Genomic DNA, 144,179 nt, shown 5'->3' on the forward strand with positions numbered 1-144,179 from the left:
ATCAAAGGCAGCACTAAGGTCTAACAGGATGAGAACAGAGAGAAGTCCATTGTCTGATGAAGTTAAAAGGTCATTTGTAACTTTTACCAGTGCAGTCTCTGTGCTATGATGAGCTCTAAATCCAGACTGAAAATCCTCAAATAAACTGTTACTATGGAGAAAGTTACACAGCTGATTAGCAACTGCTTTCTTAAGGATCTTAGAGAGAAAGGGAAGGTTCGATATCGGCCTATAGTTGGCTAGAACCTCTGAATCAAGAGTAGGCTTTTTAAGAAGTGGTTTAATTACAGCTACCTTAAAGGACTGTGGTACATAACCTGTCACCAAAGACAGATTAATCATATCTAACAAGGAAGTGCTAACTGAGGGGAATACTTCCTTGAGCAGCCTAGTTGGAATCGGGTCTAAGAGACAGGTTGATGGTTTGGATGAAGTAATCATTGAAGTTAATTCTGTAAGGTTGACTGGAGAGAAGCAGTCTAAAGTATCAGGTTTAACAGCGATGTCTCGGTATTCTGTGTTAGAAGATGAATCAGAGTTTATTGAGGGCAAGAGGTGATTGATTTTGTCCCTAATGGTTACAATTTTATCATTAAAGAAACTCATGAAGTCATCACTACTGAGAGTTAAAGGAATACATGGATCAGTAGTATTGTGGCTCTTTGTCAGTTTAGCCAGAGTACTGAAAAGAAACCTTGGACTGTTTTTATTCTCCTCTATCAGTGATGAGTAGTAGGCGACTCTGGCGTTACGGAGGGCCTTCTTATATGCTTTAAGACTGTTTTGCCAGGCTAAGTGAGATTCTTCTGATTTAGTAGAACGCCATAGTCTTTCTAATTTTCGTGAAGTTTGCTTTAATTGTCTGGTTTGGGAATTGTACCATGGAGCTGTTCTCTGTTGTTTAATTACCTTCTTTTTTAGAGGGGCGATGGAGTTCAGAGTTTTTCTCAGTGAGTCTGCAGCACTATCAACAACACAGTCAATCTGGGGGGGACTAAAGTCAGAATAAGTCATCTCGGTTGTATTGAGACATGGTATTGAGTTCAGTACTGATGGAATTATTTCTTTAAATTTAGTGACAACACCATCAGACAGACATCTAGTAAGAACATGTTTGTCTAACGGCGTATAGTCCAGTAATAATATAAGCCAGCATGAAAAGGAGGAATGATTTCAGTGAAGGAAACCTCTTTCAGTCTTCATATAAGCACCTGACTGCTGTTTTAAAACAGACATGAACAATTGTGAAGCTATCCTTTAATGCTGGATTATCATCAGATCATCATTTGAACTAATGAGTTGATAAATGGGATTTCAGTGTCTGATCTTTTTGTGTGTATGTGTTGGTTTTCCCAGACTCAGGTTTAAATATCCCCAAATTAAAGTCAGAGACAGCACTTTAACCTCATATTCATTCTTTTATTTCATATGTAGTTTGTTGCAGAGCAAAGTCAACACAGCAACAATGTGCATCCTTTCATATACACATGAATACTGTATGACTTGTTTATACACTATGCCAAACATTTGGGGGTAAATCAATTCTCATGTTTGAGTCTCACAGTGGAAAAAGCAGAAATCCATTAAAGAAAGTATAATCATTACCATCATCGAATACACTCTGGCCAGCAGGTAAAACCAGGTAGACCACATCCCCCTTTTCCAGCTGAAGAACCAGTGAATTAGAAACAGTATCGTAGCCATTTGCATTGTAATTATGACTGTACAACACTCTCTTGTCATTGTGATAGAGAAAAATACGCCTGGTTACACTAGCCCGGATATCCATTGTAGTGAATGAGAAGTAGTAGGCTCCTCTGACTGGGGCTGTGAAGAGACCTGCAACAGAGTAAAAGTTCAAATAGGTGAAATCTTAAAAGGGCCAATTCAAAGAGAAATGTCTCCTCCTCAAAAAGTGTGCAGCTGGAGCCATAGTGGAGACAAAAAGTCATTACAAAAGATGGAGTGAAAGCTGTAACAATGAATACGTATTAAAACATCTAACAAACAAATTAAAATGAGTTCATTACATTATAATAGTTCATTTGTGTGTGTAGCAGAAAGAGGTGAGTACCTGTAGTTGGACTGTAGACCTGACCAACGTTGGTGATGACTTTACTGAACTTAAGTGTGATGTTAGTATTGAAGGGTCCAATTTGTCCGCTGCGAGTGAGACCAAGTGAGAACGCCACCTTTGGTTGGTCTGTGTGGATGTGAGAAGATTCACATAGAGGAAAAAAATAGCTCCACTTATAAACAGTTGATGAACAAATTGTATTGTATTAATAATGATATAAGCAGTTTACCTGCATTCTGTTTCTTGAGCTCCTCCACCTCGTTTTCACAGATTTTCAATCTGGTCATCATATCTGTAAACACATTCAACATTTTTATTTTAAAGGAGATAATCTACATAACTGTGTAGCTAATAAACTAGCAGCTGTGTACTAGGCAGCTTACTGCTGTTCTTGAGACTGTGTAAAGTGTTGTCAGACATTTTCTTCTAAACACATTAAATAGGTCACAAATATATTTCTAAAAGGAAAGGCGTAAAAAACATTTCAACCATTTAGGTAGAGGTATAAATCCATTCAGCACACACTACTACTACGACAGTCTACAGTTAGCCAGTTAGCTGAGTTAGCCGCCGAGCTAGCAGCTGAGTTAGCCGTCGAATTAGCCGCCGAGCTAGCAGCCGAGTTAGCCGTCGAGCTAGCCGCCGAGTTAGCCGTCGAGTTAGCCACCAAGCTAGCAGCTTAGTTAGCAGCAGTAAGCTCTCAGATGAAGCGTCCATGTTTCTGGTAGAGGTGGTGACTTTGATTGACTGGTGACACCACTTGGTAGGGGCGGGGCTTCAGCGGACTCGGCGGGAACGCCCACAGCGTTTGGTAGCAGAGAAAAAGAGTTTTCTTCTAAACAGTCTGTGGTTTTACACAATTTTGAAACTTAATTTCATATATTTGGCAATTTTTTTAATCATTCAAATTTGGCAGGGTGGTTAACAACACACTTTTCTGTGGTATGTCAAACTCAGAACACATATTTATTCTTACTTTACACAGACTTTAATAATGATATAATCAGTTTACCTGCACTCTCTGTCTTCAGCTTCACCACCTCGTTTTCACTGACGTTCATTCTGGCCTCCAACACTGTCAACATATTTAACATTAATATTATTGTGAAGTATGTTCATGGTCAGCAGGTTTCAAGTTGTTAACATGATCACTATGGAGACTGAACTTTGTTCAGCATGCAGTGTTTTGTTTTTTTGTTTTTTGTTTTTTTACATTTTATTGATTGTTGCAGTTTACCTGTGTTCTCCATCTTGAGCTCCTCCATCACATCTTCACTGATTTTCAATCTGGCCATCATATCTGAGAACACATTCAACATTTTTAGGAGATAATCTACATAATTGGAATTTGAAATACTTGTATGTGTAGCTAATAAACTAGCTTTGTACTTTGCAGCTTACTGTTCTTAATAATGATATAATCAGTTTACCTGCACTCTCTATCTTCAGCTTCACCACCTCGTTTTCACTGACGTTCATTCTGGCCTCCAACACTGTCAACACATTTAACATTAATATCATTGTGAAGTATGTTTATGGTCAGCAGGTCTCAAATCGTTAACATGATCACTATGGAGACTGACCTTTGTTCTTATCTTCTCTTATTTTTAGAAGGCACAATTAATAATCAGATTAATAATTAATCAACAGCCATATTCAAAATCTCATATTGAATGTATCTCTCCTAAGTAGATAAATATCCTGTGACTTCTCTTCAGTCATTTTGGGAATTAAAACTGGCAAAGGTTCATCCTGAACAACACATTAATATCAAATAAATGTATTATCATTGGTAGCATACATAAAAAAAGAAAAGTTTTTACATGTTATTGATTGTCGTAGCTTACCTGTGTTCTCTCTCTGGAGCTCTTTGACCACATTTTCCAAAACTGTGAATACATTTTAAGTTTTTCAGTAAAAGCTTTATTTTGAATCTTAGATATTAATATCAGTAGACATGTTAAAAAAGTTTGACAAGAAAAATAACCAGAAACATAAATTAATTTTATAGTATTGTATAAAATATAAATATCTACCTGCATTCTTGTATTCACTGGCTGTCAGTCTGGCCTGTATGGCTGGAATAAAAGCAGTAAATTACTCCTAAAAGTAATGTCTATATGAACATTGCATGAATGTGTTGATCACTATGTGAATGAACCTGTATTCTCCTGCTCCAGCTTCTCCATCTTGCTCTTGCTGTTCCTCAGCTCCACACTGTGTTCGATGGCCATGTCTCTCAGCTCCTTCAACTCAGCCCAGATGTCAGGGGTGATGTTGGTCTGATTACTGGTTGATTTGACACCCAGGATCTCAGACTGAATCTCCGTCTGAGTGATATCATTCCCTGTCAGAACGCCCACAGCGTTTGGTAGCAGAGAAAAAGAGTTTTCTTCTAAACAGTCTGTGGTTTTACACAATTTTGAAACTTAATTTCATATATTTGGCAATTTTTTTAATCATTCAAATTTGGCAGGGTGGTTAACAACACACTTTTCCGTAATATGTCAAACTCAGAACACATATTTATTCTTACTTTACACAGACTTTAATAATGATATAATCAGTTTACCTGCACTCTCTGTCTTCAGCTTCACCACCTCATTTTCACTGGCGGTCATTCTGGCCTCCAACACTGTCAACACATTTAACATTAATATTATTGTGAAGTATGTTTATGGTCAGCAGGTTTCAAGTTGTTAACATGATCACTATGGAGACTGACCTTTGTTCAGCATGCAGTGTTTTGTTTTTTTGTTTTTTGTTTTTTTACATTTTATTGATTATTGCAGTTTACCTGTGTTCTCCATCTTGAGCTCCTCCATCACATCTTCACTGATTTTCAATCTGGCCATCATATCTGAGAACACATTCAACATTTTTAGGAGATAATCTACAAGTTGTTAACATGATCACTATGGAGACTGACCTTTGTTCAGCATGCAGTGTTTTGTTTTTTTGTTTTTTGTTTTTTTACATTTTATTGATTATTGCAGTTTACCTGTGTTCTCCATCTTGAGCTCCTCCATCACATGTTCACTGATTTTCAATCTGGCCATCATATCTGAGAACACATTCAACATTTTTAGGAGATAATCTACATAACTGGAACTTGAAATACTTGTATGTGTAGCTAATAAACTAGCTTTGTACTTTGCAGCTTACTGTTCTTAATAATGATATAATCAGTTTACCTGCACTCTCTATCTTCAGCTTCACCACCTCGTTTTCACTGGCGTTCATTCTGGCCTCCAACACTGTCAACACATTTAACATTAATATTATTGTGAAGTATGTTTATAGTCAGCAGGTTTCAAGTTGTTAACATGATCACTATGGAGACTGAACTTTGTTCTTATCTTCTCTTATCTTTAGAAGGTAAAATTAATAATCACATTCATAATAAATTAACAGCCAGATTCAAAATCCCATATTGAATGTATCTCTCCTAAGTAGATAAATATCTTTTGACTTCTCTTCAGTCATTTTTAGAAATTAAAATTGGCGAAGGTTCATCCTGAACAACACATTAATATCAAATAAATGTATTATCATTGGTAGCATACATAAAAAAAGAAAAGTTTCAACATGTTATTGATTGTCGTAGCTTACCTGTGTTCTCTTTCTGGAGCTCTGCATTCTTGTATTCACTGGCTGTCAGTCTGGCCTGTATGGCTGGAATAAAAGCAGTAAATTACTCCTAAAAGTAATGTCTATGTGAACATTGCATGAATGTGTTGATCACTATGTGAATGAACCTGTATTCTCCTGCTCCAGCTTCTCCATCTTGCTCTTGCTGTTCCTCAGCTCCACACTGTGTTCGATGGCCATGTCTCTCAGCTCCTTCAGCTCAGCCCAGATGTCAGGGGTGATGTTGGTCTGATCACTGGTTGATTTGAAACCCAGGATCTCAGACTGAATCTCCGTCTGGGTGATATCATTCCCTGTCAGCCCTCCACTCTCACCCTGAGCCCCCGTCCAGTACAGACAGAGCAGCAACACCAGAAAAGCTGCAGCACGCCTCATTGTGAAATATCACCTCTTTAGACAGCAAGATGCAGTCTGACACCACTCGTTCAGTTCCTGTCTTTATATCCACGTAAAACAGGTCACTGAACTGCTGTATGAGAATTAAACAGGTGTCTTTGATAACGAATGCAAAAATAGCACCAAAGATCCTTCAACACTGAACTAAAAGCAAACAACAAGTTAGAATCTTTCAAAACCATTGGCTGTGAAAGTTTGTAGAGTAAAGAGATGATAAGAACAAAGTCAGTCTTTTAGTTTCCATGTGATGCTGATGTGCCAAAAGATTAAATATGTTCTCATTTGTGAAACTGATACCAAAGTATAACTTCACAAGATGCTGAACATTCCTCATTTTAATGTAAAATTACTACTTTATTCTGGTAATTTCCCCTAATACTCCATCGTAGCTTTCTCTGCTCTTCAGTTTCAGGTTTAATGCTCCACAGCAGAGGTGATTAAAGCTTCTTCCATTCTGTATTTATATTAAGTAGAAGTTCAGATACTTGTGTAAAAGAAAGACTGGTAAAAGTAAAAGTACTGATTCAACTTTACTGAAGTCCTTTACGCAAGTCAAAGTCTTTTCATGATGTAGCAGTGAAGACTGATGGCTCTAATGGTTATACAATAAACCCCACACTTCCAGAAAGTTCTGCTCATTTTCTGCTGTCTTTTCTCCAAAAAGTGATAAAAAATAGACTAACGAAACCTAAAAACTACCAAAAGGAGACATAACAATATCTAATAAGAGATTTACTTTGGTATAGCCCCTCCCTGAGCTACTACCTTATCGTGGTGGAAGGGTTTGCCCAATGATCCCAGGAGCTCAGTTGTCGGGGGCTTTTATGCCCCTGGTAGGGTCTCCCATGGCAAACAGGTCTGGGGGGAGGGGCCAGACAAAGGGTACCTCAAAAGACCCTAATGATGAAGAAAATACATGGTTTTTCATGTCCACTGCCCGGACGCGGATCACCGGGGGCCCCCAATGGAGCCAGGCCGGGGGGTGGGGTTCGGGGGCGAGAGCCTGGTGGCTGGGCCTTCGCCCATGGGGCACGGCCAAGCACAGCCCGAAGAGGGGACATGGGACCCCGCTTCCACAGACTCACCACCAGTGGGAGGGGCCAAAGCGGTGGGGTGCATTGTGAGCTGGGCGGCAGCTGAAGGCGGGGACCTTGGCGGTCCGACCCTCGGCTGCAGCAGCTAGCTCTATGGACGTGGAATGTCACCTCTCTGGTGGGGAAGGAGCCTGAGCTGGTGCGCGAGGTTGAGAAGTTCCGGCTAGATATAGTCGGCCTCACCTCGATGCACAGCAAGGACTCTGGAACCAGTCTTCTCGAGAGGGGTTGGACTCTTGTCCACTCTGGAGTGGCAATACTTATTGCCCCCCGGCTTGGTGCCTGTATGTTGGAGTTTACCTCGGTAGTCGAGAGAGTAGCCTCCCTCCGCCTTCGGGTGGGGGGACGGATCCTGACTGTTGTTTGTGCCTATGGTCCAAACAGCAGCTCAGAGTATCAACCTTTTTTGGACTCCTTGGAGGCGGTGCTGGAAAGCACTCCCCCTGGGGATTCCCTCGTTCTGCTGGGGGACTTCAACGCCCATGTTGGTAGCCACAGTGAGATCTGGAAAGGTGTGATTGGGAGGAACGGCCCCCCTGATCTCAACCCAAGTGGTGTTCTGTTATTGGACTTCTGTGCCTGTCACAGATTGTCCATAACGAACACCATGTTCAAGCATAAGGGTGTCCATATGTGCACTTGGCACCAGGACACCCTAGGCCGCAGTTCGATGATTGACTTTGTAGTTGTGTCGTCGGACTTGCGGCCGCATGTCTTGGACACTCGGGTGAAGAGAGGGGCGGAGCTGTCAACTGATCAGCAACTGGTGAGTTGGCTACGATGGTGGGGGAGGATGCCGGTCAGATCTGGCAGACCCAAACGTATTGTGAGGGTCTGCTGGGAACGTCTGGCAGAGTCTCCTGTCAGAGAGAGTTTCAACTCTCTCTGACAGGACGGCGGAGGACATTGAGTCCGGGTGGGCCATGTTCCGTGCCTCCATTGTTAAGGCAGCCGACCGGAGCTGTGGTCGCTGCCTGTCGTGGCGGCAATCCCTGAACCCGCTGGTGGACACTGGCGGTGAGGGATGCCGTCAAGCTGAAGAAGGAGTCCTATAGGACCTTTTTGGCCTGTGGGACTCCAGAGGCAGCAGGCAGGTACCGGCAGGACAAACAGAGTGCAGCTGCGGCGGTCGCTGAGGCAAAATCCTGGACATGGGAGGGCAGGCCATGGAAAAAGACTTCCGGATGACTTCGAAGAGATTCTGGACCACCATTCCGCGTCTCAGGAGGGGGAAGCAGTGTGCCGTCAACACAGTGTACAGTGGGGACGGTGTGCTGCTGACCTCGACTCGGGACATTGTGGATCGGTGGAAGGAATACTTCGAAGACCTCCTCAATCCCACCAACAAGCCTTCCGGTAAGGAAGCAGGGCCTGGGGGCTCTGGTGTGGACTCTGCTATCTCTGGGATGGAGGTCGCCGAGGTGGTCAAAAAGCTCCTCGGTGGGAGGGCCTCGGGGTTGGATGAGATCCGCCCTGAGTTCCTCAAGGCCCTGGATGTTGTGGGACTGTCATTGTTGACACGACTCTGCAGCATCGCTTGGACATCGGGGGCAGTGCCTCTGGATTGGCAGACTGGGGTGGTGGTCCCTCTTTTTAAGAAGGGGGACCGGAGGGTGTGTTCCAACTACAGGGGAATCACATTCGTCAGCCTCCCTGGTAAGGTCAATTCGGGGGTGCTGGAGAGGAGGGTCCGTCGGATAGTCGAACCTCGGATTCAGGAGGAGTTGTTTGGTTTTCGTGCAGGCCGTGGAACTGTGGACCAGCTCTACACCCTCTGCAGGATCCTTGAGGGTGCATGGGAGTTTGCCCAACCAGTCCACATGTGTTTTGTGGACTTGGAGAAGGCATTCCACCGCCTCGACCGGTTGAGGTTGAGAGGAGAGAAAGGAAGGATAGAGGAGAGAAGCACAATGAAAATCAACAATGAAGCTAGAAGGTCCGGGACTGGAATCCGTCATCCGGACGTCTACAGGCCCAGATTACCTGTGAGACCAGAGAGCACAGACAACTCCGGGGGAGAAGTTCAGCTTATTGTATGCATTAATAGTACATGCATGTTAATGGATATAGATGGATGGATAGAGAGAGAGAGGGAGGAGGAGAGAGTAGCTCAGTGCATCATGGGAATCCCCCAGCAGTCTAAGTCTATAGCAGCATAAGCTAAGAGCTCTAAGAGCCCTAACTATAAATTTTATCAAAAAGGAAAGTTTTAAGCCTACTCTTAAATGTAGGGGAGGGTGTCTGTAAATGTGTCAGATATCACTTGATATAATAACTCACACTGCTGAAGCTCAATAGAAGCTGATCATCTACTTTTAAATGCACTTTAGCACAAAATAACTGTGACGACTGAACACACTGGATTTTGGTCCTTCATCACTTTCATCAAAAGCACATCTGAAGAAGATATTTTATTAGCCAGCATGAAAAGGAGGAATGATTTCAGTGAAGGAAACCTCTTTCAGTCTTCATATAAGCACCTGACTGCTGTTTTAAAACAGACATGAACAATTGTGAAGCTATCCTTTAATGCTGAATTATCATCTGATCATCATTTGAACTAATGAGTTGATAAATGGGATTTCAGTGTCTGATCTTTTTGTGTGTATGTGTTGGTTTTCCCAGACTCAGGTTTAAATATTCCCAAATTAAAGTCAGAGACAGCACTTTAACCTCATATTCATTCTTTTATTTCATATGTAGTTTGTTGCAGAGCAAAGTCAACACAGCAACAATGTGCATCCTTTCATATACACATGAATACTGTAGGACTTGTTTATACACTATGCCAAACATTTGGGGGTAAATCAATTCTCATGTTTGAGTCTCACAGTGGAAAAAGCAGAAATCCATTAAAGGTAGTATGATCATCAGCACTATCGAATACACTATAGCTGGCAGGTAAAACCAGGTAGACCACGTCCCCCTTTTCCAGCTGAAGAACCAGTGAATTAGAAACACTTTCCCTTTCATAAATACTGCGATTATAACTGAACAACACTCTCTTGTCATTGTGATAGAGATAAACACGCCTCCATGCGTTATTCCGGTTATCCAGTATATTGAATGAGAAGTAGTAGGCTCCTCTGACTGGGGCTGTGAAGAGACCTGCAACAGAGGAGAAAATCAGTGAAGCTTTTTCCTGCTGTTGAACTACCTCTTCTCTGAGTTCAGTACGCTGTTGCTTCTCAATACTTTGGTCAGGCTGCTGTAAGTGGGTTTGTCTAATCTGAAGGAATAGTTGTTCAGTGCTCTTGCTTTGTTAAAATCACATTACTCAGAGACTGTATAGTCTGTAAAAGTTGAGAGCTCTCAGTTACACATTCAGTGAGTCAGTTTGCATCCCATAAGGTTTATAGAAAGTGATATAACAGAGAGATATAAGTGAGCACCTTAAAACAGAGCAAAAGCCTCTCAAAGCCTTCGCAGAACAAATCATTCTCTTGTGTTTTCTCTGTAACTCTGTAAATGTCTGTGCAAAGGTTTTGAAAAGGTTTCACAAAACTGCATAAACGACAAACTCACTTCATCATGAGAACCTGATCAGTCACGACATGAAATGTAATTACTGTACATAACACAAAATCACACACATGACTCAATGCTGGCAAAGAACCAACGGCCTGGCTCAAACCCTCTGAGAGGACACAGAGAAACTCCATTAAAAGTGTTATGATGTACTGTAAAAGGTCAAATAGGTGAAATCTTAAAAGGGCCAATTCAAAGAGAAATGTCTCCTCAAAAAGTGTGCAGCTGGAGCCATAGTGGAGAAAAAAAGTCATTACAAAAGATGGAGTGAAAGCTGTAACAATGAATACATATTAAAACATCTAACAAACAAATTAAAATGAGTTCATTACATTATAATAGTTCATTTGTGTGTGTAGCAGAAAGAGGTGAGTACCTGTAGATGGACTGTAGACCTGACCAAAGTTGGTGATGACTTTACTGAACTTAAGTGTGATGTCAGTATTGAAGGGTCCAATACGTCCGCTGTCAGTGAGACCAAGTGAGAACGCCACCTTTGGTTGGTCTGTGTGGATGTGAGAAGATTCACATAGAGGAAAACAATAGCTCCACTTATAAACAGCTGATGAACAAATTGTATTGTATTAATAATAATATAAGCAGTTTACCTGCATTCTGTCTCTTGAGCTCCTCCACCTCGTTTTCACTGATTTTCAATCTGGCCATCATATCTGTAAACACATTCAACATTTTTATTTAAAAGGAGATAATCTACATAACCGTGTAGCTAATAAAATAGCAGCTGTGTACTTTGCAGCTTACTGCTGTTCTTAAATACCATGTAAAGTGAATTCATACATTTTCTTCTAAACACATTAAATAGGTCATAAATGTATTTCTAAAAAAGGTGTAAAAAGCATTTCAACCATTTAGATTTGAATTGTGGAGCTAGGTTTCACAAACTGTGTTTCAAGATTTCTGTGTTCAGGATTTAGTGATTAGCATAAACCCGCCCCTGCTGCTGTAGAGGTACAAATACATTCAGCACAGACTACTACTACTACTACAGTCTACAGTTAGCCGCCGAGCTAGCAGCCGAGTGAGCCAACGAGCTAGCAGCCAAGTTAGCCGCCGGGTTAGCTGCATAGCTAGCAGCTGAGTTAGAAGCAGAAAGCTCTCAGACGTAGCGTCCATGTTTCTGGTAGAAGTGGTGACTTTGATTGACAGGTGACACTTGGTAGGGGGCAGGGCTTCAGCGGACTCGGCAGGAACTCCCACAGCGTTTGGTAGCAGAGAAAAAGACTTTTCTTCTAAACAGTCTGTGGTTTTACACAACTTTGAAGCCTAGTTTCATATATTTGGCGATTTTTTAATAATTCAAATTTGGCAGGGTGGTTAACAACACACTTTTCTGTGGTATGTGAAACTCAGAACATATATTTATTCTTACTTTACACGGACTTTAATAATGATATAATCAGTTTACCTGCACTCTCTATCTTCAGCTGCTCCACCTCGTTTTCACTGACGTTCATTCTGGCCTCCAACACTGTCAACACATTTAACATTAATATTATTGTGAAGTATGTTTATGATCAGCAGGTTTCAAGTTGTTAACATGATCACTATGGAGACTGACCTTTGTTCTTATCTTCAAATGATGTTACTCTGTCTAGAAGATCTGCAATAGAAGGCACAATTAATAATCAGATTAATAATTGTTCAGCATGCAGTGTTTTGTTTTTTTTTTTACATTTTATTGATTGTTGCAGTTTATCTGTGTTCTCCATCTTGAGTTCCTCCATCACATGTTCACTGATTTTCTTTTTTTTTTTTTAAAGTATATTTTTCGGGCTTTTTTGCCTTTAATGTACAGGATAGTGGAGATAGACAGGAAACAGGAGGCAGAGAGAGAGGGGAATGACACGCAGGACAAGACCGCTCGGTGCGGGATTCGAACCGGGGTCACCTGCAACGAGGACTATAGCCTCAACACATGGGGCGGGTGCTCTACCCGCTGAGCAATGCTCAACCCCGCACTGATTTTCAATCTGGCCATCATATCTGAGAACACATTCAACATTTTTAGGAGATAATCTACATAACTGGAATTTGAAACACTTGTATGTGTAGCTAATAAACTAGCTTTGTACTTTGCAGCTTACTGTTGTTCTTAATAATGATATAATCAGTTTACCTGCACTCTCTATCTTCAGCTTCACCACCTCGTTCCTGAGCTCCTCCACCTCGTTTTCACTGACGGTCATTCTGGCCTCCAACACTGTCAACACATTTAACATTAATATCATTGTGAAGTATGTTTATAGTCAGCAGGTTTCAAGTTGTTAACATGATCACTATGGAGACTGACCTTTGTTCTTATCTTCTCTTATCTTTAGAAGGCAAAATTAATAATCAAATTCATAATTAATCAACAGCCAGATTCAAAATCTCATATTGAATGTATCTCTCCTAAGTAGATAAATATCTTTTGACTTCTCTTCAGTCATTTTGGGAATTAAAACTGGCAAAGGTTCATCCTGAACAACACATTAATATCAAATAAATGTATTATCATTGGTAGCATACATAAAAAAAGAAAAGTTTTTACATGTTATTGATTGTCGTAGCTTACCTGTGTTCTCTTTCTGGAGCTCTGCATTCTTGTGTTCACTGGCTGTCAGTCTGGTCTGTATGGCTGGAATAAAAGCAGTAAATTACTCCTAAAAGTAATGTCTATGTGAACATTGCATGAATGTGTTGATCACTATGTGAATGAACCTGTATTCTCCTGCTCCAGCTTCTCCATCTTGCTCTTGGTGTTCCTCAGCTCCACACTGTGTTCGATGGCCATGTCTCTCAGCTCCTTCAGCTCAGCCCAGATGTCAGGGGTGATGTTGGTCTGATCACTGGTTGATTTGACACCCAGGATCTCAGACTGAATCTCCGTCTGAGTGATATCATTCCCTGTCAGCCCTCCACTCTCACCCTGAGCCCTCGTCCAGTACAGACAGAGCAGCAACGCCAGAAAAGCTGCAGCACGCCTCATTGTGAAATATCACCTCTTTAGACAGCAAGATGCAGTCTGACACCACTCGTTCAGTTCCCGTCTTTATATCCACGTAAAACAGGTCACTGAACTGCTGTATGAGAATTAAACAGGTGTCTTTGATAACGAATGCAAAAATAGCACCAAAGATCCTTCAACACTGAACTAAAAGCAAACAACAAGTTAGAATCTTTCAAAACCATTGGCTGTGAAAGTTTGTAGAGTAAAGAGATGATAAGAACAAAGTCAGTCTTTTAGTTTCCATGTGATGCTGATGTGCCAAAAGATTAAATATGTTCTCATTTGTGAAACTGATACCAAAGTATAACTTCACAAGATGCTCAACATTCCTCATTTTAATGTAAAATTACTACTTTATTCTGGTAATTTCCCCTAATACTCCATCGTAGCTTTCTCTGCTCTTCAGTTTCAGGTTTAATGCTCCACAGCAGAGGTGATTAAAGCTTCTTCCATTCTGTATTTATATTAAGCAGAAGTTCAGATACTTGTGTATAAGAAAGACTGGTAAAAGTAGTACTGATTCAACTTTACTCAAGTCAAAGTCTTTTTATGATGTAGCAGTGAAGACTGATGGCTCTAATGGTTATACAATAAACCCCACACTTTCAGAAAGTTCTGCTCATTTTCTGCAGTTTTTTCCCCAAAAAGTGATAAAAGATAGACCAACGAAACCTAAAAACTACCAAAAAGAGACATAAAAATGACTAATAAGAGATTTACTTTGGTACAGCCCCTCCCTGAGCTACGACCTTATCGTGGTGGAGGGGTTTGCGCATCCCAATGACCCCAGGAGCTCAGTTGTTGGGGGCTTTTATGCCCCTGGTAGGGTCTCCCATGGCAAACAGGTCCGGGGGGAGGGGCCAGACAAAGGGTAGCTCCGAAGACCCTAATGATGAAGAAGATACATGGTTTTTCGTGTCCCTTGCCCGGACGCGGGTCACCGGGGGCCCCCCCTGGAGCTAGGCCTGGGGGTGGGGCTGGGGGCGAGAGCCTGGTGGCCGGGCCTTTGCCAATGGGGCCCGGCCAGGCACGGCCCGAAGAGGGGACATGGGACCCCGCTCCTACAGACTCACCACCAGTGAGAGGGGCCAAAGGGGTCTGGTGCATTGTGAGCTGGGCGGCAGCCGAAGGCGGGGACCTTGGCAGTCCAACCCTCGGCTGCAGAAGCTAGCTCTAGGGACGTGGAATGTCACCTCTCTGGTGGGGAAGGAGCCTGAGCTGGTGCGCGAGGTTGAGAAGTTCCGGCTAGATATAGTCTGCCTCACATCGACACACAGCATGGGCTCTGGAACCAATCTTCTCGAGAGGGGTTGGACTCTCGTCCACTCTGGAGAGGCGATACTTATTGCCCCCCGGCTGGGTGCCCGTATGTTGGAGTTTACCCGGTAGACGAGAGGGTAGCCTCCCTCCGCCTTTGGGTGGGTGGACGGATCCTGACTGTTGTTTGTGCCTATGGTCCAAACAGCAGGTCAGAGTATCAACCTTTTTTGGACTCCTTGGAGGGGATGCTGGAAAGCACTCCCCCTGGGGATTCCCTCGTTCTGCTGGGGGACTTCAACGCCCATGTTGGATGAGACAGTGAGACCTGGAAGGGTGTGATTGGGAGGAACGGCCCCCCCGATCTGAACCCGAGCGGTGTTCTGTTATTGGACTTCTGTGCTCATCACAGATTGTCCATAACAAACACTGTGTTCAAGTATAAGGGTGTCCATATGTGCACTTGGCACCAGGACACCCTAGGCCGCAGTTCGATGATTGACTTTGTAGTTGTGTCGTCGGACTTGCGGCCGCATGTCTTGGACACTCGGGTGTAGAGAGGGGCGGAGCTGTCAACTGATCAGCACCTGGTGGTGAGTTGGCTCCGATGGCGGGGGAGGATGCCAGCCAGATCTGGCAGACCCAAACGTATTGTGAGGGTCTGCTGGGAACGTCTGACAGAGTTTCCTGTCAGAGAGAGTTTCAACTACCACCTTCGGGAGAGCTTCAACCACGTACCGGAGGAGGCAGGGGACATTGAGTCCAAGTGGGCCATGTTCCGTGCCTCCATTGTTAAGGCGGCCGACCGGAGCTGTGGCCGCAAGGTGGTTGGTGCCTGTCGTGGCGGCAATCCCTGAACCTGCTGGTGGACACCGGCGGCGAGGTATGCTGTTAAGGTAAAGAAGGAGTCCTATAGGGCCTTATTGGCCTGTGGGACTCCGGAGGCAACAGGCAGGTACCGGCAGGCCAAGCAGAGTGCAGCTGCGGCGCTCGCTGAGGCAAAAACCGGGAGGAGTTTGGCGAGGCGATTGAAAAAGATTCCGGACGGCTTCGAAGAGATTTTGGACCATCATCCAGCGTCTCAGGAGGATGAAGCAGTGCGCCGTCAACACAGTGTACAGTGGGGACGGTGTGCTGCTGACCTCGACTCGGGACATTGTGGATCGGTGGAAGGAATACTTCGAAGACCTCCTCAATCCCAACAACAAGCCTTCCGGTAAGGAAGCAGGGCCTGGGGGCTCTGGTGTGGACTCTGCTATCTCTGGGGTGGAGGTCGCCAAGGTGGTCAAAAAGCTCCTCGGTGGGAGGGCCCCGGGGTTGGATGAGATCCGCCCTGAGTTCCTCAAGGCCCTGGATGTTGTGGGGCTGTCATTGTTGACACGACTCTGCAGCATCGCTTGGACATCCGGGGCAGTGCCTCTGGATTGGCAAACTGGGGTGATGGTCCCTCTTTTTAAGAAGGGGGACCGGAGGGTGTGTTCCAACTAGGGGAATCACACTCGTCAGCCTCCCTGGTAAGGTGTATTCAGGGATGCTGGAGAGGAGGGTCCGTCCGATAGTCGAACCTCGGATTCAGGAGGAGTTGTTTGGTTTTCATCCAGGCCGTGGAACTGTGGACCAGCTCTACACATTCTTGAGGGTGCATGGGAGTTTGCCCAACCAGTCCACATGTGTTTTGTGGACTTGGAGAAGGCATTCCACCGCCTCAACCGGTTGGGGTTGAGAGTAGAGAAAGGAAGGATAGAGGAGAGAAGCACATTGAAGGTCTGGGACTGGAATCTGTCATCCAGACGTCTACAGGCCCAGATTACCTGTGAGACCAGAAAGCACAGACAACTCCGGGGAAGAAGTTTAGCTTATTGAATGCAATTAATAGAACATGAATATTAATGGATATAGATGGATGGATAGAGAGACGAGGGAGGAGGAGAGAGGAGCTCAGTGCATCATGGGAGTCCCCCGGCAGTCTAAGCCTATAGCAGCATAAGCTAAGAGCTCTAAGAGCCTTAACTATAAGCTTTATCACAAAGGAAAGTTTTAAGCCTACTCTTAAATGTAGGGGAGGGTGTCTGTAAATGTGTCAGATATCACTTGATATAATAACTCACACTGCTGAAGCTCAATAGAAGCTGATCATCTACTTTTAAATGCACTTTTGCACAAAATAACTGTGAACACTGAACACACTGGATTTTGGTCCTTCATCACTTTCATCAAAAGCACATTTGAAGAAGATATTTTATTAGCCAGCATGAAAAGGAGGAATGATTTCAGTGAAGGAAACCTCTTTCAGTCTTAATATAAGCACCTGACTGCTGTTTTAAAACAGACATGAACAATTGTGAACCTATCCTTTAATTCTGAATTATCATCAGATCATCATTTGAACTAATGAGTTGATAAATGGGATTTCAGTGTCTGATCTTTTTGTGTGTATGTGTTGGTTTTCCCAGACTCAGGTTTAAATATCCCCAAATTAAAGTCAGAGACAAGCACTTTAACCTCATATTCATTCTTTTATTTCATATATAGTTTGTTGCAGAGCAAAGTCAACGCAGCAACAATGTGCATCCTTTCATATACACATGAATACTGTATGACTTGTTTATACACTATGCCAAACATTTGGGGGTAAATCAATTCTCATGTTTGAGTCTCACAGTGGAAAAAGCAGAAATCCATTAAAGGAAGTAAAATCACTAGCATCGTCGAATACACTATGACCAGCAGGTAAAACCAGGTAGACCACATCCCCCTTTTCCAGCTGAAGAACCAGTGAATTAGAAACACTTTCCCTGTGACTTGAACTGTAATTATAACTGAACAACACTCTCTTGTCATTGCGATAGAGATAAACACGCCTGAATACGTTACTCCGGCCATCCAGTGTAGTGAATGAGAAGTAGTAGGCTCCTCTGACTGGGGCTGTGAAGAGACCTGCAACAGAGGAGAAAATCAGTGAAGCTTTTTCCTGCTGTTGAACTACCTCTTCTCTGAGTTCAGTACGCTGTTGCTTCTCGATACTTTGGTCAGGCTGCTGTAAGTGGGTTTGTCTAATCTGAAGGAATAGTTGTTCAGTGCTCTTGCTTTGTTAACATCACATTACTCAGAGACTGTATAGTCTGTAAAAGTTGAGAGCTCTCAGTTACACATTCAGTGAGTCAGTTTGCATCCCATAAGGTTTATAGAAAGTGATATAACAGAGAGATATAAGTGAGCACCTTAAAACAGAGCAAAAGCCTCTCAAAGCCTTTACAGAACAAATCATTCTCTTGTGATTTCTCTGTAACTCTGTAAATGTCTGTGCAAAGGTTTTGAAAAGGTTTCACAAAACTGCATAAACGACAAACTCACTTCATCATGAGAACCTGATCAGTCACCACATGAAATGTAATTACATAACACAAAATCACACACATGACTCAATGCTGGCAAAGAACCAACGGCCTGGCTCAAACCCTCTGAGAGGACACAGAGAAACTCCATTAAAAGTGTTATGATGTACTGTAAAAGGTCAAATAGGTGAAATCTTAAAAGGGCCAATTCAAAGAGAAATGTCTCCTCCTCAAAAAGTGTGCAGCTGGAGCCATAGTGGAGAAAAAAAGTCATTACAAAAGATGGAGTGAAAGCTGTAACAATGAATACATATTAAAATGAGTTCATTACATTATAATAGTTCATTTGTGTGTGTAGCAGAAAGAGGTGAGTACCTGTAGATGGACTGTAGACCTGACCAAAGTTGGTGATGACTTTACTGAACTTAAGTGTGATGTCAGTATCGAAGGGTCCAATTAGTCCGTTGTCAGTGAGACCGAGTGAGAACGCCACCTTTGGTTGGTCTGTGTGGATGTGAGAAGATTCACATAGAGGAAAACAATAGCTCCACTTATAAACAGTTGATGAACAAATTATATTGTATTAATAATGATATAAGCAGTTTACCTGCATTCTGTCTCTTGAGCTCCTCCACCTCGTTTTCACTGATTTTCAATCTGGTCATCATATCTGTAAACACGTTCAACATTTTTATTTTAAAGGAGATAATCTACATAACTGTGTAGCTAATAAACTAGCAGCTGTGTACTTTGCAGCTTACTGCTGTTCTTAAGACTGTGTAAAGTGAATTCAGACATTTTTTTCTGAACACATTAAATAGGTCATAAATGTATTTTTAAAAAAGGTCTAAAAAGCATTTCAACCATTTAGATTTGAATTGTGGAGCTAGGCTTCACAAACTGTGTTTCAAGATTTCTGTGTTCAGGATTTAGTGATTAGCATAAACCCGTCCCTGCTACTGTAGAGGTATAAATACATTCAGCACTACTACTACTACTACAGTCTACAGTTAGCCAGTTAGCTGAGTTAGCCGCCGAGTTAGCCGCTAAGCTAGCCGCTAAGCTAGCCGCCGAGCTAGTAGCCCAGTTAGCTGCCGAGCTAGCAGCAGAAAGCTCTCAGCCGTAGCATCCATGTTTCTGATAGAGGTGGTGACTTTGATTGACAGCTGACACTTGGTAGGGGGCGGGGTTTCAGCGGACTCGGCGGGAACGCCCACAGCGTTTGGTAGCAGAGAAAAAGAGTTTTCTTCTAAACAGCCTGTGGTTTTACACAATTTTGAAGCCTAATTTCATATATTTGGCGATTTTTTTAATAATTCAAATTTGGCATGGTGGTTAACAACACACTTGTCTGTGGTATGTGAAACTCAGAACACATATTTATTCTTACTTTACACGGACTTCAATAATGATATGATCAGTTTACCTGCACTCTCTATCTTCAGCTTCACCACCTCGTTTTCACTGGCGTTCATTCTGGCCTCCAACACTGTCAACACATTTAACATTAATATTATTGTGAAGTTTATGGTCAGCAGGTTTCAAGTTGTTAACATGATCACTATGGAGACTGACCTTTGTTCTTATCTTCAAATGATGTTACTCTGTCTAGAAGATCTGCAATAAAGGGCAAAATTCATAATCAGATTAATAATTGTTCAGCATGCAGTGTTTTTTTTTTTTTTTTTTTTTACATTTTATTGATTGTTGCAGTTTACCTGTGTTCTCCATCTTGAGCTCCTCCATCACATGTTCACTGATTTTCAATCTGGTCATCATATCTGTGAACACATTCAACATTTTTAGAAGATAATCTACATAAATGGAACTTGAAATACTTGTATGTGTAGCTAATAAACTAGCTTTGTAATTTACAGCTTGCTGTTGTTCTTAATAACGATAAAATCAGTTTACCTGCACTCTCTATCTTCAGCTTCACCACCTCGTTCCTGAGCTCCTCCACCTCGTTTTCACTGACGTTCATTCTGGCCTCCAACACTGTCAACACATTTAACATTAATATTATTGTGAAGTATGTTTATGGTCAGCAGGTTTCAAGTTGTTAACATGATCACTATGGAGGCTGACCTTTGTTCTTATCTTCTCTTATCTTTAGAAGGCAAAATTAATAATCAAATTAATAATTAATCAACAGCCAGATTCAAAATCTCATATTGAATGTATCTCTCCTAAGTAGATAAATATCTTTTGACTTCTCTTCAGTCATTTTGGGAATTAAAACTGGCAAAGGTTCATCCTGAACAACACATTAATATCAAATAAATGTATTATCATTGGTAGCATACATAAAAAAAGAAACGTTTTTACATGTTATTGATTGTCGTAGCTTACCTGTGTTCTCTCTCTGGAGCTCTGCATTCTTGCATTCACTGGCTGTCAGTCTGGTCTGTATGGCTGGAATAAAAGCAGTAAATTACTCCTAAAAGTAATGTCTATGTGAACATTGCATGGATGTGTTTATCACTGTGTGAATGAACCTGTATTCTTCTGCTCCAGCTTCTCCATCTTGCTCTTGCTGTTCCTCAGCTCCACACTGTGTTGGATGGCCATGTCTCTCAGCTCCTTCAGCTCAGCCCAGATGTCAGGGGTGATGTTGGTCTGATCACTGGTTGATTTGACACCCAGGATCTCAGACTGAATCTCCGTCTGAGTGATATCATTCCCTGTCAGCCCTCCACTCTCACCCTGAGCCCTCGTCCAGTACAGACAGAGCAGCAACGCCAGAAAAGCTGCAGCACGCCTCATTGTGAAATATCACCTCTTTAGAGAGCAAGATGCAGTCTGACACCACTCGTTCAGTTCCCGTCTTTATATCCACGTAAAACAGGTCACTGAACTGCTGTATGAGAATTAAACAGGTGTCTTTGATAACGAATGCAAAAATAGCACCAAAGATCCTTCAACACTGAACTAAAAGCAAACAACAAGTTAGAATCTTTCAAAACCATTGGCTGTGAAAGTTTGTCGAGTAAAGAGATGATAAGAGCAAAGTCAGTATTTTAGTTTCCATGTGATACTGACGTGCCAAAAGATTAAATATGTTCTTATTTGTGAAACTGATACCAAAGTATAACTTCACAAGATACGCAACATTCCTCATTTTAATGTAAAATTACTACTTTATTCTGGTAATTTTCCCTAATACTCCATCATAGCTTTCTCTGCTCTTCAGTTTCAGGTTTAATGCTCCACAGCAGAGGTGATTAAAGCTTCTTGCATTCTGTATTTATATTAAGCAGAAGTTCAGATACTTTTGTAAAAGAAAGACTCTGGTAAAAAGTACAAGTACTGATTCAACTTTACTCAAGTCAGAGTCTTTTTATGATGTAGCAGTGAAGACTGATGGCTCTCATGGTTATACAATAAACCCCACACTTCCAGAAAGTTCTGCTCATTTTCTGCAGTTTTTTCTCCAAAAAGTTATAAAAAATGACTAATAAGAGATTTACTTTGGTACAGCCCCTCCCTGAGCTACAACCTTATCGTGGTGGAGGGGTTTGCGCATCCCAATGACCCCAGGAGCTCAGTTGTCGGGGGCTTTTATGCCCTTGGTAGGGTCTCCCATGGCAAACAGGTCCGGGGGGAGGGGCCAGACAAAGGGTAGCTCCGAAGACCCTAATGATGAAGAAGATACATGGTTTTTCGTGTCCCTTGCCCGGACGCGGGTCACCGGGGGCCCCCCCTGGAGCCAGGCCTGGGGGTGGGGCTGGGGGCGAGAGCCATGTGGCCGGGCCTTTGCCAATGGGGCCCGGCCAGGCATGGCCCGAAGAGGGGACATGGGACCCCGCTCCTACAGACTCACCACCAGTGAGAGGGGCCAAAAGGGTCGGGTGCATTGTGAGCTGGGCGGCAGCCGAAGGCGGGGACCTTGGCGGTCTGACCCTCAGCTGCAGAAGCTAGCTCTAGGGACGTGGAATGTCACCTCTCTGGTGGGGAAGGAGTCTGAGCTGGTGCGCGAGGTTGAGAAGTTCCGGCTAGATAAAGTCTGCCTCACATCGACACACAGCAAGGGCTCTGGAACCAATCTTCTCGAGAGGGGTTGGACTCTCGTCCACTCTGGAGTGGCGATACTTATTGCCCCCCGGCTGGGTGCCCGTATGTTGGAGTTTACCCGGTAGACAAGAGGGTAGCCTCCCTCCGCCTTTGGGTGGGTGGACGAATCCTGACTGTTGTTTGTGCCTATGGTCCAAACAGCAGGTCAGAGTATCAACCTTTTTTGGACTCCTTGGAGGGGATGCTGGAAAGCACTCCCCCTGAGGATTCCCTCGTTCTGCTGGGGGACTTCTTCGCCCATGTTGGCAGCGACAGTGAGACCTGGAAGGGTGTGATTGGGAGGAACGGCCCCCCCAATCTGAACCCGAGCTGTGTTCTGTTATTGAACTTCTGTGCTCGTCACAGATTGTCCATAACAAACACCGTGTTCAAGCATAAGGGTGTCCATATGTGCACTTGGCACCAGGACACCCTAGGCCGCAGTTCGATGATTGACTTTGTAGTCGTGTCGTCGGACTTGCGGCCGCATGTCTTGGACACTCGGGTGAAGAGAGGGGCGGAGCTGTCAACTGATCAGCACCTGGTGGTGAGTTGGCTCCGATGGCGGGGGAGGATGCCAGCCAGACCTGGTAGACCCAAACGTATTGTGAGGGTCTGCTGGGAACGTCTGACAGAGTCTCCTGTCAAAGAGAGTTTCAACTACCACCTCCGGGAGAGATTCAACCACGTACCGGAGGAGGCAGGGGACATTGAGTCCAAGTGGGCCATGTTCCGTGCCTCCATTGTTAAGGCGGCCGACCGGAGCTGTGGCCGCAAGGTGGTCGGTGCCTGTCGTGGCGGCAATCCCTGAACCTGCTGGTGGACACCGGTGGCGAGGGATGCCGTCAAGGTAAAGAAAGAGTCCTATAGGGCCTTATTGGCCTGTGGGACTCCGGAGGCAGCAGGCAGGTCCCGGCAGGCCAAGCAGAGTGCAGCTGCGGCGCTCGCTGAGGCAAAAACCGGGAGGAGTTTGGCGAGGCGATGGAAAAAGACTTCCGGACGGCTTCGAAGAGATTTTGGACCATCATCCAGCGTCTCAGGAGGAGGAAGCAGTGCGCCGTCAACACAGTGTACAGTGGGGACGGTGTGCTGCTGACCTCGACTCGGGACGTTGTGGATCGGTGGAAGGAATACTTCGAAGACCTCCTCAATCCCACCAACAAGCCTTCCGGTAAGGAAGCAGGGCCTGGGGGCTCTGGTGTGGACTCTGCTATCTCTGGGGTGGAGGTCGCCGAGGTGGTCAAAAAGCTCCTCGGTGGGAGGGCCCCGGGGTTGGATGAGATCCGCCCTGAGTTCCTCAAGGCCCTGGATGTTGTGGGACTGTCATTGTTGACACGACTCTGCAGCATCGCTTGGACATCGGGGGCAGTGCCTCTGGATTGGCAGACTGGGGTGGTGGTCCCTCTTTTTAAGAAGGGGGACCGGAGGGTGTGTTCCAACTACAGGGGAATCACACTCGTCAGCCTCCCTGGTAAGGTCTATTCCGGGATGCTGGAGAGGAGGGTCCGTCCGATAGTCGAACCTCGGATTCAGGAGGAGTTGTTTGGTTTTCATCCAGGCCGTGGAACTGTGGACCAGCTCTACACATTCTTGAGGGTGCATGGGAGTTTGCCCAACCTGTCCACATGTGTTTTGTGGACTTGGAGAAGGCATTCCACCGCCTCGACCGGTTGGGGTTGAGAGGAGAGAGAGGAAGGATAGAGGACAGAAGCACAATGAAAATCAACAATAAAGCGAGAAGGTCCGGGACTGGAATCTGTCATCCGGACATCTACAGGCCCAGATTACCTGTGAGACCAGAAAGCACAGACAACTCCGGGGAAGAAGTTTAGCTTATTGAATGCATTAATAGAACATGAATGTTAATGGATATAGATGGATGGATAGAGAGAGCGAGGGAGGAGGAGAGAGGAGCTCAGTGCATTGTGGGAGTCCCCCAGCAGTCTAAGCCTATAGCAGCATAAGCTAAGAGCTCTAGGAGCCCTAACTATAAGCTTTATCACAAAGGAAAGTTTTAAGCCTACTCTTAAATGTAGGGGAGGGTGTCTGTAAATGTGTCAGATATCACTTGATATAATAACTCACACTGCTGAAGCTCAATAGAAGCTGATCATCTACTTTTAAATGCACTTTGGCACAAAATAACTGTGAACACACTGGATTTTGGTCCTTCATCACTTTCATCAAAAGCACATTTGAAGAAGATATTTTATTAGCCAGCATGAAAAGGAGGAATGATTTCAGTGAAGGAAACCTCTTTCAGTCTTCATATAAGCACCTGACTGCTGTTTTAAAACAGACATGAACAATTGTGAAGCTATCCTTTAATGCTGAATTATCATCCGATCATCATTTGAACTAATGAGTTGATAAATGGGATTTCAGTGTCTGATCTTTTTGTGTGTATGTGTTGGTTTTCCCAGACTCAGGTTTAAATATCCCCAAATTAAAGTCAGAGACAGCACTTTAACCTCATATTCATTCTTTTATTTCATATGTAGTTTGTTGCAGAGCAAAGTCAACACAGCAACAATGTGCATCCTTTCATATACACATGAATACTGTATGACTTGTTTATACACTATGCCAAACATTTGGGGGTAAATCAATTCTCATGTTTGAGTCTCACAGTGGAAAAAGCAGAAATCCATTAAAGGATGTAACATCACTACCACTTTCGTATATAGTATAGCCAGCAGGTAAAACCAGGTAGACCACATCCCCCTTTTCCAGCAGAAGAACCAGTGAATTAGAAACACTTTCCGAGTTATGTACACTGTAATTATGACTGACCAACACTCTCTTGTCATTGTGATAGAGAAAAACCTGCCTGTGTACATTACTCCGGCCATCCATTGTAGTGAATGAGAAGTAGTAGGCTCCTCTGACTGGGGCTGTGAAGAGACCTGCAACAGAGTAAAAGGTCAAATAGGTGAAATCTTAAAAGGGCCAATTCAAAGAGAAATGTCTCCTCCTCAAAAAGTGTGCAGCTGGAGCCATAGTGGAGAAAAAAAGTCATTAGAAAAGATGGAGTGAACGCTGTAACAATGAATACATATTAAAACATCTAACAAACAAATTAAAATGAGTTCATTACATTATAATAGTTCATTTGTGTGTGTAGCAGAAAGAGGTGAGTACCTGTAGTTGGACTGTAGCCCTGACCAAAGTTGGTGGAGACTTTACTGAACTTAAGTGTGATGTCAGTATCGAAGGGTCCAATTTCTCCGCTGTCAGTGAGACCAAGTGAGAACGCCACCTTTGGTTGGTCTGTGTGGATGTGAGAAGATTCACATAGAGGAAAACAATAGCTCCACTTATAAACAGTTGATGAACAAATTATGTTGTATTAATAATGATATAAACAGTTTACCTGCATTCTGTCTCTTGAGCTCCTCCACCTCGTTTTCACTGGCGTTCATTCTGGCCTCCAACACTGTCAACACATTTAACATTAATATTATTGTGGAGTTTATGGTCAGCAGGTTTCAAGTTGTTAACATGATCACTATGGAGACTGACCTTTGTTCTTATCTTCAAATGATGTTACTCTGTCTAGAAGATCTGCAATAGAAGGCAAAATTCATGATCAGATTAATAATTGTTAAGCATGCAGTGATTCTTTGTGTTTGTTTGTTTTTTTACATTTTATTGATTGTTGCAGTTTACCTGTGTTCTCCATCTTGAGCTCATCCATCACATGTTCACTGATTTTCAATCTTGCCATCATATCTGAGAACACATTCAACATTTTTAGGAGATAATCTACATAACTGGAACTTGAAATACTTGTATGTGTAGCTAATAAACAAGCTTTGTACTTTACAGCTTGCTGTTGTTCTTAATAATGATATAATCAGTTTACCTGCACTCTCTATCTTCAGCTTCACCACCTCGGTTTCACTGGTGTTCATTCTGGTCATCATATCTGTGAACACATTCAACATTTTTATTTTAAAGGAGATAATCTACATAACTGTGTAGCTAATAAACTAGCAGCTGTGTACTTTGCAGCTTACTGCTGTTCTTAAATACCATGTAAAGAGAATGCAGACATTTTCTCCTAAACACATTAAATAGGTCATAAATATATTTCTAAAAAAGGTGTAAAAAGCATTTCAACCATTTAGATTTGAATTGTGGAGCTAGGCTTCACAAACTGTGTTTCAAGATTTCTGTGTTCAGGATTTAGTGATTAGCATAAACCCGCCCCTGCTGCTGTAGAGGTATAAATACATTCAGCACACACTACTACTACTACTACTACAGTCTACAGTAGTAGACTGTAGTCACAGTCTACTACTGTACAGTGTACAGTAGTCTAGTACACTCAAAGCTAGACAGCAACACTTTTCTGAAATAATTAATAAGAACATCAACAACACTCGTACTCTGTTTGCTACGGTTGATAAGCTTACAAACCCCCCTCAACAGATAGCTCCAGAACTCCTTTCCACAGAAAAATGCAATGAATTTGCTTTTTCAGTGAAAAAATACAGTCCATAAGGTTAAATATCAACACAAATCAACAAAACAATAAAATGATGCAATCCCTAAAACCTCCCAGGATTAACTCAACTGCAATGTCAGAATTTAAAATAGTTGACCAAAAAACCATAGAGGAAACAGTGCAGCATCTAAAACCATCAACATGCTGTCTTGACACAATGCCATCAGATTTCTTTAAAACTATTGTGAACTCTGTCCAAACTGATTTGCGACAAGTAATAAATCAATCAAATAATTGTATTATCATTGGTAGCATACATAAAAAAAGAATAGTTTTTACATGTTATTGATTGTCATAGCTTACCTGTGTTCTCTCTCTGGAGCTCTTTGACCACATTTTCCAAAACTGTGAATACATTTAAAGATTTTCAGTAAAAGTTTCATTTTGAATCTTGTTGTTAACATGTTAAAGAAGTTTGACAAGAAAAATAATCAGAAACATAAATTAATTTTATGTTATTGTATAAAATATAAATATCTACCTTCATTCTTGTATTCACTGGCTGTCAGTCTGGTCTGTATGGCTGGAATAAAAGCAGTGAATTACTCCTAAAAGTAATGTCTATGTGAACATTGCATGAATGTGTTGATCACTATGTGAATGAACCTGTATTCTCCTGCTCCAGCTTCTCCATCTTGCTCTTGCTGTTCCTCAGCTCCACACTGTGTTCGATGGCCATGTCTCTCAGCTCCTTCAGCTCAGCCCAGATGTCAGGGGTGATGTTGGTCTGATCACTGGTTGATTTGACACCCAGTATCTCAGACTGAATCTCCGTCTGAGTGATATCATTCCCTGTCAGCCCTCCACTCTCACCCTGAGCCCTCGTCCAGTACAGACAGAGCAGCAACGCCAGAAAAGCTGCAGCACGCCTCATTGTGAAATATCACCTCTTTAGACAGCAAGATGCAGTCTGACACCACTCGTTCAGTTCCCGTCTTTATATCCACGTAAAACAGGTCACTGAACTGCTGTATGAGAATTAAACAGGTGTCTTTGATAATGAATGCAAAAATAGCACCAAAGATCCTTCAACACTGAACTAAAAGCAAACAACAAGTTAGAATCTTTCAAAACCATTGGCTGTGAAAGTTTGTAGAGTAAAGAGATGATAAGAACAAAGTCAGTCTTTTCGTTTCCATGTGATGCTGATGTGCCAAAAGATTAAATATGTTCTTATTTGTGAAACTGATACCAAAGTATAACTTAACAAGATACTCAACATTCCTCATTTTAACGTAAAATTACTACTTTATTCTGGTAATTTCCCCTAATACTCCATCGTAGCTTTCTCTGCTCTTTAGTTTCAGGTTTAATGCTCCACAGCAGAGGTGATTAAAGCTTCTTCCATTCTGTATTTATATTAAGCAGAAGGTCAGATACTTGTGTAAAAGAAAGACTGGTAAAAGTAGAAGTACTGATTCAACTTTACTCAAGTCAAAGTCTTTTTATGATGTAGCAGTGAAGACTGATGGCTCTAATGGTTATACAATAAACCCCACACTTCCAGAAAGTTCTGCTCATTTTAACTTTACATATAAAATAACATTTCAATCATTATTGCTATGTTCTATTTTCATGTCTGTGGTAAAATAGGACATGATAATGTGTGATAGGAGCTGTTTTTTCTCCAAAAAGTGATAAAAAATAGACTAACAAAACCTAAAAACTACCAAAAGGAGACATAAAAATGACTAATAAGAGATTTACTTTGGTACAGCCCCTCCCTGAGCTACTACCTTATCGTGGTGGAGGGGTTTGCGCATCCCAATGACCCCAGGAGCTCAGTTGTCGGGGTTTTTTCTCCCATGGCAAACAGGTCTGGGGGGAGGGGCCAGACAAAGGGTAGCTCAGAAGACCCTAATGAGGAAGAAGATACATGGTTTTTTGTGTCCCTTGCCCGGACGTAGGTCACCGGGGCCCCCCCTTGGAGGCAGGCCTGGGGGTGGGGCTCGGGGGAAAGAGCCTGGTGGCCGGGCCTTCGCCCATGGGGCCCGGCCAGGCACAGCCCGAAGGTATAGATAGATATAGTCTATAGTCTAAATATAGTCTGCCTCACCTCGACGTACAGCAAGGGCTCTGGAACCAGTCTTCTCGAGAGGGGTTGGACTCTCGTCCACTCTGGAGTGGCAATACTTATTGCCCCCCGGCTTGGTGCCTGTATGTTGGAGTTTACCACGGTAGACAAGAGGGTAGCCTCCCTCCGCCTTTGGGTGGGGGAAAGGATCCTGACTGTTGTCTGTGCCTGTGGTCCAAACAGCAGCTCAAAGTATCCACCCTTTTTGGACTCCTTGGAGGGGGTGCTGGAAAGCACTCCCCCTGGGGATTCCCTCGTTCTGCTGGGGGACTTCAACGCCCATGTTGGCAGCGACAGTGAGACCTGGAAGGGTGTGATTGGGAGGAACAGCCCCCCCGATCTGAACCCGAGCAGTGTCTGTTATTGGACTTCTGTGCTCGTCACAGATTGTCCATAACCAACACCATGTTGAAGCATAAGGGAGTCCATATGTGCACTTGCCCTCGATGATTGATTTTGTAGTTGTGTCGTCGGACTTGCGGCCACATGTCTTGGACACTCGGGTGAAGAGAGGGGCGGAGTTGTCAACTGATCAGCACCTGGTGGTGAGTTGGCTACGATGGTGGGGGAGGATGCCGGTCAGACCTGGCAGACCCAAACGTATTGTGAAGGTCTGCTGGAAACGTCTGGCAGAGTCTCCTGTCAGAGAGAGTTTCAACTCCCACCTCCGGGAGAGCTTCAACCACGTACCGGGGGAGGCGGGGGACATTGAGTCCGAGTGGGCCATGTTCCGTGCCTCCATTGTTAAGGCGGCCGACCAGAGCTGTGGCCGAAAGGTGGTCGGTGCCTGTCGTGGTGGCAATTCCCGAGCCCGCTGGTGGACACCGGCTGTGAGGGATGCCGTCAAGCTGAAGAAGGAGTCCTATAGGGCCTTTGTAGCCTGTGGGACTCCGGAGGCAGCAGGCAGGTACCGGCAAGTCCAGCTGCAGCGGTCACTGAGGCAAAAACCCGGACATGGGAGGAGTTCGGCGAGGCCATGGAAAAAGACTTCCGGATGGCTTCGAAGAGATTCTGGACCACCATCCGGCGTCTCAGGAGGGGGAAGCAGTGCGCCGTCAACACAGTGTACGGTGGGGACGGTGCGCTGCTGACCTCGACTCGGGATGTTGTGGAGCGGTGGAAGGAATACTTCGAAGACCTCCTCAATCCCACCGACACGCCTCCCGGTAAGGAAGCAGGGCCTGGGGGCTCGGGTGTGGGCTCTCCTATCTCTGGGGTGGAGGTCGCCGAGGTGGTCAAAAAGCTCCTCGGTGGGAGGGCCCCGGGGGTGGTTGAGATCCGCCCCGAGTTCTTCAAGGCCCTGGATGTTGTGGGGCTGTCATGGTTGACAAGACTCTGCAGCATTGCGTGGACATCGGGGGCAGTGCCTCTGGATTGGCAGACTATGGTGGTGGTCCCTCTTTTTGAGAAGGGGGACTGGAAGGTGTGTTCCAACTACAGGGGAATCACACTCCTCAGCCTCCCTGGTAAGGTCAATTCGGGGGTGCTGGAAAGGAGGGTCTGTCGGATAGTCGAACCTCGGATTCAGGAGGAGCAGTGTGGTTTTTGTCCAGGTCGTGGAACTGTGGACCAGCTCTACACCCTCTGCAGGATCCTTGAGGGTGCATGGGAGTTTGCCCAACCAGTCCACATGTGTTTTGTGGACTTGGAGAAGTCATTCGACTGTGTCCCTCGGGGACTCCAGTGTGGGGTTCTCCGGAAATATGGGCAACCGGACCCCCTGATAAGGGCCGTCCAATCCATGTATGACCGGTGTCAGAGCTTAGTCCGTATTGCCAGTAATAAGTCGGACTTGTTTCCGGTGAGGGTTGGACTCCGCCAGGGCTGCCCTTTGTCACTGATCCTGTTCATAGTCTTCATGGACAGGATTTCGAGGCGCATGCAGGGGGTCCGGTTTGGTGACCTCAGGATTGGGTCACTGCTTTTTGTGGATGATGTGGACCTGCTGGCTTCATCAGACCGTGACCTCCAACTCTCACTGGATCGGTTCGCAGCCAAGTGTGAAGCGGCCGGGATGAGAATCAGCACCTCCAAATCAAAGGCCATGGTCCTCAACTGGAAAAGGGTGGAGTGCACTCTCCGGGTCGGGGATGAAGCCCTGCCCCAAGTGGAGGAGTTCAAGTACCTCGGGGTCTTGTTCACGAGTGAGGGAAGGATGGAACGGGAGATCGACAGGCGGATCGGTGCGGCATCTGCAGTAATGCGGACTCTGCACAGATCCGTCGTGGTGAAGAGAGAGCTGAGCCGAAAGGCAAAGCTCTCGATTTACCAGTCGATCTTGGTTCCTACCCTCACCTCTGGTCATGAGCTTTGGGTAGTGACCGAAAGAACAAGATCACGGGTACAAGCGGCCGAAATGAGCTTCCTCCGTAGGCTGGCTGGGCTGTCCCTTAGAGATAGGGTGAGAAGCTCAGTTATCTGGATGGAGCTCGGAGTAGACCCGCTGCTCCTCCGCGTTGAGAGGAGACAGATGAGGTGGCTCGGGCATCTAATTAGGATGCCTCCTGGACGCCTCCCTGGTGAGGTGTTCAGGGCCCATCCCACCGGTAGAAGACCCTGGGGAAGACCCAGGACACACTGGAGGGACTATGTCTCTGGGAACGCCTCGGGTTCCCCCCGGGAAGAGCTGGACGAAGTGGCTGGGGAGAGGGAAGTCTGGGCTTCCCTGCTTAGGCTGCTGCCCCCGCGACCCAACCAGGATAAGCGGAAGAGGACAGTAACAGTAAAGGTACTTTGGTACAGTTAATGACTCTTCATAAGCCACTTTGGTGTTTATCTCCTTAATTTTTCCTCTTTTGTTAAAAACCTGCACAGAAAAAAAAATCACTGGACACAGTCTAGTTCTGCTGTAAGCCAGATTTCAGACAGAATATAAATAAATATATAATATAAATACTGAGGTGCCATTTTTTATGTGACTGTTTGAGTGTGATTAGTCTTTCTTTAGTTTTTCTGAATAAAGCTGAGGTACCAGCCAGGTCTCTCTCCTGGCATGTGAGATTTTAATTCTCAAACCTCACACAAGGATGAACCTTTGTTTTAGATACACCCTTAAAATAAACCACAGTGATAAATATAGACACACAAACTTATATTGGGAACAGAAAACCACAGCAAAATTTATTTTTCTTTCTATATATCATAAAAAAAATAAAAAAAATAGGCAGTTTCATTTCTCTCTCTCTCTCTCTCTCTCTCTTGGTTTTCCCAGACTCAGGTTTAAATATCCCCAAATTAAAGTCAGAGACAGCACTTTAACCTCATATTCATTCTTTTATTTCATATGTAGTTTGTTGCAGAGCAAAGTCAACACAGCAACAATGTGCATCCTTTCATATACACATGAATACTGTATGACTTGTTTATACACTATGCCAAACATTTGGGGGTAAATCAATTCTCTTGTTTGAGTCTCACAGTGGAAAAAGCAGAAATCCATTAAAGAAAGTATGATCATCAGTATCATCGTATACACTACTGCTAGCAGGTAAAACCAGGTAGACCACATCCCCCTTTTCCAGCTGAAGAACCAGTGAATTAGAAACACTTTCCGCGCTATTTGCACTGTAATTATAACTGTACAACACTCTCTTGTCATTGTGATAGAGAAAAACACGCCTCCATGCGTTACTCCGGTTATCCAGTGTAGTGAATGAGAAGTAGTAGGCTCCTCTGACTGGGGCTGTGAAGAGACCTGCAACACAGGAGAAAATCAGTGAAGCTTTTTCCTGCTGTTGAACTACCTCTTCTCTGAGTTCAGTACGCTGTTGCTTCTCAATACTTTGGTCAGGCTGCTGTAAGTGGGTTTGTCTAATCTGAAGGAATAGTTGTTCAGTGCTCTTGCTTTGTTAACATCACATTACTCAGAGACTGTATAGTCTGTAAAAGTTGAGAGCTGTCAGTTACACATTCAGTGAGTCAGTTTGCATCCCATAAGGTTTATAGAAAGTGATATAACAGAGAGATATAAGTGAGCACCTTAAAACAGAGCAACAAACTCACTTCATCATGAGAACCTTATCAGTCACCACATGAAATGTAATTACATTACACAAAATCACACACATGACTCAATGCTGGCAAAGAACCAATGGCCTGGCTCAAACCCTCTGAGAGGACACAGAGAAACTCCATTAAAAGTGTTATGATGTACTGTAAAAGGTCAAATAGGTGAAATCTTAAAAGGGCCAATTCAAAGAGAAATGTCTCCTCCTCAAAAAGTGTGTAGCTGGAGCCATAGTGGAGAAAAAAAAAGATTACATTACATTACATTACAAAAGATGGAGTGAAAGCTGTAACAATGAATACATATTAAAATGAGTTCATTACATTATAATAGTTCATTTGTGTGTGTAGCAGAAAGAGGTGAGTACCTGTAGTTGGACTGTAGACCTGACCAAAGTTGGTGATGACTTTACTGAATTTAAGTGTGATGGCAGTATTGAAGGGTCCAATTAGTCCGCTGTCAGTGAGACCAAGTGAGAACGCCACCTTTGGTTGGTCTGTGTGGATGTGAGAAGATTCACATAGAGGAAAAAAATAGCTCCACTTATAAACAGTTGATGAACAAATTGTATTGTATTAATAATGATATAAGCAGTTTACCTGCATTCTGTCTCTTGAGCTCCTCCACCTCGTTTTCACAGATTTTCAATCTGGTCATCATATCTGTAAACACATTCAACATTTTTATTTTAAAGGAGATAATCTACATAACTGTGTAGCTAATAAACTAGCAGCTGTGTACTTTGCAGCTTACTGGTGTTCTTAAGACTGTGTAACGTGAATTCAGACATTTTTTTGTAAACACATTAAATAGGTCATAAATGTATTTCTAAAAAAGGTGTAAAAAGCATTTCAACCATTTAGATTTGAATTGTGGAGCTAGGCTTCACAAACTGTGTTTCAACATTTCTGTGTTCAGGATTTAGTGATTAGCATAAACCCGCCCCTGCTGCTGTAGAGGTATAAATACATTCAGCATACACTACGACTACTACAGTCTACAGTTAGCCAGTTAGCTGAGTTAGCCACCGAGTTAGCCGCCGAGCCAGCAGTGTAGTTAGCCGCCGAGCTAGCAGCCGAGTTAGCCGCCGAGCTAGTAGCTGAGTTAGCAGCAGAAAGCTCTCAGACGTAGCGTCCATATTTCTGGTGGAGGTGGGGATTTTGATTGACAGGTGACAGTTGGTAGGGGGCGGGGCTTCAGCGGACCGCGGAGGCCACGCCCACAGCGTTTGGGAGCAGAGAAGAAGAGTTTTCTTCTAAACAGTCTGTGGTTTTACACAACTTTGAAGCCTAATTTCATATATTTGGCGATTTTTTTAATCATTCAAATTTGGCATGGTGGTTAACAACACACTTTTCTGTGGTATGTCAAACTCAGAACACATATTTATTCTTACTTTACACAGACTTTAATAATGATCAGTTTACCTGCACTCTCTATCTTGAGCTCATCCACCTCATTTTCACTGGCGTTCATTCTGGCCTCCAACACTGTCAACACATTTAACATTAATATTATTGTGAAGTTTATGATCAGCAGGTTTCAAGTTGTTAACATGATCACTATGGAGACTGACCTTTGTTCTTATCTTCAAATGATGTTACTCTGTCTAGAAGATCTGCAATAGAAGGCAAAATTCATAATCAGATTAATAATTGTTCAGCATGCAGTGTTTTTTTGTTTTTGTTTGTTTTTTGTTTTTACATTTTATTGATTGTTGCAGTTTACCTGTGTTCTCCATCTTGAGCTCCTCCATCACATGTTCACTGATTTTCAATCTGGCCATCATATCTGTAAACACATTCAACATTTTTATTTTAAAGGAGATAATCTACATAACTGTGTAGCTAATAAACTAGCAGCTGTGTACTTTGCAGCTTACTGATGTTCTTAAGACTGTGTAAAGAGAATTCAGACATTTTCTCCTAAACACATTAAATAGGTCATAAATGTATTTCTAAAAAAGGTGTAAAAAGCATTTCAACCATTTAGATTTGAATTGTGGAGCTAGGCTTCACAAACTGTGTTTCAAGATTTCTGTGTTCAGGATTTAGTGATTAGCATAAACCCGCCCCTGCTGCTGTAGAGGTATAAATACATTCAGCACACACTACTACTACTACTACTACAGTCTACAGTTAGCCAGTTAGCTGAGTTAGCCGCCGAGTTAGCCGCCGAGCTAGCAGCTGAGTTAGTCGTCGAGTTAGCTGCCGAGTTATCCGCCGAGCTAGCAGCCGAGTTCGCCGCCAAGCTAGCAGCTGAGTTAGCAGCAGAAAGCTCTCAGACAAAGCGTCCATGTTTCTGGTAGAAGTGGTGACTTTGATTGACAGGTGACACTTGGTAGGGGGCGGGGCTTCAGCGAATTCGGTGGGAACGCCCACAGCGTTTGGTAGCAGAGAAAAAGAGTTTTCTTCTAAACAGTCTGTGGTTTTACACAACTTTGAAGCCTAATCTTATATATTTGGTGATTTTTTTAATCAAACAAATTTGACAGGGTAGTTAACAACACACTTTTCTGTGGTATGTGAAACTCAGAACACATATTTATTCTTACTTTACACAGACTTTAATACTGATATAATCAGTTTACCTGCACTCTCTATCTTCAGCTGCTCCACCTCGTTTTCACTGGCGTTCATTCTGGCCTCCAACACTGTCAACACATTTAACATTAATATTATTGTGAAGTTTATGGTCAGCAGGTTTCAAGTTGTTAACATGATCACTATGGAGACTGACCTTTGTTCTTGTCTTCAAATGATGTTACTCTGTCTAGAAGATCTGCAATAGAAGGCAAAATTCATAATCAGATTAATAATTGTTCAGCATGCAGTGTTTTTTGTTTGTTTGTTTTTTTACATTTTATTGATAGTTGCAGTTTACCTGTGTTCTCCATCTTGAGCTCCTCCATCACATGTTCAATGATTTTCAATCTGGCCATCATATCTGAGAACACATTCAACATTTTTAGGATATAATCTACACAACTGGAACTTGAAATACTTGTATGTGTAGCTAATAAACTAGCTTTGTACTTTGCAGCTTACTGTTGTTCTTAATAATGATATAATCAGTTTACCTGCACTCTCTATCTTCAGCTTCACCACCTCGTTTTCACTGACGTTCATTCTGGTCATCATATCTGTAAACACATTCAACATTTTTATTTTAAAGGAGATAATCTACATAACTGTTGCTAATAAACTAGCATACTTTGCAGCTTACTGATGTTCTAAAGACTGTGTAAAGTGAATTCAGACATTTTCTTCTAAACACATTTAATAGGTCATAAATGTATTTCTAAAAAAGGTGTAAAAAGCATTTCAACCATTTAGATTTGAATTGTGGAGCTAGGCTTCACAAACTGTGTTTCAAGATTTCTGTGTTCAGGATTTAGTGATTAGCATAAACCCGCCCCTGCTGCTGTAGAGGTATAAATACATTCAGCACACACTACTACTACTACAGTCTACAGTTAGCCACCAAGCTAGTAGCCCAGTTAGCTGCTAAGCTAGCAGCTGAGTTAGCAGCAGAAAGCTCTCAGATGTAGCGTCCATGTTTCTGGTAGAGGTGGTGACTTTGATTGACAGCTGACACTTGGTAGGGGGCGGGGCTTCAGCGGACTCGGCGGGAACGCCCACAGCGTTTGGGAGCAGAGAAAAAGAGTTTTCTTCTTAACAGTCTGTGGTTTTACACAATTTTGAAGCCTAATTTCATATATTTGGCGACCTTTATATAATTCAAATTTGGCAGGGTGGTTAACAACACACTTTTCTGTGGTATGTGAATCTCAGAACACATATTTATTCTTACTTTACACAGACTTTAATAATGATAGAATCCGTTTACCTGCACTCTGTATCTTCAGCTGCTCCACCTCGTTTTCACTGGCGGTCATTCTGGCCTCCAACACTGTCAACACATTTAACATTAATATTATTGTGAAGTATGTTTATGATCAGCAGGTTTCAAGTTGTTAACATGATCACTATGGAGACTGACCTTTGTTCTTATCTTCTCTTATCTTTAGAAGGCTAAATTAATAATCAGATTAATAATTAATCAACAGCCAGATTCAAAATCTCATATTGAATGTATCTCTCCTAAGTAGATGAATATCTTTTGACTTCTCTTCAGTCATTTTTAGAAATAAAAACTGGCATAGGTTCATCCTGAACAACACATTGATATCAAATAAATGTATTATCATTGGTAGCATACATAAAAAAAGAAAAGTTTTTACATGCTATTGATTGTCGTAGCTTACCTGTGTTCTCTCTCTGGAGCTCTGCATTCTTGCATTCACTGGCTGTCAGTCTGGTCTGTATGGCTGGAATAAAAGCAGTAAATTACTCCTAAAAGTAATGTCTATGTGAACATTGCATGAATGTGTTGATCACTGTGTGAATGAACCTGTATTCTCCTGCTCCAGCTTCTCCATCTTGCTCTTGGTGTTCCTCAGCTCCACACTGTGTTCGATGGCCATGTCTCTCAGCTCCTTCAGCTCAGCCCAGATGTCAGGGGTGATGTTGGTCTGATCACTGGTTGATTTGACACCCAGGATCTCAGACTGAATCTCCGTCTGAGTGATATCATTCCCTGTCAGCCCTCCACTCTCACCCTGAGCCCTCGTCCAGTACAGACAGAGCAGCAATGCCAGAAAAGCTGCAGCACGCCTCATTGTGAAATATCACCTCTTTAGACAGCAAGATGCAGTCTGACACCACTCGGTCAGTTCCCGTTTTTATATCCACGTAAAACAGGTCACTGAACTGCTGTATGAGAATTAAACAGCTGTCTTTGATAACGAATGCAAAAATAGCACCAAAGATCCTTCAACACTGAACTAAAAGCAAACAACAAGTTAGAATCTTTCAAAACCATTGGCTGTGAAAGTTTGTAGAGTAAAGAGATGATAAGAGCAAAGTCAGTATTTTAGTTTTCATGTGATGCTGATGTGCCAAAAGATTAAATATGTCCTTATTTGTGAAACCGATACTAAAGTACAACTTCACAAGATGCTCAACATTCCTCATTTTAACGTAAAATTACTACTTTATTCTGGTAATTTCCCCTAATACTCCATCGTAGCTTTCTCTGCTCTTCAGTTTCAGGTTTAATGCTCCACAGCAGAGGTGATTAAAGCTTCTTCCATTCTGTATTTATATTAAGCAGAAGTTCAGATACTTGTGTAAAAGAAAGACTCTGGTAAAAGTAGAAGTACTGATTCAACTTTACTCAAGTCAAAGTCTTTTTATGATGTAGCAGTGAAGACTGATGGATCTAATGGTTATACAATAAACCCCACATTTCCAGAAAGTTCTGCTAATTTTCTGCTGTTTTTTCTCCAAAAAGCGATAAAAAATAGACTAACGAAACCTAAAAACTACCAAAAGGAGACATAACAATGATTAATAAGAGATTTACTTTGGTACAGCCCCTCCCTGAGCTACTACCTTATCGTGGTGGACGGGTTTGCGCATCCCAATGACCCCAGGAGCTCAGTTGTCGGGGGCTTTTATGCCACAGGTCTGGGGGGAGGGGCCAGACAAAGGGTAGCTCAGAAGACCCTAATGATGAAGAATATACATGGTTTTTCATGTCCACTGCCCGGCGGCGGGTCACCGGGGGCCCCCCCTGGAGCCAGGCCTGGGGGTGGGGTTCGGGGGCGAGAGCCTGGTGGCCGGGCCTTCACCCATGGAGCACGGCCAAGCACAGCCCGAAGAGGGGACATGGGACCCTGCTCCCACAGACTCACCACCAGTGGGAGGTGCCAAAGCGGTCGGGTGCATTGTGAGCCTGAGCTGGTGCGCGAGGTTGAGAAGTTCCGGCTAGATATAGTCGGCCTCACCTCGACGCACAGCAAGGGGTCTGGAACCAGTTTTCTCGAGAGGGGTTGGACTCACGTCCACTCTGGAGTGGCAATACTTATTGCCCCACGGCTTGGTGCCTGTATGTTGGAGTTTACCCCGGTAGACGAGAGGGTAGCCTCCCTCCGCCTTCGGGTGGGGGAACGGATCCTGACTGTTGTTTGTGCCTATAGTCCAAACAGCAGTTCAGAGTATCCACCCTTTTAGGACTCCTTGGAGGGGGTGCTGGAAAACACTCCCCCTAGGGATTGCCTCGTTCTGCTGGTGGACTTCAACGCCCATGTTGGTAGCGACAGTGAGACCTGGAAGGGTGTGATTGGGAGGAACGGCCCCCCCGATCTAAACCCGAGTGGTGTTCTGTTATTGGACTTCAGTGCCTGTAACAGATTGTCCATAACCAACACCATGTTCAAGCATAAGGGTGTCCATATGTGCACTTGGCACCAGGACACCCTAGGCCGCAGTTCGATGATTGACTTTGTAGTTATGTCTTGGACACTAGGGTGAAGAGAGGAGCGGAGCTGTCAACTGATCAGCACCTGGTGAGTTGGCTACGATGTTGGGGGAGGATGCCAGTCAGACCTGGCAGACCCAAACGTATTGTGAGGGTCTGCTGGGAACGTCTGGCAGAGTCTCCTGTCAGAGAGAGTTTCAACTCTCTGACAGGACGGCGTAGGACATTGAGTCCGGGTGGGCCATGTTCCGTGCCTCCATTGTGAAGGCAGCCGACCGGAGCTGTGGCCGCAAGGTGGTCGGTTACTGTCGTGGCGGCAATCCCCGAACCCGCTGGTGGACACCGGCGGTGAGGAATGCCGTCAAGCTGGAGAAGGAGTCCTATAGGACCTTTTTGGTCTGTGGGACTCCAGAGGCAGCAGGCAGGAACCGGCAGGACAAACAGAGTGCAGCTGCGGCGGTCGCTGAGGCAAAAACCTGGACATGGGAGGGCAGGCCATGGAAAAAGACTTCCGGATGACTTCGAAGAGATTCTGGACCACCATTTGGCGTCTCAGGAGGGGGAAGCAATGTGCCGTCAACACAGTGTACGGTGGGGACGGTGCGCTGCTGACCTCGACTCGGGACGTTTTGGATCGGTGGAAGGAATACTTCGAAGACCTCCTCAATCCCACCAACAAGCCTTCCGGTAAGGAAGCAGGGCCTGGGGGCTCTGGTGTGGGCTCTGCTATCTCTGGGGTGGAGGTCGCCGAGGTGGTCAAAAAGCTCCTCGGTGGGAGGGCCCCGGGGGTGGATGAGATCCGCCCCGACTTTCACAAGGCCCTGGATGTTGTGGGACTGTCATTGTTGACACGACTCTGCAGCATCGCGTGGACATCGGGGGCAGTGCCTCTGGATTGGCAGACTGGGGTGGTGGTCCCTCTTTTTAAGAAGGGGGACCGGAGGGTGTATTCCAACTACAGGGGAATCACACTCGTCAGCCTCCCTGGTAAGGTCTATTCGGGGGTGCTGGAGAGGAGGGTCCGTCGTATAGTCGAACCTCGGATTCAGAAGGAGTTGTTTGGTTTTCGTCCAGGCCGTGGAACTGTGGACCAGCTCTACACCCTCTGCAGGATCCTTGAGGGTGCATGGGAGTTTGCCCAACCAGTCCACATGTGTTTTGTGGACTTGGAGAAGGCATTCCACCGCCTCGACTGGTTGGGGTTGAGAGGAGAGAAAGGAAGGATAGAGGAGAGAAGCACAATGAAAATCAACAATGAAGCTAGAAGGTCCGGGACTGGAATCTGTCATCCGGACGTCTACAGGCCCAGATTACCTGTGAGACCAGAAAGCACAGACAACTCCGGGGAAGACGTTTAGCTTATTGAATGCATTAATAGAACATGAATGTTAATGAATATAGATGGATGGATAGAGAGAGAGAGAGGGAGGAGAGAGGAGCTCAGTGCATCATGGGAGTCCCCTGGCAGTCTAAGCCTATAGCAGCATAAGCTAAGAGCTCTAAGAGCCCTAACTATAAGCTTTATCAAAAAGGAAAGTTTTAAGCCTACTCTTAAATGTATGGGAGGGTGTCTGTAAATATGTCAGATATCACTTGATATAATAACTCACACTGCTGAAGCTCAATAGAAGCTGATCAGAGACTTTTAAATGCTGTTTTGCACAAAATAACTGTGTGAACACTGAAAACACTGGATTTTGGTCGTTCATCACTTTCATCAAAAGCACATTTGAAGAAGATATTTTTTTAGCCAGCATGAAAAGGAGGAATGATTTCAGTGAAGGAAACCTCTTTCAGTCTTCATATAAGCACCTGACTGCTGTTTTAACAGACATGAACAATTGTGAAGCTATCCTTTAATGCTGAATTATCATCTGATCATCATTTGAACTAATGAGTTGATAAATGGGATTTCAGTGTGTGATCTTTTTGTGTGTATGTGTTGGTTTTCCCAGACTCAGGTTTAAATATCCCCAAATTAAAGTCAGAGACAGCACTTTAACCTCATATTCATTCTTTTATTCCATATGTAGTTTGTTGCAGAGCAAAGTCAACACAGCAACAATGTGCATCCTTTAATATACACATGAATACTGTATGACTTGTTCATACACTATGCCAAACATTTGGGGGTAAATCAATTCTCATGTTTGAGTCTCACAGTGGAAAAAGCAGAAATCCATTAAAGAAAGTATAATCATTAGCATCATCGAATACACTATAGCCAGCAGGTAAAATCAGGTAGACCACGTCCCCCTTTTCCAGCTGAAGAACCAGTGAATTAGAAATACTTTCCAAGCTATGGTCACTGTAATTATGACTGAACAACACTCTCTTGTAATTGTGATAGAGAAAAACACGCCTGTACGTGTTACCCCGGCCATCCAGTAGATTGAATGAGAAGTAGTAGGCTCCTCTGACTGGGGCTGTGAAGAGTCCTGCAACAGAGGAGAAAATGAGTGAAGCTTTTTCCTGCTGTTGAACTACCTCTTCTCTGAGTTCAGCACGCTGTTGCTTCTCAATATCAGTCACCACATGAACTGTAATTACATAACACAAAATCACACAAATGAATCAATGCTGGCAAAGAACCAACGGCCTGGCTCAAACCCTCTGAGAGGACACAGAGAAACTCCATTAAAAGTGTTATGATGTACTGTAAAAGGTCAAATGGGTGAAATCTTAAAAGAGCCAATTCAAAGAGAAATGTCTCCTCCTCAGAAAGTGTGCAGCTGGAGCCATAGTGGAGAAAAAAAGTCATTACAAAAGATGGAGTGAAAGCTGTAACAATGAATACATATTAAAACATCTAACAAACAAATTAAAATGAGTTCATTACATTATAATAGTTCATTTGTGTGTGTAGCAGAAAGAGGTGAGTACCTGTAGTTGGACTGTAGACCTGACCAAAGTTGGTGATGACTTTAGTGAACTTAAGTGCGATGTCAGTATTGAAGGGTCCAATTAGTCCGCTGTCAGTGAGACCAAGTGAGAACGCCACCTTTGGTTGGTCTGTGTGGATGTGAGAAGATTCACATAGAGGAAAAAAATAGCTCCACTTATAAACAGTTGATGAACAAATTGTATTGTATTAATAATGATATAAGCAGTTTACCTGCATTCTGTTTCTTGAGCTCCTCCACCTCGTTTTCACAGATTTTCAATCTGGTCATCACATCTGTAAACACATTCAACATTTTTATTTTAAAGGAGATAATCTACATAACTGTGTAGCTAATAAACTAGCAGCTGTGTACTTTGCAGCTTACTGCTGTTCTTAAGACTGTGTAAAGTGAATTCAGACATTTTCTTCTAAACACATTAAATAGGTCACAAATATATTTCTAAAAGAAAAGGCGTAAAAAACATTTCAACCATTTAGGTAGAGGTATAAATCCATTCAGCACACACTACTACTACGACAGTCTACAGTTAGCCAGTTAGCTGAGTTAGCTGCCGAGCTAGCAGCTGAGTTAGCCGTCGAATTAGCCGCCGAGCTAGCAGCCGAGTTAGCCGTCGAGTTAGCCGCCAAGCTAGCAGCTTAGTTAGCAGCAGTAAGCTCTCAGATGAAGCGTCCATGTTTCTGGTAGAGGTGGTGACTTTGATTGACTGGTGACACTTGGTAGGGGGCGGGGCTTCAGCGGACTCGGCGGGAACGCCCACAGCGTTTGGTAGCAGAGAAAAAGAGTTTTCTTCTAAACAGTCTGTGGTTTTACACAATTTTGAAACTTAATTTCATATATTTGGCAATTTTTTTAATCATTCAAATTTGGCAGGGTGGTTAACAACACACTTTTCTGTGGTATGTCAAACTCAGAACACATATTTATTCTGACTTTACACAGACTTTAATAATGATATAATCAGTTTACCTGCACTCTCTGTCTTCAGCTTCACCACCTCATTTTCACTGGCGTTCATTCTGGCCTCCAACACTGTCAACACATTTAACATTAATATCATTGTGAAGTATGTTTATGGTCAGCAGGTCTCAAGTCGTTAACATGATCACTATGGAGACTGACCTTTGTTCTTATCTTCTCTTATCTTTAGAAGGCAAAATTAATAATCAAATTCATAATTAATCAACAGCCAGATTCAAAATCTCATATTGAATGTATCTCTCCTAAGTAGATAAATATCTTTTGACTTCTCTTCAGTCATTTTGGGAATTAAAACTGGCAAAGGTTCATCCTGAACAACACATTAAAATCAAATAAATGTATTATCATTGGTAGCATACATAAAAAAAGAAAAGTTTTTACATGTTATTGATTGTCATAGCTTACCTGTGTTCTCTCTCCGTAGCTCTTTGACCACATTTTCAAAAACTGTGAATACATTTAAAGTTTTTCAGTAAAAGCTTTATTTTGAATCTTAGACATGAACATCAGTAAACATGTTAAAGAAGTTTGACAAGAAAAATAACCAGAAACATAAATTGATTTTATATTATTGTATGAAATATAAATATCTACCTTCATTCTTGCATTCACTGGCTGTCAGTCTGGCCTGTATGGCTGGAATAAAAGCAGTAAATTACTCCTAAAAGTAATGTCTATGTGAACATTGCATGAATGTGTTGATCACTATGTGAATGAACCTGTATTCTCCTGCTCCAGCTTCTCTATCTTGCTCTTGCTGTTCCTCAGCTCCACACTGTGTTCGATGGCCATGTCTCTCAGCTCCTTCAACTCAGCCCAGATGTCAGGGGTGATGTTGGTCTGATCACTGGTTGATTTGACACCCAGGATCTCAGACTGAATCTCCATCTGAGTGATATCATTCCCTGTCAGAACGCCCACAGCGTTTGGTAGCAGAGAAAAAGAGTTTTCTTCTAAACAGTCTGTGGTTTTACACAATTTTGAAACTTAATTTCATATATTTGGCAATTTTTTTAATCATTCAAATTTGGCAGGGTGGTTAACAACACACTTTTCCGTAATATGTCAAACTCAGAACATATTTATTCTTACTTTACACAGACTTTAATAATGATATAATCAGTTTACCTGCACTCTCTATCTTCAACTGCTCCACCTCGTTTTCACTGACGTTCATTCTGGCCTCCAACACTGCCGACACATTTAACATTAATATTATTGTGAAGTTTATGGTCAGCAGGTTTCAAGTTGTTAACATGATCACTATGGAGACTGACCTTTGTTCTTGTCTTCAAATGATGTTACTCTGTCTAGAAGATCTGCAATAGAAGGCAAAATTCATAATCAGATTAATAATTGTTCAGCATGCAGTGATTTTTTACTTATCTTTTTTACATTTTATTGATTGTTGCAGTTTACCTGTGTTCTCCATCTTGAGCTCCTCCATCACATGTTCACTGATTGTCAATCTGGCCATCATATCTGTGAACACATTCAACATTTTTAGGATATAATCTACATAACCGGAACTTGAAATACTTGTATGTGTAGCTAATAAACTAGCTTTGTACTTTGCAGCTTACTGTTGTTCTTAATAATGATATAATCAGTTTACCTGCACTCTCTATCTTCAGCTTCACCACCTCGTCTTCACTGGCGTTCATTCTGGCCTCCAACACTGTCAACACATTTAACATTAATATCATTGTGAAGTATGTTTATGGTCAGCAGGTTTCAAGTTGTTAACATGATCACTATGGAGACTGAGCTTTGTTCTCATCTTATCTTATCTTTAGAAGGCTAAATTAATAATCAAATTCATAATTAATCAACAGTCAGATTCAAAATCTCATATTGAATGTATCTCTCCTAAGTAGATAAATATCTTTTGACTTCTCTTCAGTCATTTTGGGAATTAAAACTGGCAAAGGTTCATCCTGAACAACACATTAATATCAGATAAATGTATTATCATTGGTAGCATACATAAAAAAAGAAAAGTTTTGATATGTTATTGATTGTCGTAGCTTACCTGTGTTCTCTCTCTGGAGCTCTTTGACCACATTTTCCAAAACTGTGAATACATTTAAAGTTTTTCAGTAAAAGCTTTATTTTGAATCTTAGATATTAATATCAGTAAACATGTTAAAGAAGTTTGACAAGAAAAATAACCAGAAACATAAACAAATTTTTGTGAGCTGGGTGGCAGCCGAAGGCGGAGACCTTGGCGGTCCGACCCTTGGCTGCAGAAGCTAGCTCTAGGGACGTGGAATGTCACTTCTCTGGTGGGGAAGGAGCCTGAGCTGGTGCGTGAGGTTGAGAAGTTCCAGCTAGATATAGTCGGCCTCTCCTCGACGCACAGCAAGGGCTCTGGAACCAGTCTCCTCGAGAGGGGTTGGACTGTCGTCCACTCTGGAGTTGCCACTGGTGAGAGGCGTCGGGCAGGGGTGGCAATACTTATTGCCCACTGGCTTGGTGTCTGGATGTTGGAGCTTACCCCGGTAGACGAGAGGGTGGCCTCCCTCCGCCTTCGGGTGGGGGGATGGATCATGACTGTTGTTTGTTCCTATGGTCCAAACAGCAGTTCAGAGTATCCACCCTTTTTGGACTCCTTGGAGGGGGTGCTGGAAAGCACTCCCCCTGAGGATTCCCTCGTTCTGCTGGGGGACTTCTACGCCCATGTTGGCAGCGACAGTGAGACCTGGAAGGGTGTGATTGGGAGGAACAGCCCCCCCGATCTGAACACAAGCAGTGTTCTGTCATTGGACTTCTGTGCTCGTCACAGATTGTCCATAACCAACACCATGTTCAAGCATAAGGGTGTCCATATGTGCACTTGGCACCAGGACACCCTAGGCCGCAGTTCGATGATTGACTTTGTAGTCGTGTCGTCGGACTTGCGGCCGCATGTCTTGAACACTCGGGTAGGAGAGGGGCGGAGCTGTCAACTGATCACCACCTGGTGGTGAGTTGGCTACGATGGTGGGGAGGATGCCGGTCAGACCTGGCAGACTCAAACGTATTGTGAGGGTCTGCTGGGAACGTCTGGCAGAGTCTCCTGTCAGAGAGAGTTTCAACTCCCACCTCCGGGAGAGCTTCAACCACGTACCGGGGGAGGTGGGGGACATTGTGTCCGAGTGGGCCATGTTCTGTGCCTCCATTGTTAAGGCGGCCGACCGGAGCTGTGGCCGCAAGGTGGTCGGTGCCTGTCGTGGCAGCAATCCCCGAATCCGCTGGTGGACACTGGCGGTGAGGGATGCCGTCAAGGTGAAGAAGGAGTCCTAGGACCTTATTGGCCTGTAGGACTCCGGAGGCAGCAGGCAGGCCAAGCGGAGTGCAGCTGCGGCGGTCGCTGAGGCAAAAACCCGGACATGGGAGGAGTTCGGTGAGGCCATGGAAAAAGACTTCCGGACGGCTTCGAAGAGATTCTGGAAAACCGACTCGGGACGCAGACTGTGACCTCCAACTCTCACTGGATCAGTTCGCAGCCGAGTGTGAAGCGGCCGGGATGGGAATCTGCACCTCCAAATCCGAGGCCATGGTCCTCAACCGGAAAAGGGTGGAATAGACTCTCCGGGTCGTGGATGAGATCCTGCCCCATGAATCCTAGCCGCCGAGCTAGAAGCCCAGTTAGCCGCCGAGCTAGCAGCTGAGTTAGCAGCAGAAAGCTCTCAGACGTAGTGTCCATGTTTCTGGTAGAGGTGGTGACTTTGATTGACAGGTGACACTTGGTAGGGGGCGGGGCCTCAGCAAACTCGGTGGGAACGCCCACAGCGTTTGGTAGCAGAGAAAAAGAGTTTTCTTCTAAACAGTCTGTGGTTTTACACAATTTTGAAGCACAAAGACCAAGACTTTAATAATGATATAATCAGTTTACCTGCACTCTCTATCTTCAGCTGTTCCATCTCATTTTCACTGACGTTCATTCTGGCCTCCAACACTGTCAACACATTTAACATTAATATTATTGTGAAATATGTTTATGGTCAGCAGGTTTCAAGTTGTTAACATGATCACTATGGAGACTGACCTTTGTTCTTATCTTTAGAAGGCAAAATGAATAATCAGATTAATAATCAACAGCCAGATTCAAAATCTCATATTGAATGTATCTCTCCTAAGTAGATAAATATCTTTTGACTTCTCTTCAGTCATTTTGGTAATTAAAACTGGCAAAGGTTCATCCTGAACAACACATTAATATCAAATAAATGTATTATCATTGGTAGCATACATATAAAAAGAAAAGTTTTTACATGTTATTGATTGTCGTAGCTTACCTGTGTTCTCTTTCTGGAGCTCTGCATTCTTGCATTCACTGGCTGTCAGTCTGGTCTGTATGGCTGGAATAAAAGCAGTAAATTACTCCTAAAAGTAATGTCTATGTGAACATTGCATGAATGTGTTGATCACTATGTGAATGAACCTGTATTCTCCTGCTCCAGCTTCTCCATCTTGCTCTTGCTGTTCCTCAGCTCCACACTGTGTTCGATGGCCATGTCTCTCAGCTCCTTCAGCTCAGCCCAGATGTCAGGGGTGATGTTGGTCTGATCACTGGTTGATTTGACACCCAGGATCTCAGACTGAATCTCCGTCTGAGTGATATCATTCCCTGTCAGCCCTCCACTCTCACCCTGAGCCCTCGTCCAGTACAGACAGAGCAGCAACGCCAGAAAAGCTGCAGCACGCCTCATTGTGAAATATCACCTCTTTAGACAGCAAGATGCAGTCTGACACCACTCGTTCAGTTCCCGTCTTTATATCCACGTAAAACAGGTCACTGAACTGCTGTATGAGAATTAAACAGGTGTCTTTGATAACGAAGGCAAAAATAGCACCAAAGATCCTTCAACACTGAACTAAAAGCAAACAACAAGTTATAATCTTTCAAAACCATTGGTCATGAAAGTTTGTAGAGTAAAGAGATGATAAGAGCAAAGTCAGTCTTTTAGTTTCCATGTGTTTGTTTTTCCAGAGAGACTCGGCTGCTCTGTTTAAAGCTGATGATGATGACGATGATGGTAAATATAATAATGATGATAAAGAAACTAAACTTCATTCTGCTCCTTTTCAGACACAGTTACTGCCAGAAGAATGTCATTGTTTGCTTCTTTTATTTGTTTCATTCTTGGTTGATTTTCTTTTTTTCCTTTTACTATTGAAATTGTTCATTTACATCTAAAATAAACATGAACATAACATAACATTCAGCCATCCACATTATTCAAATGAAGTAGATATCTTCTCCAAAAAGACTGTCAATCAATCAATCAATCAATTAATATTTATTTGTATAGCGCCAAATCACAACAGAGTTATCTCAAGGCTCTTTTCACATAGAGCAGGTTCTAAACCGAACTCTTCAGGTTTTAACTTTAAAGAGATCCAACATTCCCACATGAGCAACAGTGGAGAGAAAAAACTCCCTTTTAACAGGAAGAACCCTCAGAACCAGACTCAGAGTGGGAGAACATCTGCATCGACCAGTGGGAGTAGAGAGGAGAGAAAGGAAGGATAGAGGAGAGAAGCACAATGAAAATCAACAATGAAACTAGAAGGTCCGGGACTGGAATCTGTCATCCGGACGTCTACAGGCCCAGATTACCTGTGAGACCAGAAAGCACAGACAACTCCAGGGAAGAAGTTTAGCTTATTGAATGCATTAATAGAACATGAATGTTAATGGATATAGATGGATGGATAGAGAGAGAGAGGGAGGAGGAGAGAGGAGCCCAGTGCATCACGGGAGTCCCCCGGCAGTCTAAGCCTATAGCAGCATAAGTTAAGAGCTCTAAGAGTCCTAACTATAAGCTTTATCAAAAAGGAAAGTTTTAAACCTACTCTTAAATGTAGGGGAGGGTGTCTGTAAATGTGTCAGATATCACTTGATATAATAACTCACACTGCTGAAGCTCAATAGAAGCTGATCATCTACTTTTAAATGCACTTTGGCACAAAATAACTGTGAACACACTGGATTTTGGTCGTTCATCACTTTCATCAAAAGCACATTTGAAGAAGATATTTTATTAGCCAGCATGAAAAGGAGGAATGATTTCAGTAAAGGAAACCTCTTTCAGTCTTCATATAAGCACCTGACTGCTGTTTTAAAACAGACATGAACAATTGTGAAGCTATCCTTTAATGCTGAATCATCATCAGATCATCATTTGAACTAATGAGTTGATAAATGGGATTTCAGTGTCTGATCTTTTTGTGTGTATGTGTTGGTTTTCCCAGACTCAGGTTTAAATACCCCCAAATTAAAGTCAGAGACAGCACTTTAACCTCATATTCATTATTTTATTTCATATGTAGTTTGTTGCAGAGCAAAGTCAACACAGCAACAATGTGCATCCTTTCATATACACGTGAATACTGTGTTGTAGCCATTTAAAGCATTTTATCACACAATTTTATAATTTTTATTTGTTGCGCACACATCAGTTATGTTTATATAATTTACCTGGTAGTTTGTGTTTTTTAGAAATTCATTGCGTCACCATAGCCATTGTTTACACGTCACTGGGGGTGGACCAAATGAGAACAATGTCGGACAGGTGGAGGTCGGTGGTAACCTACAGTTTTTGACCACACAACTATTATTTTACAACCTTTAAGACACAATTTCGTTGCTTGGAAGGTTTTTTCGTTAACTTTTGGAATTTGTTATCATTTTAAAGTCAACCTTTTTTTTATAATTTTGTTTGCATGGACAATAAACTTCCGAAAAGAAGTACCTTGCAGTGAGTTTTGTTTGGAGGTGCGTTCAAAGGCCACAGACCGTCCCTGTCCACGGCATTATATGCCGGAACATACTGTATGACTTGTTTATACACTATGCCAAACATTTGGGGGTAAATCAATTCTCATGTTTGAGTCTCACAGCGGAAAAAGCAGAAATCCATTAAAGGTAGTATGATCATCAGCACTATCGAATACACTATAGCTGGCAGGTAAAACCAGGTAGACCACGTCCCCCTTTTCCAGCTGAAGAACCAGTGAATTAGAAACACTTTCCCTTTCATAAATACTGCGATTATAACTGAACAACACTCTCTTGTCATTGTGATAGAGATAAACACGCCTCCATGCGTTATTCCGGTTATCCAGTATATTGAATGAGAAGTAGTAGGCTCCTCTGACTGGGGCTGTGAAGAGACCTGCAACAGAGGAGAAAATCAGTGAAGCTTTTTCCTGCTGTTGAACTACCTCTTCTCTGAGTTCAGTACGCTGTTGCTTCTCAATACTTTGGTCAGGCTGCTGTAAGTGGGTTTGTCTAATCTGAAGGAATAGTTGTTCAGTGCTCTTGCTTTGTTAACATCACATTACTCAGAGACTATATAGTCTGTAAAAGTTGAGAGCTCTCAGTTACACATTCAGTGAGTCAGTTTGCATCCCATAAGGTTTATAGAAAGTGATATAACAGAGAGATATAAGTGAGCACCTTAAAACAGAGCAAAAGCCTCTCAAAGCCTTTGCAGAACAAATCATTCTCTTGTGTTTTCTCTGTAACTCTGTAAATGTCTGTGCAAAGGTTTTGAAAAGGTTTCACAAAACTGCATAAACGACAAACTCACTTCATCATGAGAACCTGATCAGTCACCACATGAAATGTAATTACATAACACAAAATCACACACATGACTCAATGCTGGCAAAGAACCAATGGCCTGGCTCAAACCCTCTGAGAGGACACAGAGAAACTCCATTAAAAGTGTTATGATGTACTGTAAAAGGCCAAATTGGTGAAATCTTAAAAGGGCCAATTCAAAGAGAAATGTCTCCTCCTCAAAAAGTGTGCAGCTGGAGCCATAGTGGAGAAAAAAAGTCATTACAAAAGATGGAGTGAAAGCTGTAACAATGAATAGATATTAAACATCTAACAAACAAATTAAAATGAGTTCATTACATTATAATAGTTCATTTGAGTGTGTAGCAGAAAGAGGTGAGTACCTGTAGTTGGACTGTAGACCTGACCAAAGTTGGTGATGACTTTACTGAACTTCAGTGTGATGTCAGTATTGAAGGGTCCAATATGTCCGTCGTCAGTGAGACCAAGTGAGAACGCCACCTTTGGTTGGTCTGTGTGGATGTGAGAAGATTCACATAGAGGAAAAAAATAGCTCCACTTATAAACAGTTGATGAACAAATTGTATTGTATTAATAATGATATAAGCAGTTTACCTGCATTCTGTCTCTTGAGCTCCTCCACCTCGTTTTCACAGATTTTCAATCTGGTCATCATATCTGTAAACACATTCAACATTTTTATTTTAAAGGAGATAATCGACATAACTGTGTAGCTAATAAACTAGCAGCTGTGTACTTTGCAGCTTACTGCTGTTCTTAAATACCATGTAAAGTGAATTCAGACATTTTCTTCTAAACACATTAAATAGGTCATAAATGTATTTCTAAAAAAGGTGTAAAAAGCATTTCAACCATTTAGATTTGAATTGTGGAGCTAGGCTTCACAAACTGTGTTTCAAGATTTCTGTGTTCAGGATTTAGTGATTAGCATAAACCCACCCCTGCTGCTGTAGAGGTATAAATACATTCAGCACACACTACTACTACTACAGTCTACAGTCTGCAGTTAGCTGAGTTAGCCGTCGAGTTAGCCACCGAGCTAGTAGCCCAGTTAGTCGCCAAGGTAGCAGTTGAGCTAGCAGCAGAAAGCTCTCAGATGTAGCGTCCATGTTTCTGGTAGAGGTGGTGACTTTGATTGACAGGTGACACTTGGTAGGGGGCGGGGCTTCAGCGGACTCGGCGGGAACGCCCACAGCGTTTGGCAGCAGTGAAAAAGAGTTTTCTTCTAAACAGTCTGTGGTTTTACACAATTTTGAAGCCTAATTTCATATATTTGGGGATTTTTTTAATCATTCAAATTTGGCAGGGTGGTTAACAACACACTTGTCTGTGGTATGTCAAACTCAGAACACATATTTATTCTTACTTTACACAGACTTTAATAATGATATAATCAGTTTACCTGCACTCTCTATCTTGAGCTTCACCACCTCATTTTCACTGGCGTTCATTCTGGCCTCCAACACTGTCAACACATTTAACATTAATATTATTGTGAAGTTTATAGTTAGCAGGTTTCAAGTTGTTAACATGATCACTATGGAGACTGACCTTTGTTCTTATCTTCAAATGATGTTACTCTGTCTAGAAGATCTGCAATAGAAGGCAAAATTCATGATCAGATTAATAATTGTTCAACATGCGGTGTTTTGTTTTTTTTGTTTTTGTTTTTTTTTTACATTTTATTGATTGTTGCAGTTTACCCGTGTTCTCCATCTTGAGCTCCTCCATCACATGTTCACTGATTTTCAATCTGGCCATCATATCTGTGAACACATTCAACATTTTTAGGAGATAATCTACATAACTGGAATTTGACATACTTGTATGTGTAGCTAATAAACTAGCTTTGTACTTTACAGCTTACTGTTGTTCTTAATAATGATTTAATCAGTTTACCTGCATTCTGTCTCTTCAGCTCCTCCACCTCGTTTTCACTGATGGTCATTCTGGCCTCCAACACTGTCAACACATTTAACATTAATATTATTGTGAAGTATGTTTATGGTCAGCAGGTTTCAAGTCGTTAACATGATCACTATGGAGACTGACCTTTGTTCTTATTTTCTCTTATCTTTAGAAGGCAAAATTAATAATCAAATTCATAATTAATCAACAGCCAGATTCAAAATCTCATATTGAATGTATCTCTCCTAAGTAGATAAATATCTTTTGACTTCTCTTCAGTCATTTTTAGAAATTAAAACTGGCAAAGGTTCATCCTGAACAACACATTAATATCAAATAAATGTATTATCATTGGTAGCATACATAAAAAAGAAAAGTTTTTACATGTTATTGATTGTCGTAGCTTACCTGTGTTCTCTTTCTGGAGCTCTGCATTCTTGCATTCACTGGCTGTCAGTCTGGTCTGTATGGCTGGAATAAAAGCAGTAAATTACTCCTAAAAGTAATGTCTATGTGAACATTGCATGAATGTGTTGATCACTGTGTAAATGAACCTGTATTGTCCTGCTCCAGCTTCTCCATCTTGCTCTTGCTGTTCCTCAGCTCCACACTGTGTTCGATGGCCATGTCTCTCAGCTCCTTCAGCTCAGCCCAGATGTCAGGGCTGATGTTGGTCTCATCACTGGTTGATTTGACACCCAGGATCTCAGACTGAATCTCCGTCTGAGTGATATCATTCCCTGTCAGCCCTCCACTCTCACCCTGAGCCCTCGTCCAGTACAGACAGAGCAGCAACGCCAGAAAAGCTGCAGCACGCCTCATTGTGATATCACCTCTTTAGACAGCAAGATGCAGTCTGACACCACTCGTTCAGTTCCCGTCTTTATATCCACGTAAAACAGGTCACTGAACTGCTGTATGAGAATTAAACAGGTGTCTTTGATAACGAATGCAAAAATAGCACCAAAGATCCTTCAACACTGAACTAAAAGCAAACAACAAGTTAGAATCTTTCAAAAACATTGGCTGTGAAAGTTTGCAGAGTAAAGAGATGATAAGAACAAAGTCAGTCTTTTAGTTTTCATGTGTTTGTTTTTCCAGAGAGACTCTGCTGCTCTGTTTAAAGCTGATATGATGATGATGGCAAAATATAATAATGATGATAAAGAAACTAAACTTAATCCTGCTCCTTTTCAGGCACAGTTACTGCCAGAAGAATGTCATTGTTTGCTTCTTTTATTTGTTTCATTCTTGGTTGATTTTCTTTTTTCCTTTTGCAATTGAAATTGTTCATTTACATCTGAAATAAACATGAACATAACATTCAGCCATCCACATTATTCAAATGAAGTAGATATCTTCTCTAAAAAGACTGTCAATCAATCAATCAATCTTTATTTGTATAGCGCCAAATCACAACAGAGTTATCTCAAGGCTCTTTCCACATAGAGCAGGTTCTAAACCGAACTCTTCAGGTTTTAACTTTAAAGAGACCCAACATTCCCACATGAGACACAGTGGCAAGAAAAAACTCCCTTTTAACAGGAAGAACCCTCAGAATCAGACTCAGAGTGGGAGAACATCTGCCTCGACCGGTTGGAGTAGAGAGGAGAGAAAGGAAGGATAGAGGAGAGAAAAGCACATTGAAGGTCTGGGACTGGAATCTGTCATCCGGACGTCTACAGGCCCAGATTACCTGTGAGACCAGAAAGCACAGACAACTCCGGGGAAGAAGTTTAGCTTATTGAATGCATTAATAGTACATGAATGTTAATAGATATAGATGGATGGCTAGAGAGAGAGAGGGAGGAGGAGAGAGGAGCTCAGTGCATCATGGGAATCCCCCAGCAGTCTAAGCCTATAGCAGCATAAGCTAAGCGCTCTAAGAGCCCTAACTATTAACTTTATCAAAAAGGAAAGTTTTAAGCCTACTCTTAAATGTAGGGGAGGGTGTCTGTAAATGTGTCAGATATCACTTGATATAATAACTCACACTGCTGAAGCTCAATAGAAGCTGATCATCTACTTTTAAATGCACTTTGGCACAAAATAACTGTGAACACTGAACACACTGGATTTTGGTCCTTCATCACTTTCATCAAAAGCACATTTGAAGAAGATATTTTATAAGCCAGCATGAAAAGGAGGAATGATTTCAGTGAAGGAAACCTCTTTCAGTCTTCATATAAGCACCTGACTGCTGTTTTAAAACAGACATGAACAATTGTGAAGCTATCCTTTAATGCTGAATTATCATCAGATCATCATTTGAACTAATGAGTTGATAAATGGGATTTCAGTGTCTGATCTTTTTGTGTGTATGTGTTGGTTTTCCCAGACTCAAGTTTAAATATCCCCAAATTAAAGTCAGAGACAGCACTTTAACCTCATATTCATTCTTTTATTTCATATGTAGTTTGTTGCAGAGCAAAGTCAACACAGCAACAATGTGCATCCTTTCATATACACATGAATACTGTATGACTTGTTCATACACTATGCCAAACATTTGGGGGTAAATCAATTCTCATGTTGGAGTCTCACAGTGGAAAAAGCAGAAATCCGTTAAAGGAAGTATAATCATTAGTATCATCGTATACACTATGGCCAGCAGCTAAAACCAGGTAGACCACATCCCCCTTTTCCAGCTGAAGAACCAGTGAATTAGAAACACTTTCGTGGCCATTTGGACTGTAATTATAACTGAGCAACACTCTCTTGTCATTGTGATAGAGATAAACACGCCTGGTTACACCAGCCCGGATATCCAGTGTAGTGAATGAGAAGTAGTAGGCTCCTCTGACTGGGGCTGTGAAGAGACCTGCAACAGAGGAGAAAATCAGTGAAGCTTTTTCCTGCTGTTGAACTGCCTCTTCTCTGAGTTCAGTACGCTGTTGCTTCTCAATACTTTGGTCAGGCTGCTGTGAGTGGGTTTGTCTAATCTGAAGGAATAGTTGTTCAGTGCTCTTGCTTTGTTAACATCACATTACTCAGAGACTGTATAGTCTGTAAAAGTTGAGAGCTCTCAGTTACACATTCAGTGAGTCAGTTTGCATCCCATAAGGTTTATAGAAAGTGATATAACAGAGAGATATAAGTGAGCACCTTAAAACAGAGCAAAAGCCTCTCAAAGCCTTTGCAGAACAAATCATTCTGTTGTGTTTTCTCGGTAACTCTGTAAATGTCTGTGCAAAGGTTTTGAAAAGGTTTCACAAAACTGCATAAACGACAAACTCACTTCATCATGAGAACCTGATCAGTCACCACATGAAATGTAATTACATAACACAAAATCACACACATGACTCAATGCTGGCAAAGAACCAACGGCCTGGCTCAAACCCTCTGAGAGGACACAGAGAAACTCCATTAAAAGTGTTATGATGGACTGTAAAAGGTCAAATAGGTGAAATCTTAAAAGGGCCAATTCAAAGAGAAATGTCTCCTACTCAAAAAGTGTGCAGCTGGAGCCATAGTGGAGAAAAAAAGTCATTAGAAAAGATGGAGTGAAAGCTGTAACAATGAATACATATTAAAATGAGTTCATTACATTATAATAGTTCATTTGTGTGTGTAGCAGAAAGAGGTGAGTACCTGTAGTTGGACTGTAGACCTGACCAAAGTTGGTGATGACTTTACTGAACTTAAGTGTGATGTCAGTATTGAAGGGTCCAATTAGTCCGTTGTCACTGAGACCAAGTGAGAACGCCACCTTTGGTTGGTCTGTGTGGATGTGAGAAGATTCACATAGAGGAAAACAATAGCTCCACTTATAAACAGTTGATGAACAAATTGTATTGTATTAATAATGATATAAGCAGTTTACCTGCATTCTGTCTCTTGAGCTCCTCCACCTCGTTTTCACAGATTTTCAATCTGGTCATCATATCTGTAAACACATTCAACATTTTTATTTTAAAGGAGATAATCTACATAACTGTGTAGCTAATAAACTAGCAGCTGTGTACTTTGCAGCTTACTGCTGTTCTTAAGAACATGTAAAGTGAATTCAGACATTTTCTTCTAAACACATTAAATAGGTCATAAATGTATTTCTAAAAAAGGAGTAAAAAGCATTTCAACCATTTAGATTTGAATTGTGGAGCTAGGCTTCACAAACTGTGTTTCAAGATTTCTGTGTTCAGGATTTAGTGATTAGCATAAACCCGCCCCTGCTGCTGTAGAGGTATGAATACATTCAGCACACACTACTACTACTACTACAGTCTACAGTTAGACAGTTAGCTGAGTTAGCCGCCGAGCTAGCTGCTGAGTTAGCGGCAGAATGCTCTCAGACGTAGCATCCATGTTTCTGGTAGAGGTGGTGACTTTGATTGACAGGTAACACTTGGTAGGGGGCGGGGTTTCAGCGGACTCGGAGGCCACGCCAACATCGTTTGGGAGCAGAGAAAGAGGCTGATTTTTACAAACTTTGAAGCCTAATTTCATATATTTGGGGATTTTTTTAATCATTCAAATTTGGCAGGGTGGTTAACAACACACTTTTCTGTGGTATTTCAAACTCAGAACACATATTTATTCTTACTTTACACAGACTTTAATAATGATATAATCCGTTTACCTGCACTCTCTATCTTCAGCTGCTCCACCTCGTTTTCACTGACGTTCATTCTGGCCTCCAACACTGTCAACACATTTAACATTAATATTATTGTGAAGTATGTTTATGTTCAGCAGGTTTCAAGTCGTTAACATGATCACTATGGAGACTGACCTTTGTTCTTATCTTCAAATGATGTTACTCTGTCAAGAAGATCTGCAATAGAAGGCAAAATTCATAATCAGATTAATAATTGTTCAGCATGCAGTGTTTTTTTTTTATCTTATTGATATATTTATTTTTTTACATTTTATTGATTGTTGCAGTTTACCTGTGTTGTCCATCTTGAGCTCCTCCATCACATGTTCACTGATTTTCAATCTTGCCATCATATCTGAGAACACATTCAACATTTCTAGGATACGATCTACATAACTGGAACTTGAAATACTTGTATGTGTAGCTAATAAACTAGCTTTGTACTTTGCAGCTTACTGTTGTTCTTAATAATGATATAATCAGTTTACCTGCACTTTCTATCTTCAGCTTCACCACCTCGTTTTCACTGGCGTTCATTCTGGCCTCCAACACTGTCAACACATTTAACATTAATATTATTGTGAAGTATGTTTATAGTCAGCAGGTTTCAAGTTGTTAACATGATCACTATGGAGGCTGAGCTTTGTTCTTATCTTCTCTTATCTTTAGAAGGCAAAATTAATAATCACATTCATAATTAATCGACAGCCAGATTCAAAATCTCATATTGAATGTATCTCTCCTACGTAGATAAATATCTTTTGACTTCTCTTCAGTCATTTTGGGAATTAAAACTGGCAAAGGTTCATCCTGAACAACACATTAATATCAAATAAATGTATTATCATTAATAGCATACATTAAAAAAAAAAAAAGTTTTTACATGTTATTGATTGTCGTAGCTTACCTGTGTTCTCTCTCTGGAGCTCTTTGACCACATTTTCCAAAACTGTGAATACATTTAAAGTTTTTCAGTAAAAGCTTTATTTTGAATCTTAGATATGAATATCAGTAAACGTGTTAAAGAAGTTTGACAAGAAAAATAACCAGAAATATAAATTAATTTTATATTATTGTATAAAATATAAATATCTACCTTCATTCTTGTGTTCACTGGCTGTCAGTCTGGCCTGTATGGCTGAAATAAAAGCAGTAAATTACTCCTAAAAGTAATGTCCATGTGAACATTGCATGAATGTGTTGATCACTATGTGAATGAACCTGTATTCTCCTGCTCCAGCTTCTCCATCTTGCTCTTGCTGTTCCTCAGCTCCACACTGTGTTCGATGGCCATGTCTCTCAGCTCCTTGAGCTCAGCCCAGATGTCAGGGGTGATGTTGGTCTGATCACTGGTTGATTTGACACCCAGGATCTCAGACTGAATCTCCGTCTGAGTGATATCATTCCCTGTCAGCTCTCCACTCTCACCCTGAGCCCTCGTCCAGTACAGACAGAGCAGCAACGCCAGAAAAGCTGCAGCACGCCTCATTGTGAAATATCACCTCTTTAGACAGCAAGATGCAGTCTGACACCACTCGTTCAGTTCCCGTCTTTATATCCACGTAAAACAGGTCACTGAACTGCTGTATGAGAATTAAACAGGTGTCTTTGATAACGAATGCAAAAATAGCACCAAAGATCCTTCAACACTGAACTAAAAGCAAACAACAAGTTAGAATCTTTCAAAACCATTGGCTGTGAAAGTTTGTTGAGTAAAGAGATGATAAGAACAAAGTCAGTATTTTAGTTTCCATGTGATGCTGATGTGCCAAAAGATTAAATATGTTCTTATTTGTGAAACCGATACCAAAGTATAACTTCACAAGATGCTCAACATTCCTCATTTTAATGTAAAATTACTACTTTATTCTGGTAATTTCCCCTAATACTCCATCGTAGCTTTCTCTGCTCTTCAGTTTCAGGTTTAATGCTCCACAGCAGAGGTGATTAAAGCTTCTTCCATTCTGTATTTATATTAAGCAGAAGTTCAGATACTTGTGTAAAAGAAAGACTCTGGTAAAAGTAGAAGTACTGATTCAACTTTACTCAAGTCAAAGTCTTTTTATGATGTAGCAGTGAAGACTGATGGCTCTAATGGTTATACAATAAACCCCACACTTCCAGAAAGTTCTCCTCATTTTCTGCTGTTTTTTCTCCAAAAAGCGATAAAAAATAGACTAACGAAACCTAAAAATTATCAAAAGGAGACTTAAAAATATCTAATAAGAGATTTACTTTGGTACAGCCCCTCCCTGAGCTACTACCTTATCGTGGTGGAAGGGTTTGCGCATCCCAATGACCCCAGGAGCTCAGTTGTTGGGGGCTTTTATGCCCCTGGTAGGGTCTCTCATGGCAAACAGGTCTGGGGGGAGGGGCCAGACAAAGGGTAGCTCCGAAGACCCTAATGATGAAGAAGATACATGGTTTTTCATGTCCACTGCCCGGCGGCGGGTCACCGGGGGCCCCCCCTGGAGCCAGGCCTGGGGGTGGGGTTCGGGGGCGAGAGCCTGGTGGCCGGGCCTTCGCCCATGGGGCACGGCCAAGCACAGCCCGAAGAGGGGACATGGGACCCTGCTCCCACAGACTCACCACCAGTGGGAGGGGCCAAAGCGGTCGGGTGCATTGTGAGCCTGAGCTGGTGCGCGAGGTTGAGAAGTTTCGGCTAGATATAGTCTGCCTCACCTCGACGCACAGCAAGGGCTCTGGAACCAGTTTTCTCGAGAGGGGTTGGACTCACGTCCACTCTGGAGTGGCAATACTTATTGCCCCCCGGCTTGGTGCCTGTATGTTGGAGTTTACCCCGGTAGACGAGAGGGTAGCCTCCCTCCGCCTTCGGGTGGGGGGACGGATCCTGACTGTTGTTTGTGCCTATGGTCCAAACAGCAGTTCAGAGTATCCACCCTTTTAGGACTCCTTGGAGGGGGTGCTGGAAAACACTCCCCCTGGGGATTCCCTCGTTCTGCTGGGGGACTTCAACGCCCATGTTGGTAGCGACAGTGAGACCTGGAAGGGTGTGATTGGGAGGAACGGCCCCCCCGATCTAAACCCGAGTGGTGTTCTGTTATTGGACTTCAGTGCCTGTCACAGATTGTCCATAACCAACACCATGTTCAAGCATAAGGGTGTCCATATGTGCACTTGGCACCAGGACACCCTAGGCCGCAGTTCGATGATTGACTTTGTAGTTATGTCTTGGACACTAGGGTGAAGAGAGGGGCGGAGCTGTCAACTGATCAGCACCTGGTGAGTTGGCTACGATGTTGGGGGAGGATGCCAGTCAGACCTGGCAGACCCAAACGTATTGTGAGGGTCTGCTGGGAACGTCTGGCAGAGTCTCCTGTCAGAGAGAGTTTCAACTCTCTGACAGGACGGCGTAGGACATTGAGTCCGGGTGGGCCATGTTCCGTGCCTCCATTGTTAGGGGAGCCGACCGGAGCTGTGGCCGCAAGGTGGTCGGTGACTGTCGTGGCGGCAATCCCCGAACCCGCTGGTGGACACCGGCGGTGAGGAATACCGTCAAGCTGAAGAAGGAGTCCTATAGGACCTTTTTGGCCTGTGGGACTCCGGAGGCAGCAGACAGGTACCGGCAGGACAAACAGAGTGCAGCTGCGGCGGTCGCTGAGGCAAAAACCTGGACATGGGAGGGCAGGCCATGGAAAAAGACTTCCGGATGACTTCGAAGAGATTCTGGACCACCATCCGGCGTCTCAGGAGGGGGAAGCAGTGCACCGTAAACACTGTGTACGGTGGGGACGGTGTGCTGCTGACCTCGACTCGGGACGTTGTGGATCGGTGGAAGGAATACTTCGAAGACCTCCTCAATCCCACCGACACGCCTTCTGGTAAGGAAGCTGGGCCTGGGGGCTCGGGTGTGTTCTCTCCTATCTCTGGGGTGGAGGTCGCCGAGGTGGTTAAAAAGCTCCTCGGTGGCAGGGCCCTGGGGGTGGATGAGATCCGCCCCGAGTTCCTCAAGGCCCTGGATGTTGTGGGGATGTCATGGTTGACACGACTCTGCAGCATCGCGTGGACATCGGGGGCAGTGCCTCTGGATTGGCAGACTGGGGTGGTGGTCCCTCTTTTTAAGAAGGGGGACCGGAGGGTGTGTTCCAACTACAGGGGAATCACACTCCTCAGCCTCCCTGGTAAGGTCTATTCGGGGGTGCTGGAGAGGAGGGTCCGTCGGATAGTCGAATCTCGGATTCAGGAGGAGCAGTGTGGTTTTCGTCCGGGCCGTGGAACAGTGGACCAGCTCTACACCCTCTGCAGGATCTTTGAGAGTGCATGGGAGTTTGCCCAACCAGTCCACATGTGTTTTGTGGACTTGGAGAAGGCATTCGACCGTGTCCCTCGGGGGATCCTGTGGGGGGTTCTCCGGGAGTATGGGGTACCGGACCCCTTGATAAAGGCCCTCCGTTCCCTGTATGACCGGTGTCAGAGCTTGGTCCGCATTGCCGGTAATAAGTCGGACTTGTTTCCCGTGATGGTTGGACTCCGCCAGGGCTGCCCTTTGTCACCGATCCTGTTCATAAATTTTAAAGACAGGATTTCTAGGCGCAGCCATGGTGTGGAGGGGGTCCGGTTTGGTGACCTCAGGATTGGGTCACTGCTTTTTGCGGATGATGTGGTCCTGTTGGATTCATCAGACCGTGACCTCCAACTCTCACTGGATCGGTTCGTAGCCGAGTGTGAAGCAGCCAGGATGAGAATCAGCACCTCCAAATCCGAGTCCATGGTCCTCAACTGGAAAAGGGTGGAGTGCACTCTCCGGGTCGGGGATGAGATCCTGCCCCAAGTGGAGGACTTCAAGTACCTCGGGGTCTTGTTCACGAGTGAGGGAAGGATGGAGCGTGAGATCGACAGGCGGATCGGTGCGGCGTCTGCAGTAATGCGGACTCTGCACAGATCCGTCGTGGTGAAGAAAGAGCTGAGCCGAAAGGCAAAGCTCTCGATTTACCAGTCGATCTTGGTTCCTACCCTCACCTCTGGTCATGAGCTTTGGGTAGTGACCAAAAGAACAAGATCGCGGGTACAAGCGGCCGAAATTAGCTTCCTCCGTAGGGTGGCTGGGCTCTCCCTTAGAGATAGGGTGAGAAGCTCGCTCATCCGGGAGGAGCTCGTATTAGACCCGCTGCTCCTTCGCGTTGAGAGGAGCCAGATGAGGTGGCTCGGGCATCTAATCAGGATGCCTCCTGGACGTCTCCCTGGTGAGGTGTTCAGGACCCGTCCAACCGGTAGGAGACCCCGGGGAAGACCCAGGACACGCTGGAGAGACTATGTCTCTCGGCTGGCCTGGGAACGCCTCGGGATCCCCCGGGAATAGCTGGACGAAGTGGCTGGGGAGAGGGAAGTCTGGGCTTCCCTGCTTAGGCTGCTGCCCCCGTGACCCGACCAGGATAAGCGGAAGAGGACGGTAACGGTAACAGTACTTTAGTACAGTTAATGACTCCTCATAAGTCACTTTGGTGTTTATCTCCTTCATTTTTCCTCTTTTGTTAAAAACCTGCACAGAAAAAAAAATCACTGGACACAGTCTAGTTCTGCTGTAAGCCAGATTTCAGACAGAATATAAATAAATATATAATATAAATACTGAGGTGCCATTTTTTATGTGACGGTTTGAGTGTGATTATTCTTTCTTTAGTTTTTCTGAATAAAGCTGAGGTGCCAGCCAGGTCTCTCTTGTGGCATGTGAGATTTTAATTCTCAAACCTCACACAAGGATGAACCTTTGTTTTAGATACACCCTTAAAATAAACCACAGTGATAAATATAGACAGACCAACTTATATTGGGAACAGAAAACCGTTCTATATATTATAAAAAAACAAAACAATGGGCAGTTTCTTTTCTCTCTCTCGCTCTCTCTCTCTCTGTCTCACTCGCTGTCTCTCTCTCTTCTGACTCCTGGTGATGATGATGATGGTAAATATAATAATGATGATAAAGAAAAAGAAAAATGGTGATATAGACGGTAATGATAGTGATGATAAAATAATGATAATATATTTCTATATACTACACAGGAACACAGGTACAGAAATTAAAGTTGATTGTGAAATAAACATGAACATAACATAACCATCCAAATTATTCAAATGAAGTAGATATCTTCTCTAAAAAGACTGTAAATGTGTCAGATATCACTTGATATAATAACTCACACTGCTGAAGCTCAATAGAAGCTGATCATCTACTTTTAAATGCACTTTTGCACAAAATAACTGTGAACACACTGGATTTTGGTCCTTCATTACTTTCATCAAAAGCACATCTGAAGAAGATGTTTTATTAGCCAGCATGAAAAGGAGGAATGATTTCAGTGAAGGAAACCTCTCAGTCTTCATATAAGCACCTGACTGCTGTTTTAAAACAGACATGAACAATTGTGAAGCTATCCTTTAATGCTGAATTATCATCAGATCATCATTTGAACTAATGAGTTGATAAATGGGATTTCAGTGTCTGATCTTTTTGTGTGTATGTGTTGGTTTTCCCAGACTCAGGTTTAAATATCCCCAAATTAAAGTCAGAGACAGCACTTTAACCTCATATTCATTCTTTTATTTCATATGTAGTTTGTTGCAGAGCAAAGTCAACACAGCAACAATGTGCATCCTTTCATATACACATGAATACTGTATGACTTGTTTATACACTATGCCAAACATTTGGGGGTAAATCAATTCTCATGTTTGAGTCTCACAGTGGAAAAAGCAGAAATCCATTAAAGGTAGTACGATCATAATCATCATCGAATACACTATAGCCAGCAGGTAAAACCAGGTAGACCACATCCCCCTTTTCCAGCTGAAGAACCAGTGAATTAGAAACACTTTCCTCGTCATCATTTGCATTGTAATTATAACTGAACAACACTCTCTTGTCATTGTGATAGAGATAGACATGCCTGTATACGTTACTCCGGGTATCCAGTGTAGTGAATGAGAAGTAGTAGGCTCCTCTGACTGGGGCTGTGAAGACACCTGCAACAGAGGAGAAAATCAGTGAAGCTTTTTCCTGCTGTTGAACTACTTCTTCTCTGAGTTCAGTACGCTGTTGCTTCTCAATACTTTGGTCAGGCTGCTGTAAGTGGGTTTGTCTAATCTGAAGGAATAGTTGTTCAGTGCTCTTGCTTTGTTAACATCACATTACTCAGAGACTGTATAGTCTGTAAAAGTTGAGAGCTCTCAGTTACACATTCAGTGAGTCAGTTTGCATCCCATAAGGTTTATAGAAAGTGATATAACAGAGAGATATAAGTGAGCACCTTAAAACAAAGCAAAAGCCTCTCAAAGCCTTTGCAGAACAAATCATTCTCTTGTGTTTTCTCTGTAACTCTGTAAATGTCTGTGCAAAGGTTTTGAAAAGGTTTCACAAAACTGCATAAACGACAAACTCACTTCATCATGAGAACCTGATCAGTCACCACATGAAATGTAATTACATAACACAAAATCACACACATGACTCAATGCTGGCAAAGAACCAACGGCCTGGCTCAAACCCTCTGAGAGGACACAGAGAAACTCCATTAAAAGTGTTATGATGTACTGTAAAAGGTCAAATAGGTGAAATCTTAAAAGGGCCAATTCAAAGAGAAATGTCTCCTCCTCAAAAAGTGTGCAGCTGGAGCCATAGTGGAGAAAAAAAGTCATTACAAAAGATGGAGTGAAAGCTGTAACAATGAATACATATTAAAACATCTAACAAACAAATTAAAATGAGTTCATTACATTATAATAGTTCATTTGTGTGTGTAGCAGAAAGAGGTGAGTACCTGTAGTTGGACTGTAGACCTGACCAAAGTTGGTGATGACTTTACTGAACTTAAGTGTGATGTCAGTATTGAAGGGTCCAATTAGTCCGCTGTCAGTGAGACCAAGTGAGAACGCCACCTTTGGTTGGTCTGTGTGGATGTGAGAAGATTCACATAGAGGAAAAAAATAGCTCCACTTATAAACAGTTGATGAACAAATTGTATTGTATTAATAATGATATAAGCAGTTTACCTGCATTCTGTCTCTTGAGCTCCTCCACCTCGCTTTCACTGATTTTCAATCTGGCCATCATATCTGTAAACACATTCAACATTTTTATTTTAAAGGAGATAATCTACATAACTGTGTCGCTAATAAACTAGCAGCTGTGTACTTTGCAGCTTACTGCTGTTCTTAAGACTGTGTAAAGTGAATTCAGACATTTTCTTCTAAACACATTAAATAGGTCATAAATGTATTTCTAAAAAAGGTGTAAAAAGCATTTCAACCATTTAGATTTGAATTGTGGAGCGAGGCTTCACAAACTGTGTTTCAAGATTTCTGTGTTCAGGATTTAGTGATTAGCATAAACCCGCCCCTGCTGCTGTAGAGGTATAAATACATTCAGCACACAATACTACTACTACAGTCTACAGTTAGCCAGTTAGCTGAGTTAGCACTACTACTACTAGTTAGCCAGTTAGCTGAGTTAGCCGCCAAGCTAGCCGCAGAGTTAGCCACCGAGTTAGCTGCCGAGCTAGTAGCCCAGTTTACAGTCAAGGTAGCAGCCCAGTTAGCGGCCAAGCTGGCAGCTGAGTTAGCAGCAGAAAGCTCTCAGACATAGCGTCCATTTTTCTGGTAGAGGTGGTGACTTTGATTGACAGGTGACACTTGGTAGGGGGCGGGGCTTCAGCAAACTCGGCGGGAACGCCAACAGCGTTTGATAGCAGAGAAAAAGACTTTTCTTCAAAACAGTCTGTGGTTTCACACAATTTTGAAGCCTAATTTCATATTTTTGGCGATTTTCTTAATAATTCAAATTTGGCAGGGTGGTTAACAACACACTTTTCTGTGGTATGTCAAACTCAGAACACATATTTATTCTTACTTTACACAGACTTTAATAATGATATAATCAGTTTACCTGCACTCTCGATCTTGAGCTCCTCCACCTCGGTTTCACTGACGTTCATTCTGGCCTCCAACACTGTCAACACATTTAACATTAATATTATTGTGAAGTATGTTTATGGTCAGCAGGTCTCAAGTCGTTAACATGATCACTATGGAGACTGACCTTTGTTCTTATCTTCAAATGATGTTACTCTGTCAAGAAGATCTGCAATATAAGGCAAAATTCATAATCAGATTAATAATTGTTCAGCATGCAGTGTTTTTTTTTGTTTGTGTTCGTTTGTTTTTTTTACATTTTATTGATTGTTGCAGTTTACCTGTGTTCTCCATCTTGAGTTCCTCCATCACATGTTCACTGATTTTCAATCTGGCCATCATATCTGAGAACACATTCAACATTTTTAGGAGATAATCTACATAACTGGAACTTGAAATACTTGTATGTGTAGCTAATAAACTAGCTTTGTACTTTGCAGCTTGCTGTTGTTCTTAATAATGATATAATCAGTTTACCTGCACTCTCTATCTTCAGCTTCACCACCTCGTTTTCACTGGTGTTCATTCTGGCCTCCAACACTGTCAACACATTTAACATTAATATTATTGTGAAGTATGTTTATAGTCAGCAGGTTTCAAGTTGTTAACATGATCACTATGGAGGCTGAGCTTTGTTCTTATCTTCTCTTATCTTCAGAAGGCTAAATTAATAATCAGATTAATAATTAATCAACAGCCAGATTCAAAATCTCATATTGAATGTATCTCTCCTACGTAGATAAATATCTTTTGACTTCTCTTCAGTCATTTTGGGAATTAAAACTGGCAAAGGTTCATCCTGAACAACACATTAATATCAAATAAATGTATTATCATTAATAGCATACATTAAAAAAAAAAAAAGTTTTTACATGTTATTGATTGTCGTAGCTTACCTGTGTTCTCTCTCTGGAGCTCTTTGACCACATTTTCCAAAACTGTGAATACATTTAAAGTTTTTCAGTAAAAGCTTTATTTTGAATCTTAGATATGAATATCAGTAAACGTGTTAAAGAAGTTTGACAAGAAAAATAACCAGAAATATAAATTAATTTTATATTATTGTATAAAATATAAATATCTACCTTCATTCTTGTGTTCACTGGCTGTCAGTCTGGCCTGTATGGCTGAAATAAAAGCAGTAAATTACTCCTAAAAGTAATGTCCATGTGAACATTGCATGAATGTGTTGATCACTATGTGAATGAACCTGTATTCTCCTGCTCCAGCTTCTCCATCTTGCTCTTGCTGTTCCTCAGCTCCACACTGTGTTCGATGGCCATGTCTCTCAGCTCCTTGAGCTCAGCCCAGATGTCAGGGGTGATGTTGGTCTGATCACTGGTTGATTTGACACCCAGGATCTCAGACTGAATCTCCGTCTGAGTGATATCATTCCCTGTCAGCCCTCCACTCTCACCCTGAGCTCTCGTCCAGTACAGACAGAGCAGCAACGCCAGAAAAGCTGCAGCACGCCTCATTGTGAAATATCACCTCTTTAGACAGCAAGATGCAGTCTGACACCACTCGTTCAGTTCCTGTCTTTATATCCACGTAAAACAGGTCACTGAACTGCTGTATGAGAATTAAACAGCTGTCTTTGATAACGAATGCAAAAATAGCACCAAAGATCCTTCAACACTGAACTAAAAGCAAACAACAAGTTAGAATCTTTCAAAACCATTGGCTGTGAAAGTTTGTAGAGTAAAGAGATGATAAGAACAAAGTCAGTCTTTTAGTTTCCATGTGATACTGATGTGCCAAAAGATTAAATATGTTCTTATTTGTGAAACTGATACCAAAGTATAACTTCACAAGATGCTCAACATTCCTCATTTTAATGTAAAATTACTACTTTATTCAGGTAATTTCCCCTAATACTCCATCGTAGCTTTCTCTGCTCTTCAGTTTCAGGTTTAATGCTCCACAGCAGAGGTAATTAAAGCTTCTTCCATTCTGTATTTATATTAAGCAGAAGTTCAGATACTTGTGTAAAAGAAAGACTGGTAAAAGTAGGAGTACTGATTCAACTTTACTCAAGTCAAGGTCTTTTTATGATGTAGCAGTGAAGACTGATGGCTCTAATGGTTATACAATAAACCCCACACTTCCAGAAAGTTCGGCTCATTTTACCTTACATATAAAATAATATTTCAATCATAATTGCTATGTTCTATTTTCATGTCTGTGGTAAAATAGGACATGATAATGTGTCATAGGAGCTGTTTTTTCTCCAAAAAGTGATAAAAAATAGACTAACGAAACCTAAAAACTACCAAAAGGAGACATAAAAATGACTAATAAGAGATTTACTTTGGTACAGCCCCTCCCTGAGCTACTACCTTATCGTGGTGGAGGGGTTTGCGCATCCCAATGACCCCAGGAGCTCAGTTGTCGGGGTTTTTTCTCCCATGGCAAACAGGTCTGGGGGGAGAGGCCAGACAAAGGGTAGCTCAGAAGACCCTAATGAGGAAGAAGATACATGGTTTTTTGTGTCCCTTGCCCGGACATAGGTCACCGGGCCCCCCCCCTGGAGCCAGGCCTGGGGGTGGGGCTCGGGGGAAAGAGCCTGGTGGCCGGGCCTTCGCCCATGGGACCCGGCCAGGGACAGCCCGAAGGTATAGATAGATATAGTCTATAGTCTAGATATAGTGTGCCTCACCTCGACGTACAGCAAGGGCTCTGGAACCAGTCTTCTCGAGAGGGGTTGGACTCTCGTCCACTCTGGAGTGGCAATACTTATTGCCCCCCGGCTTGGTGCCTGTATGTTGGAGTTTACCACGGTAGACGAGAGGGTAGCCTCCCTCCGCCTTTGGGTGGGGGAAAGGATCCTGACTGTTGTTTGTGCCTGTGGTCCAAACAGCAGCTCAAAGTATCCACCCTTTTTGGACTCCTTGGAGGGGGTGCTGGAAAGCACCCCCCTGGGGATTCCCTCGTTCTGCTGGGGGACTTCAACGCCCATGTTGGTAGCGACAGTGATACCTGGAAGGGTGTGATTGGGAGGAACAGCCCCCCCGATCTGAACCCGAGCAGTGTCTGTTATTGGACTTCTGTGCTCGTCACAGATTGTCCATAACCAACACCATGTTGAAGCATAAGGGAGTCCATATGTGCACTTGGCCTCGATGATTGATTTTGTAGTCGTGTCGTCGGACTTGCGGCCGCATGTCTTGGACACTCGGGTGAAGAGAGGGGCGGAGTTGTCAACTGATCAGCACCTGGTGGTGAGTTGGCTACGATGGTGGGGGAGGATGCCGGTCAGACCTGGCAGACCCAAACGTATTATGAGGGTCTGCTGGGAATGTCTGGCAGAGTCTCCTGTCAGAGAGAGTTTCAACTCCCACCTCCGGGAGAGCTTCAACCACGTACCGGGGGAGGCGGGGGACATTGAGTCCGAGTCGGCCATGTTCCGTGCCTCCATTGTTAAGGCGGCCGACCGGAGCTGTGGCCACAATGTGGTCAGTGCCTGTCGTGGTGGCAATCCCCGAGCCCGCTGGTGGACACCGGCTGTGAGGGATGCCGTCAAGCTGAAGAAGGAGTCCTATAGGGCCTTTGTAGCCTGTGGGACTCCGGAGGCAGCAGGCAGGTACCGGCAAGTCCAGCTGCAGCGGTCACTGAGGCAAAAACCCGGACATGGGAGGAGTTCGGCGAGGCCATGGAAAAAGACTTCCGGATGGCTTCGAAGAGATTCTGGACCACCATTCGGCGTCTCAGGAGGGGGAAGCAGTGCACCGTCAACACAGTGTACGGTGGGGACGGTGCACTGCTGACCTCGACTCGGGATGTTGTGGATCGGTGGAAGGAATACTTCGAAGACCTCCTCAATCCCACCGACACGCCTTCCGGTAAGGAAGCAGGGCCTGGGGGCTCGGGTGTGGGCTCTCCTATCTCTGGGGTGGAGGTCGCCGAGGTGGTCAAAAAGCTCCTCGGTGGGAGGGCCCCGGGGGTGGATGAGATCCGCCCCGAGTTCTTCAAGGCCCTGGATGTTGTGGGGCTGTCATGGTTGACACGACTCTGCAGCATTGCGTGGACATCCGGGGCAGTGCCTCTGGATTAGCAGACTGGGGTGGTGGTCCCTCTCTTTAAGAAGGGGGACAACAGGGTGTGTTCCAATTACAGGGGAATCACACTCCTCAGCCTCCCTGGTAAGGTCAATTCGGGGGTGCTGGAAAGGAGGGTCTGTCGGATAGTCAAACCTCGGATTCAGGAGGAGCAGTGTGGTTTTCGTCCGGGTTGTGGAACAGTGGACCAGCTCTTCACCCTCTGCAGGATCCTTGAGGGTGCATGGGAGTTTGCCCAACCAGTCCACATGTGTTTTGTGGACTTGGAGAAGTCATTCGACCGTGTCCCTCGGGGACTCCAGTGTGGGGTTCTCCGGAAATATGGGCAACCGGACCCCCTGATAAGGGCCGTCCAATCCATGTATGACCGGTGTCAGAGCTTGGTCCGTATTGCCAGTAATAAGTCGGACTTGTTTCCGGTGAGGGTTCGACTCCGCCAGGGCTGCCCTTTGTCACTGATCCTGTTCATAGTCTTCATGGACAGGATTTCGAGGGGCATGCAGGGGGTCCGGTTTGGTGACCTCAGGATTGGGTCACTGCTTTTTGTGGAAGATGTGAACCTGCTGGCTTCATCAGACCGTGACCTCCAACTCTCACTGGATCGGTTCGCAGCCGAGTGTGAAGCGGCCAGGATGAGAATCAGCACCTCCAAATCAAAGGCCATGGTCCTCAACTGGAAAAGGGTGGAGTGCACTCTCCGGGTCGGGGATGAGATCCTGCCCCAAGTGGAGGAGTTCAAGTACCTCGGGGTCTTGTTCACGAGTGAGGGAAGGATGGAACGGGAGATCGACAGGCGGATCGGTGCGGCATCTGCAGTAATGCGGACTCTGCACAGATCCGTCGTGGTGAAGAGAGAGCTGAGCCGAAAGGCAAAGCTCTCGATTTACCAGTCGATCTTGGTTCCTACCCTCACCTATGGTCATGAGTTTTGGGTAGTGACCCAAAGAACAAGATCACGGGTACAAGCGGCCGAAATGAGCTTCCTCCGTAGGCTGGCTGGGCTCTTAGAGATAGGGTGAGAAGCTCAGTTATCCGGAGGGAGCTCGGAGTAGACCCGCTGCTCTTCCGCGTTGAGAGGAGACAGATGAGGTGGCTTGGGCATCTAATTAGGATGCCTCCTGGACGCCTCCCTGGTGAGGTGTTCAGGGCCCATCCCACCGGTAGAAGACCCTGGGGAAGACCCAGGACACACTGGAGGGACTATGTCTCTGGGAACGCCTTGGGATCCCCCGGGAAGAGCTGGACGAAGTGGCTGGGGAGAGGGAAGTCTGGGCTTCCCTGCTTAGGCTGCTGCCCCCGCGACCCAACCAGGATAAGTGGAAGAGGACGGTAACGGTAACGGTACTTTGGTACAGTAAATGACTCTTCATAAGCCACTTTGGTGTTTATCTCCTTAATTTTTCCTCTTTTGTTTAAAACCTGCACAGAAAAAAAATCACTGGACACAGTCTAGTTCTGCTGTAAGCCAGATTTCAGACAGAATATAAATAAATATATAATATAAATACTGAGGTGCCATTTTTTATGTGACTGTTTGAGTGTGATTATTCTTTCTTTAGTTTTTCTGAATAAAGCTGAGGTGCCAGCCAGGTCTCTCTCCTGGCATGTAAGATTTTAATTCTCAAACCTCACACAAGGATGAATCGTTGTTTTAGATACACCCTTAAAATAAACCACAGTGATAAATATAGACACACAAACTTGTATTGGGAACAGAAAACCACAAAAAAAATTCTTTTTCTTTCTATATATTATAAATAAATAAAAACAATGGGCAGTTTCATTTCTCTCTCCCTCTCTCTCTCTCTCTCTCTGTCTCACTCGCTGTCTCTCTCTCTTCCGACTCCTGGTGATGATGATGATGGTAAATATAATAATGATGATGAAGAAAAATAAAAATGGTGATATAGACGGTAATGATAGTGATGATAATATTAATAATAATATATTTCTATATACTACACAGGAACACAGGTATAGAAATAAACATGAACATAACATAACATTCAGCCATCCAAATTATTCAAATGAAGTAGATATCTTCTCTAAAAAGACTGTAAATGTGTCAGATATCACTTGATATAATAACTCACACTGCTGAAGCTCAATAGAAGTTGATCATCTACTTTTAAATGCACTTTGGCACAAAATAACTGTGTGAACACTGAACACACTGGATTTTGGTCCTTCATCACTTTCATCAAAAGCACATTTGAAGAAGATATCTTATTAACCAGCATGAAAAGGAGGAATGATTTCAGTGAAGGAAACCTCTTTCAGTCTTCATATAAGCACCTGACTGCTGTTTTAAAACAGACATGAACAATTGTGAACCTGTCCTTTAATGCTGAATTATCATCAGATCATCATTTGAACTAATGAGTTGATAAATGGGATTTCAGTGTCTGATCTTTTTGTGTGTATGTGTTGGTTTTCCCAGACTCAGGTTTAAATATCCCCAAATTAAAGTCAGAGACAGCACTTTAACCTCATATTCATTCTTTTATTTCATATGTAGTTTGTTGCAGAGCAAAGTCAACGCAGCAACAATGTGCATCCTTTCATATACACATGAATACTGTATGACTTGTTTATACACTATGCCAAACATTTGGGGGTAAATCAACTCTCATGTTTGAGTCTCACAGTGGAAAAAGCAGAAATCCATTAAAGGAAGTAAAATCTTCGGCACTATCGTATACACTCTGGCCAGCAGGTAAAACCAGGTAGACCACGTCCCCCTTTTCCAGCTGAAGAACCAGTGAATTAGAAACACTTTCCGAGCTATGCGCACTGTAATTATGACTGTTCAACACTCTCTTGTCATTGTGATAGAGATGAACTTCCCTCCGTACATTATTCCGGCCATCCAGTGTAGTGAATGAGAAGTAGTAGGCTCCTCTGACTGGGGCTGTGAAGAGACCTGCAACAGAGGAGAAAATGAGTGAAGCTTGTTCCTGCTGTTGAACTACCTCTTCTCTGAGCTCAGTACGCTGTTGCTTCTCAATACTTTGGTCAGGCTGCTGTAAGTGGGTTTGTCTAATCTGAAGGAATAGTTGTTCAGTGCTCTTGCTTTGTTAACATCACATTACTCAGTCACTGTATAGTCTGTAAAAGTTGAGAGCTCTCAGTTACACATTCAGTGAGTCAGTTTGCATCCCATAAGGTTTATAGAAAGTGATATAACAGAGAGATATAAGTGAGCACCTTAAAACAGAGCAAAAGCCTCTCAAAGCCTTTGCAGAACAAATCATTCTCTTGTGTTTTCTCTGTAACTCTGTAAATGTCTGTGCAAAGGTTTTGAAAAGGTTTCACAAAACTGCATAAACGACAAACTCACTTCATCATGAGAACCTGATCAGTCACCACATGAAATGTAATTATATAACACAAAATCACACACATGACTCAATGCTGGCAAAGAACCAACGGCCTGGCTCAAACCCTCTGAGAGGACACAGAGAAACTCCATTAAAAGTGTTATGATGTACTGTAAAAGGTCAAATGGGTGAAATCTTAAAAGGGCCAATTCAAAGAGAAATGTCTCCTCCTCAAAAAGTGTGCAGCTGGAGCCATAGTGGAGAAAAAAAGTCATTACAAAAGATGGAGTGAAAGCTGTAACAATGAATACATATTAAAACATCTAACAAACAAATTAAAATGAGTTCATTACATTATAATAGTTCATTTGTGTGTGTAGCAGAAAGAGGTGAGTACCTGTAGTTGGACTGTAGACCTGACCAAAGTTGGTGATGACTTTACTGAACTTAAGTGTGATGTCAGTATTGAAGGGTCCAATTAGTCCGTTGTCACTGAGACCAAGTGAGAACGCCACCTTTGGTTGGTCTGTGTGGATGTGAGAAGATTCACATAGAGGAAAAAATTAGCTCCACTTATAAACAGTTGAATAACAAATTGTATTGTATTAATAATGATAAAAGCAGTTTACCTGCATTCTGTCTCTTGAGCTCCTCCACCTCGTTTTCACAGATTTTCAATCTGGTCATCATATCTGTAAACACATTCAACATTTTTATTTTAAAGGAGATAATCGACATAACTGTGTAGCTAATAAACTAGCAGCTGTGTACTTTGCAGCTTACTGCTGTTCTTAAGACTGTGTAAAGTGAATTCAGACATTTTCTTGTAAACACATTAAATAAGTCATAAATGTATTTCTAAAAAAGGTGTAAAAAGCATTTCAGCCATTTAGATTTGAATTGTGGAGCTAGGCTTCACAAACTGTGTTTCAAGATTTCTGTGTTCAGGATTTAGTGATTAGCATAAACCCGCCCCTGCTGCTGTAGAGGTATAAATACATTCAGCACACACTACTACTACTACTACAGTCTACAGTCAGCCAGTTAGCGGAGTTAGCCGCCGAGCTAGCTGCTGAGTTAGCCGCCGAGCTAGTAGCCCAGTTAGCCGCCAAGCTAGCAGCTGGGTTAGCAGCAGAAAGTTCTCAGACGTAGTGTCCATGTTCCTGGTAGAGGTGGTGACTATGATTGACAGGTGACACTTGGTAGGGGGCGGGGTTTCAGCGGACCGCGAAGGCCACGCCCACATCGTTTGGGAGCAGAGAAAGAAGCTGATTTTTACATAACTTTGAAGCCTAATTTCATATATTTGGCGATTTTTTTAATCATTCAAATTTGGCAGGGTGGTTAACAACACACTTTTCTGTGGTATGTCAAACTCAGAACACATATTTATTCTTACTTTACACAGACTTTAATAACGATATAATCAGTTTACCTGCACTCTCTATTTTCAGCTGCTCCACCTCGTTTTCACTGGCGTTCATTCTGGCCTCCAACACTGTCAACACATTTAACATTAATATTATTGTGAAGTATGTTTATAGTCAGCAGGTTTCAAGTTGTTAACATGATCACTATGGAGACTGACCTTTGTTCTTATCTTCTCTTATCTTTAGAAGGCAAAATTAATAATCAGATTCATAATTAATCAACAGCCAGATTCAAAATCTCATACTGAATGTATCTCTCCTAAGTAGATGAATATCTTTTGACTTCTCTTCAGTCATTTTGGGAATTAAAACTTGCAAAGGTTCATCCTGAACAACACATTAAAATCAAATAAATGTATTATCATTGGTAGCATACATAAAAAAAGAAAAGTTTTTACATGTTATTGATTGTCATAGCTTACCTGTGTTCTCTCTCTGGAGCTCTTTGACCACATTTTCCAAAACTGTGAATACATTTAAAGTTTTTCAGTAAAAGATTTATTTTGAATCTTAGATATGAATATCAGTAAACATGTTAAAGAAGTTTGACAAGAAAAATAATCAGAAACATGAATTAATTGTATATTATTTTATAAAATATAAATATCTACCTGCATTCTTGTGTTCACTGGCTGTCAGTCTGGCCTGTATGGCTGGAATAAAAGCAGTAAATTACTCCTAAAAGTAATGTCTATGTGAACATTGCAGGCCCAGATTACCTGTGAGACCAGAAAGCACAGACAACTCCGGGGAAGAAGTTTATTTTATTGAATGCATCAATAGAAAATGAATGTTAATGGATATAGATGGATGGATACAGAGAGAGAGGGAGTAGGAGAGAGGAGCCCAGTGCATCATGGGAGTCCCCCGGCAGTCTAAGCCTATAGCAGTATAAGCTAAGAGCTCCAAGAGCCCTAACTATAAGCTTTATCAAAAAGGAAAGTTTTGAGCCTACTCTTAAATGTAGGGGAGGGTGTCTGTAAATGTGTCAGATATCACTTGATATAATAACTCACACTGCTGAAGCTCAATAGAAGCTGATCATCTACTTTTAAATGCACTTTGGCACAAAATAACTGAACACACTGGATTTTGGTCCTTCATCACTTTCATCAAAAGCACATTTGAAGAAGATATTTTATTAGCCAGCATGAAAAGGAGGAATGATTTCAGTGAAGGAAACCTCTTTCAGTCTTCATATAAGCACCTGACTGCTGTTTTAAAACAGACATTAACAATTGTGAAGCTATCCTTTAATGCTGAATTATCATCAGATCATCATTTGAACTAATGAGTTGATAAATGGGATTTCAGTGTCTGATCTTTTTGTGTGTATGTGTTGGTTTTCCCAGACTCAGGTTTAAATATCCCCAAATTAAAGTCAGAGACAGCACTTTAACCTCATATTCATTCTTTTATTTCATATGTAGTTTGTTGCAGAGCAAAGTCAACACAGCAACAATGTGCATCCTTTCATATACACATGAATACTGTATGACTTGTTTATACACTATGCCAAACATTTGGGGGTCAATCAATTCTCATGTTTGAGTCTCACAGTGGAAAAAGAAGAAATCCGTTAAAGAAAGAAAAATCATTATTAGAATCGTATACACTATAGCCAGCAGGTAAAAGCAGATAGACCACATCCCCCTTTTCCAGCTGAAGAACCAGTGAATTAGAAACACTGTCGTAGCTATTTGCATTGTAATTAAACATTTCCAACACTCTCTTGTCATTGTGATAGAGATAAACATCCCTGTATACGTTACTCCGGTTATCCAGTGTATTGAATGAGAAGTAGTAGGCTCCTCTGACTGGGGCTGTGAAGAGACCTGCAACAGAGGAGAAAATGAGTGAAGCTTTTTCCTGCTGTTGAACTACCTCTTCTCTGAGTTCAGTACGCTGTTGCTTCTCAATACTTTGGTCAGGCTGCTGTAAGTGGGTTTGTCTAATCTGAAGGAATAGTTGTTCAGTGCTCTTGCTTTGTTAACATCACATTACTCACAGACTGTATAGTCTGTAAAAGTTGAGAGCTCTCAGTTACACATTCAGTGAGTCAGTTTGCATCCCATAAGGTTTATAGAAAGTGATATAACAGAGAGATATAAGTGAGCACCTTAAAACAGAGCAAAAGCCTCTCAAAGCCTTTGCAGAACAAATCATTCTCTTGTGTTTTCTCTGTAACTCTGTAAATGTCTGTGCAAAGGTTTTGAAAAGGTTTCACAAAACTGCATAAACGACAAACTCACTTCATGATGAGAACCTGATCAGTCACCACATGAAATGTAATTACATAACACAAAATCACACACATGACTCAATGCTGGCAAAGAACCAACGGCCTGGCTCAAACCCTCTGAGAGGACACAGAGAAACTCCATTAAAAGTGTTATGATGTACTGTAAAAGGTCAAATAGGTGAAATCTTAAAAGGGCCAATTCAAAGAGAAATGTCTCCTCCTCAAAAAGTGTGCAGCTGGAGCCATAGTGGAGAAAAAAAGTCATTACAAAAGATGGAGTGAAAGCTGTAACAATGAATACATATTAAAATGAGTTCATTACATTATAATAGTTCATTTGTGTGTGTAGCAGAAAGAGGTGAGTACCTGTAGTTGGACTGTAGACCTGACCAAAGTTGGTGATGACTTTACTGAACTTAAGTGTGATGTCAGTATCGAAGGGTCCAATTTGTCCGCTGCGAGTGAGACCGAGTGAGAACGCCACCTTTGGTTGGTCTGTGTGGATGTGAGAAGATTCACATAGAGGAAAACAATAGCTCCACTTATAAACAGTTGATGAACAAATTATATTGTATTAATAATGATATAAGCAGTTTACCTGCATTCTGTCTCTTGAGCTCCTCCACCTCGTTTTCACTGATTTTCAATCTGGTCATCATATCTGTAAACACGTTCAACATTTTTATTTTAAAGGAGATAATCTACATAACTGTGTAGCTAATAAACTAGCAGCTGTGTACTTTGCAGCTTACTGCTGTTCTTAAGACTGTGTAAAGTGAATTCAGACATTTTTTTCTGAACACATTAAATAGGTCATAAATGTATTTTTAAAAAAGGTCTAAAAAGCATTTCAACCATTTAGATTTGAATTGTGGAGCTAGGCTTCACAAACTGTGTTTCAAGATTTCTGTGTTCAGGATTTAGTGATTAGCATAAACCCGTCCCTGCTACTGTAGAGGTATAAATACATTCAGCACTACTACTACTACTACAGTCTACAGTTAGCCAGTTAGCTGAGTTAGCCGCCGAGTTAGCCGCTAAGCTAGCCGCTAAGCTAGCCGCCGAGCTAGTAGCCCAGTTAGCTGCCGAGCTAGCAGCAGAAAGCTCTCAGCCGTAGCATCCATGTTTCTGATAGAGGTGGTGACTTTGATTGACAGCTGACACTTGGTAGGGGGCGGGGTTTCAGCGGACTCGGCGGGAACGCCCACAGCGTTTGGTAGCAGAGAAAAAGAGTTTTCTTCTAAACAGCCTGTGGTTTTACACAATTTTGAAGCCTAATTTCATATATTTGGCGATTTTTTTAATAATTCAAATTTGGCATGGTGGTTAACAACACACTTGTCTGTGGTATGTGAAACTCAGAACACATATTTATTCTTACTTTACACGGACTTCAATAATGATATGATCAGTTTACCTGCACTCTCTATCTTCAGCTGCTCCACCTCGTTTTCACTGACGTTCATTCTGGCCTCCAACACTGTCAACACATTTAACATTAATATTATTGTGAAGTTTATGGTCAGCAGGTTTCAAGTTGTTAACATGATCACTATGGAGACTGACCTTTGTTCTTATCTTCAAATGATGTTACTCTGTCTAGAAGATCTGCAATAAAGGGCAAAATTCATAATCAGATTAATAATTGTTCAGCATGTTGTGTTTTTTTTTTTTTTTTTTTTTACATTTTATTGATTGTTGCAGTTTACCTGTGTTCTCCATCTTGAGCTCCTCCATCACATGTTCACTGATTTTCAATCTGGTCATCATATCTGTGAACACATTCAACATTTTTAGAAGATAATCTACATAAATGGAACTTGAAATACTTGTATGTGTAGCTAATAAACTAGCTTTGTAATTTACAGCTTGCTGTTGTTCTTAATAACGATAAAATCAGTTTACCTGCACTCTCTATCTTCAGCTTCACCACCTCGTTCCTGAGCTCCTCCACCTCGTTTTCACTGACGTTCATTCTGGCCTCCAACACTGTCAACACATTTAACATTAATATTATTGTGAAGTATGTTTATGGTCAGCAGGTTTCAAGTTGTTAACATGATCACTATGGAGGCTGACCTTTGTTCTTATCTTCTCTTATCTTTAGAAGGCAAAATTAATAATCAAATTAATAATTAATCAACAGCCAGATTCAAAATCTCATATTGAATGTATCTCTCCTAAGTAGATAAATATCTTTTGACTTCTCTTCAGTCATTTTGGGAATTAAAACTGGCAAAGGTTCATCCTGAACAACACATTAATATCAAATAAATGTATTATCATTGGTAGCATACATAAAAAAAGAAACGTTTTTACATGTTATTGATTGTCGTAGCTTACCTGTGTTCTCTCTCTGGAGCTCTGCATTCTTGCATTCACTGGCTGTCAGTCTGGTCTGTATGGCTGGAATAAAAGCAGTAAATTACTCCTAAAAGTAATGTCTATGTGAACATTGCATGGATGTGTTTATCACTGTGTGAATGAACCTGTATTCTTCTGCTCCAGCTTCTCCATCTTGCTCTTGCTGTTCCTCAGCTCCACACTGTGTTCGATGGCCATGTCTCTCAGCTCCTTCAGCTCAGCCCAGATGTCAGGGGTGATGTTGGTCTGATCACTGGTTGATTTGACACCCAGGATCTCAGACTGAATCTCCGTCTGAGTGATATCATTCCCTGTCAGCCCTCCACTCTCACCCTGAGCCCTCGTCCAGTACAGACAGAGCAGCAACGCCAGAAAAGCTGCAGCACGCCTCATTGTGAAATATCACCTCTTTAGAGAGCAAGATGCAGTCTGACACCACTCGTTCAGTTCCCGTCTTTATATCCACGTAAAACAGGTCACTGAACTGCTGTATGAGAATTAAACAGGTGTCTTTGATAACGAATGCAAAAATAGCACCAAAGATCCTTCAACACTGAACTAAAAGCAAACAACAAGTTAGAATCTTTCAAAACCATTGGCTGTGAAAGTTTGTCGAGTAAAGAGATGATAAGAGCAAAGTCAGTATTTTAGTTTCCATGTGATACTGACGTGCCAAAAGATTAAATATGTTCTTATTTGTGAAACTGATACCAAAGTATAACTTCACAAGATACGCAACATTCCTCATTTTAATGTAAAATTACTACTTTATTCTGGTAATTTTCCCTAATACTCCATCATAGCTTTCTCTGCTCTTCAGTTTCAGGTTTAATGCTCCACAGCAGAGGTGATTAAAGCTTCTTGCATTCTGTATTTATATCAAGCAGAAGTTCAGATACTTTTGTAAAAGAAAGACTCTGGTAAAAAGTACAAGTACTGATTCAACTTTACTCAAGTCAGAGTCTTTTTATGATGTAGCAGTGAAGACTGATGGCTCTAATGGTTATACAATAAACCCCACACTTCCAGAAAGTTCTGCTCATTTTCTGCAGTTTTTTCTCCAAAAAGTTATAAAAAATGACTAATAAGAGATTTACTTTGGTACAGCCCCTCCCTGAGCTACAACCTTATCGTGGTGGAGGGGTTTGCGCATCCCAATGACCCCAGGAGCTCAGTTGTCGGGGGCTTTTATGCCCTTGGTAGGGTCTCCCATGGCAAACAGGTCCGGGGGGAGGGGCCAGACAAAGGGTAGCTCCGAAGACCCTAATGATGAAGAAGATACATGGTTTTTCGTGTCCCTTGCCCGGACGCGGGTCACCGGGGGCCCCCCCTGGAGCCAGGCCTGGGGGTGGGGCTGGGGGCGAGAGCCATGTGGCCGGGCCTTTGCCAATGGGGCCCGGCCAGGCATGGCCCGAAGAGGGGACATGGGACCCCGCTCCTACAGACTCACCACCAGTGAGAGGGGCCAAAAGGGTCGGGTGCATTGTGAGCTGGGCGGCAGCCGAAGGCGGGGACCTTGGCGGTCTGACCCTCAGCTGCAGAAGCTAGCTCTAGGGACGTGGAATGTCACCTCTCTGGTGGGGAAGGAGTCTGAGCTGGTGCGCGAGGTTGAGAAGTTCCGGCTAGATAAAGTCTGCCTCACATCGACACACAGCAAGGGCTCTGGAACCAATCTTCTCGAGAGGGGTTGGACTCTCGTCCACTCTGGAGTGGCGATACTTATTGCCCCCCGGCTGGGTGCCCGTATGTTGGAGTTTACCCGGTAGACAAGAGGGTAGCCTCCCTCCGCCTTTGGGTGGGTGGACGAATCCTGACTGTTGTTTGTGCCTATGGTCCAAACAGCAGGTCAGAGTATCAACCTTTTTTGGACTCCTTGGAGGGGATGCTGGAAAGCACTCCCCCTGAGGATTCCCTCGTTCTGCTGGGGGACTTCTTCGCCCATGTTGGCAGCGACAGTGAGACCTGGAAGGGTGTGATTGGGAGGAACGGCCCCCCCAATCTGAACCCGAGCTGTGTTCTGTTATTGAACTTCTGTGCTCGTCACAGATTGTCCATAACAAACACCGTGTTCAAGCATAAGGGTGTCCATATGTGCACTTGGCACCAGGACACCCTAGGCCGCAGTTCGATGATTGACTTTGTAGTCGTGTCGTCGGACTTGCGGCCGCATGTCTTGGACACTCGGGTGAAGAGAGGGGCGGAGCTGTCAACTGATCAGCACCTGGTGGTGAGTTGGCTCCGATGGCGGGGGAGGATGCCAGCCAGACCTGGTAGACCCAAACGTATTGTGAGGGTCTGCTGGGAACGTCTGACAGAGTCTCCTGTCAAAGAGAGTTTCAACTACCACCTCCGGGAGAGATTCAACCACGTACCGGAGGAGGCAGGGGACATTGAGTCCAAGTGGGCCATGTTCCGTGCCTCCATTGTTAAGGCGGCCGACCGGAGCTGTGGCCGCAAGGTGGTCGGTGCCTGTCGTGGCGGCAATCCCTGAACCTGCTGGTGGACACCGGTGGCGAGGGATGCCGTCAAGGTAAAGAAAGAGTCCTATAGGGCCTTATTGGCCTGTGGGACTCCGGAGGCAGCAGGCAGGTCCCGGCAGGCCAAGCAGAGTGCAGCTGCGGCGCTCGCTGAGGCAAAAACCGGGAGGAGTTTGGCGAGGCGATGGAAAAAGACTTCCGGACGGCTTCGAAGAGATTTTGGACCATCATCCAGCGTCTCAGGAGGAGGAAGCAGTGCGCCGTCAACACAGTGTACAGTGGGGACGGTGTGCTGCTGACCTCGACTCGGGACGTTGTGGATCGGTGGAAGGAATACTTCGAAGACCTCCTCAATCCCACCAACAAGCCTTCCGGTAAGGAAGCAGGGCCTGGGGGCTCTGGTGTGGACTCTGCTATCTCTGGGGTGGAGGTCGCCGAGGTGGTCAAAAAGCTCCTCGGTGGGAGGGCCCCGGGGTTGGATGAGATCCGCCCTGAGTTCCTCAAGGCCCTGGATGTTGTGGGACTGTCATTGTTGACACGACTCTGCAGCATCGCTTGGACATCGGGGGCAGTGCCTCTGGATTGGCAGACTGGGGTGGTGGTCCCTCTTTTTAAGAAGGGGGACCGGAGGGTGTGTTCCAACTACAGGGGAATCACACTCGTCAGCCTCCCTGGTAAGGTCTATTCCGGGATGCTGGAGAGGAGGGTCCGTCCGATAGTCGAACCTCGGATTCAGGAGGAGTTGTTTGGTTTTCATCCAGGCCGTGGAACTGTGGACCAGCTCTACACATTCTTGAGGGTGCATGGGAGTTTGCCCAACCTGTCCACATGTGTTTTGTGGACTTGGAGAAGGCATTCCACCGCCTCGACCGGTTGGGGTTGAGAGGAGAGAGAGGAAGGATAGAGGACAGAAGCACAATGAAAATCAACAATAAAGCGAGAAGGTCCGGGACTGGAATCTGTCATCCGGACATCTACAGGCCCAGATTACCTGTGAGACCAGAAAGCACAGACAACTCCGGGGAAGAAGTTTAGCTTATTGAATGCATTAATAGAACATGAATGTTAATGGATATAGATGGATGGATAGAGAGAGCGAGGGAGGAGGAGAGAGGAGCTCAGTGCATTGTGGGAGTCCCCCAGCAGTCTAAGCCTATAGCAGCATAAGCTAAGAGCTCTAGGAGCCCTAACTATAAGCTTTATCACAAAGGAAAGTTTTAAGCCTACTCTTAAATGTAGGGGAGGGTGTCTGTAAATGTGTCAGATATCACTTGATATAATAACTCACACTGCTGAAGCTCAATAGAAGCTGATCATCTACTTTTAAATGCACTTTGGCACAAAATAACTGTGAACACACTGGATTTTGGTCCTTCATCACTTTCATCAAAAGCACATTTGAAGAAGATATTTTATTAGCCAGCATGAAAAGGAGGAATGATTTCAGTGAAGGAAACCTCTTTCAGTCTTCATATAAGCACCTGACTGCTGTTTTAAAACAGACATGAACAATTGTGAAGCTATCCTTTAATGCTGAATTATCATCCGATCATCATTTGAACTAATGAGTTGATAAATGGGATTTCAGTGTCTGATCTTTTTGTGTGTATGTGTTGGTTTTCCCAGACTCAGGTTTAAATATCCCCAAATTAAAGTCAGAGACAGCACTTTAACCTCATATTCATTCTTTTATTTCATATGTAGTTTGTTGCAGAGCAAAGTCAACACAGCAACAATGTGCATCCTTTCATATACACATGAATACTGTATGACTTGTTTATACACTATGCCAAACATTTGGGGGTAAATCAATTCTCATGTTTGAGTCTCACAGTGGAAAAAGCAGAAATCCATTAAAGGATGTAACATCACTACCACTTTCGTATATAGTATAGCCAGCAGGTAAAACCAGGTAGACCACATCCCCCTTTTCCAGCAGAAGAACCAGTGAATTAGAAACACTTTCCGAGTTATGTACACTGTAATTATGACTGACCAACACTCTCTTGTCATTGTGATAGAGAAAAACCTGCCTGTGTACATTACTCCGGCCATCCATTGTAGTGAATGAGAAGTAGTAGGCTCCTCTGACTGGGGCTGTGAAGAGACCTGCAACAGAGTAAAAGGTCAAATAGGTGAAATCTTAAAAGGGCCAATTCAAAGAGAAATGTCTCCTCCTCAAAAAGTGTGCAGCTGGAGCCATAGTGGAGAAAAAAAGTCATTAGAAAAGATGGAGTGAACGCTGTAACAATGAATACATATTAAAACATCTAACAAACAAATTAAAATGAGTTCATTACATTATAATAGTTCATTTGTGTGTGTAGCAGAAAGAGGTGAGTACCTGTAGTTGGACTGTAGCCCTGACCAAAGTTGGTGGAGACTTTACTGAACTTAAGTGTGATGTCAGTATTGAAGGGTCCAATTAGTCCCCTGTCAGTGAGACCAAGTGAGAACGCCACCTTTGGTTGGTCTGTGTGGATGTGAGAAGATTCACATAGAGGAAAACAATAGCTCCACTTATAAACAGTTGATGAACAAATTATGTTGTATTAATAATGATATAAACAGTTTACCTGCATTCTGTCTCTTGAGCTCCTCCACCTCGTTTTCACTGGCGTTCATTCTGGCCTCCAACACTGTCAACACATTTAACATTAATATTATTGTGGAGTTTATGGTCAGCAGGTTTCAAGTTGTTAACATGATCACTATGGAGACTGACCTTTGTTCTTATCTTCAAATGATGTTACTCTGTCTAGAAGATCTGCAATAGAAGGCAAAATTCATGATCAGATTAATAATTGTTAAGCATGCAGTGATTCTTTGTGTTTGTTTGTTTTTTTACATTTTATTGATTGTTGCAGTTTACCTGTGTTCTCCATCTTGAGCTCATCCATCACATGTTCACTGATTTTCAATCTGGCCATCATATCTGAGAACACATTCAACATTTTTAGGAGATAATCTACATAACTGGAACTTGAAATACTTGTATGTGTAGCTAATAAACAAGCTTTGTACTTTACAGCTTGCTGTTGTTCTTAATAATGATATAATCAGTTTACCTGCACTCTCTATCTTCAGCTTCACCACCTCGGTTTCACTGGTGTTCATTCTGGTCATCATATCTGTGAACACATTCAACATTTTTATTTTAAAGGAGATAATCTACATAACTGTGTAGCTAATAAACTAGCAGCTGTGTACTTTGCAGCTTACTGCTGTTCTTAAATACCATGTAAAGAGAATGCAGACATTTTCTCCTAAACACATTAAATAGGTCATAAATATATTTCTAAAAAAGGTGTAAAAAGCATTTCAACCATTTAGATTTGAATTGTGGAGCTAGGCTTCACAAACTGTGTTTCAAGATTTCTGTGTTCAGGATTTAGTGATTAGCATAAACCCGCCCCTGCTGCTGTAGAGGTATAAATACATTCAGCACACACTACTACTACTACTACTACAGTCTACAGTAGTAGACTGTAGTCACAGTCTACTACTGTACAGTGTACAGTAGTCTAGTACACTCAAAGCTAGACAGCAACACTTTTCTGAAATAATTAATAAGAACATCAACAACACTCGTACTCTGTTTGCTACGGTTGATAAGCTTACAAACCCCCCTCAACAGATAGCTCCAGAACTCCTTTCCACAGAAAAATGCAATGAATTTGCTTTTTCAGTGAAAAAATACAGTCCATAAGGTTAAATATCAACACAAATCAACAAAACAATAAAATGATGCAATCCCTAAAACCTCCCAGGATTAACTCAACTGCAATGTCAGAATTTAAAATAGTTGACCAAAAAACCATAGAGGAAACAGTGCAGCATCTAAAACCATCAACATGCTGTCTTGACACAATGCCATCAGATTTCTTTAAAACTATTGTGAACTCTGTCCAAACTGATTTGCGACAAGTAATAAATCAATCAAATAATTGTATTATCATTGGTAGCATACATAAAAAAAGAATAGTTTTTACATGTTATTGATTGTCGTAGCTTACCTGTGTTCTCTCTCTGGAGCTCTTTGACCACATTTTCCAAAACTGTGAATACATTTAAAGATTTTCAGTAAAAGTTTCATTTTGAATCTTGTTGTTAACATGTTAAAGAAGTTTGACAAGAAAAATAATCAGAAACATAAATTAATTTTATGTTATTGTATAAAATATAAATATCTACCTTCATTCTTGTATTCACTGGCTGTCAGTCTGGTCTGTATGGCTGGAATAAAAGCAGTGAATTACTCCTAAAAGTAATGTCTATGTGAACATTGCATGAATGTGTTGATCACTATGTGAATGAACCTGTATTCTCCTGCTCCAGCTTCTCCATCTTGCTCTTGCTGTTCCTCAGCTCCACACTGTGTTCGATGGCCATGTCTCTCAGCTCCTTCAGCTCAGCCCAGATGTCAGGGGTGATGTTGGTCTGATCACTGGTTGATTTGACACCCAGTATCTCAGACTGAATCTCCGTCTGAGTGATATCATTCCCTGTCAGCCCTCCACTCTCACCCTGAGCCCTCGTCCAGTACAGACAGAGCAGCAACGCCAGAAAAGCTGCAGCACGCCTCATTGTGAAATATCACCTCTTTAGACAGCAAGATGCAGTCTGACACCACTCGTTCAGTTCCCGTCTTTATATCCACGTAAAACAGGTCACTGAACTGCTGTATGAGAATTAAACAGGTGTCTTTGATAATGAATGCAAAAATAGCACCAAAGATCCTTCAACACTGAACTAAAAGCAAACAACAAGTTAGAATCTTTCAAAACCATTGGCTGTGAAAGTTTGTAGAGTAAAGAGATGATAAGAACAAAGTCAGTCTTTTCGTTTCCATGTGATGCTGATGTGCCAAAAGATTAAATATGTTCTTATTTGTGAAACTGATACCAAAGTATAACTTAACAAGATACTCAACATTCCTCATTTTAACGTAAAATTACTACTTTATTCTGGTAATTTCCCCTAATACTCCATCGTAGCTTTCTCTGCTCTTTAGTTTCAGGTTTAATGCTCCACAGCAGAGGTGATTAAAGCTTCTTCCATTCTGTATTTATATTAAGCAGAAGGTCAGATACTTGTGTAAAAGAAAGACTGGTAAAAGTAGAAGTACTGATTCAACTTTACTCAAGTCAAAGTCTTTTTATGATGTAGCAGTGAAGACTGATGGCTCTAATGGTTATACAATAAACCCCACACTTCCAGAAAGTTCTGCTCATTTTAACTTTACATATAAAATAACATTTCAATCATTATTGCTATGTTCTATTTTCATGTCTGTGGTAAAATAGGACATGATAATGTGTGATAGGAGCTGTTTTTTCTCCAAAAAGTGATAAAAAATAGACTAACAAAACCTAAAAACTACCAAAAGGAGACATAAAAATGACTAATAAGAGATTTACTTTGGTACAGCCCCTCCCTGAGCTACTACCTTATCGTGGTGGAGGGGTTTGCGCATCCCAATGACCCCAGGAGCTCAGTTGTCGGGGTTTTTTCTCCCATGGCAAACAGGTCTGGGGGGAGGGGCCAGACAAAGGGTAGCTCAGAAGACCCTAATGAGGAAGAAGATACATGGTTTTTTGTGTCCCTTGCCCGGACGTAGGTCACCGGGGCCCCCCCTTGGAGGCAGGCCTGGGGGTGGGGCTCGGGGGAAAGAGCCTGGTGGCCGGGCCTTCGCCCATGGGGCCCGGCCAGGCACAGCCCGAAGGTATAGATAGATATAGTCTATAGTCTAAATATAGTCTGCCTCACCTCGACGTACAGCAAGGGCTCTGGAACCAGTCTTCTCGAGAGGGGTTGGACTCTCGTCCACTCTGGAGTGGCAATACTTATTGCCCCCCGGCTTGGTGCCTGTATGTTGGAGTTTACCACGGTAGACAAGAGGGTAGCCTCCCTCCGCCTTTGGGTGGGGGAAAGGATCCTGACTGTTGTCTGTGCCTGTGGTCCAAACAGCAGCTCAAAGTATCCACCCTTTTTGGACTCCTTGGAGGGGGTGCTGGAAAGCACTCCCCCTGGGGATTCCCTCGTTCTGCTGGGGGACTTCAACGCCCATGTTGGCAGCGACAGTGAGACCTGGAAGGGTGTGATTGGGAGGAACAGCCCCCCCGATCTGAACCCGAGCAGTGTCTGTTATTGGACTTCTGTGCTCGTCACAGATTGTCCATAACCAACACCATGTTGAAGCATAAGGGAGTCCATATGTGCACTTGCCCTCGATGATTGATTTTGTAGTTGTGTCGTCGGACTTGCGGCCACATGTCTTGGACACTCGGGTGAAGAGAGGGGCGGAGTTGTCAACTGATCAGCACCTGGTGGTGAGTTGGCTACGATGGTGGGGGAGGATGCCGGTCAGACCTGGCAGACCCAAACGTATTGTGAAGGTCTGCTGGAAACGTCTGGCAGAGTCTCCTGTCAGAGAGAGTTTCAACTCCCACCTCCGGGAGAGCTTCAACCACGTACCGGGGGAGGCGGGGGACATTGAGTCCGAGTGGGCCATGTTCCGTGCCTCCATTGTTAAGGCGGCCGACCAGAGCTGTGGCCGAAAGGTGGTCGGTGCCTGTCGTGGTGGCAATTCCCGAGCCCGCTGGTGGACACCGGCTGTGAGGGATGCCGTCAAGCTGAAGAAGGAGTCCTATAGGGCCTTTGTAGCCTGTGGGACTCCGGAGGCAGCAGGCAGGTACCGGCAAGTCCAGCTGCAGCGGTCACTGAGGCAAAAACCCGGACATGGGAGGAGTTCGGCGAGGCCATGGAAAAAGACTTCCGGATGGCTTCGAAGAGATTCTGGACCACCATCCGGCGTCTCAGGAGGGGGAAGCAGTGCGCCGTCAACACAGTGTACGGTGGGGACGGTGCGCTGCTGACCTCGACTCGGGATGTTGTGGAGCGGTGGAAGGAATACTTCGAAGACCTCCTCAATCCCACCGACACGCCTCCCGGTAAGGAAGCAGGGCCTGGGGGCTCGGGTGTGGGCTCTCCTATCTCTGGGGTGGAGGTCGCCGAGGTGGTCAAAAAGCTCCTCGGTGGGAGGGCCCCGGGGGTGGTTGAGATCCGCCCCGAGTTCTTCAAGGCCCTGGATGTTGTGGGGCTGTCATGGTTGACAAGACTCTGCAGCATTGCGTGGACATCGGGGGCAGTGCCTCTGGATTGGCAGACTATGGTGGTGGTCCCTCTTTTTGAGAAGGGGGACTGGAAGGTGTGTTCCAACTACAGGGGAATCACACTCCTCAGCCTCCCTGGTAAGGTCAATTCGGGGGTGCTGGAAAGGAGGGTCTGTCGGATAGTCGAACCTCGGATTCAGGAGGAGCAGTGTGGTTTTTGTCCAGGTCGTGGAACTGTGGACCAGCTCTACACCCTCTGCAGGATCCTTGAGGGTGCATGGGAGTTTGCCCAACCAGTCCACATGTGTTTTGTGGACTTGGAGAAGTCATTCGACTGTGTCCCTCGGGGACTCCAGTGTGGGGTTCTCCGGAAATATGGGCAACCGGACCCCCTGATAAGGGCCGTCCAATCCATGTATGACCGGTGTCAGAGCTTAGTCCGTATTGCCAGTAATAAGTCGGACTTGTTTCCGGTGAGGGTTGGACTCCGCCAGGGCTGCCCTTTGTCACTGATCCTGTTCATAGTCTTCATGGACAGGATTTCGAGGCGCATGCAGGGGGTCCGGTTTGGTGACCTCAGGATTGGGTCACTGCTTTTTGTGGATGATGTGGACCTGCTGGCTTCATCAGACCGTGACCTCCAACTCTCACTGGATCGGTTCGCAGCCAAGTGTGAAGCGGCCGGGATGAGAATCAGCACCTCCAAATCAAAGGCCATGGTCCTCAACTGGAAAAGGGTGGAGTGCACTCTCCGGGTCGGGGATGAAGCCCTGCCCCAAGTGGAGGAGTTCAAGTACCTCGGGGTCTTGTTCACGAGTGAGGGAAGGATGGAACGGGAGATCGACAGGCGGATCGGTGCGGCATCTGCAGTAATGCGGACTCTGCACAGATCCGTCGTGGTGAAGAGAGAGCTGAGCCGAAAGGCAAAGCTCTCGATTTACCAGTCGATCTTGGTTCCTACCCTCACCTCTGGTCATGAGCTTTGGGTAGTGACCGAAAGAACAAGATCACGGGTACAAGCGGCCGAAATGAGCTTCCTCCGTAGGCTGGCTGGGCTGTCCCTTAGAGATAGGGTGAGAAGCTCAGTTATCTGGATGGAGCTCGGAGTAGACCCGCTGCTCCTCCGCGTTGAGAGGAGACAGATGAGGTGGCTCGGGCATCTAATTAGGATGCCTCCTGGACGCCTCCCTGGTGAGGTGTTCAGGGCCCATCCCACCGGTAGAAGACCCTGGGGAAGACCCAGGACACACTGGAGGGACTATGTCTCTGGGAACGCCTCGGGTTCCCCCCGGGAAGAGCTGGACGAAGTGGCTGGGGAGAGGGAAGTCTGGGCTTCCCTGCTTAGGCTGCTGCCCCCGCGACCCAACCAGGATAAGCGGAAGAGGACAGTAACAGTAAAGGTACTTTGGTACAGTTAATGACTCTTCATAAGCCACTTTGGTGTTTATCTCCTTAATTTTTCCTCTTTTGTTAAAAACCTGCACAGAAAAAAAAATCACTGGACACAGTCTAGTTCTGCTGTAAGCCAGATTTCAGACAGAATATAAATAAATATATAATATAAATACTGAGGTGCCATTTTTTATGTGACTGTTTGAGTGTGATTAGTCTTTCTTTAGTTTTTCTGAATAAAGCTGAGGTACCAGCCAGGTCTCTCTCCTGGCATGTGAGATTTTAATTCTCAAACCTCACACAAGGATGAACCTTTGTTTTAGATACACCCTTAAAATAAACCACAGTGATAAATATAGACACACAAACTTATATTGGGAACAGAAAACCACAGCAAAATTTATTTTTCTTTCTATATATCATAAAAAAAATAAAAAAAATAGGCAGTTTCATTTCTCTCTCTCTCTCTCTCTCTCTCTTGGTTTTCCCAGACTCAGGTTTAAATATCCCCAAATTAAAGTCAGAGACAGCACTTTAACCTCATATTCATTCTTTTATTTCATATGTAGTTTGTTGCAGAGCAAAGTCAACACAGCAACAATGTGCATCCTTTCATATACACATGAATACTGTATGACTTGTTTATACACTATGCCAAACATTTGGGGGTAAATCAATTCTCTTGTTTGAGTCTCACAGTGGAAAAAGCAGAAATCCATTAAAGAAAGTATGATCATCAGTATCATCGTATACACTACTGCTAGCAGGTAAAACCAGGTAGACCACATCCCCCTTTTCCAGCTGAAGAACCAGTGAATTAGAAACACTTTCCGCGCTATTTGCACTGTAATTATAACTGTACAACACTCTCTTGTCATTGTGATAGAGAAAAACACGCCTCCATGCGTTACTCCGGTTATCCAGTGTAGTGAATGAGAAGTAGTAGGCTCCTCTGACTGGGGCTGTGAAGAGACCTGCAACACAGGAGAAAATCAGTGAAGCTTTTTCCTGCTGTTGAACTACCTCTTCTCTGAGTTCAGTACGCTGTTGCTTCTCAATACTTTGGTCAGGCTGCTGTAAGTGGGTTTGTCTAATCTGAAGGAATAGTTGTTCAGTGCTCTTGCTTTGTTAACATCACATTACTCAGAGACTGTATAGTCTGTAAAAGTTGAGAGCTGTCAGTTACACATTCAGTGAGTCAGTTTGCATCCCATAAGGTTTATAGAAAGTGATATAACAGAGAGATATAAGTGAGCACCTTAAAACAGAGCAACAAACTCACTTCATCATGAGAACCTTATCAGTCACCACATGAAATGTAATTACATTACACAAAATCACACACATGACTCAATGCTGGCAAAGAACCAATGGCCTGGCTCAAACCCTCTGAGAGGACACAGAGAAACTCCATTAAAAGTGTTATGATGTACTGTAAAAGGTCAAATAGGTGAAATCTTAAAAGGGCCAATTCAAAGAGAAATGTCTCCTCCTCAAAAAGTGTGTAGCTGGAGCCATAGTGGAGAAAAAAAAAGATTACATTACATTACATTACAAAAGATGGAGTGAAAGCTGTAACAATGAATACATATTAAAATGAGTTCATTACATTATAATAGTTCATTTGTGTGTGTAGCAGAAAGAGGTGAGTACCTGTAGTTGGACTGTAGACCTGACCAAAGTTGGTGATGACTTTACTGAATTTAAGTGTGATGGCAGTATTGAAGGGTCCAATTAGTCCGCTGTCAGTGAGACCAAGTGAGAACGCCACCTTTGGTTGGTCTGTGTGGATGTGAGAAGATTCACATAGAGGAAAACAATAGCTCCACTTATAAACAGTTGATGAACAAATTGTATTGTATTAATAATGATATAAGCAGTTTACCTGCATTCTGTCTCTTGAGCTCCTCCACCTCGTTTTCACTGATTTTCAATCTGGTCATCATATCTGTAAACACATTCAACATTTTTATTTTAAAGGAGATAATCTACATAACTGTGTAGCTAATAAACTAGCAGCTGTGTACTTTGCAGCTTACTGGTGTTCTTAAGACTGTGTAACGTGAATTCAGACATTTTTTTGTAAACACATTAAATAGGTCATAAATGTATTTCTAAAAAAGGTGTAAAAAGCATTTCAACCATTTAGATTTGAATTGTGGAGCTAGGCTTCACAAACTGTGTTTCAACATTTCTGTGTTCAGGATTTAGTGATTAGCATAAACCCGCCCCTGCTGCTGTAGAGGTATAAATACATTCAGCATACACTACGACTACTACAGTCTACAGTTAGCCAGTTAGCTGAGTTAGCCACCGAGTTAGCCGCCGAGCTAGCAGCCGAGTTAGCCGCCGAGCTAGTAGCTGAGTTAGCAGCAGAAAGCTCTCAGACGTAGCGTCCATATTTCTGGTGGAGGTGGGGATTTTGATTGACAGGTGACAGTTGGTAGGGGGCGGGGCTTCAGCGGACCGCGGAGGCCACGCCCACAGCGTTTGGGAGCAGAGAAGAAGAGTTTTCTTCTAAACAGTCTGTGGTTTTACACAACTTTGAAGCCTAATTTCATATATTTGGCGATTTTTTTAATCATTCAAATTTGGCATGGTGGTTAACAACACACTTTTCTGTGGTATGTCAAACTCAGAACACATATTTATTCTTACTTTACACAGACTTTAATAATGATCAGTTTACCTGCACTCTCTATCTTGAGCTCATCCACCTCATTTTCACTGGCGTTCATTCTGGCCTCCAACACTGTCAACACATTTAACATTAATATTATTGTGAAGTTTATGATCAGCAGGTTTCAAGTTGTTAACATGATCACTATGGAGACTGACCTTTGTTCTTATCTTCAAATGATGTTACTCTGTCTAGAAGATCTGCAATAGAAGGCAAAATTCATAATCAGATTAATAATTGTTCAGCATGCAGTGTTTTTTTGTTTTTGTTTGTTTTTTGTTTTTACATTTTATTGATTGTTGCAGTTTACCTGTGTTCTCCATCTTGAGCTCCTCCATCACATGTTCACTGATTTTCAATCTGGCCATCATATCTGTAAACACATTCAACATTTTTATTTTAAAGGAGATAATCTACATAACTGTGTAGCTAATAAACTAGCAGCTGTGTACTTTGCAGCTTACTGATGTTCTTAAGACTGTGTAAAGAGAATTCAGACATTTTCTCCTAAACACATTAAATAGGTCATAAATGTATTTCTAAAAAAGGTGTAAAAAGCATTTCAACCATTTAGATTTGAATTGTGGAGCTAGGCTTCACAAACTGTGTTTCAACATTTATGTGTTCAGGATTTAGTGATTAGCATAAACCCGCCCCTGCTGCTGTAGAGGTATAAATACATTCAGCACACACTACTACTACTACTACTACAGTCTACAGTTAGCCAGTTAGCTGAGTTAGCCGCCGAGTTAGCCGCCGAGCTAGCAGCTGAGTTAGTCGTCGAGTTAGCTGCCGAGTTATCCGCCGAGCTAGCAGCCGAGTTCGCCGCCAAGCTAGCAGCTGAGTTAGCAGCAGAAAGCTCTCAGACAAAGCGTCCATGTTTCTGGTAGAAGTGGTGACTTTGATTGACAGGTGACACTTGGTAGGGGGCGGGGCTTCAGCGAATTCGGTGGGAACGCCCACAGCGTTTGGTAGCAGAGAAAAAGAGTTTTCTTCTAAACAGTCTGTGGTTTTACACAACTTTGAAGCCTAATCTTATATATTTGGTGATTTTTTTAATCAAACAAATTTGACAGGGTAGTTAACAACACACTTTTCTGTGGTATGTGAAACTCAGAACACATATTTATTCTTACTTTACACAGACTTTAATAATGATATAATCAGTTTACCTGCATTCTGTCTCTTGAGCTCCTCCACCTCGTTTTCACTGGCGTTCATTCTGGCCTCCAACACTGTCAACACATTTAACATTAATATTATTGTGAAGTTTATGGTCAGCAGGTTTCAAGTTGTTAACATGATCACTATGGAGACTGACCTTTGTTCTTGTCTTCAAATGATGTTACTCTGTCTAGAAGATCTGCAATAGAAGGCAAAATTCATAATCAGATTAATAATTGTTCAGCATGCAGTGTTTTTTGTTTGTTTGTTTTTTTACATTTTATTGATAGTTGCAGTTTACCTGTGTTCTCCATCTTGAGCTCCTCCATCACATGTTCACTGATTTTCAATCTGGCCATCATACCTGTGAACACATTCAACATTTTTAGGATATAATCTACATAACCGGAACTTGAAATACTTGTATGTGTAGCTAATAAACTAGCTTTGTACTTTGCAGCTTACTGTTGTTCTTAATAATGATATAATCAGTTTACCTGCACTCTCTATCTTCAGCTTCACCACCTCGTTTTCACTGGCATTCATTCTGGTCTCCAACACTGTCAACACATTTAACATTAATATTATTGTGAAGTTTATGGCCAGCAGGTTTCAAGTTGTTAACATGATCACTATGGAGACTGACCTTTGTTCTTATCTTTTCTTATCTTTAGAAGGCAAAATTAATAATCAAATTAATAATCAACAGCCCGATTCAAAATCTCATATTGAATGTATCTCTCCTAAGTAGATAAATATCTTTTGACTTCTCTTCAGTCATTTTGGGAATTAAGACTGGCAGAAGTTCATCCTGAACAACACATTAATATAAAATAAATGTATTATCATTGGTAGCATACATAAAAAAAGAAACGTTTTTACATGTTATTGATTGTCGTAGCTTACCTGTGTTCTCTCTCTGGAGCTCTTTGACCACATTTTCCAAAACTGTGAATACATTTAAAGTTTTTCAGTAAAAGCTTTATTTTGAATCTTACATATGAATATCAGTAAACATGTTAAAGAAATTTGACAAGAAAAACAATCAGAAACATTAATTAATTTTATATTATTGTCTAAAATATAAATATCTACCTTCATTCTTGTGTTCACTGGCTGTCAGTCTGGCCTGTATGGCTGTAATAAAAGCAGTAAATTACTCCTAAAAGTAATGTCTATGTGAACATTGCATGAATGTGTTGATCACTATGTGAATGAACCTGTATTCTCCTGCTCCAGCTTCTCCATCTTGCTCTTGCTGTTCCTCAGCTCCACACTGTGTTCGATGGCCATGTCTCTCAGCTCCTTCAGCTCAGCCCAGATGTCAGGGGTGATGTTGGTCTGATCACTGGTTGATTTGACACCCAGGATCTCAGACTGAATCTCCGTCTGAGTGATATCATTCCCTGTCAGCCCTCCACTCTCACCCTGAGCCCCCGTCCAGTACAGACAGAGCAGCAACACCAGAAAAGCTTCAGCACGCCTCATTGTGAAATATCACCTCTTTAGACAGCAAGATGCAGTCTGACACCACTCGTTCAGTTCCCGTCTTTATATCCACGTAAAACAGGTCACTGAACTGCTGTATGAGAATTAAACAGGTGTCTTTGATAACGAATGCAAAAATAGCACCAAAGATCCTTCAACACTGAACTAAAAGCAAACAAGTTAGAATCCTTTAAAACCATTGGTCATGAAAGTTTGTAGAGTAAAGAGATGATAAGAGCAAAGTTAGTCTTTTAGTTTTCATGTGTTTGTTTTTCCATAGAGACTCTGCTGCTCTGTTTAAAGCTGATGATGATGATGATGATGATGATGGTAAATATAATAATGATGATAAAGAAACTGAACTTCATCCTGTTCCTTTTCAGGCACAGTTACTGCCAGAAGAATGTCATTGTTTGCTTCTTTTATTTGTTTCATTCTTAGTTGATTTTCTTTTTTCCTTTTGCAATTGAAATTGTTCATTTACATCTGAAATAAACATGAACATAACATAACATTCAGCCATCCAAATTATTCAAATGAAGTAGATATCTTCTCTAAAAAGACTGTCAATCAATCAATCAATCTTTATTTGTATAGCGCCAAATCACAACAGAGTTATCTCAAGGCTCTTTCCACATAGAGCAGGTTCTAAACCGAACTCTTCAGGTTTTAACTTTAAAGAGACCCAACATTCCCACATGAGACACAGTGGAGAGAAAAAACTCCCTTTTAACAGGAAGAACCCTCAGAACCAGACTCAGAGTGGGAGAACATCTGCCTCGACTGGTTGGGGTTGAGAGGAGAGAGGAAGGATAGAGGAGAGAGAGAGGAAGGAGAGGAGAGAGAGGAAGGATAGAGGAGAGAGAGGAGAGAGAGAGAGAGAGAGAGAGAGAGAGAGGAAGGAGAGGAGAGAGAGAGGAAGGAGAGGAGAAGAGAGAGAGGAAGGAGAGGAGAGAGAGAGAGGAAGGAGAGGAGAAGAGAGAGAGGAAGGAGAGGAGAGAGAGGAAGGAGGAGAGGAGAGGAGAGGAGAGAGAGGAAGAGGAGGAGAGAGGAAGGAGAGGAGAGAGAAGCACATTGAAGGTCCGGGACTGGAATCCGTCATCCGGACGTCTACAGGCCCAGATTACCTGTGAGACCAGAAAGCACAGACAACTCCGGGGAAGAAGTTTAGCTTATTGAATACATTAATAGTACATGAATGTTAATGAATATAGATGGATGGATAGAGCGAGAGAGAGGGAGAAGGAGAGAGAAGCTCAGTGCATCATGGGAGTCCCCCAGCAGTCTAAGCCTATAGCAGCATTAGCTAAGAGCTCTAGGAGCCCTAACTATAAACTTCATCAAAAAGGAAAGTTTTAAGCCTACTCTTAAATGTAGGGGAGGGTGTCTGTAAATGTGTCAGATATCACTTGATATAATAACTCACACTGCTGAAGCTCAATAGAAGCTGATCATCTACTTTTAAATGCACTTTGGCACAAAATAACTGTGAACACTGAACACACTGGATTTTGGTCGTTCATCACTTTCATCAAAAGCACATTTGAAGAAGATATTTTATTAGCCAGCATGAAAAGGAGGAATGATTTCAGTGAAGGAAACCTCTTTCAGTCTTCATATAAGCATCTGACTGCTGTTTTAAAACAGACATGAACAATTGTGAAGCTATCCTTTAATGCTGAATTATCATCAGATCATCATTTGAACTAATGAGTTGATAAATGGGATTTCAGTGTCTGATCTTTTTGTGTGTGTGTGTTGGTTTTCCCAGACTCAGGTTTAAATATCCTCAAATTAAAGTCAGAGACAGCACTTTAACCTCATATTCATTCTTTTATTTCATATGTAGTTTGTTGCAGAGCAAAGTCAACACAGCAACAACGTGCATCCTTTCATATACACATGAATACTGTATGACTTGTTTATACACTATGCCAAACATTTGGGGGTAAATCAATTCTCATGTTTGAGTCTCACAGTGGAAAAAGCAGAAATCCATTAAAGAAAGTATAATCACCAGTATTATCGAATACACTATAGCCAGCAGGTAAAACCAGGTAGACCACATCCCCCTTTTCCAGCTGAAGAACCAGTGAATTAGAAACACTTTCCGCGACATTTGCACTGAAATTATGACTGAACAACACTTTCTTGTCATTGTGATAGAGATAAACATGACTGTTTGTGTTACTCCGGTAATCCAGTGTAGTGAATGAGAAGTAGTAGGCTCCTCTGACTGGGGCTGTGAAGAGACCTGCAACAGAGGAGAAAATCAGTGAAGCTTTTTCCTGCTGTTGAACTACCTCTTCTCTGAGTTCAGTACGCTGTTGCTTCTCAATACTTTGGTCAGGCTGCTGTAAGTGGGTTTGTCTAATCTGAAGGAATAGTTGTTCAGTGCTCTTGCTTTGTTAACATCACATTACTCAGAGACTGTATAGTCTGTAAAAGTTGAGAGCTCTCAGTTACACATTCAGTGAGTCAGTTTGCATCCTATAAGGTTTATAGAAAGTGATATAACAGAGAGATATAAGTGAGCACCTTAAAACAGAGCAACAAACTCACTTCATCATGAGAACCTTATCAGTCACCACATGAAATGTAATTACATAACACAAAATCACACACATGACTCAATGCTGGCAAAGAACCAACGGCCTGGCTCAAACCCTCTGAGAGGACACAGAGAAACTCCATTAAAAGTGTTATGATGTAATGTAAAAGGGTCAATTAGGTGAAATCTTAAAAGGGCCAATTCAAAGAGAAATGTCTCCTCCTCAAAAAGTGTGTAGCTGGAGCCATAGTGGAGAAAAAAAGTCATTACAAAAGATGGAGTGAAAGCTGTAACAATGAATACATATTAAAATGAGTTCATTACATTATAATAGTTCATTTGTGTGTGTAGCAGAAAGAGGTGAGTACCTGTAGTTGGACTGTAGACCTGACCAAAGTTGGTGATGACTTTACTGAATTTAAGTGTGATGGCAGTATTGAAGGGTCCAATTAGTCCGCTGTCAGTGAGACCAAGTGAGAACGCCACCTTTGGTTGGTCTGTGTGGATGTGAGAAGATTCACATAGAGGAAAACAATAGCTCCACTTATAAACAGTTGATGAACAAATTGTATTGTATTAATAATGATATAAGCAGTTTACCTGCATTCTGTCTCTTGAGCTCCTCCACCTCGTTTTCACTGATTTTCAATCTGGTCATCATATCTGTAAACACATTCAACATTTTTATTTTAAAGGAGATAATCTACATAACTGTGTAGCTAATAAACTAGCAGCTGTGTACTTTGCAGCTTACTGGTGTTCTTAAGACTGTGTAACGTGAATTCAGACATTTTCTTGTAAACACATTAAATAGGTCATAAATGTATTTATATAAAAGTTGTAAAAAGCATTTCAACCATTTAGATTTGAATTGTGGAGCTAGGCTTCACAAACTGTGTTTCAACATTTCTGTGTTCAGGATTTAGTGATTAGCATAAACCCGCCCCTGCTGCTGTAGAGGTATAAATACATTCAGCATACACTACGACTACTACAGTCTACAGTTAGCCAGTTAGCTGAGTTAGCCACCGAGTTAGCCGCCGAGCCAGCAGTCTAGTTAGCCGCCGAGCTAGCAGCCGAGTTAGCCGCCGAGCTAGTAGCTGAGTTAGCAGCAGAAAGCTCTCAGACGTAGCGTCCATATTTCTGGTGGAGGTGGGGATTTTGATTGACAGGTGACAGTTGGTAGGGTGCGGGGCTTCAGCGGACCGCGGAGGCCACGCCCACAGCGTTTGGGAGCAGAGAAGAAGAGTTTTCTTCTAAACAGTCTGTGGTTTTACACAACTTTGAAGCCTAATTTCATATATTTGGCGATTTTTTTAATCATTCAAATTTGGCATGGTGGTTAACAACACACTTTTCTGTGGTATGTCAAACTCAGAACACATATTTATTCTTACTTTACACAGACTTTAATAATGATCAGTTTACCTGCACTCTCTATCTTGAGCTCATCCACCTCATTTTCACTGGCGTTCATTCTGGCCTCCAACACTGTCAACACATTTAACATTAATATTATTGTGAAGTTTATGATCAGCAGGTTTCAAGTTGTTAACATGATCACTATGGAGACTGACCTGTGTTCTTATCTTCAAATGATGTTACTCTGTCTAGAAGATCTGCAATAGAAGGCAAAATTCATAATCAGATTAATAATTGTTCAGCATGCAGTGATTTTTTACTTATCTTTTTTACATTTTATTGATTGTTGCAGTTTACCTGTGTTCTCCATCTTGAGCTCCTCCATCACATGTTCACTGATTGTCAATCTGGCCATCATATCTGTGAACACATTCAACATTTTTAGGAGATAATCCACATAGCTGGAACTTGAAATACTTGTATGTGTAGCTAATAAACTAGCTTTGTACTTTGCAGCTTACTGTTGTTCTTAATAATGATATAATCAGTTTACCTGCACTCTCTATCTTCAGCTTCACCACCTCGTCTTCACTGGCGTTCATTCTGGCCTCCAACACTGTCAACACATTTAACATTAATATTATTGTGAAGTTTATGGTCAGCAGGTTTCAAGTTGTTAACATGATCACTATGGAGACTGACCTTTGTTCTTATCCTGTCTTATCTTTAGAAGGCTAAATTAATAATCAAATTCATAATTAATCAACAGCCAGATTCAAAATCTCATATTGAATGTATGTCTCCTAAGTAGATAAATATCCTGTGACTTCTCTTCAGTCATTTTGGGAATTAAAACTGGCAAAGGTTCATCCTGAACAACACATTAATATCAGATAAATGTATTATCATTGGTAGCATACATAAAAAAAGAAAAGTTTTGATATGTTATTGATTGTCGTAGCTTACCTGTGTTCTCTCTCTGGAGCTCTTTGACCACATTTTCCAAAACTGTGAATACATTTAAAGTTTTTCAGTAAAAGCTTTATTTTGAATCTTAGATATGAATATCAGTAAACATGTTAAAGAAGTTTGACAAGAAAAATAACCAGAAACATAAACAAATTTTTGTGAGCTGGGTGGCAGCCGAAGGCGGAGACCTTGGCGGTCCGACCCAGAAGCTAGCTCTAGGGATGTGGAATGTCACTTCTCTGGTGGGGAAGGAGCCTGAGCTGGTGCGTGAGGTTGAGAAGTTCCGGCTAGATATAGTCGGCCTCACCTCGACGCACAGCAAGGGCTCTGGAACCAGTCTCCTCGAGAGGGGTTGGACTCTCTTCCACTCTGGAGTTGCCACTGGTGAGAGGCGCCGGGCAGGGGTGGCAATACTTATTGCCCACTGGCTTGGTGTCTGGATGTTGGAGCTTACCCCGGTAGACGAGAGGGTGGCCTCCCTCCGCCTTCGGGTGGGGCGATGGATCATGACTGTTGTTTGTTCCTATGGTCCAAACAGCAGTTCAGAGTATCCAGCCTTCTTGGACTCCTTGGAGGGGGTGCTGGAAAGCACTCCCCCTGAGGATTCCCTCGTTCTGCTGGGGGACTTCAACGCCCATGTTGGCAGCGACAGTGAGACCTGGAAGGGTGTGATTGGGAGGAACAGCCCCCCCGATCTGAACCTGAGCAGTGTTCTGTCATTGGACTTCTGTGCTCGTCACAGATTGTCCATAACCAACACCATGTTCAAGCATAAGGGTGTCCATATGTGCACTTGGCACCAGGACACCCTAGGCCGCAGTTCGATGATTGACTTTGTAGTTGTGTCGTCGGACTTGCGGCCGCATGTCTTGAACACTCGGGTAGGAGAGGGGCGGAGCTGTCAACTGATCACCACCTGGTGGTGAGTTGGCTACGATGGTGGGCGAGGATGCCGGTCAGACCTGGCAGACTCAAACGTATTGTGAGGGTCTGCTGGGAACGTCTGGCAGAGTCTCCTGTCAGAGAGAGTTTCAACTCCCACCTCCGGGAGAGCTTCAATCACGTACCGGGGGAGGTGGGGGACATTGTGTCCGAGTGGGCCATGTTCTGTGCCTCCATTGTTAAGGCGGCCGACCGGAGCTGTGGCCGCAAGGTGGTCGGTGCCTGTCGTGGCAGCAATCGCCGAACCCGCTGGTGGACACCGGCGGTGAGGGATGCCGTCAAGGTGAAGAAGGAGTCCTAGGACCTTATTGGCCTGTAGGACTCCGGAGGCAGCAGGCAGGCCAAGCGGAGTGCAGCTGCGGCAGTCGCTGAGGCAAATACCCGCACATGGGAGGAGTTCGGTGAGGCCATGGAAAAAGACTTCCAGACGGCTTCGAAGAGATTCTGGACCACCATCCGGCGTCTCAGGAGGGGGAAGCAGTGCGCGTCAACACAGTGTATGGTGGGGACGGTGCGCTGCTGACCTCGACTCGGGACGCAGACTGTGACCTCCAACTCTCACTGGATCAGTTCGCAGCCGAGTGTGAAGCGGCCGGGATGAGAATCTGCACCTCCAAATCCGAGGCCATGGTCCTCAACCGGAAAAGGGTGGAATAGACTCTCCGGGTCGTGGATGAGATCCTGCCTCATGAATCCTAGCCGCCGAGCTAGAAGCCCAGTTAGCCGCCGAGCTAGCAGCTGAGTTAGCAGCAGAAAGCTCTCAGACGTAGTGTCCATGTTTCTGGTAGAGGTGGTGACTTTGATTGACAGGTGACACTTGGTAGGGGGCGGGGCTTCAGCAAACTCGGTGGGAACGCCCACAGCGTTTGGTAGCAGAGAAAAAGAGTTTTCTTCTACACAGTCTGTGGTTTTACACAATTTTGAAGCACAAAGACAAAGACTTTAATAATGATATAATCAGTTTACCTGCACTCTCTATCTTCAGCTGTTCCATCTCATTTTCACTGACGTTCATTCTGGCCTCCAACACTGTCAACACATTTAACATTAATATTATTGTGAAATATGTTTATGGTCAGCAGGTTTCAAGTTGTTAACATGATCACTATGGAGACTGACCTTTGTTCTTATCTTTTCTTATCTTTAGAAGGCAAAATGAATAATCAGATTAATAATCAACAGCCAGATTCAAAATCTCATATTGAATGTATCTCTCCTAAGTAGATAAATATCCTGTGACTTCTCTTCAGTCATTTTGGTAATTAAAACTGGCAAAGGTTCATCCTGAACAACACATTAATATCAAATAAATGTATTATCATTGGTAGCATACATAAAAAAAGAAAAGTTTTTACATGTTATTGATTGTCGTAGCTTACCTGTGTTCTCTCTCTGGAGCTCCGCATTCTTGTATTCACTGATTGTCAGTCTGGTCTGTATGGCTGGAATAAAAGCAGTAAATTACTCCTAAAAGTAATGTCTATGTGAACATTGCATGAATGTGTTGATCACTATGTAAATGAACCTGTATTCTCCTGCTCCAGCTTCTTCAACTCCACACTGTGTTCGATGGCCATGTCTCTCAGCTCCTTCAGCTCAGCCCAGATGTCAGGGGTGATGTTGGTCTGATCACTGGTTGATTTGACACCCAGGATCTCAGACTGAATCTCCGTCTGAGTGATATCATTCCCTGTCAGCCCTCCACTCTCACCCTGAGCCCCCGTCCAGTACAGACAGAGCAGCAACACCAGAAAAGCTTCAGCACGCCTCATTGTGAAATATCACCTCTTTAGACAGCAAGATGCAGTCTGACACCACTCGTTCAGTTCCCGTCTTTATATCCACGTAAAACAGGTCACTGAACTGCTGTATGAGAATTAAACAGGTGTCTTTGATAACGAATGCAAAAATAGCACCAAAGATCCTTCAACACTGAACTAAAAGCAAACAACAAGTTAGAATCTTTCAAAACCATTGGCTGTGAAAGTTTGTAGAGTAAAGAGACGATAAGAACAAAGTCAGTCTTTTAGTTTTCATGTTTGTTTTTCCAGAGAGACTCTGCTGCTCTGTACAGATGTACAGGGTGTACAGATGGATCCACAGAGTGTTACTGTAGGAGTTTGTGTTTAACTCTTACATACTCTTCATTTTCTGATTCATAATTAGTCTATACACCAATTCCCTGTCAGGTATTAATAAATGTTTCATCAAAACATTCACCATCACTATTTTATAGTCCAGGAGAATCTTTGAGTATGTTAGATATAAAATGATGGATGGCTGAGAATGTTCTACAGCTCAACAGGGCAAATCTGATATTTAGGTCATTGGTACCAGGGGCGCCAGTTTATGTTTTTGCTGGTGGGTGCTCACCGTGGTGCTTGCATGACTAGTTGCTAAATTGATGTGCGCACATTTGTCTCACACATCTAACAGCAGCGGCCGCAATAAACACACACATATGCTCTTTCCTACATGTGCGCACGCACGCACACACACACTCTATTTCACAAACACACACAGTCTACACACTGGTGATGCATACGAGGAGTTACTGTCAATGCAACCTGACGCAAAAGGCTCCAATGAAGAAAAAGGAAAAACAAAACCCACAATCCAGCACCACAGCCTGGACTGAATAGCAAGTGTGAATAGAACTGTCCGTACTCCGCGGTGCTGAAAGTCAGTATAGGTAAACAATAACAACATACCAGCTCATGAGCATATAGGCCACTTCATTCATTCATTAATCACAACCTTATACTGTCATTGATCACAACGGCTGATCACGGCTGATCTGGTGCACGTGGGTGCTCGGCAATCTCCGTGGGTGCTCCGATGCCGAAGCACCCACAGAATCGACGCCCCTGATTGGTACTGAAGTCCAGAGAAAGAATCTCAATGAAATGAAACAGCAGGCACTGGTACTGAACCCACGTCAACAGGTTCATCTAATGCACGCTATTATTACCTGCAGGATGGACTACTGTTATACTCTGCTTTCTGCTCTCCCAAAAAACTATCTATCTAAGATTCAATTCAAGATTCAATACTTTATTCCCATGTCGATATAGTTGATTGGAATTTGTTTCGGTGAGTCTCACAAATACACCGACATTCACTCTCAGCATTCCAGGATAGAAACAAGAGCATAAATAAGATAAATGAACTCCAAGTAAGAGTAAAATAACTAGAACATAGAAAGGGACTACGGATGCAAATTAGCAGCTTTGCTATAATCTGGCATAGGGCTTGGTATTGTCAATGATTTCCTGAATCGATTCAATTCCGATTCACAGGGTCCCGATTCGATCCAATTCTCGATTCGATTTGATTCTCTTTTATGTTCCCAGAGTTTCTGTTTTGTAAGTCAGACAATATTTTTAACACCAATCATGTGTGGACACCAAATTCTTCAAGAGTAAAGTTAAATGATGAGTCTGATCCAACACTGGGATCTAGCATGATAGCATCTATGTGTATTTACCCTTAAGACCAGTGGCATTTTAAATCATGTCATTTTGAATTATGATGTCATCATGTAACCATAAAGATTATGGATAAGCACGTCAGTTCAAATACAAGACAAAGTTGTAAACTCTCAAATTATAATTATTATTTTAAATTTCATGCTTCCATCTATTCTCTCTGAAAAAATCAATTCACAGAATTTTGAATCGATATCAAATTTTTAAATAGAAAAAATCGATAATTGATTTATCGATTTTTTGGACACACCCCTAATTGGCATATTTACAGAGATGTCTAATATCGATATTCATCAATATGCACTGTCCCTATCCAAAAATAAAGTATTGTTATTATAGTTATTATTATTATTATTATTATTATTATTATAAAAACAGTACTAAGGCATCTGCTGAGGGAGAGCAGCAGCAGCTGAATAAAGTGGATAATGCAATAAACAATAATAATAGTTACAGTTCATTCAGAACTCAGCCACACGTGTGCTGAAGAAGACCAGAAAGAGAGCTCACATTTTAAAGTCTCTGCACTGGCTTCCTGTTTGCTTCAGAACTGGTTTTAAAATGGAGACAAATCCCTCTGTCTTCTTAAGTTTTAAGGAGGTATAACGTGGTAATATATTTAATTTAGAGGTTTAACTGCTGGACAGAAGATGTCTTCTACTAAACTGTAAAGTCTATTCAGTGTTTGTGCACTGCAGGCTTAAAGTTTCCACATCACATTTGTGTAAGCTGAATACTGGACCAGGATTGGCTGCTCATAGGTCCATCTATGATCACAGAGAAACTTTCCACTTTAAGCAGATGGATGTGAAAACAACCTTCTGGTGTCAAACTGTGCCAAACACACATCATGTACGTGGATCACCATCACAGCCAATAGGTTATATAATGGGTGTATTTTAAGAAAGAAAGAAAAAAAGAGAAGCAAGCAATCATTTTGAGTTGGGAGCTAGCTAGCTAATCGATTACACACCACTCAAAGAAAGACGTCCAGTTGAAGACTGGCTAACGTTAAATACTGCTGTAAAATTAATTGGTGGAAATTAGTCGTTACCCTGTATGATTCATCACTTGACATGACGCTGGCTGATCGATTGACAGTTGGCACCGGACTGGCATCCCGACTGCTGGAATTACTTTTTGGTTGTTGCGACTACGATCTCAAGACACTAGATGGCGGTGTTCTGCTCATTCTCCATATTCAACCTTAAGTAGATTTTCCAGGTATCTGTACTTTACTTTAGTATTTCATTTTCTGACTGTTTACTTTTCCTCCATTTAAACACAAATATCTGGACTTTGTAGTACTCACATTGTCTAAACAGGCTCGTTACTTGTTTCAACCTCAGTGACTTTATAAAAAGAAGACATGACGTGTAAATAAATGATAGAAAACACTTCTCTTTTTTTTCTTTTTTTCTTAAAATACACACATTATATAACCTATTGGCAGTGATGGTGATCCACCTACATGATGTGTGTTTGGCACAGTTTGACACCAGAAGGTTGTTTTCACATCCATCTGCTTAAAGTGGAAAGTTTCTCTGTGATCATAGATTAGAGGTAAGATTAAGATCTTACCCCGAAATGTCAATTATTACGTTCGGGTCGGGTCGGGTCGGGCCGGGCCTCTCTCTCGCTAACTTTTTTTTAAAATAAATATATATTTATGTATTATGTAGGCTATACTAAAACCCAAAGCCCGAGACCTGCTCCTGCTGCTGTTCCTCTCCTTGTCAGAGAATATGCATCTTACAGTCTTGTTTAACTGGGAGAATTTGTTACAAAAGACAGGCTTTAATGTGTTATCATTATGCACAGGCATCGTCACAAATGGGATCACACAAATCGCAACCAGTCCCTTTACCCGGAGCAGTGCTCTGTCCGGCTCTGACTGACGCATCCCCTCCCTTTCCTCCTCCTCCTGAGTCCTCACAAATAAAATATAAAAGTTCGGGTTTTTTCGGGCTCGGGCCTGCAAATCAAGTTAATTGATCGGGCTCGGGTCGGGTCGGGTCGGGCTTTAATACCAGCGGGCCTGGGTCGGGTCGGGCTGGATTTTTTAGGCCCGATTTTACCTCTATCATAGATGGACCTATGAGCAGCCAATCCTGGTCCAGTATTCAACTTTAAGCCTGCAGTGCACAAACACTGAATAGACTTTACAATTTAGTAGAAGACATCTTCTGTCCAGCAGTTAAACCTCTAAATTAAATATATTACCAAGTTATACCTCCTTAAAACTTAAGACAGAGGGATTTGTCTCCATTTTAAAACCAGTTGTTTTGATTGATTGATATTTATTTATTTTCGAACGTATACATTTTTTTTATATATGTAATAATTTGTACATACAAAAGAAAAAAGAAAAAAAGAAAAATGAATCATATAAAGTGCTGATATATAACCACACACTGCACATTATTCGAAAAAGGAAGAAGTGCAATACTTTTTTAGTTTCCCTCCCCTTTTTAACGACTCTTCATTTTGTAACCACACAGATATCCCAACTACAATACACACACACACACACACACACACCTCCCAATCATCTACACAAATACATACTCACAAAAACAAACATACATATCCCCGTAAATACAAATAGGCCTACACACACACACACACACACACACACACACACACACACACACACAAACTATCCCCACAAAATAAAAAAAAATAAAAATATATATATAAATGTTTTTAGTGTACGGTACCGCTCCGTACCTCTCTGACTGCTCATCACTGCTCCGACAGAGAAAGTCCAACAACGTGAGCAGACTGAACAGGAATATGATTTTTTTTCTGTGGAGGTTTTTAGAAAAAAGGAAAACGAAGGAGATCAACACCAAAGTGATCTATGAGGAGTCAGTAATGTTGTGGTTCGTTAACGTTTAGAAAAACGCGTGAAACTGAACCGTATCAAAGTCAGTAGATACAGTGGAAGAATGTATTTTTATTTATGTTCATGTCGTTGGTAAAATAGGACATGATATTGTGTGATAGGAGCTGTTTTTTCTCCAAAAACCTAAAAATCAATTGAATGTATTTTTAATTTATCACCGAGGGGAAATTCGTTCAGCAGCTTTGACAAGAAGGAAAATCAGGAGACATAAAATACAGAGAATAAAATACACAACTCATAGAAATACTTTAAAAGAAGAAGATGCTACTGTGCTCTCTATCTGCTGGGCACAATAACAGATTAAAAAGAGCTTGCTGGTAGACAACTAGAAATAAAAAGCTATTTAAAGTGCACAGGGATTTAAAAAGTGTGACAGACATTACAAACTGTCATGTATTGTGTTGTAATACTGGAGTCACCACTAGGTGGGGCTATACGATTACTAGGACTGTGTTGTATATGTTGAAGCGGCACCAGTAAACACTGTTCAGTCTGATTCAAGATGGCTCCTCATTGACTCATAAACATTACATGGTGTCAGAAGTGGGATTTAAAAAAAAAAAGACAAAGAGAACCCAGAAAATGAAAGATGGAACTTCAAAAACCTCCAGGAACATTGAGCCTAGAAGGTAATCTATCTGAAAACTGGAGAGTTTGGATTCAAAAGTTCAACATATATCTCATCGCTAGTGGAATAGCAGAGAAGTCGGAGAAAGTCAAATACGCCACGTTTCTCCATGTTGCCGGAGACGACGCCATCAAGGTATACAACACGTTTCAGTTTGACGACGATGTTGATGATCTGGACGTACTGGAAGATTTATTTAAAAACTACTGTGAGCCTCGAAAAAATCTGACGTACCAGAGACATTTGTTTTTTACGAGAGTGCAAGGTAATACAGAGTCCATTGATGCGTACGTCACAGATTTAAAAAACAAGGCTAAAGACTGCGAGTTTGGAGAATTAACCGAGTCATTAATAAGAGACAGAGTTGTATGTGGAATCACAAATGACCAGATCCGAGGCAGACTGTTGAGAGAGCCGGAGCTATCGCTACAAAGAGCTGTGGACATTTGCCGTGCTAGTGAAGTGAGCCAGACTCAACTGAAAAAACTACATGAAGAAACTGAAGTACCGGTTCAGAAAGTGCACAAGCAAAAAGCATATGGAAAAAAGGAAAGACCACAATTCCAACCAAAGGCAGGAAAAACACAAGCAGACTGTGGTAAATGCGGATATAAACACGAGCCAAGAAAGTGCCCTGCATTTGGCCAAACCTGCAACTCCTGTCACCGAAAGAATCACTATGCAAAGATGTGTATGAGCCGTGGACGGACAGAAAGCCGACGGAAAATACAAGGTATTGAATGTGACACAGAACATGATGATGATATGTTTATAGGGACAATTGAACTGAAACAAGAAGAAAAGAGCCATGTTAACAGGCTAGACAAAGAGAAAGATCAAACAAATAATGATGACTGGACTGCAACACTAAACATAAACAATCAGGCACTCACTGTACTGATAGATACAGGTGCAAACTGTAATGTTATATCCAAAAGAGACTTGGATGCACTGAAACTGACTGAAAAGAACCTGAACAAATCTTGCTATAAATTAGTGGGGTTTTTGGGGAAAAAAGTGAAGCCATTAGGGCAGAAGACCATAACATGCAAGTACAGAGACAAAGAGTTAAAAGTGGACTTTCAAGTCATAAAGCATGGTACAAAAGCAGTTTTGGGAAAAGAGACTTGTGTTGCATTTGGTATGGTGAAGAGGATCTATGCAGTGGAAGAAAAAACACAGACGGACATATTGAGTGAATATGAAGATTTATTCAGCGGACTAGGCTGTGTCCCGGGAGTTCACCATATTCAGGTAAACCCAACTGTTGCACCAGTGATTCATCCTCCCAGAAAGGTCCCAGTAGCCCTGAGAAAAGATGTAGAAAAGGAGTTAAAAAGGATGGAAAATCTCGGTGTCATTGAAAAACAAACTGAGCCTACAGAATGGGTCAGCAGCATGGTGACAGTTGTGAAACCAAACAAAATAAGAATATGCCTCGACCCTCAGAACTTAAACAAAGCAATACAACGAGAACATTATCCTCTGAAAACTGTGGAGGAAGTTGTGGCTGAAATGCCCAGAGCAAAGGTCTTCTCAGTTGTAGATGCTAACCAAGGCTACTGGCAGATCCAGTTAGATGATGAGAGCTCAAAACTATGTACCTTTAACTCACCCTCAGGAAGGTACAGGTTTAAGAGGCTTCCCTTCGGAATTTCTTCTGCCCCGGAAGTATTCCAGAGATGCTTGTCACAGCATCTAGAAGGACTTGACGGAGTCGTCAACGTGATGGATGACATTCTGGTGTGGGGTGAAGATAGAGAGTCACATGACAACAGACTAAGAAAGCTGTTAGATCGACTGAGGAGCATAAACTTGAAACTAAATCGAAAAAAATGCAAAATTGGACTGAGTGAAATCAGCTACATAGGACATGTGCTGAGCAAAGACGGACTGAAACCTGACATGGATAAAGTGCGAGCCATACAAGAAATGCCTCAGCCAAGAGACAAAACAGAGCTTCAGAGATTTATGGGCATGGTGCAATACTTAGCAAAATTCATTCCAAACCTCTCAGAAGTATCTGCACCACTCCGAAAGCTGCTGGAAGGAGACACCACCTGGCATTGGGAGAATGAACAACGAAAAAGCTTCACATGACTGCAAGAGCTGGTGAGTAACACTCCTGTGTTACAGTATTATGATGTGGAGAAGCCTGTCACATTGTCAGTCGATGCCAGTTCAGGTGGACTGGGAGCAGTGATCCTTCAAGAACAACATCCAGTGGCATACGGCTCAAGGACACTGACAGAGTGTGAACAAAGATACGCTCAAATAGAAAAAGAGCTGCTGGCAATAGTGTATGGTTGTGAAAGATTTCATCAATATTTGTTTGGCAGATGTGTTCAAGTTGAGTCAGATCACAAACCATTAGAGACTATATTCAAAAAGCCACTCCACAAAGCTCCTGCAAGGCTGCAGAAAATGTTAATGAGACTACAGAAATACAGCCTGCAAGTGTCATACAAGCCTGGTAAAGAAATGCACATTGCGGATGCATTAAGCAGAGCCAGTTTGAGACACCACACACAGGACGGACAGGAGGACGAGCTGGATGTGAGCTATGTGGTCCAACAGTTACCTCTTTCAGAAGAAAAAAGTCAGCAGTTCAAAAATGCAACAAAAGAGGATGAGGAACTCAGTCTAGTCAGACAAGCAGTTCAAAATGGATGGCCTGAATTACGGAGCCAAGTTCCAAAGACAATCCAAAAGTATTGGACGTTCAGAGAGGAGCTGACATACTCAGATGGTCTACTGTTCAAAAACTCCAAGTTGATTGTTCCTACAAAGATGAGAGAGGAAATGCTTGAAAAAATTCATGAGGCACATATGGGAATTGTGAAGAGCAAGGAACGTGCAAGAGACATTTTGTTTTGGCCAGGGATGGCAAAACAAATTGAAGAAGTTGTGCAGAAATGTGCAGTGTGCAACAAACATAAAAACAACAATCCCAGAGAGCCCTTGATACCACATACAGTTCCTTCAAGAGCATGGTCTAAAGTTGGAATTGATCTCTTCCATTTCAACAATGCAGAGTACATCATGTGTGTAGATTATTACTCAAAGTACCCAGAGATTTCAAAATTAAGTGGTACTACAAGTAAACACATCATTACAGCACTCAAGTCTATTTTTGCCAGACACGGTGTACCTGATTAACTGTTTTCTGACAATGGGACTCAGCTGACAAGTGCAGAAATGCAAGACTTTGCGGCCAGCTGGGAGTTCAAACACACAACCTCAAGTCCAGAGTTTCCGCAGTCAAATGGACAAGCCGAAAGAGCCATACAAACGGTAAAAAATCTGCTGAAAAAAGCTCAGGAGAGCTTCAGAGACCCGTACATTGCTCTTTTAGAGTACAGGAATACGCCAGTGGATGGGGTAGGGTACTCCCCCGCACAGCTCCTTATGGGAAGAAGGCTGAAATCAAAAATACCTGTGTCGAGGAAACTGTTAAAGCCAGGAGTATACAGACATGTACGGAGCAGATTGATGAACAGACAGGAAAAGCAGAGACGCTACTTTGACCGTGGAACAAGGAAACTCCCTCTGGTGGATGTAGGAGAAAGAGTCAGAATCAGACAGCAGAAACATTGGCAACCTGCTGTTATACTGAAGAGACATGATCAGCCAAGGTCGTACATTGTACAGACTGACAACGAGCAAATTTACAGAAGAAACAGGAGACACATTCTGAAAAACAAAGAAATGTCAAGTTCACCACAACAAACACGACATGAGACAGTGGAAAGTGTTCACGATTCGTTGCCACTGATGGAAAGCGGACAGCAGACGGCAGGGACTGAACCAGGACAGATGGAATACCAAGAAAGTCACATGCCTGCAAAGACTCCACCGCAAACACCAAAGTTATCAAGGATAACAGAGACTGTGAGCACTGATCGTCGTGAAAAAACTTCACGTTTTGGGAGACCTATTAGAGTTCCTTTTAGGTACAGGGAATGATAGCAGAAACTGTGTAATGTTCAAATATGTTTTATTGAAGAACATTGTGTTAAGTAAAAAAAAAAAAAAAAAAAAAAAAAAAAACATGGAAAGAAAGCAGTATTATGTTCTGTAAGTTCTAACCTGTGATTAAGCAGAACTGTTAAAGAAAAAAAAGAAGAAGAAAAAGAAAAAAAAAAAGCTAAAGAAAGAGAGATGTCATGTATTGTGTTGTAATACTGGAGTCACCACTAGGTGGGGCTATACGATTACTAGGACTGTGTTGTATATGTTGAAGCGGCACCAGTAAACACTGTTCAGTCTGATTCAAGATGGCTCCTCATTGACTCATAAACATTACACAAACTAAATAGAAGTGTTAAAAAGTCTAACTGACTGTGATGGCCACAGCCACACAATGGTAAAATCTAATCCACTCACACTCCACTTTAGCTTGATTTCCTATACAGCAGCCAACCACACCAAACAATTAACATTACATAACATGAGTTACCATGGTTGTGAGGCCTCTTCCTGGTGGACCAGAAGGCGGGGCTAAGGGTGGAGTGCTCAAGGGTGGCCAAGCTAATCAGGCTGGACTACTTCCTGCTGTGCCATGGGGGGATTTGAGGTTTAGTTAGGTTGCTTTGTATTTAGTTGCAGTTGGTGTCCATTTTGGTTTCCCCTCTGTGTATTATTTGGTTTGGCTAAGCCACTATATATGTGTTCCCTTATGTTGTTTCGGGAGGTCTGTTCTGTTCAGTTAACACCTCAGTTCTTTGTTGTTATATTGAGTTAAGTTATCTTTTTGTTGACCTCTTTTATAGTTTGCCTTGGTTTTTGTATAAGATTTCATTTTTGGGGTAAATAAAACCCTGTGTCCTCATTTTCTCCCTGCTCAATCCCTGACACTGACATGGGGATAAAAGACCTTAGAAAACACTCTGTTTTACACTGGAGGGGTTTCAGCCTGTTGCTGCGGGAGCTTTTCAGGCCGCTCACTGTCCCATGCAGAGGGTGAGAGGGGTTGCCCATTATCTGTAGCTAATAAACGAGCTTTGTACTTTGCAGCTTACTGTTGTTCTTAATAATGATATAATCAGTTTACCTGCACTTTCTATCTTCAGCTGCTCCACCTCGTTTTCACTGGCGTTCATTCTGGCCTCCAACACTGTCAACACATTTAACATTAATATTATTGTGAAGTTTATAGTCAGCAGGTTTCAAGTTGTTAACATGATCACTATGGAGACTGACCTTTGTTCTTATCTTCTCTTATCTTTAGAAGGCAAAATTAATAATAAAATTCATAATTAATCAACAGCCAGATTCAAAATCTCATATTGAATGTATCTCTCCTAAGTAGATGAATATCTTTTGACTTCTCTTCAGTCATTTTGGGAATTAAAACTTGCAAAGGTTCAACCTGAACAACACATTAATATCAAATAAATGTATTATCATTGGTAGCATACATAAAAAAAGAAAAGTTTTTACATGTTATTGATTGTCGTAGCTTACCTGTGTTCTCTCTCTGGAGCTCTTCGACCACATTTTCCAAAACTGTGAAAACATTTAAAGTTTTTCAGTAAAAGCTTTATTTTGAATCTTAGATATGAATATCAGTGAACATTTTAAAGAAGTTTGACAAGAAAAATAACCAGAAATATAAATTAATTTTATAGTATTGTATAAAATATAAATATCTATCCTCATTCTTGTATTCACTGGCTGTCAGTCTGGTCTGTATGGCTGGAATAAAAGCAGTAAATTACTCCTAAAAGTAATGTCTATGTGAACATTGCAGGCCCAGATTACTTGTGAGACCAGAAAGCACAGACAACACCGGGGAAGAAGTTTAGCTTATTGAATGCATCAATAGAACATGAATGTTAATGAATATAGATGGATGGATAGAGAGAGAGAGGGAGGAGGAGAGAGGAGCCCAGTGCATCATGGGAGTCTCCCGGCAGCTAAGCCTATAGCAGCATAAGCTAAGACCTCTAGGAGCCCTAACTATAAACTTTATCAAAAAGGAAAGTTTTAAGCCTACTCTTAAATGTAGGGGAGGGTGTCTGTAAATGTGTCAGATATCACTTGATATAATAACTCACACTGCTGAAGCTCAATAGAAGCTGATCATCTACTTTTAAATGCACTTTGGCACAAAATAACTGTGAGAACACTGAACACACTGGATTTTGGTCGTTCATCACTTTCATCAAAAGCACATTTGAAGAAGATATTTTATTAACCAGCATGAAAAGGAGGAATGATTTCAGTGAAGGAAACCTCTTTCAGTCTTCATATAAGCACCTGACTGCTGTTTTAAAACAGACATGAACAATTGTGAAGCTATCCTTTAATGCTGAATTATCATCAGATCATCATTTGAACTAATGAGTTGATAAATGGGATTTCAGTGTCTGATCTTTTTGTGTGTATGTGTTGGTTTTCCCAGACTCAGGTTTAAATATCCCCAAATTAAAGTCAGAGACAGCACTTTAACCTCATATTCATTCTTTTATTTCATATGTAGTTTGTTGCAGAGCAAAGTCAACACAGCAACAATGTGCATCCTTTCATATACACATGAATACTGTATGACTTGTTTATACACTATGCCAAACATTTGGGGGTAAATCAATTCTCATGTTTGAGTCTCACAGTGGAAAAAGCAGAAATCCATTAAAGAAAGTATGATCAGAATTATTATCGAATACAGTATCGCCAGCAGGTAAAACCAGGTAGACCACATCCCCCTTTTCCAGCTGAAGAACCAGTGAACTAGAAAAGGTTTCCGAGCTATGTGCACTGTAATTATGACTGTCCAGCACTCTCTTGTCATTGTGAAAGAGATAAACATCCCTGTATACGTTACTCCGGGTATCCATTGTAGTGAATGAGAAGTAGTAGGCTCCTCTGACTGGGGCTGTGAAGAGACCTGCAACAGAGGAGGAAATCAGTGAAGCTTTTTCCTGCTGTTGAACTACCTCTTCTCTGAGTTCAGTACGCTGTTGCTTCTCAATACTTTGGTCAGGCTGCTGTAAGTGGGTTTGTCTAATCTGAAGGAATAGTTGTTCAGTGCTCTTGCTTTGTTAACATCACATTACTCAGAGACTGTATAGTCTGTAAAAGTTGGGAGCTCTCAGTTACACATTCAGTGAGTCAGTTTGCATCCCATAAGGTTTATAGAAAGTGATATAACAGAGAGATATAAGTGAGCACCTTAAAACAGAGCAAAAGCCTCTCAAAGCCTTCGCAGAACAAATCATTCTCTTGTGTTTTCTCTGTAACTCTGTAAATGTCTGTGCAAAGGTTTTGAAAAGGTTTCACAAAACTGCATAAACGACAAACTCACTTCATCATGAGAACCTTATCAGTCACCACATGAAATGTAATTACATAACACAAAATCACACAAATGACTCAATGCTGGCAAAGAACCAACGGCCTGGCTCAAACCCTCTGAGAGGACACAGAGAAACTCCATTAAAAGTGTTATGATGTACTGTAAAAGGTCAAATGGGTGGAATCTTAAAAGGGCCAATTCAAAGAGAAATGTCTCCTCCTCAGAAAGTGTGCAGCTGGAGCCATAGTGGAGAAAAAAAGTCATGACAAAAGATGGAGTGAAAGCTGTAACAATGAATACATATTAAAACATCTAACAAACAAATTAAAATGAGTTCATTACATTATAATAGTTCATTTGTGTGTGTAGCAGAAAGAGGTGAGTACCTGTAGATGAACTGTAGACCTGACCAAAGTTGGTGATGACTTTACTGAACTTAAGTGTGATGTCAGTATTGAAGGGTCCAATACGTCCTTTGTCAGTGAGACCAAGTGAGAACGCCACCTTTGGTTGGTCTGTGTGGATGTGAGAAGATTCACATAGAGGAAAAAAATAGCTCCACTTATAAACAGTTGATGAACAAATTGTATTGTATTAATAATGATATAAGCAGTTTACCTGCATTCTGTCTCTTGAGCTCCTCCACCTCGCTTTCACAGATTTTCAATCTGGTCATTACATCTGTAAACACATTCAACATTTTTATTTTAAAGGAGATAATCTACATAATTGTGTAGCTAATAAACTAGCAGCTGTGTACTTTGCAGCTTACTGCTGCTCTTAAATACCATGTAAAGTGAATTCAGACATTTTCTTCTAAACACATTAAATAGGTCATAAATGTATTTCTAAAAAAGGTGTAAAAAGCATTTCAACCATTTAGATTTGAATTGTGGAGCTAGGCTTCACAAACTGTGTTTCAAGATTTCTGTGTTCAGGATTTAGTGATTAGCATAAACCCACCCCTGCTGCTGTAGAGGTATAAATACATTCAGCACACACTACTACTACTACAGTCTACAGTTAGCCAGTTAGCTGAGTTAGCCACTGAGCTAGCAGCCCAGTTAGCCGCCGAGCTAGTAGCTCAGTTAGCCGCCGAGCTAGTAGCTGAGTTAGCCGCCGAGCTAGTAGCTCAGTTAGCCGCCGAGCTTAGCAGCTGAGTTAGCAGCAGAAAGCTCTCAGACGTAGCGTCCATGTTTCTGGTAGAGGTGGTGACTTTGATTGACAGGGGACACTTGGTAGGGGGCGGGGCTTCAGCGAACTCGGCGGGAACGCCCACAGCGTTTGGTAGCAGAGGAAAAGAGTTTTCTTCTAAACAGTCTGTGGTTTTACACAACTTTGAAGCCTAATTTCATATATTTAGTGATTTTTTTAATCATTCAAATTTGGCAGGGTGGTTAACAACACACTTTTCTGTGGTATGTCAAACTCAGAACACATATTTATTCTTACTTTACACAGACTTTAATAATGATATAATCAGTTTACCTGCACTCTCTATCTTCAGCTGCTCCACCTCGTTTTCACTGGCGTTCATTCTGGCCTCCAACACTGTCAACACATTTAACATTAATATCATTGTGAAGTTTATGGTCAGCAGGTTTCAAGTTGTTAACATGATCACTATGGAGACTGACCTTTGTTCTTATCTTCAAATGATGTTACTCTGTCTAGAAGATCTGCAATAGAAGGCAAAATTCATAATCAGATTCATAATTAATCAACAGTCAGATTCACAATCTCATATTGAATGTATCTCTGCTAAGTAGATAAATATCTTTTGACTTCTCTTCAGTCATTTTGGGAATTAAAACTGGCAAAGGTTCATCCTGAACAACACATTAATATCAAATAAATGGTTTATCATTGGTAGCATACATAAAAAAAGAAAAGTTATTGATTGTCGTAGCTTACCTGTGTTCTCTTTCTGGAGCTCTTTGACCACATTTTCCCAAACTGTGAATACATTTAAAGTTTTTCAGTAAAAGCTTTTAAAAAAAATCTTAGATATTAATATCAGTAAACATGTTAAAGAAGTTTGACAAGAAAAATAACCAGAAATATAAATAAATTTTATAGTATTGTATAAAATATAAATATCTACCTGCATTCTTGTGTTCACTGGCTGTCAGTCTGGCCTGTATGACTGGAATAAAAGCAGTAAATTACTCCTAAAAGTAATGTCTATGCGAACATTGCATGAATGTGTTGATCACTATGTGAATGAACCTGTATTCTCCTGCTCCAGCTTCTCCATCTTGCTCTTGCTGTTCCTCAGCTCCACACTGTGTTCGATGGCCATGTCTCTCAGCTCCTTCAGCTCAGCCCAGATGTCAGGGGTGATGTTGGTCTGATCACTGGTTGATTTGACACCCAGGATCTTAGACTGAATCTCCGTCTGAGTGATATCATTCCCTGTCAGCCCTCCACTCTCACCCTGAGCCCCCGTCCAGTACAGACAGAGCAGCAACGCCAGAAAAGCTGCAGCACGCCTCATTGTGAAATATCACCTCTTTAGACAGCAAGATGCAGTCTGACACCACTCGTTCAGTTCCCGTCTTTATATCCACGTAAAACAGGTCACTGAACTGCTGTATGAGAATTAAACAGCTGTCTTTGATAACGAATGCAAAAATAGCACCAAAGATCCTTCAACACTGAACTAAAAGCAAACAACAAGTTAGAATCTTTCAAAACCATTGGCTGTGAAAGTTTGTAGAGTAAAGAGATGATAAGAACAAAGTCAATCTTTTAGTTTCCATGTGATACTGATGTGCCAAAAGATTAAATATGTTCTTATTTGTGAAACCGATACCAAAGTATAACTTCGCAAGATGCTCAACATTCCTCATTTTAACGTAAAATTACTACTTTATTCTGGTAATTTCCCTTAATACTCCATCGTAGCTTTCTCTGCTCTTCAGTTTCAGGTTTAATGCTCCACAGCAGAGGTGATTAAAGCTTCTTCCATTCTGTATTTATATTAAGCAGAAGTTCAGATACTTGTGTAAAAGAAAGACTGGTAAAAGTAGAAGTACTGATTCAACTTTACTCAAGTCAAAGTCTTTTTATGATGTAGCAGTGAAGACTGATGGCTCCAATGGTTATAAAATAAACCCCACACTTTCAGAAAGTTCTGCTCATTTTCTGTTGTTTTTTCTCCAAAAAGTGATAAAAAATAGACTAACAAAACCTAAAAACTACCAAAAGGAGACATAAAAATATCTAATAAGAGATTTACTTTGGTACAGCCCCTCACTGAGCTACTACCTTATCGTGGTGGAAGGGTTTGCGCATCCCAATGACCCCAGGAGCTCAGTTGTCGGGGGCTTTTATGCCCCTGGTAGGGTCTCCCATGGCAAACAGGTCTGGGGGGAGGGGCCAGACAAAGGGTAGCTCAGAAGACCCTAATGATGAAGAAGATACATGGTTTTTCATGTCCATTGCCCGGACGCGGGTCACCGGGGGCCCCCCCTGGAGCCTGGGGGTGGGGTTCGGGGGCGAGAACCTGGTGGCCGGGCCTTCGCCCATGGGGGATGGCCAAGCACAGCCCGAAGAGGGGACATGGGACCCTGCTCCCACAGACTCACCACCAGTGGGAGGGGCCAAAGCGGTCGGGTGCATTGTGAGCCTGAGCTGGTGCGCGAGGTTGAGAAGTTCCGGCTAGATATAGTCTGCCTCACCTCGACGCACAGCAAGGGCTCTGGAACCAGTGTTCTCGAGAGGGGTTGGACTCTCGTCCACTCTGGAGTGGCAATACTTATTGCCCCCCGCCTTGGTGCCTGTATGTTGGAGTTTACCCCAGTAGACGAGAGGGTAGCCTCCCTCCGCCTTCGGGTGGGGGGACGGATCCTGACTGTTGTTTGTGCCTATGGTCCAAACAGCAGTTCAGAGTATCCACCCTTTTTGGACTCCTTGGAGGGGGTGCTGGAAAACACTCCCCCTGGGGATTCCCTCGTTCTGCTGGGGGACTTCAACGCCCATGTTGGTAGCGACAGTGAGGCCTGGAAGGGTGTGATTGGGAGGAACGGCCCCCCCGATCTAAACCCGAGTGGTGTTCTGTTATTGGACTTAATTGTCCATAACGAACACCATGTTCAAGCATAAGGGTGTCCATATGTGCACTTGGCACCAGGACACCCTAGGCCGCAGTTCGATGATTGACTTTGTAGTTATGTCTTGGACACTAGGGTGAAGAGAGGGGCAGAGCTGTCAACTGATCAGCACCTGGTGAGTTGGCTATGATGTTGGGGAAGGATGCCAGTCAGACCTGGCAGACCCAAACGTATTGTGAGGGTCTGCTGGGAACGTCTGCAGAGTCTCCTGTCAGAGAGAGTCTCAACTCTCTGACAGGACGGCGTAGGACATTGAGTCCGGGTGGGCCATGTTCCGTGCCTCCATTGTTAAGGCAGCCGACCGGAGCTATGGCCGCAAGGTGGTCGGTGACTGTCGTGGCGGCAATCCCCGAACCCGCTGGTGGACACCGGCGGTGAGGAATGCCGTCAAGCTGAAGAAGGAGTCCTATAGGACCTTTTTGGCCTGTGGGACTCCGGAGGCAGCAGGCAGGTACCGGCAGGACAAACAGAGTGCAGCTGCGGCGGTCGCTGAGGCAAAAACCTGGACATGGGAGGGCAGGCCATGGAAAAAGACTTCCGGATGACGAAGAGATTCTGGACCACCATTCGGCGTCTCAGGAGGGGGAAGCAGTGTGCTGTCAACACAGTGTACGGTGGGGACGGTGCGCTGCTGACCTCGACTCGGGACGTTTTGGATCGGTGGAAGGAATACTTCGAAGACCTCCTCAATCCCACCAACAAGCCTTCCGGTAAGGAAGCAGGGCCTGGGGGCTCTGGTGTGGGCTCTGCTATCTCTGGGGTGGAGGTCGCCGAGGTGGTCAAAAAGCTCCTCGGTGGGAGGGCCCCAGGGGTGGATGAGATCCGCCCCGACTTTCACAAGGCCCTGGATGTTGTGGGACTGTCATTGTTGACACGACTCTGCAGCATCGCGTGGACATCCGGGGCAGTGCCTCTGGATTGGCAGACTGGGGTGGTGGTTCCTCTTTTTAAGAAGGGGGACCGGAGGGTGTATTCCAACTACAGGGGAATCACACTTGTCAGCCTCCCTGGTAAGGTCTATTCGGGGGTGCTGGAGAGGAGGGTCCGTCGTATAGTCGAACCTCGGATTCAGGAGGAGTTGTTTGGTTTTCGTCCAGGCCGTGGAACTGTGGACCAGCTCTACACCCTCTGCAGGATCCTTGAGGGTGCATGGGAGTTTGCCCAACCAGTCCACGTGTTTTGTGGACTTGGAGAAGGCATTCCACCGCCTCGACTGGTTGGGGTTGAGAGGAGAGAATGGAAGGATAGAGGAGAGAAGCACAATGAAAATCAACAATGAAGCTAATAGGTCCGGGACTGGAATCTGTCATCCGGACATCTACAGGCCCAGATTACCTGTGAGACCAGAAAGCACAGACAACTCCGGGGAAGAAGTTTAGCTTATTGAATGCATTAATAGTACATGAATGTTAATGAATATAGATGGATGGATAGAGAGAGAGAGAGGGAGGAGGAGAGAGTAGCTCAGTGCATCATGGGAATCCCCCAGCAGTCTAAGCCTATAGCAGCATAAGCTAAGAGCTCTAAGAGCCCTAACTATAAACTTCATCAAAAAGGAAAGTTTTAAGCCTACTCTTAAATGTATGGGAGGGTGTCTGTAAATATGTCAGATATCACTTGATATAATAACTTACACTGCTGAAGCTCAATAGAAGCTGATCATTTACTTTTAAATGCAGTTTTGCACAAAATAACTGTGTGAACACTGAACACACTGGATTTTGGTCCTTCATCACTTTCATCAAAAGCACATTTGAAGAAGATATTTTATTAGCCAGCATGAAAAGGAGGAATGATTTCAGTGAAGGAAACCTCTTTCAGTCTTCATATAAGCACCTGACTGCTGTTTTAAAACAGACATGAACAATTGTGAAGCTATCCTTTAATGCTGAATTATCATCAGATCATCATTTGAACTAATGAGTTGATAAATGGGATTTCAGTGTCTGATCTTTTTGTGTGTATGTGTTGGTTTTCCCAGACTCAGGTTTAAATATCCCCAAATTAAAGTCAGAGACAGCACTTTAACCTCATATTCATTCTTTTATTTCATATGTAGTTTGTTGCAGAGCAAAGTCAACACAGCAACAATGTGCATCCTTTCATATACACATGAATACTGTATGACTTGTTTATACACTATGCCAAACATTTGGGGGTAAATCAATTCTCATGTTTGAGTCTCACAGTGGAAAAAGAAGAAATCCGTTAAAGAAAGAAAAATCATTATTAGAATCGTATACACTATAGCCAGCAGGTAAAAGCAGATAGACCACATCCCCCTTTTCCAGCTGAAGAACCAGTGAATTAGAAACACTGTCGTAGCTATTTGCATTGTAATTAAACATTTCCAACACTCTCTTGTCATTGTGATAGAGATAAACATCCCTGTATACGTTACTCCGGTTATCCAGTGTATTGAATGAGAAGTAGTAGGCTCCTCTGACTGGGGCTGTGAAGAGACCTGCAACAGAGGAGAAAATGAGTGAAGCTTTTTCCTGCTGTTGAACTACCTCTTCTCTGAGTTCAGTACGCTGTTGCTTCTCAATACTTTGGTCAGGCTGCTGTAAGTGGGTTTGTCTAATCTGAAGGAATAGTTGTTCAGTGCTCTTGCTTTGTTAACATCACATTACTCACAGACTGTATAGTCTGTAAAAGTTGAGAGCTCTCAGTTACACATTCAGTGAGTCAGTTTGCATCCCATAAGGTTTATAGAAAGTGATATAACAGAGAGATATAAGTGAGCACCTTAAAACAGAGCAAAAGCCTCTCAAAGCCTTTGCAGAACAAATCATTCTCTTGTGTTTTCTCTGTAACTCTGTAAATGTCTGTGCAAAGGTTTTGAAAAGGTTTCACAAAACTGCATAAACGTCAAACTCACTTCATCATGAGAACCTTATCAGTCACCACATGAAATGTAATTACATAACACAAAATCACACACATGACTCAATGCTGGCAAAGAACCAACGGCCTGGCTCAAACCCTCTGAGAGGACACAGAGAAACTCCATTAAAAGTGTTATGATGTACTGTAAAAGGTCAAATGGGTGAAATCTTAAAAGGGCCAATTCAAACAGAAATGTCTCCTCCTCCAAAAGTGTGCAGCTGGAGCCATAGTGGAGAAAAAAAGTCATTACAAAAGATGGAGTGAAAGCTGTAACAATGAATACATATTAAAACATCTAACAAACAAATTAAAATGAGTTCATTACATTATAATAGTTCATTTGTGTGTGTAGCAGAAAGAGGTGAGTACCTGTAGATGGACTGTAGACCTGACCAAAGTTGGTGATGACTTTACTGAACTTAAGTGTGATGTCAGTATCGAAGGGTCCAATTTGTCCGCTGCGAGTGAGACCGAGTGAGAACGCCACCTTTGGTTGGTCTGTGTGGATGTGAGAAGATTCACATAGAGGAAAACAATAACTCCACTTATAAACAGTTGATGAACAAATTGTATCGTATTAATAATGATATAAGCAGTTTACCTGCATTATGTCTCTTGAGCTCCTCCACCTCGTTTTCACTGATTTTCAATCTGGTCATCATATCTGTAAACACGTTCAACATTTTTATTTTAAAGGAGATAATCTACATAACTGTGTAGCTAATAAACTAGCAGCTGTGTACTTTGCAGCTTACTGCTGTTCTTAAGACTGTGTAAAGTGAATTCAGACATTTTTTTCTGAACACATTAAATAGGTCATAAATGTATTTTTAAAAAAGGTCTAAAAAGCATTTCAACCATTTAGATTTGAATTGTGGAGCTAGGCTTCACAAACTGTGTTTCAAGATTTCTGTGTTCAGGATTTAGTGATTAGCATAAACCCGTCCCTGCTACTGTAGAGGTATAAATACATTCAGCACTACTACTACTACTACAGTCTACAGTTAGCCAGTTAGCTGAGTTAGCCGCCGAGTTAGCCGCTAAGCTAGCCGCTAAGCTAGCCGCCGAGCTAGTAGCCCAGTTAGCTGCCGAGCTAGCAGCAGAAAGCTCTCAGCCGTAGCATCCATGTTTCTGATAGAGGTGGTGACTTTGATTGACAGCTGACACTTGGTAGGGGGCGGGGCTTCAGCGGACTCGGCGGGAACGCCCACAGCGTTTGGTAGCAGAGAAAAAGAGTTTTCTTCTAAACAGCCTGTGGTTTTACACAATTTTGAAGCCTAATTTCATATATTTGGCGATTTTTTTAATAATTCAAATTTGGCATGGTGGTTAACAACACACTTGTCTGTGGTATGTGAAACTCAGAACACATATTTATTCTTACTTTACACGGACTTCAATAATGATATGATCAGTTTACCTGCACTCTCTATCTTCAGCTTCACCACCTCGTTTTCACTGACGTTCATTCTGGCCTCCAACACTGTCAACACATTTAACATTAATATTATTGTGAAGTTTATGGTCAGCAGGTTTCAAGTTGTTAACATGATCACTATGGAGACTGACCTTTGTTCTTATCTTCAAATGATGTTACTCTGTCTAGAAGATCTGCAATAAAGGGCAAAATTCATAATCAGATTAATAATTGTTCAGCATGTTGTGTTTTTTTTTTTTTTTTTTTTTACATTTTATTGATTGTTGCAGTTTACCTGTGTTCTCCATCTTGAGCTCCTCCATCACATGTTCACTGATTTTCAATCTGGTCATCATATCTGTGAACACATTCAACATTTTTAGAAGATAATCTACATAAATGGAACTTGAAATACTTGTATGTGTAGCTAATAAACTAGCTTTGTAATTTACAGCTTGCTGTTGTTCTTAATAACGATAAAATCAGTTTACCTGCACTCTCTATCTTCAGCTTCACCACCTCGTTCCTGAGCTCCTCCACCTCATTTTCACTGACGTTCATTCTGGCCTCCAACACTGTCAACACATTTAACATTAATATTATTGTGAAGTATGTTTATGGTCAGCAGGTTTCAAGTTGTTAACTTGATCACTATGGAGGCTGACCTTTGTTCTTATCTTCTCTTATCTTTAGAAGGCAAAATTAATAATCAAATTCATAATTAATCAACAGCCAGATTCAAAATCTCATATTGAATGTATCTCTCCTAAGTAGATAAATATCTTTTGACTTCTCTTCAGTCATTTTGGGAATTAAAACTGGCAAAGGTTCATCCTGAACAACACATTAATATCAAATAAATGTATTATCATTGGTAGCATACATAAAAAAAGAAACGTTTTTACATGTTATTGATTGTCGTAGCTTACCTGTGTTCTCTCTCTGGAGCTCTGCATTCTTGCATTCACTGGCTGTCAGTCTGGTCTGTATGGCTGGAATAAAAGCAGTAAATTACTCCTAAAAGTAATGTCTATGTGAACATTGCATGGATGTGTTTATCACTGTGTGAATGAACCTGTATTCTCCTGCTCCAGCTTCTCCATCTTGCTCTTGCTGTTCCTCAGCTCCACACTGTGTTCGATGGCCATGTCTCTCAGCTCCTTCAGCTCAGCCCAGATGTCAGGGGTGATGTTGGTCTGATCACTGGTTGATTTGACACCCAGGATCTCAGACTGAATCTCCGTCTGAGTGATATCATTCCCTGTCAGCCCTCCACTCTCACCCTGAGCCCTCGTCCAGTACAGACAGAGCAGCAACGCCAGAAAAGCTGCAGCACGCCTCATTGTGAAATATCACCTCTTTAGAGAGCAAGATGCAGTCTGACACCACTCGTTCAGTTCCCGTCTTTATATCCACGTAAAACAGGTCACTGAACTGCTGTATGAGAATTAAACAGCTGTCTTTGATAACGAATGCAAAAATAGCACCAAAGATCCTTCAACACTGAACTAAAAGCAAACAACAAGTTAGAATCTTTCAAAACCATTGGCTGTGAAAGTTTGTCGAGTAAAGAGATGATAAGAGCAAAGTCAGTATTTTAGTTTCCATGTGATACTGACGTGCCAAAAGATTAAATATGTTCTTATTTGTGAAACTGATACCAAAGTATAACTTCACAAGATGCTCAATATTCCTCATTTTAACGTAAAATTACTACTTTATTCTGGTAATTTCCCCTAATACTCCATCGTAGCTTTCTCTGCTCTTCAGTTTCAGGTTTAATGCTCCACAGCAGAGGTGATTAAAGCTTCTTCCATTCTGTATTTATATTAAGCAGAAGTTCAGATACTTGTGTAAAAGAAAGACTGGTAAAAGTAGAAGTACTGATTCAACTTTACTCAAGTCAAGGTCTTTTTATGATGTAGCAGTGAAGACTGATGGATCTAATGGTTATACAATAAACCCCAAATTTCCAGAAAGTTCTGCTAATTTTCTGCTGTTTTTTCTCCAAAAAGCGATAAAAAATAGACTAACGAAACCTAAAAACTACCAAAAGGAGACATAAAAATATCTAATAAGAGATTTACTTTGGTACAGCCCCTCAATGAGCTACTACCTTATCGTGGTGGAAGGGTTTGCCCAATGATCCCAGGAGCTCAGTTGTCGGGGGCTTTTATGCCCCTGGTAGGGTCTCCCATGGCAAACAGGTCTGGGGGGAGGGGCCAGACAAAGGGTAGCTCAGAAGACCCTAATGATGAAGAAGATACATGGTTTTTCATGTCCACTGCCCGGCGGCGGGTCACCGGAGGCCCCCCCTGGAGCCAGGCCTGGGGGTGGGGTTCGGGGGCGAGAGCCTGGTGGCCGGGCCTTCGCCCATGGGGCACGGCCAAGCACAACCCGAAGAGGGGACATGGGACCCTGCTCCCACAGACTCACCACCAGTGGGAGGGGCCAAAGCGGTCGGGTGCATTGTGAGCCTGAGCTGGTGCACGAGGTTGAGAAGTTCCGGCTAGATATAGTCTGCCTCACCTCGACGCACAGCAAAGGCTCTGGAACCAGTTTTCTCGAGAGGGGTTGGACTCTCGTCCACTCTGGAGTGGCAATACTTATTGCCCCCCGCCTTGGTGCCTGTATGTTGGAGTTTACCCCGGTAGACGAGAGGGTAGCCTCCCTCCGCCTTCGGGTGGGGGGACGGATCCTGACTGTTGTTTGTGCCTACGGTCCAAACAGCAGTTCAGAGTATCCACCCTTTTAGGACTCCTTGGAGGGGGTGCTGGAAAACACTCCCTCTGGGGATTCCCTCGTTCTGCTGGGGGACTTCAATGCCCATGTTGGTAGCGACAGTGAGACCTGGAAGGGTGTGATTGGGAGGAACGGCCCCCCCGATCTAAACCCGAGTGGTGTTCTGTTATTGGACTTCTGTGCCTGTCACAGATTGTCCATAACCAACACCATGTTCAAGCATAAGGGTGTCCATATGTGCACTTGGCACCAGGACACCCTAGGCCACAGTTCGATGATTGACTTTGTAGTTGTGTCGTCGGACTTGCGGCCGCATGTCTTGGACACTAGGGTGAAGAGAGGGGCGGAGCTGTCAACTGATCACCACCTGGTGAGTTGGCTACGATGTTGGGGGAGGATGCCAGTCAGACCTGGCAGACCCAAACGTATTGTGAGGGTCTGCTGGGAACGTCTGGCAGAGTCTACGGCGTAGGACATTGAGTCCGGGTGGGCCATGTTCCTGGTTTTCGTCTAGGCCGTGGAACTGTGGACCAGCTCTACACCCTCTGCAGGATCCTTGAGGGTGCATGGGAGTTTGCCCAACCAGTCCACATGTGTTTTGTGGACTTGGGGAAGGGGTTGAGAGGAGAGAAAGGAAGGATAGAGGAGAGAAGCACAATGAAAATCAACAATGAAGCTAGAAGGTCCGGGACTGGAATCTGTCATCCGGACGTCTCCAGGCCCAGATTACCTGTGGGACTAGAAAGCATAGACAACTCCGGGGAAGAAGTTTAGCTTATTGAATGCATTAATAGTACATGAATGTTAATGGATATAGATGGATGGATAGAGAGAGGGAGGAGGAGAGAGGAGCTCAGTGCATCATGGGAGTCCGCCGGCAGTCTAAGCCTATAGCAGCATAAGCTAAGAGCTCTAAGAGCCCTAACGATAAGCTTTATCAAAAAGGAAAGTTTTAAGCCTACTCTTAAATGTAGGGGAGGGTGTCTGTAAATGTGTCAGATATCACTTGATATAATAACTCACACTGCTGAAGCTCAATAGAAGCTGATCATCTACTTTTAAATGCACTTTGGCACAAAATAACTGTGAACACTGAACACACTGGATTTTGGTCCATCATCACTTTCATCAAAAGCACATTTGAAGAAGATATTTTATTAGCCAGCATGAAAAGGAGGAATGATTTCAGTGAAGGAAACCTCTTTCAGTCTTCATATAAGTACCTGACTGCTGTTTTAAAACAGACATGAACAATTGTGAACCTATACTTTAATGCTGAATTATCATCAGATCATCATTTGAACTAATGAGTTGATAAATGGGATTTCAGTGTCTGATCTTTTTGTGTGTATGTGTTGGTTTTCCCAGACTCAGGTTTAAATATCCCCAAATTAAAGTCAGAGACAGCACTTTAACCTCATATTCATTCTTTTATTTCATATGTAGTTTGTTGCAGAGCAAAGTCAACACAGCAACAACGTGCATCCTTTCATATACACATGAATACTGTATGACTTGTTTATACACTATGCCAAACATTTGGGGGTAAATCAATTCTCATGTTTGAGTCTCACAGTGGAAAAAGCAGAAATCCATTAAAGGAAGTAACATCACCACCATCATCGTATACACTATAGCCAGCAAGTAAAACCAGGTAGACCACATCCCCCTTTTCCAGCTGAAGAACCAGTGAATTAGAAACACTTTCCCAGACATTTGCACTGTAATTAATACTGATCAACACTCTCTTGTCATTGTGATAGAGATAAACACGCCTCCATGCGTAACTCCGGTTATCCATTGTATTGAATGAGAAGTAGTAGGCTCCTCTGACTGGGGCTGTGAAGACACCTGCAACAGAGGAGAAAATGAGTGAAGCTTTTTCCTGCTGTTGAACTACCTCTTCTCTGAGTTCAGTACGCTGTTGCTTCTCAATACTTTGGTCAGGCTGCTGTAAGTGGGTTTGTCTTATCTGAAGGAATAGTTGTTCAGTGCTCTTGCTTTGTTAACATCACATTACTCAGTCACTGTATAGTCTGTAAAAGTTGAGAGCTCTCAGTTACACATTCAGTGAGTCAGTTTGCATCCCATAAGGTTTATAGAAAGTGATATAACAGAGAGATATAAGTGAGCACCTTAAAACAGAGCAAAAGCCTCTCAAAGCCTTTGCAGAACAAATCATTCTCTTGTGTTTTCTCTGTAACTCTGTAAATGTCTGTGCAAAGGTTTTGAAAAGGTTTCACAAAACTGCATAAACGACAAACTCACTTCATCATGAGAACCTTATCAGTCACCACATGAAATGTAATTACATAACACAAAATCACACACATGACTCAATGCTGGCAAAGAACCAACGGCCTGGCTCAAACCCTCTGAGAGGACGCAGAGAAACTCCATTAAAAGTGTTATGATGTACTGTAAAAGGTCAAATAGGTGAAATCTTAAAAGGGCCGATTCAAAGAGAAATGTCTCCTCCTCAGAAAGTGTGCAGCTGGAGCCATAGTGGAGAAAAAAAGTCATTACAAAAGATGGAGTGAAAGCTGTAACAATGAATACATATTAAAACATCTAACAAACAAATTAAAATGAGTTCATTACATTATAATAGTTCATTTGTGTGTGTAGCAGAAAGAGGTGAGTACCTGTAGTTGGACTGTAGACCTGACCAAAGTTGGTGATGACTTTACTGAACTTAAGTGTGATGTCAGTATTGAAGGGTCCAATTAGTCCGCTGTCAGTGAGACCAAGTGAGAACGCCACCTTTGGTTGGTCTGTGTGGATGTGAGAAGATTCACATAGAGGAAAACAATAGCTCCACTTATAAACAGTTGATGAACAAATTGTATTGTATTAATAATGATATAAGCAGTTTACCTGCATTCTGTCTCTTGAGCTCCTCCACCTCGTTTTCACTGACGTTCATTCTGGCCTCCAACACTGTCAACACATTTAACATTCATATCATTGTGAAGTTTATGGTCAGCAGGTTTCAAGTTGTTAACATGATCACTATGGAGACTGACCTTTGTTCTTATCTTCAAATGATGTTACTCTGTCTAGAAGATCTGCAATAGAAGGCAAAATTCATAATCAGATTAATAATCGTTCAGCATGCAGTGGTTTGTTGTTTTTTTTTGTTTTTTGTTTTTACATTTTATTGATTGTTGCAGTTTACCTGTGTTCTCCATCTTGAGCTCCTCCATCACATGTTCACTGATTTTCAATCTGGTCATCATATCTGTGAACACATTCAACATTTTTATTTTAAAGGAGATAATCTACATAACTGTGTAGCTAATAAACTAGCAGCTGTGTACTTTGCAGCTTACTGCTGTTCTTAAGACTGTGTAAAGTGAATTCAGACATTTTCTTCTAAACACATTAAATAGGTCATAAATGTATTTCTAAAAAAGGTGTAAAAAGCATTTCAACCATTTAGATTTGAATTGTGGAGCTAGGCTTCACAAACTGTGTTTCAAGATTTCTGTGCTCAGGATTTAGTGATTAGCATAAACCCGCCCCTGCTGCTGTAGAGGTAGAAATACATTCAGCACACACTACTACTACTACGGTCTACAGTTAGCCAGTTAGCTGAGTTAGCACTACTACTACTACAGTCTACAGTTAGCCAGTTAGCTGAGTTAGCTGCCAAGCTAGCTGCTGAGTTAGCTGCCGAGCTAGTAGCCCAGTTAGCCGCCGAGCTAGCAGTCGAGTTAGCAGCAGAAAGCTCTCAGACATAGCGTCCATGTTCCTGGTAGAGGTGGTGACTTTGATTGACAGGTGACACTTGGTAGGGGGCGGAGCTTCAGCGAACTCGGCGGGAACGCCCACAGCATTTGATAGCAGAGAAAAAGAGTTTTCTTCTAAACAGTCTGTGGTTTTACACAATTTTGAAGCCTAATTTCATATATTTGGCGATTTTTTTAATAATTGAAATTTGGCAGGGTGGTTAACAACACACTTTTCTGTGGTATGTCAAACTCAGAACACATATTTATTCTTACTTTACACGGACTTTAATAATGATATAATCAGTTTACCTGCACTCTCTATCTTCAGCTGCTCCACCTCGTTTTCACTGGCGTTCATTCTGGCCTCCAACACTGTCAACACATTTAACATTAATATTATTGTGAAGTATGTTTATGGTCAGCAGGTTTCAAGTTGTTAACATGATCACTATGGAGACTGACCTTTGTTCTTATCTTCAAATGATGTTACTCTGTCTAGAAGATCTACAATAGAAGGCAAAATTAATAATCAGATTTATAATTAATCAACAGCCAGATTCAAAATCTCATATTGAATGTATCTCTCCTAAGTAGATAAATATCTTTTGACTTCTCTTCAGTCATTTTGGGAATTAAAACTGGCAAAGGTTCATCCTGAACAACACATTAATATCATATAAATGTATTATCATTGGTAGCATACATATAAAAAGAAAAGTTTTTACATGTTATTGATTGTCGTGGCTTACCTGTGTTCTCTCTCTGAAGCTCTTTGACCACATTTTCCAAAACTGTGAATACATTTAAAGTTTTTCAGTAAAAGCTTTATTTTGAACCTTAGATATGAATATCAGTAAACATGTCAAAGAAATTTGACAAGAAAAATAATCAGAAACATGAATTCATTTTATATTATTGTATAAAATATAAATATCTACCTGCATCCTTGTGTTCACTGGCTGTCAGTCTGTTTTGTATGGCTGGAATAAAAGCAGTAAATTACTCCTAAAAGTAATGTCTATGTAAACATTGCATGAATGTGTTGATCACTATGTGAATGAACCTGTATTCTCCTGCTCCAGCTTCTCCATCTTGCTCTTGCTGTTCCTCAGCTCCACACTGTGTTCGATGGCCATGTCTCTCAGCTCCTTCAGCTCAGCCCAGATGTCAGGGGTGATGTTGGTCTGATCATTGGTTGATTTGACACCCAGGATCTCAGACTGAATCTCCGTCTGAGTGATATCATTCCCTGTCAGCCCTCCACTCTCACCCTGAGCCCCCATCCAGTACAGACAGAGCAGCAACGCCAGAAAAGCTGCAGCACGCCTCATTGTGAAATATCACCTCTTTAGACAGCAAGATGCAGTCTGACACCACTCGTTCAGTTCCCGTCTTTATATCCACGTAAAACACGTCACTGAACTGCTGTATGAGAATTAAACAGCTGTCTTTGATAACGAATACAAAAATAGCACCAAAGATCCTTCAACACTGAACTAAAAGCAAACAACAAGTTAGAATCTTTCAAAACCATTGGCTGTGAAAGTTTGTAGAGTAAAGAGATGATAAGAACAAAGTCAGTCTTTTAGTTTTCATGTGTTTGTTTTTCCAGAGAGACTCTGCTGCACTGTTTAAAGCTGATGATGATGATGATGATGATGATGATGATGATGATGTTGGTAAATATAATAGTGATGATAAAGAAACTAAACTTCATCCTGCTCCTCTTCGGGCACAGTTACTGCCAGAAGAATGTCATTGTTTGTTCTTTTATTTGTTTCATTCTTGGTTGATTTTCTTTTTTCCATTTGCAATTGAAATTGTTCATTTACATCTGAAATAAACATGAACATAACATAACATTCAGCCATCCAAATTATTCAAATGAAGTAGATATCTTCTCTAAAAAGACTGTCAATCAATCATTCAATCTTTATTTGTATAGCGCCAAATCAGAACAAAGTTATCTCAAGGCTCTTTCCACATAGAGCAGGTTCTAAACCGAACTCTTCAGGTTTTAACTTTAAAGAGACCCAACATTCCCACATGAGACACAGTGGAGAGAAAAAACTCCCTTTTAACAGGAAGAACCCTCAGAACCAGACTCAGAGTGGGAGAACATCTGCCTCGACTGGTTGGGGTTGAGAGGAGAGAGGAAGGATAGAGGAGAGAGAGAGGAAGGAGAGGAGAGAGAGGAAGGATAGAGGAGAGAGAGGAGAGAGAGAGAGAGAGAGAGAGAGAGAGAGAGAGAGAGAGAGAGGAAGGAGAGGAGAGAGAGAGGAAGGAGAGGAGAAGAGAGAGAGGAAGGAGAGGAGAGAGAGAGAGGAAGGAGAGGAGAAGAGAGAGAGGAAGGAGAGGAGAGAGAGGAAGGAGGAGAGGAGAGGAGAGGAGAGAGAGGAAGAGGAGGAGAGAGGAAGGAGAGGAGAGAGAAGCACATTGAAGGTCCGGGCCTGGAATCTGTCATCCGGACGTCTACAGGCCCAGATTACCTGTGAGACCAGAAAGCACAGACAACTCCAGGGAAGAAGTTTAGCTTATTGAATGCATTAATAGTACATGAATGTTAATGGATATAGATGGATGGATAGAGAGAGAGAGGGAGGGAGGAGAGGAGCCCAGTGCATCATGGGAGTCCCCCAGCAGTCTAAGCCTATAGCAGTATAAGCTAAGAGCTCTAACAGCCCTAAATATAAGCTTTATCAAAAAGGAAAGTTTTAAGCCTACTCTTAAATGTAGGGGAGGGTGTCTGTAAATGTGTCAGATATCACTTGATATAATAACTCACACTGTTGAAGCTCAATAGAAGCTGATCATCTACTTTTAAATGCACTTTGGCACAAATAACTGTGAACACACTGGATTTTGGTCCTTCATCACTTTCATCAAAAGCACATTTGAAGAAGATATTTTATTAGCCAGCATGAAAAGGAGGAATGATTTCAGTGAAGGAAACCTCTTTCAGTCTTCATATAAGCACCTGACTGCTGTTTTAAAACAGTCATGAACAATTGTGAAGCTATCCTTTAATGCTGAATTATCATCAGATCATCATTTGAACTAATGAGTTGATAAATGGGATTTCAGTGTCTGATCTTTATGTGTGTATGTGTTGGTTTTCCAGACTCAGGTTTAAATATCCCCAAATTAAAGTCAGAGACAGCACTTTAACCTCATATTCATTCTTTTATTTCATATGTAGTTTGTTGCAGAGCAAAGTCAACACAGCAACAATGTGCATCCTTTCATATACACATGAATACTGTATGACTTGTTTATACACTATGCCAAACATTTGGGGGTAAATCACTTCTCATGTTTGAGTCTCACAGTGGAAAAAGAAGAAATCCGTTAAAGAAAGAAAAATCATTATTAGAATCGTATACACTATAGCCAGCAGGTAAAAGCAGATAGACCACATCCCCCTTTTCCAGCTGAAGAACCAGTGAATTAGAAACACTGTCGTAGCTATTTGCATTGTAATTAAACATTTCCAACACTCTCTTGTCATTGTGATAGAGATAAACATCCCTGTATACGTTACTCCGGTTATCCAGTGTATTGAATGAGAAGTAGTAGGCTCCTCTGACTGGGGCTGTGAAGAGACCTGCAACAGAGGAGAAAATCAGTGAAGCTTTTTCCTGCTGTTGAACTACCTCTTCTCTGAGTTCAGTACGCTGTTGCTTCTCAATACTTTGGTCAGGCTGCTGTAAGTGGGTTTGTCTAATCTGAAGGAATAGTTGTTCAGTGCTCTTGCTTTGTTAACATCACATTACTCACAGACTGTATAGTCTGTAAAAGTTGAGAGCTCTCAGTTACACATTCAGTGAGTCAGTTTGCATCCCATAAGGTTTATAGAAAGTGATATAACAGAGAGATATAAGTGAGCACCTTAAAACAGAGCAAAAGCCTCTCAAAGCCTTTGCAGAACAAATCATTCTCTTGTGTTTTCTCTGTAACTCTGTAAATGTCTGTGCAAAGGTTTTGAAAAGGTTTCACAAAACTGCACAAACGACAAACTCACTTCATCATGAGAACCTGATCAGTCACCACATGAAATGTAATTACATAACACAAAATCACACACATGACTCAATGCTGGCAAAGAACCAACGGCCTGGCTCAAACCCTCTGAGAGGACACAGAGAAACTCCATTAAAAGTGTTATGATGTACTGTAAAAGGTCAAATGGGTGAAATCTTAAAAGGGCCAATTCAAACAGAAATGTCTCCTCCTCCAAAAGTGTGCAGCTGGAGCCATAGTGGAGAAAAAAACTCATTACAAAAGATGGAGTGAAAGCTGTAACAATGAATATATATTAAAACATCTAACAAACAAATTAAAATGAGTTCATTACATTATAATAGTTCATTTGTGTGTGTAGCAGAAAGAGGTGAGTACCTGTAGTTGGACTGTAGACCTGACCAAAGTTGGTGATGACTTTACTGAACTTAAGTGTGATGTCAGTATCGAAGGGTCCAATTTGTCCGCTGCGAGTGAGACCGAGTGAGAACGCCACCTTTGGTTGGTCTGTGTGGATGTGAGAAGATTCACATAGAGGAAAAAAATAGCTCCACTTATAAACAGTTGATGAACAAATTGTATCGTATTAATAATGATATAAGCAGTTTACCTGCATTATGTCTCTTGAGCTCCTCCACCTCGTTTTCACTGATTTTCAATCTGGTCATCATATCTGTAAACACGTTCAACATTTTTATTTTAAAGGAGATAATCTACATAACTGTGTAGCTAATAAACTAGCAGCTGTGTACTTTGCAGCTTACTGCTGTTCTTAAGACTGTGTAAAGTGAATTCAGACATTTTTTTCTGAACACATTAAATAGGTCATAAATGTATTTTTAAAAAAGGTCTAAAAAGCATTTCAACCATTTAGATTTGAATTGTGGAGCTAGGCTTCACAAACTGTGTTTCAAGATTTCTGTGTTCAGGATTTAGTGATTAGCATAAACCCGTCCCTGCTACTGTAGAGGTATAAATACATTCAGCACTACTACTACTACTACAGTCTACAGTTAGCCAGTTAGCTGAGTTAGCCGCCGAGTTAGCCGCTAAGCTAGCCGCTAAGCTAGCCGCCGAGCTAGTAGCCCAGTTAGCTGCCGAGCTAGCAGCAGAAAGCTCTCAGCCGTAGCATCCATGTTTCTGATAGAGGTGGTGACTTTGATTGACAGCTGACACGTGGTAGGGGGCGGGGCTTCAGCGGACTCGGCGGGAACGCCCACAGCGTTTGGTAGCAGAGAAAAAGAGTTTTCTTCTAAACAGCCTGTGGTTTTACACAATTTTGAAGCCTAATTTCATATATTTGGCGATTTTTTTAATAATTCAAATTTGGCATGGTGGTTAACAACACACTTGTCTGTGGTATGTGAAACTCAGAACACATATTTATTCTTACTTTACACAGACTTCAATAATGATATGATCAGTTTACCTGCACTCTCTATCTTCAGCTTCACCACCTCGTTTTCACTGACGTTCATTCTGGTCTCCAACACTGTCAACACATTTAACATTAATATTATTGTGAAGTTTATGGTCAGCAGGTTTCAAGTTGTTAACATGATCACTATGGAGACTGACCTTTGTTCTTATCTTCAAATGATGTTACTCTGTCTAGAAGATCTGCAATAAAGGGCAAAATTCATAATCAGATTAATAATTGTTCAGCATGTTGTGTTTTTTTTTTTTTTTTTTTTTACATTTTATTGATTGTTGCAGTTTACCTGTGTTCTCCATCTTGAGCTCCTCCATCACATGTTCACTGATTTTCAATCTGGTCATCATATCTGTGAACACATTCAACATTTTTAGAAGATAATCTACATAAATTGGAACTTGAAATACTTGTATGTGTAGCTAATAAACTAGCTTTGTAATTTACAGCTTGCTGTTGTTCTTAATAACGATAAAATCAGTTTACCTGCACTCTCTATCTTCAGCTTCACCACCTCGTTCCTGAGCTCCTCCAAATCATTTTCACTGACGTTCATTCTGGCCTCCAACACTGTCAACACATTTAACATTAATATTATTGTGAAGTATGTTTATGGTCAGCAGGTTTCAAGTTGTTAACATGATCACTATGGAGGCTGACCTTTGTTCTTATCTTCTCTTATCTTTAGAAGGCAAAATTAATAATCAAATTCATAATTAATCAACAGCCAGATTCAAAATCTCATATTGAATGTATCTCTCCTAAGTAGATAAATATCTTTTGACTTCTCTTCAGTCATTTTGGGAATTAAAACTGGCAAAGGTTCATCCTGAACAACACATTAATATCAAATAAATGTATTATCATTGGTAGCATACATAAAAAAAGAAACGTTTTTACATGTTATTGATTGTCGTAGCTTACCTGTGTTCTCTCTCTGGAGCTCTGCATTCTTGCATTCACTGGCTGTCAGTCTGGTCTGTATGACTGGAATAAAAGCAGTAAATTACTCCTAAAAGTAATGTCTATGTGAACATTGCATGGATGTGTTTATCACTGTGTGAATGAACCTGTATTCTCCTGCTCCAGCTTCTCCATCTTGCTCTTGCTGTTCCTCAGCTCCACACTGTGTTCGATGGCCATGTCTCTCAGCTCCTTCAGCTCAGCCCAGATGTCAGGGGTGATGTTGGTCTGATCACTGGTTGATTTGACACCCAGGATCTCAGACTGAATCTCCGTCTGAGTGATATCATTCCCTGTCAGCCCTCCACTCTCACCCTGAGCCCTCGTCCAGTACAGACAGAGCAGCAACGCCAGAAAAGCTGCAGCACGCCTCATTGTGAAATATCACCTCTTTAGAGAGCAAGATGCAGTCTGACACCACTCGTTCAGTTCCCGTCTTTATATCCACGTAAAACAGGTCACTGAACTGCTGTATGAGAATTAAACAGCTGTCTTTGATAACGAATGCAAAAATAGCACCAAAGATCCTTCAACACTGAACTAAAAGCAAACAACAAGTTAGAATCTTTCAAAACCATTGGCTGTGAAAGTTTGTCGAGTAAAGAGATGATAAGAGCAAAGTCAGTATTTTAGTTTCCATGTGATACTGACGTGCCAAAAGATTAAATATGTTCTTATTTGTGAAACTGATACCAAAGTATAACTTCACAAGATGCTCAATATTCCTCATTTTAACGTAAAATTACTACTTTATTCTGGTAATTTCCCCTAATACTCCATCGTAGCTTTCTCTGCTCTTCAGTTTCAGGTTTAATGCTCCACAGCAGAGGTGATTAAAGCTTCTTCCATTCTGTATTTATATTAAGCAGAAGTTCAGATACTTGTGTAAAAGAAAGACTGGTAAAAGTAGAAGTACTGATTCAACTTTACTCAAGTCAAGGTCTTTTTATGATGTAGCAGTGAAGACTGATGGATCTAATGGTTATACAATAAACCCCAAATTTCCAGAAAGTTCTGCTAATTTTCTGCTGTTTTTTCTCCAAAAAGCGATAAAAAATAGACTAACGAAACCTAAAAATTATCAAAAGGAGACATAACAATGACTAATAAGAGATTTACTTTGGTACAGCCCCTCCCTGAGCTACTACCTTATCGTGGTGGAAGGGTTTGCGCATCCCAATGACCCCAGGAGCTCAGTTGTCGGGGGCTTTTATGCCCCTGGTAGGGTCTCCCATGGCAAACAGGTCTGGGGGGAGGGGCCAGACAAAGGGTAGCTCAGAAGACCCTAATGATGAAGAAGATACATGGTTTTTCATGTCCACTGCCCGGCGGCGGGTCACCGGAGGCCCCCCCTGGAGCCAGGCCTGGGGGTGGGGTTCGGGGGCGAGAGCCTGGTGGCCGGGCCTTCGCCCATGGGGCACGGCCAAGCACAACCCGAAGAGGGGACATGGGACCCTGCTCCCACAGACTCACCACCAGTGGGAGGGGCCAAAGCGGTCGGGTGCATTGTGAGCCTGAGCTGGTGCACGAGGTTGAGAAGTTCCGGCTAGATATAGTCTGCCTCACCTCGACGCACAGCAAAGGCTCTGGAACCAGTTTTCTCGAGAGGGGTTGGACTCTCGTCCACTCTGGAGTGGCAATACTTATTGCCCCCCGCCTTGGTGCCTGTATGTTGGAGTTTACCCCGGTAGACGAGAGGGTAGCCTCCCTCCGCCTTCGGGTGGGGGGACGGATCCTGACTGTTGTTTGTGCCTATGGTCCAAACAGCAGTTCAGAGTATCCACCCTTTTAGGACTCCTTGGAGGGGGTGCTGGAAAACACTCCCCCTGGGGATTCCCTCGTTCTGCTGGGGGACTTCAATGCCCATGTTGGTAGCGACAGTGAGACCTGGAAGGGTGTGATTGGGAGGAACGGCCCCCCCGATCTAAACCCGAGTGGTGTTCTGTTATTGGACTTCAGTGCCTGTCACAGATTGTCCATAACCAACACCATGTTCAAGCATAAGGGTGTCCATATGTGCACTTGGCACCAGGACACCCTAGGCCACAGTTCGATGATTGACTTTGTAGTTGTGTCGTCGGACTTGCGGCCGCATGTCTTGGACACTAGGTTGAAGAGAGGGGCGGAGCTGTCAACTGATCACCACCTGGTGAGTTGGCTACGATGTTGGGGGAGGATGCCAGTCAGACCTGGCAGACCCAAACGTATTGTGAGGGTCTGCTGGGAACGTCTGGCAGAGTCTACGGCGTAGGACATTGAGTCCGGGTGGGCCATGTTCCTGGTTTTCGTCCAGGCCGTGGAACTGTGGACCAGCTCTACACCCTCTGCAGGATCCTTGAGGGTGCATGGGAGTTTGCCCAACCAGTCCACATGTGTTTTGTGGACTTGGGGTAGGGGTTGAGAGGAGAGAAAGGAAGGATAGAGGAGAGAAGCACAATGAAAATCAACAATGAAGCTAGAAGGTCCGGGACTGGAATCTGTCATCCGGACGTCTCCAGGCCCAGATTACCTGTGGGACTAGAAAGCATAGACAACTCCGGGGAAGAAGTTTAGCTTATTGAATGCATTAATAGTACATGAATGTTAATGGATATAGATGGATGGATAGAGAGAGGGAGGAGGAGAGAGGAGCTCAGTGCATCATGGGAGTCCGCCGGCAGTCTAAGCCTATAGCAGCATAAGCTAAGAGCTCTAAGAGCCCTAACGATAAGCTTTATCAAAAAGGAAAGTTTTAAGCCTACTCTTAAATGTAGGGGAGGGTGTCTGTAAATGTGTCAGATATCACTTGATATAATAACTCACACTGCTGAAGCTCAATAGAAGCTGATCATCTACTTTTAAATGCACTTTGGCACAAAATAACTGTGAACACTGAACACACTGGATTTTGGTCGTTCATCACTTTCATCAAAAGCACATTTGAAGAAGATATTTTATTAGCCAGCATGAAAAGGAGGAATGATTTCAGTGAAGGAAACCTCTTTCAGTCTTCATATAAGTACCTGACTGCTGTTTTAAAACAGACATGAACAATTGTGAACCTATACTTTAATGCTGAATTATCATCAGATCATCATTTGAACTAATGAGTTGATAAATGGGATTTCAGTGTCTGATCTTTTTGTGTGTATGTGTTGGTTTTCCCAGACTCAGGTTTAAATATCCCCAAATTAAAGTCAGAGACAGCACTTTAACCTCATATTCATTCTTTTATTTCATATGTAGTTTGTTGCAGAGCAAAGTCAACACAGCAACAACGTGCATCCTTTCATATACACATGAATACTGTATGACTCGTTTATACACTATGCCAAACATTTGGGGGTAAATCAATTCTCATGTTTGAGTCTCACAGTGGAAAAAGCAGAAATCCATTAAAGAAAGTATAATCAGCAGTATCATCGTATACACTTTGGCCAGCAGCTAAAACCAGGTAGACCACATCCCCCTGCTCCAGCTGAAGAACCAGTGAATTAGAAACACTTTCGTAGCTATTTGCATTGTTATTATGACTGTTCAACACACTCTTGTCATTGTGATAGAGAAAAATCTGCCTCCATGCGCTATTCCGGCCATCCAGTAGAGTGAATGAAAAGTAGTAGGCTCCTCTGACTGGGGCTGTGAAGAGACCTGCAACAGAGGAGAAAATGAGTGAAGCTTTTTCCTGCTGTTGAACTACCTCTTCTCTGAGATCAGTACACTGTTGCTTCTCAATACTTTGGTCAGGCTGCTGTAAGTGGGTTTGTCTAATCTGAAGGAATAGTTGTTCAGTGCTCTTGCTTTGTTAACATCACATTACTCAGAGACTGTATAGTCTGTAAAAGTTGAGAGCTCTCAGTTACACATTCAGTGAGTCAGTTTGCATCCCATAAGGTTTATAGAAAGTGATATAACAGAGAGATATAAGTGAGCACCTTAAAACAGAGCAAAAGCCTCTCAAAGCCTTTGCAGAACAAATCATTCTCTTGTGTTTTCTCTGTAACTCTGTAAATGTCTGTGCAAAGGTTTTGAAAAGGTTTCACAAAACTGCATAAACGACAAACTCACTTCATCATGAGAACCTTATCAGTCACCACATGAAATGTAATTACTTAACACAAAATCACACACATGACTCAATGCTGGCAAAGAACCAACGGCCTGGCTCAAACCCTCTGAGAGGACACAGAGAAACTCCATTAAAAGTGTTATGATGTACTGTAAAAGATCAAATGGGTGAAATCTTAAAAGGGCCAATTCAAAGAGAAATGTCTCCTCCTCAGAAAGTGTGCAGCTGGAGCCATAGTGGAGAAAAAAAGTCATTACAAAAGATGGAGTGAAAGCTGTAACAATGAACACATATTAAAACATCTAACAAACAAATTAAAATGAGTTCATTACATTATAATAGTTCATTTGTGTGTGTAGCAGAAAGAGGTGAGTACCTGTAGTTGGACTGTAGACCTGACCAAAGTTGGTGATGACTTTACTGAACTTAAGTGTGATGTCAGTATCGAAGGGTCCAATTTGTCCGCTGTCAGTGAGACCAAGTGAGAACGCCACCTTTGGTTGGTCTGTGTGGATGTGAGAAGATTCACATAGAGGAAAAAAATAGCTCCACTTATAAACAGTTGATGAACAAATTGTATTGTATTAATAATGATATAAGCAGTTTACCTGCATTCTGTCTCTTGAGCTCCTCCACCTCGTTTTCACAGATTTTCAATCTGGTCATCATATCTGTAAACACATTCAACATTTTTATTTTAAAGGAGATAATCTACATAACTGTGTAGCTAATAAACTAGCAGCTGTGTACTTTGCAGTTTACTGCTGTTCTTAAGACTGTGTAAAGAGAATTCAGACATTTTCTTGTAAACACATTAAATAGGTCATGAATGTATTTCTAAAAAAGGTGTAAAAAGCATTTCAACCATTTAGATTTGAATTATGGAGCTAGGCTTCACAAACTGTGTTTCAAGATTTCTGTGTTCAGGATTTAGTGATTAGCATAAACCCGCCCCTGCTGCTGTGGAGGTATAAATACATTCAGCACACACTACTACTACTACAGTCTACAGTTAGCTGAGTTAGCCGCAGAGCTAGCAGCTGAGTTAGCCGCCGAGTTAGCCGCCGAGCTAGCAGCTGAGTCAGCCGTCGAGTTAGCCGCCGAACTAGCAGCCGAGTTAGCCGCCGAGCTAGCAGCCGAGTTAGCCGCCGAGCTAGCAGCCGAGTTAGCCGCCGAGCTAGCAGCCGAGTTAGCCAACGAGCTAGTAGCCCAGTTAGCCGCCGAGCTAGCAGCTGAGTTAGCAGCAGAAAACTCTCAGACGTATCGTCCATGTTTCTGGTAGAGGTGGTGACTTTGAATGACAGGTGACACTTGGTAGGGGGCAGGGTTTCAGCGAACTCGGCGGGAACGCCCACAGTGTTTGGTAGCAGAGAAAAAGAGTTTTCTTCTAAACAGTCTGTGGTATTACACAATTTTGAAGCCTAATTTCATATATTTGGCGATTTTTTTAATCAATCAAATTTGGCAGGGTGGTTAATAACACACTTTTCTGTGGTATGTGAAAGTCAGAACACATATTTATTCTTACTTTACACAGACTTTAATAATGATATAATCCATTTACCTGCACTCTCTATCTTCAGCTCCTCCACCTCGTTTTCACTGGCGTTCATTCTGGCCTCCAACACTGTCGACACATTTAACATTAATATTATTGTGAAGTATGTTTATGGTCAGCAGGTTTCAAGTTGTTAACATGATCACTATGGAGACTGACCTTTGTTCTTATCTTCAAATGATGTTACTCTGTCTAGAAGATCTGCAATAGAAGGCAAAATTCATAATCAAATTAATAATTGTTCATCATGTAGTGATTTTTTTTTTCTTTTTTTTCTTTTACATTTTATTGATTGTTGCAGTTTACCTGTGTTCTCCATCTTGAGCTCCACCATCACATATTCACTGATTTTCAATCTGGTCATCATATCTGAGAACACATTCAACATTTTTAGGATATAATCTACATAACTGGAACTTGAAATACTTGTATGTGTAGCTAATAACCTAGCTTTGTACTTTACAGCTTGCTGTTGTTCTTAATAATGATATAATCCGTTTACCTGCACTCTCTATCTTCAGCTCCTCCACCTCGTTTTCACTGACGTTCATTCTGGCCTCCAACACTGTCAACACATTTAACATTAATATTATTGTGAAGTATGTTTATGGTCAGCAGGTTTCAAGTTGTTAACATGATCACTATGGAGACTGACCTTTGTTCTTATCTTCTCTTATCTTTAGAAGGCTAAATTAATAATCAAATTCATAATTAATCAACAGCCAGATTCAAAATCTCATATTGAATGTATCTCTCCTAAGTGGATAAATATCCTGTGACTTCTCTTCAGTCATTTTGAGAATTAAAACTGGCAGAGGTTCATCCTGAACAACACATTAATATCAGATAAATGTATTATCATTGGTAGCATACATAAAAAAAGAAAAGTTTTTACATGTTATTGATTGTCGTAGCTTACCTGTGTTCTCTCTCTGGAGCTCTTTGACCACATTTTCCAAAACTGTGAATACATTTAAAGTTTTTCAGTAAAAGCTTTATTTTGAATCTTAGATATGAATATCAGTAAACATGTTAAAGAAGTTTGACAAGAAAAATAACCAGAAACATAAACACATTTTTGTGAGCTGGGTGGCAGCCGAAGGCGGAGACCTTGGCGGTCCGACCCTTGGCTGCAGAAGCTAGCTCTAGGGACGTGGA

General features: G+C 42.4%; 4 protein-coding genes and 3 long non-coding RNA genes across 8 annotated transcripts; all 7 read right to left on the reverse strand.

Moving 5' to 3' along the window:
- Positions 1 to 1,398: 1,398 nt before the first annotated feature.
- LOC128359997 (complement C1q-like protein 2) lies at positions 1,399 to 15,803 on the reverse strand. The gene is made up of 5 exons (XM_053320311.1): positions 15,727 to 15,803; positions 12,884 to 12,942; positions 11,355 to 11,417; positions 11,123 to 11,251; positions 1,399 to 1,839 (listed from the first exon to the last, which is right to left on the reverse strand). Exons 1-5 carry the CDS (start codon positions 15,801 to 15,803, stop codon positions 1,559 to 1,561), a joined length of 609 nt encoding a protein of 202 aa, XP_053176286.1. The 3' UTR covers positions 1,399 to 1,558.
- Positions 15,804 to 17,527: 1,724 nt separating this feature from the next.
- On the reverse strand, positions 17,528 to 96,014 carry LOC128360974 (heavy metal-binding protein HIP-like). 2 transcript variants are annotated; one of them, XM_053321543.1, is made up of 12 exons: positions 86,439 to 86,535; positions 86,136 to 86,177; positions 84,696 to 84,758; positions 78,845 to 78,886; positions 66,706 to 66,768; positions 52,345 to 52,386; positions 25,775 to 25,837; positions 19,924 to 19,965; positions 19,803 to 19,837; positions 18,956 to 18,983; positions 18,724 to 18,852; positions 17,528 to 17,950 (listed from the first exon to the last, which is right to left on the reverse strand). In XM_053321543.1, exons 1-12 carry the CDS (start codon positions 86,509 to 86,511, stop codon positions 17,670 to 17,672), a joined length of 903 nt encoding a protein of 300 aa, XP_053177518.1. In that variant the 5' UTR covers positions 86,512 to 86,535; the 3' UTR covers positions 17,528 to 17,669. The 2 variants fall into 2 exon arrangements, with proteins under 2 accessions (XP_053177518.1, XP_053177517.1); XM_053321542.1 differs by lacking the exons at positions 18,956 to 18,983; positions 19,803 to 19,837; positions 19,924 to 19,965; ... (2 more) ...; positions 86,136 to 86,177; positions 86,439 to 86,535 and adding exons at positions 95,377 to 95,418; positions 95,566 to 95,607; positions 95,691 to 96,014 and having other exon boundaries at positions 17,529 to 17,950.
- LOC128361040 (uncharacterized) lies at positions 32,239 to 33,552 on the reverse strand. Its single transcript, XR_008321546.1, has 2 exons — positions 33,359 to 33,552; positions 32,239 to 32,679 (listed from the first exon to the last, which is right to left on the reverse strand). It is a non-coding gene; the product is annotated as an uncharacterized LOC128361040 (long non-coding RNA).
- On the reverse strand, positions 34,773 to 35,902 carry LOC128361038 (uncharacterized). The gene is made up of 3 exons (XR_008321545.1): positions 35,875 to 35,902; positions 35,582 to 35,644; positions 34,773 to 34,782 (listed from the first exon to the last, which is right to left on the reverse strand). It is a non-coding gene; the product is annotated as an uncharacterized LOC128361038 (long non-coding RNA).
- LOC128361026 (uncharacterized) lies at positions 73,114 to 74,262 on the reverse strand. Its single transcript, XR_008321534.1, has 3 exons — positions 74,236 to 74,262; positions 74,004 to 74,132; positions 73,114 to 73,209 (listed from the first exon to the last, which is right to left on the reverse strand). It is a non-coding gene; the product is annotated as an uncharacterized LOC128361026 (long non-coding RNA).
- Positions 91,160 to 92,573, reverse strand: LOC128361006 (complement C1q-like protein 2). Its single transcript, XM_053321576.1, has 3 exons — positions 92,512 to 92,573; positions 92,280 to 92,408; positions 91,160 to 91,600 (listed from the first exon to the last, which is right to left on the reverse strand). Exons 1-3 carry the CDS (start codon positions 92,570 to 92,572, stop codon positions 91,320 to 91,322), a joined length of 471 nt encoding a protein of 156 aa, XP_053177551.1. The 5' UTR covers position 92,573; the 3' UTR covers positions 91,160 to 91,319.
- Positions 96,015 to 96,112: 98 nt separating the features above from the next.
- LOC128359998 (complement C1q-like protein 2) lies at positions 96,113 to 99,986 on the reverse strand. The gene is made up of 5 exons (XM_053320312.1): positions 99,938 to 99,986; positions 99,110 to 99,172; positions 98,878 to 99,006; positions 98,150 to 98,212; positions 96,113 to 96,123 (listed from the first exon to the last, which is right to left on the reverse strand). The coding sequence occupies exons 1-5, from the start codon at positions 99,984 to 99,986 to the stop codon at positions 96,113 to 96,115; spliced, it is 315 nt and encodes a 104-aa protein (XP_053176287.1).
- Between the last annotated feature and the right edge of the window lie 44,193 nt (positions 99,987 to 144,179).

The sequence above is a fragment of the Scomber japonicus genome, chromosome 6 (genome assembly GCF_027409825.1).
Source record: "Scomber japonicus isolate fScoJap1 chromosome 6, fScoJap1.pri, whole genome shotgun sequence".
In the NCBI taxonomy this organism is placed as follows: domain Eukaryota; kingdom Metazoa; phylum Chordata; class Actinopteri; order Scombriformes; family Scombridae; genus Scomber; species Scomber japonicus.

Coding starts and splice junctions, on each gene's coding strand:
- LOC128359998 (XM_053320312.1), bottom strand. CDS start 99,986: ATGAACGCCAGTGAAAATGAGGTGGATGAGCTCAAGATAGAGAGTGCA. Junction 99,173..99,937: donor GCTCAAGATAGAGAGTGCAG/GTAAACTGATCA, acceptor ATGTGTTTACAG/ATATGATGACCAGATTGAAA. Junction 99,007..99,109: donor GCTCAAGAGACAGAATGCAG/GTAAACTGCTTA, acceptor ACATCCACACAG/ACCAACCAAAGGTGGCGTTC.
- LOC128361006 (XM_053321576.1), bottom strand. CDS start 92,572: ATGATGACCAGATTGAAAATCAGTGAAAACGAGGTGGAGGAGCTCAAG. Junction 92,409..92,511: donor GCTCAAGAGACAGAATGCAG/GTAAACTGCTTA, acceptor ACATCCACACAG/ACCAACCAAAGGTGGCGTTC. Junction 91,601..92,279: donor GGTCTACAGTCCAACTACAG/GTACTCACCTCT, acceptor CCTGTGTTGCAG/GTCTCTTCACAGCCCCAGTC.
- LOC128360974 (XM_053321542.1), bottom strand. CDS start 95,958: ATGAGGCGTGCTGAAGCTTTTCTGGTGTTGCTGCTCTGTCTGTACTGG. Junction 95,419..95,565: donor CAGTGAACACAAGAATGAAG/GTAGATATTTAT, acceptor ATGTATTCACAG/TTTTGGAAAATGTGGTCAAA. Junction 52,387..66,705: donor GCTGAAGATAGAGAGTGCAG/GTAAACTGATTA, acceptor CTTCTATTGCAG/ATCTTCTAGACAGAGTAACA.
- LOC128359997 (XM_053320311.1), bottom strand. CDS start 15,803: ATGGAGGCACGGAACATGGCCCACTTGGACTCAATGTCCCCTGCCTCC. Junction 11,252..11,354: donor GCTCAAGAGACAGAATGCAG/GTAAACTGCTTA, acceptor ACATCCACACAG/ACCAACCAAAGGTGGCGTTC. Junction 1,840..11,122: donor GGTCTACAGTCCATCTACAG/GTACTCACCTCT, acceptor ACTCTGTTGCAG/GTCTCTTCACAGCCCCAGTC.